The sequence below is a fragment of the Silurus meridionalis genome, chromosome 9 (genome assembly GCF_014805685.1).
Source record: "Silurus meridionalis isolate SWU-2019-XX chromosome 9, ASM1480568v1, whole genome shotgun sequence".
Taxonomy (NCBI): Eukaryota; Metazoa; Chordata; class Actinopteri; order Siluriformes; family Siluridae; genus Silurus; species Silurus meridionalis.
Genome location: NC_060892.1, coordinates 7141048 through 7276489, shown reverse-complemented (window position 1 = coordinate 7276489; position 135442 = coordinate 7141048). Strand labels below are relative to the sequence as shown.

Genomic DNA, 135442 nt, shown 5'->3' with positions numbered 1-135442 from the left:
AAACAGAGAGAGAACAAACACATCCCGATTTAAGTAAACACCACAAAGATTACTAAAACACACATGCCGTAGTGAGACAGGACACACAAAATAGCACACATCTTGCTGTGAGACAAGACACATAAAACACACACTCCACAGTGAGAAAAAACTAACAAACACACACAGTAAGACAAAGTTACACAAGTCACGCATAATACATTGAGACGAAACCACACACATTACACATGGCGACAAAACTACACACAACACAAGACACGCATAACACAGTGAGACACAATTACAAAAGGCATACACAACACAGAGACATAAAATTACACACAAGACGCATAACTGTGAAACAAAACTACACACAAGATTCACAAAACACATTGAGACAAGATTACAATAGTGAATTAAAACTACACAGAAGATACACATAACACATTAAAACAAAACTGCACACAAGACGTAACATAGCAACGTATAACACATTGAGACAGAACTACACAAAACATGCAACACTGTGAGACAACACTGCACACATACACACATCCTGCAGCGAGTCAACACACACACATTACACAGTGAGAATACACTACACCCTAATTGCCAGAATGTATAAGGATAATGTTGCTAAGGCTAATAGGAACATATAGCCTCCAGTTTAGCATTTTGTGCCAAATGTGTTCACCTGAAGCCTGATGATTGTTTTAGATATGCTAGACTATTAACAAAAAACTGGTTTAATGGAAGAACGATATGTTGAAATGGTGGCTGGTCGAGTGCTTAAGGTCAAAAAAAGCTATTTTCTCTCATTAGTACGTTTCTGGGCATTCACAAAAGCGAGCAACCTGAGCTGAGATGGAAAAGCGTGTGTTTTAAATATCACGCTGGAGGCATTGTTAAAAAATGATCAGTAGACTGTACTTCCTTGTGGGGTTAAAGATTTGCATTCCTGGCTGCATTAATTTTGTGGTTGTACTTGGTGATGTTCACAGAGCTTTGGGTTTCAGAGCTCAGGCTTGAGTTACATGGTGTGCAGGAATACAGCTTTACTTGCTGTTTTCTCCTGCCAAAGTAACCAAACTATTGTCAACACGCATTGACATTTAAAAAAAAAACATTAGCACTGCTTGTAGAAGCATAAATAGGACACTGGAGCAACGTAGGTTTTTTTTAATTTTTTTAATTATTTTTTTTTTTATTACCAAAAAAAAAGAGACATTTATATTTGCCCTTTTAGTGCAGAGCTAATCATATGTAAGACTTACATAAACCTCATCCCTGACCAATTTAAAGGCTGATATGTCATCCCTGACTTATTCTTTTTCACATCTTTTTATGGAAACTGACACTCAATCACGCATTTTACATCCGAGTGGCCTAAAGAGGGAAATTATAGCCTGCTGCTGCAATTAGTAGGGTTTTTTTTAGCTCCGGGTTTCACAAGTTATCCGAGATTCAAGAATTGGGTCATACGCACGCACTTCTTTTGTACAAACGAACAAACTGTTCCCATGGTACACGCTCTCCGCCATACATCCGGTCCTTGAAAACAAGGACACTGTTTGAAATGGTGTTTGAAATGGTGTTTATAATTATATAAAATTTTGTATTCCATACTGTTCCAATGCTGTATAATATGGAATACTATAATTATTAATAACGGAATTACAGACGAAGATATGTTACGACGACGACATCGTAAGTCAAAAATATCGAAGTCGAAGATGGTGCTATGACTGTGACAGCCCGTCCTGCTTCATGCTGATTTGTAATTTTTTATTTTCCTGCTCTGAACGTATACCTTTCCTCTACTGTTTTCACTACAAGAGGGGACATACTTGGGCGCTTGGAAGACATTGCTTTTATCACTAAAATTGCTGTTTGAACCCGTTTGAAACAGAAAGAAATACACACTGAGACAACTTTACTCCGTCGACCACTAGCAAGAGTGCGGCATCTCATCCCAGCTGCACATCCAACATGTCGTACACCATGCGCTGCTGCCTGTGCCTGTTGCACAAAATTTTTAATGTTTTTACAAAGTCGAACCATCGTAACTCGGGGCCCATCTGTATGTAGAATTTGTGGTTAAAAGAAGAATAGAATAGCCTTTATTTGTCACATATACATTACAGCACAATGAAAATTTTTCTTCGCATATCCAAGCTTGCTTAGAAGCTGGGGTCAGAGCGCAGGGTCGGCCACAATATGCCACCCCTGGAGCACAGAAGGTTCAGGGCCTTGCTCTAGGGCCCAAGAGTGGCAGCTTGGCGATACGGGGCTATGAAACCCCGAACTTCCGATCAGAAACCCAACACCTTAACCACTGAGCTACCACTCCCCTGTAAACATATACAGTAAATGTAGTCTTCATTTAATTAAAAAAATTACAAAAATCAAAAGTTTGGAGACACCTAGTTCCTTTTTTCCTCCCTTAGCATTAATAACAGCTTCTCCAAACAATCAGCTGAAAAATTTGCCAGGCCTCTTGCTAAAGGTTGTCTTCACTAGTTGGAGATTTCTTTTTGACCTTGCGATCCATTTCATCCCAGAGCAGTTCAATAGGATTTTCCAGTCATCAGATCTGAATCCAGTACAATATCTTTGGATTGTGGTTGAATCGCATGATGTTTTCACCTCAACATGGAGCAGAATCCCAAAGGAATGAGTTTCATATCTGGTGGATCTTCTCCATCATGCCATGGAGAATGGAAGCTGGCTCTACCCAGTATTATTATTATTGTGGGTAGGAAGTGGTAGCAAAGTGGTCAGTCGTTGGATTTCTCATTGAAAGGGTGTGAGTTCAAATCCAAACACCACCAAGCTGCTTCTAAACCCTCAAAAAACCCTTAAAAACCCTCCACTGCTTGTATATACAGTACAGTATAACTGTAACTTGCTGTGGATATGGGCATCTTCCTAATGCTGTAAATGTGGTTTTCATAATAGTGATTTGTGAGTAAAGTAGTGTAAAAGTCCTTTATATATATATATATATATATATATATATATATATATATATATATATATATATATATATATATATATTCAACTTTAAAGCTTGTTGTATGGATTAGAGACAGTGGTATTGAGTAAAAGACAGGAGGTGGAGCTGGAGGTAGCAGAGCTGAAGATGTTAAGGTTTTTGTTGGGAGTGACGAGGATGGACAGGATTAGAAATTATTTATTAGAGGGACAGCGCATGTAGGACGTTTTGGAGACAAGGTGAGGGAGGCCAGATTGAGATGGTTTGGACATGTGCAGAGGAGGGACATGGGGTAGGAGAATGCTGAGGATGGAGCCCCCAGGAAGAAGGAAAAGAGGAAGGCCAAGGAGGAGGTTTATGGATGTGGTGAGGGAAGACATGCAGGTAGTCGGGGTGACAGAGGCAGATGTGGAGGACAGGGGGGTATGGAGACGGATGATCCGCTGTGGCGACCCCTAATAGGAGAAGAAGAAGAAGACGACTGTGGATGAGTCAAAGTTGATAATATCAATGTCTCATCTACATATGAATGTTTTAAAAGACCAACAGATGTATTGTTTAATCCTACAATGCATGATATGATTTATTTATAATAGTAAAAGCTTGTAGTGATCAAACAGTAGATCATGGGCCACTGAACAGCCCCCTTGTACATCTCCTCCAGCTCCTGATGGACTTTCCAAGATAAAAACGATCTTGATGAGATCAGTTAAAAAGCACAGCTCTGCTTTCCGGCTCCATCACTTAATGTCTTACCGGAAAGAGTGTGTGTGTCTGTGTGTGTCTGTGTGTGTCTGTGTGTGTCTGTGTGTGTCTGTGTGTGTCTGTGTGTGTCTGTGCGTATGCACCATTGAAAAGTTATGAACAAGGCCACTGTTTGCAAAAGATGCAAATCTGATATGCATCAGTACTGTCATTTCCTGCATTAAACTACACAAGCACATCACAGTTCTATTTACACAGACACTTTATTAATCTCATCCATCCAGCATGTGTGGTTTATAGTTATCTAGTAATATATGTGTGGTTTATATTTATCAGTGATCATCTGCTCATAATTAAAACTAGAAGATAATTGTTTCTCTCCATGTGTAGTCAGTATTGTTTGAAGCTGTAACTGGTCATTAGGCTCTGTGAACATACCTTTTTATTTATTTACTTACTTACTGTAGCAGCTTCACATCAAAGCGCCTTTTAAACTTGAAACTCTGCCCTGACACGTGAATTATATTCATAATGAAATGTTTGTGGTGGTATTTGTTCTGGCTATTTTGCTATCTGGTCAAACTGAGGTGAGATACTATAGGTCAGATAGCAGACACATAGGTCCTGCAGAGGTCAGATAGGGGTCTGATAATCTACAGGCCACATAGAATTCATTACGATGCCACAAAGAGGTGAGGCAAAGGTACTCTCAATCAAGTCAGAATGTTAATCTACAGGTTTCCTAAGGGTCAAATGGTTCATCTAGAGGTCACGTGGGGTCACATAGGGGGCCTTATAAGTCATCTAGATGTCTCATAGGGGTCAGATATGTCATGTTAAGGTCAAACGGGGGTCTGGTAAGCTACAGGACACACGGGTCGGTGGTTTATCAAGACGCCACAAAGGGGTTAGACAGAGGTCACAAAATGAGTCAAAAAGTTTTAATGTCACACAAGTGTCTGATAGGTCATCTAGAGGTCACATGGGGTCACATAGAGGTCACATGGGGTTGGATAGGTCATATAGGGGTCACATAGGGACCAGGTAGTTTATCAAGATGCCTTATAGGGGGGGTCAGACAGAGGTCACAAAAGCGGTCAAAAAGTTCATCTACAGGTCACATAGGGGTCAGGTAGGTCATCTAGACCAGCGGTCCCCAACCTTTTTTGCGCCACGGACCGGTTTAATGTCAGACAATATTTTCACCGACCGGCCTTTAAGGTGTGGCGGATAAATACAACAAAATAAAAAGATACGACCGGCATAAATATATTTTCTAAATATAATAATAAACGTGAATCCACTGTGTTATTTATTTTTTGTTCATTTTGCTAGCTTGGGGGTTTTAATTTAGCGGTAATGTATTATGTGTTATCGGCCGGAGCAGCCCCTTTAAGAAGGTAGCGGATGGAGGTAAGACATGTGACCGATGCATCTTGAAATGCATCAAGAGTGAGTCATAGACAGATGTGGCGGAGGGAATCCGGTAATTTTTCAAAATAAAACATCATTCAGAATCAGATAATAAATAAAACAGAAATAATGTAAGTTATGTATTCTTTCGTCTGGGGGTTGGGGACCCCTGATCTAGAGGTCACATAGGGTTCAGATAGGTCATCGGCAGGCCACATGGAGGTCAGATTTGATCTTTTTAGTTTATATGGGGGTCAAATAGGTCATCCAGAGGTCAGTTAGAACTCATGTAAAAACTAGTAAAAAATAAATTAAAAAAAACGTGGAGCTCATAGATCAATGTCTGTGTCAGGTTTTAGCTGAATGTGTGATTTTAAATTGGTTTATTGATCTCCTGCCGCTGCTTTTATACTGTAGCTTGCAAGATGAAAACATAGAAATGACACAAAAAGTGTGTTCCGCTCAATCACATGGAAAACCGATCTCTATTTACTACTTGTCTATGCTACTTTAAGTTCATTCACACATTAAATTATACTTACACAATTCATTTAAATCAATTTGAATCAGACCTAAAGTGTTATTTATACATGGAAATTCAACACGTGTGAGATATCAGCCGGTTGTAAGTCCCTCTGTCCTCTCTGTCCTCATCTTCAGGTGCGCAGTCGAACAGAAAGTGAAGAGAAACTCTGCTGATGGACAGGCGGCTTCCTGTAACATCATTCCTAAATCTGATCAGGCCAAGATGGAGAAGTACGCGAGGAAACAAAGCTCCTGATTGTGGTCAGCGTGCGTTTTCAGGCAGCCCGAGCCACTGTGTAACCTTACACCACAATAACACCTTTATCATCAGCACCACAGATCCTACCCCCTCACCTTCACTCTGCTGAGCTTTCCACATCACTTTAAACAAAAGAAATCTTTGGAACTTGACATAGAACTTTATAAACCAATTCCATTGGGATCCAGGGCTGTTCTGCTTTTGTCTGACTTCTCTTGTTTTTTTTTGCATATGCTGTACAATTTTAGGCAGGTTACGTTAAAAAGAGAAACGTTACACACTGTAGTTAATCACATTATGCTGTTGAACACACAAATATTTGCTGGTGTTTGCGTTTTAGTCAAACTGGTAAGAATAAAATGCGCAGGTGTCCACAAACATTTGTCCATATAGTATACATAGGCTTTTGCACACCTGCGCATAGGATTGGTACTGTATATGCTTTTTCAACATCTCATTCCACATTTAATCCCTATTTGCTGTTCTAATAATTTCCAATCTTCTGGGAAGATGTCTAACTAGATTTTGGAGTGTACTTGTGGAAATTCTTTCAGACACAAGGGTGTCAGTAAAGTTCATCTACAGGTCACATAGGGGTCAGGTAGGTCATCTAGAGGTCACATGGGGTCACATAGGGGCCTTATAAGTCATCTAGATGTCTCATAGGGGTCAGATATGTCATGTTAAGGTCAAACGGGGTCTGGTAAGCTACAGGACACACGGGTCGGTGGTTTATCAAGACGCCACAAAGGGGTTAGACAGAGGTCACAAATGAGTCAAAAGTTTTAATGTCACACAAGTGTCTGATAGGTCATCTAGAGGTCACATGGGGTCACATAGAGGTCACATGGGGTCACATAGGGGTCAGGTAGGTCATCTAGAGGTCACATGGGGTCACATAGGGGTCAGGTAGGTCATCTAGAGGTCACATGGGGTCACATAGAGGTCACATGGGGTCACATAGAGGTCACATGGGGTCACATAGAGGTCACATGGGGTCACATAGGGGTCAGGTAGGTCATCTAGAGGTCACATGGGGTCACATAGAGGTCACATGGGGTCACATAGAGGTCACATGGGGTCACATAGGGGTCAGGTAGGTCATCTAGAGGTCACATGGGGTCACATAGAGGTCACATGGGGTCACATAGGGGTCAGGTAGGTCATCTAGAGGTCACATGGGGTCACATAGAGGTCACATGGGGTCACATAGGGGTCAGGTAGGTCATCTAGAGGTCACATGGGGTCACATAGGGGTCAGGTAGGTCATCTAGAGGTCACATAGGGTTCAGATAGGTCATCGGCAGGCCACATGGAGGTCAGATTTGATATTTTTAGTTTATATGGGGGTCAAATAGGTCATCCAGAGGTCAGTTAGAACTCATGTAAAAACTAGTAAAAAATAAATAAAAAAAAAACGTGGAGCTCATAGATCAATGTCTGTGTCAGGTTTTAGCTGAATGTGTGATTTTAAATTGGTTTATTGATCTCCTGCCGCTGCTTTTATACTGTAGCTTGCAAGATGAAAACATAGAAATGACACAAAAAGTGTGTTCCGCTCAATCACATGGAAAACCGATCTCTATTTACTACTTGTCTATGCTACTTTAAGTTCATTCACACATTAAATTATACTTACACAATTCATTTAAATCAATTTGAATCAGACCTAAAGTGTTATTTATACATGGAAATTCAACACGTGTGAGATATCAGCCGGTTGTAAGTCCCTCTGTCCTCTCTGTCCTCATCTTCAGGTGCGCAGTCGAACAGAAAGTGAAGAGAAACTCTGCTGATGGACAGGCGGCTTCCTGTAACATCATTCCTAAATCTGATCAGGCCAAGATGGAGAAGTACGCGAGGAAACAAAGCTCCTGATTGTGGTCAGCGTGCGTTTCAGGCAGCCCGAGCCACTGTGTAACCTTACACCACAATAACACCTTTATCATCAGCACCACAGATCCTACCCCCTCACCTTCACTCTGCTGAGCTTTCCACATCACTTTAAACAAAAGAAATCTTTGGAACTTGACATAGAACTTTATAAACCAATTCCATTGGGATCCAGGGCTGTTCTGCTTTTGTCTGACTTCTCTTGTTTTTTTTTGCATATGCTGTACAATTTTAGGCAGGTTACGTTAAAAAGAGAAACGTTACACACTGTAGTTAATCACATTATGCTGTTGAACACACAAATATTTGCTGGTGTTTGCGTTTTAGTCAAACTGGTAAGAATAAAATGCGCAGGTGTCCACAAACATTTGTCCATATAGTATACATAGGCTTTTGCACACCTGCGCATAGGATTGGTACTGTATATTATTTTTCAACATCTCATTCCACATTTAATACATATTTGCTGTTCTAATAATTTCCACTCTTCTGGGAAGATGTCTAACTAGATTTTGGAGTGTACTTGTGGAAATTCTTTCAGACACAAGGGTGTCAGTAAAGTCAATTAGGTCGAGGTCAGAGCTCTATAGCAGACCACTAAAGATCTTACACTCCAACCCCCTTATTTACATGAAGCTGGTTTTGTGCACAGGGGCATTGTCATGCAACAGTTTTGGATTGCTTAGTTCAAGTTCAGGCATTTGGGGAAGAACCACATATGGCTGAAAATGTCAGGTGTCCAAATTCTTTTGTGACATTTTTTTTTACCATGTAATTCAGAAGATTAGTGACTTTAGTTCAGTGAACGAGTTTTTTTTTAACATAATCGCACATTTTAATTGCAAAGCAATTCATCGCTAATTATACATTAAACCCACATTTATAAACAATTATTATTTAAAATTCACGTTTTTTAAGACACAGTCTTGTGTGTTGAAACAGTTCCGGGCAAAAATGTGTTTTAGAGCTTTGTGCATTGTGTACAGATATCTTTAATGTACCAAACCTGTTTCTCCTGATTCTCTCTTTTAGTTTCAGCTCACACACTCGTCTAAAAAGATCCTGACAAGAGGTTACTCAATGTTCCCTATTATTTTAGTGAAAGACTTTATCATTTTTTCTGAGCAGGCTCAGCGTGATTTCCTTAAGTCAAGAAATATTTAAATGTTTTCTTGCCCATTTCCCAATCAGTCAAACATGTTTTAGTCATACACACACTGAAAGTCCAAAAGAGCTGGAAAGGACAAAAACGATGTCTAAATGGTGAGCACCTTCCTTATTTGACAGGGTGCCATGACTTTTAAGTGAACAGCTTTCGTATAGATTTGTTCTTTTTAAGACGAGGTTGAGTTTCACAAAATGATCGTTGCATTTGAGCGCAATTTAAATCAATGAGGCAGCTGTCAAAAAAGTGATTCCAAACAAATGAACACAAATCCTAGCTGTTACCATTTATAAAACGGCTGTAACTCATCGACATGTACATGATTAGAAGCCAAAAATGTTTACAGTAGCGATGTCATTTACACAAAGAAGAGAAACAAGGTTTGTTTGGATTGTTATTTTTTTTTACTTTTGTAATTATATTATTGCACATTTTTGTACACTCAGAGATGTTGGAAATTCTATTAACAGGAAATGTGAGTCATGCTACAGGATAACAAAAAAAACGCAAGGGAAAAGAAAAGAGGAAAGTAGTTTTAGCTTCCAAACGGAGGATGAGGTACAGTCAATTTCTTGTACGCATCACTGACAGAGAAATCGAAAAAGCCTTTCAAATATTTTTTTTTATTTGCTCATCGGAGTTGCAAAATGGGTGTGTGTTGAAGGACTGATTGAGTAAATACAGATGGTGTAGGAGAAGGCAAAATGTACATAAATACATGATTTCTTTTTAAAAAGGATAATGAAAAAAGTCGTCATAATTTCCTGTCAGTGTTTTCAAATCTCTGTAAAAGACTGGTACTTCTGATTCAACCCTGACTCCGGGTCTCCAGACTGTAGGGAGAGAACATTGTACAGTTTTTCCTCAGTTGCTTTGAAAAGTTTCTCTGGTCAGAAATGAAATTCTCAAAACTGCTTGTTCAGCCTTTAGTCATGTAGTCACTCAGGCACATCATAAAAGCAATTTCTCTTCGCTTTGTACAAATTACGAAGGCTTTGCATTTGAATTACTTTTATCGATTGAATTGTGTACACTTGTCTGCTGTTTCCTATCAATTGTTGATGTCATGATCAAAATATATTATACTGGTTCTCACCTGAATAATCTCAACCCTCATAACATCCAGGCATCAGTTCACTGCATAAGGCATTGAATGCCAAATATTTAAACCAGTAGTCATCATCTGTAAAGATTCTCTTCTTCACATTGGCCTATATATATATATATATATATATATATATATATATATATAGGCCAAAGGTCAATCTCAGGAACCTTCAAATGTCGAGTGCATACAGTCAGCAAAACACAAAATTACAATTTCTGAAAATGGATGAACAACCAGGAAACAAACGAACAGCAGTACATTACAGTAAAAGTGTGAATCCTGTCCAGCAACTATTCAAACATCAGGAAGTTCAGAAAGCATGGACTGGTATTTCGACAGCATCACTGATCATGTGGATGATCTTGTTTCGCATTAAAATGACGAGTTCTTTTGTCTTTGTTCTCAAATACTTTTTAGGGATAAACCAATGATGTATAAAACAAAGAAAAGGTACATGTTTTTGCACGTAATCCTTTTGTGGTATATTTTAAGAATGATTCAGGAAATGCTCTAAAGCAACTGAGAAAAAGGTATGGACACGAGACAGAAAAAGAAAATTTACACCAGTTAGATTATTGTTTTTCTTTATCAAAATAAAATGCGTATACAGATTTTGTCTTCTATCTTAAAGGAAGTTGACTGAATGCTCATGTTTGTCATTAAGGGGTGCACAAACTTTTACACTGGACTGTAATACACTTTGCGCAACATACACCAGATGCTACGTCTAAAAGCCCTCGGGTGCCCGAGGTCGCTTCACTCACACTATTAGTGAAAACACACACACACACACAGCAGGAGAGATGGTGTCATTATATAACAGCTCGTTTGGATGTACATTTGATGTGACCTTGTAGTGCACACTAGGGAGGAATGTCACCTCAAAATGAAACAAATCCATAACTTTTATATTTATATTTCAAACTGTTCTACTGCAGAGTCACACAATCACATTTACTTGATTTGTTTGTGGGATTTTTTACCACAATACCCATCTAATCCCCCCCCCCCATACTACCACCACCACCAATGATGTGTGTGTTTTGTCAAAATGTACAGCTGCAGCTGAACATCACAATCAGCTCAACCATGTTCTGCACTGTTCATGCTGGAAAGACATTTTACAAATATGGTGGGGAAAAATTTTATATAATAATGATATAACACATACTATGCCCAAGGGAGAGACAGAAAGATAAAGAGAGAGAGAGAGAGAGAGACTGAGGGAGAACGTTTCAGATTTGTTCAGATCTTGCCAACTCCTGAAGAACAACCAAGACACAACCAACCAATAAGAACCTCAAAATCCATTACATGTAGATACTGTTTTAACTGTAAGTTCAGGATTTTGCAGATGACTTCTGTTTTTTTTTGTTTTTTTTTCTTGAATATATTTCATATTTTCTTTTATAAGTTCTAATATTTTTGCTGTACATAAGCTAGTTGTTTTAGATGTTTTTAAGATGTTCCAAATCATTTTTTGTGTGTTTTTCTTAATGCTTTGACAATACAAAATGTTTTTTTCTGTCATGCCAATAAAGAAATCTGAACTGAATTGAGACAAAGAGAGTTTAAGGAAGAGAGAGAAAGATTGTGAGACAGAGTGAAAGAGAAAGACAGCTGATTCACAGTCACCTGCAAGTTGCCTCATTCCTGTTTCCTTACATTGTCCTCTATCGGACACACACACATACACACCACAGATGTGGAGGAAGGCACTGTTATCAGAACCAAAACAAACGGCGAGAAAAGAAAAAATGAAATGGAGAATGGGCTTCATCACAACCACACTACCACAAAGATTAAGAGCAAATTCTCTACCTCTTCATCTCTCTTTTTCCTCCCTTCATTTTTACCATCTTTCTTTTTCCTCATCCTGATCTAAATTCATCTTTTCATCTTTCACTATTTTCTGCTTGTGGTCCTTTTAATAGAGCAATTTCGAGCTCTTTTACAGAATTCCTGAAGAGCGCACAACGGCGAAGTTCCCCGAGTTTTACGAACACAAAAATATAAGCTTTCACCTTCCAGTTCACCCCTAATCCTCCAAACACACACACAGTCCAAGAAGAACATTCATTGTGATCAGTTGAGCAGTGTGATGGTGTGTTTAGTGTGATGAACCAGACTCCTCTAAATTAAGTTCAATTGAGTCTTAATGGGGTCCAGATGAAGTCCAATGTAAGTGAAAGTGGGACAGAATGAATATCAATATCAGGTTTTTTTGGAGGTAAAGTCTTTACTGTAGCTTCATTAATCTGATATACAAAAACATGACTTAGGACCAGACTGGAGTCCTAAACACTCACTCTTAAATAATGTCATGCACACATTTCTACTTTATAATTTTAAACCCCCCCTCAAAAGAGATCAGACGTGTCTTCGTTATTCACTGTAGTATAAATATGAGACACTGATGGCAAAAAAGTGATAAAGGAAATAAAAACCAACTGCAGCTACATTTAAAAGTGACCAGACACAGTGTTACTAGATGAATGAGGCATATTAAAACGCAGCGCTGCATTGATGCCATATGGGAGACGAGGTGAGCGTATCTGGAATCAGCTCAGGTTCCTCACTACAGGATGTTGACATAGTGATGTTGGCATATGGAGATTAGGACTAGTAATAAAAGGCAGGTATGCAAAGAATTACGACACCTGCTTTTGTTTTAATCCAATACTATGTACAGCATCTTACAAAAGTGAGTACACCTCACATTTCAGCAACCATTTTATTAGATCTTCTCAAAGGGACAATACTATAGAAATGATATATTTTAGAGAAGTCAATGTGCAGCTTGTATAGCAGTGTAGATTTACTGTCCTCTAAAAATAACTAAAAATAGCTGGCAACAAAAGTGAGTACACCCTAAGTGATAACAGCTGTACGTCGTGTAACCGTGCAAAGCAACATGTCGGGTTCCGCTCATAAGAGGCCTCGCAAGGGTCAATCAAAGAAGTTGAGTCCTCGTGCTGTGCATCAGGTGCAGAATCTGGCTTAAAAAAAAAAAAACGGATGCATGAGTGCTGCAGCATTGCTTTAGAGGTTGCAGAAGCAGAAGGCCCACTTGTCAGTGCTCAAACAGTTTGTTATAATGCAAAAACAAGATTAACTTGTTTGGCTCAGATGTTGTCCAGCACATGTGGCAATGCCCTGGTCAGGAATACCAAGAAAATTGTGTTTTGCCTACAGTCAAGCATGGTGGCGGTAGCATGATGTTCTAGGGCTGCATTAGTGCTGCTTGTACTGGGGAGCTGCGGTTCATTGAGAAAAACATGGATTCCAACATGTACTGTGACCTTCTGAAGCAGAACATAATGCCCTCCCTTCAGAAACTGGGCTGAACGTCAGTTTTCCAACATAATAACAACCCCAAACACAGTGCCAAGATGAAAACTGCCTAGCTAAAGGTGAAGGTTGCTGATGTCTCCAGACCTGAACCCTATTGTGCACCTATAGGCATCCTGGTTGGCGAAGAAGCGCCATGCGTCTAACACCCAGCAGCTCCATGATGTCATTACAGAGCAGTGGGAGAGGATTCCAGCAACAACCTGTGCAGCTCTGGTGAATTTCACGCCCAGGGGATAAAAGCAGTGCTGGATAACGATGGTGCTCAAGCAAAATATTGACACTTTGAACATAGTTTTGACATGTGAGGCCTACTCACTTTTGTTGCCAGCTATTTTGACAAAAATGGCTGTATGTTGTTATTTTCAGAGAACAGAAAATCTGTACTGCTATACAAGCTGCACATTTACTACTTTAAAATATATCCAAGTTTCATTTTTTACAGTATTGTCCCTTGACATATACTAAAATGATTGCTCAAATGTGAGGGTTGTGGATTTTCTTATCTTTTGTGAGATACAATATGTTTTTTTTTTTTTTTTAAATGAACATAGTTGTGTCCGTTTTCTGCTCTGCGCGTCATTCACCAAAGCAGGAAGTAGATAAGAGCGGTTTTTTTTTGTTGGTTTATTTTGGCTTTGGAGCAATTGAAAAGTGTGCAGAGTTGGAATTCATCCTGTGGTGTTTCCTGAGATGTCTCTGACTGACGCAAACACACACACACACACACACACACACACACACACACACACACACACACACACACACACTTGTGCTCAAACACACACTTTTTCCTTGTTAATGGCTCATTTTGACATCAAAGATATAAAGACAGGGCTTTGTAGCAAGTTTAGCAAGTTTAAATACTTCTTACCTCAAAAGGAAGTGCAGCTAATGTATTCCCTTTAGATATTTTCGCATCTGTATTCAACAAAAGTCACAGTATAAATATTAAAGGTGGTTGGACTGAATTTGTGATTTGATATTTTTATGTAAAAGTTGTCCAGGAGTAAGAAGTAGATGCCGTACTCGCAAACATCCCAAACCATCTAGAGACGTACCAGTGCCAATTGGATCCCACTGCATGTGTGGAGTTTTGACATTGGACCTCCTGGAGTGTTTAAAGGCTCTGGCATGGAGAAGCTGGTGATGGATCTGTGATGATCACAAATGTTGAGCTCAGTAGCTCCTAGTGTTATAACCATAATGACTGTTTAAGGCTGTAAAAAGAACATTACTTATAATCTTATACTCCAGTACTCATGTTAGTTCTCTCTCTCCAGTGTTCTGTATTGTTGAAAGATTTATGATCACACTCTTGATGTCACCCAAATGAGGATGGGTTCCCCTTTTGAGTCTGGTTCCTCTCAAGGTTTCTTCCTCATAACATCTAAGGGAGTCTTTCCTTGCCACAGGATAAGCAGGGATAAATGCACACCGTTCAGAGAGACAATATCTGTTGTGAAAAGCGCTATAGAAATAAACTTGACTTGACTTGACTTTTGTACAGTTCAGCCACAGTGAGAGAAATATATCTCAAACTCACACAGAAACATCTGCTGTTCTGGTGTACTTATGAGCGATGTAATGGTTTTTACTCCTCAACAGAAGTTTGTGGACACCAGATCATAAGATTCATTTTGCTTTTATTGTTCAGATGCTTTTTGAAAATTCTATTTCACATTCAGTCCAGTTAGAATAACCTTCACTCTTCTGGGTAGATGTTCCACTAGATTTTGAAGTGTGCATGTGGAGATTGGTGAAAGGTGTTAGTAAAGTCAGGAACTGATGTAGGTGAGGTGAGGAGGCCTGGGGAGCAGTCAGGGTTGAGTTAAGGGCTCTATAGCAGTGTGGCAGTGTGCACAGGAGCATTGTTATGCTGGAACAGGTTTGGGTCTCCTATTTCAAGTGAAGGAAAATTTCATGCTAATTCTATTTATAGACATCCTATACAATTGTGTGTCTCAAAAAGGGGGAAGCACACCAGGTGTCCCAATTCTTATATCCATATAGTATAGATAAAGTCCTGCCACCAAGAATATCATAACCATCGATTAATTCAGACATGACAAGTGTTTATATAAATATGTGAAAGCCTAAAATAATGTTTTCATACGTATCAGCGGTACCTAACAAGGAGAAATGTGAGTTAGCAAACATCATACATCTTTAGCAGAAACAAAAGCGGGGATAAACAGACATCATTCCCTTCAATTCTTAAATTCTGTCAAGCTGCTTTGAGACAATGTCCATTGTGAAAAGCGCGATAGGATTAAACTTGAAACTTGAAGAAACTGTGGATCCCTGAGAAGGATCAGATCTCATATTTCCATCTAAAAAGAGAAAATTGTGCTATCTTTTGCACATATTTCCCTATGTGCTAAAATAAAATCTAATCAAAATACATTTGATCAGACGATAGATCAGACAGTAGATTGATCAGAGAGTAGATTTTTTTTGATACATTTATAATTACATTTAATGTTGTTGAAAGCCAGAAAAACAAGTTAGTTCCTGTTTTCACTATAATTCTCTCCCTCCACCTCTTTCTGTTTTTCTCAATGATACACAGACAAAAAAACAACTCACTCGCCATCTTTTGCTAGTGTGGAACCAACAATGTTAAAAATCATAAAGGACTTTACCTCTGACTGTTACAAAGCGCAGACACTGGAAACTCCTTCAAAAGTTACACCTTCTCAAAGAAAACCCCATTTCTGCCATTTTTGACGATTCATTGAGGCTCTTTAGCCCTGCTGTGTATTTGGAGGTGACCTGCAGTAACCCCTCATGTCCCTGAATTCAGTGCAGGAGGTTAAGTGAGGATTCGCAGCATGTCCTGTTGCTGTTTGAAAACCATCAAACCGTTAAAGATGTTTTTTATAACAGCTGTTTGTCCATCACCTCACACTCAGCTGGACTGGACCTAGAGGAAAAATGCGCACATACACGCAGAGCAAGCTGATTAATATCCATTCCATATCTGAATTTATTTTTAGATGCCGAGTGCTCCCACAAACAATTACATTTATTAAGTGATCAATTCAACATAGTTTGTTACAGACATGACTGATTTAACTGGAAACATATATCCTGAAGGAACCATGAGTCAGGAATGCATTTCGACACGCTTCAAGGCCACCACCTTTGTTCTCCTGCCAAAGAAGTTTTCAGATTCAAGCCTCACTGACACCCGCCCCATCCCTCTCCTAATGAAGTGTTACAAGAAGCTCATCCTGAAGTATATAAAGACCCTGCAATTTCCCCTTAACCATTGCAGTTCGCATATCGCCCTAACCGCCCCACTGATGATCCTATTTCCACCACACTCCATTTGACACGTCAGCTACCTGGATCAGAACACCTACGTTTGAATGCTGTTCAAATACTTCACTTCAGCATTCAGTGCCATCATTCCTCAGCAGGTCCCTGCTGGGTTTTTAATGGATCACTCTGCAGCTGGAGCCTGGACTTTTGGACTGAGAGTCCCCAGTTTGTCCGTTTTCCAGTTTCACTGCCACAAAATCCTGAAATGAAGAAAATGATCCTGTAATTATAATGTTAATATATTGCTAGTATTATCATAATAATGATTATTTTTAGAAGTAGAGGTATTTGCTACGATGGCATTTTAGTGCCATGTTAAAATTATTAACATTTTACGGATTACGGAAAAAAAAAAGTTGCAATATCTGAATACATCTGTAATATTTTAAGAAAATAGTCAAACTTATAAGAATAAAGTCGAAATATTTTAAGAATAAATTCAAAATTACAAGAATAAAGTCCATATGCGACGTCAGGTTAAGCGTGACAGTCTTCTTCAGGGTTCATTTCTATGATCATCATCATCCTCATAGTCTCTCGAGAAACAATATATCTTCAAATATAAGGCAGATGTAAACATCGATATCCTTGGAGTCGCCACTAGTCGCCATTTCAGGCTGCACAAAAGAGCCAATTTCCTCAATGTCTGTCTCATGTTTTTCTTTGGAATAAATTATGTTTCCTACATTACCATTGCAGTGTATGTTTACTAAATATAACTCTGTGCTGATGCGATAAAAGACAAATAATTTCTTTATTGCTAATCTTAATTTACAGTAGGATTTAACCAAATCCTCCTAATCCAAATTATGCAAAACAGCGAAACGGTTTCTCGTAATTCTGTGATTTTTATCAAAATATAACCACTTTAATCTGCTATGACTTTATTCTCAAAATATTTGTACTTCATTTTCATAATTTTGACTTTATTCTCGTAATTCTATGACTTAAATCCTGTAATTTTGACTGTATTTGCAAAATATTTTAGCTTTATTCTCATAATTTTGACTTTTGAAATTTGCTCGCATTGCTGCGACTTTATTTTTGCAATCTTTGATTTTTTTAAAGACATTTTTTAATGTGGCACTAAAACGCATCATAATTCGCTTTATATTTTTTCTATTTTTTATATATATATTTTTTTTTCAAAAGCACTCAAAAATATTTTCGGAATTTATTACAATTGTATTTGTATAGCACTTCTATTAACAGCAATGAGCACAAAGCAGCTTCAGACATACAAATTCCACATTAAAATCCATTAGGAAACCTTTTCTTTTGTTAGCAAAATAAGAAAAGTAACATTTTTTCAATTTACATTTATGTACAGAGAATTGTAAAATGTCACTGAGGATGTAAACAATGTGATTGAGCTTTTGGAACTCTAAAACGATCAGTAAATGAATACTTCGATTCATTGACCATTAACCAGGAAATGTTATTGTGGAAAAAATATTTAAACTTCTTTATCCAGGAACAAACTCTGTGATGTAATAAGAGAAATGAGCAGTGTGTGTTCACTGAACGAGCTCGGAAATCTTTTGGCCATCGACTAATAAACACTTAGATCAAAGTCCAACACTTAGAACTCATCCAACAGTTCTTTCTCGTATGCGTTTAACTATGGGATCTTGAGCAATACCTGTGGAATGTACTTCCTCTTGATACCTGCAACAGAAACTCAAATTTCAAATCTTGTTTAAAAACACATATTTTCAGGCAGGCATATCATTGATGTTATATTTGTACATCTTTCTGGTTGTATAGTGTTTTGTTATTTGAAACTGTTGTTGTGTGTTTGTGATGTAAGGTGTCCTTGAGTGGCATTTAAGGGGCCTATAAATAAAATGTATTATTATTAATGAGAAAACCGCAACACTGTGTAGATGAGAACAATTCAAATACATTTTCAGGTGCAACTCTGTCTTTCAAGTGAGTCTTGATTCTTTATGCTGATGTCTGAATTTTAAAAAATATATGAGATTAGGTATGAAGGTCAAGATTGAAGATATGCCATGCCACACCCTCCCCAACTAATTCATATACAGCTATATATAAAGGACAGTGTTCAGCAGAGGAGATGAATGTAAAACACAGTGTATAAAGATTAAAAATGTCAAACAAAGTTATTACCATTCCAGTTCAATGTCACATGCTTACTGAACCTACACAAACACTGCCATCTATCCATTATATAATTTAAGCTTGCAAAAGGACAAGGTCTTTGAGAAGATGCACAACTAAAACTAGACAAAACAGCTTCCTAAAGGTAAACCCTGCTTATTGGACATGCAACTGTAGAGCAAGACCCTGAAGCAGAAGCATTCTCTTTAGCAGTGGTGGACAAAGTACACAAATCATGTACTTGAGATAAGTCGGTAAACACGAGGTAAGATTTTATGCCAGTAAAAGTGCTCCCTTTAAACTTTAACTTGAGTAAAATACAAAAAAAGTCGCCTTCAAATGTAGTTAAGTATTCATAGCCCATCCAGGTCCTATTACACACAATGATCTTTTCACAAGAGTCTTTGTTTAATCAACTCAGTTTATGTGAAAAGTCTCTCTTAACACACTGATTTATTGATAAGATGATATTAATGTAAACACTGATTGGTATCTAATAAAAGTATCATGACCCAAAACCTTATTTTCAAATTGGCGTTTTTGACCAGTTAAGGTTTTATCCACTCATAAATAAAAAGGAACGACTGATTTCATAAAATGTAGTTGAGTAAAATGTAAGAAATTAGAATTTGGAATGTAGTGAAGTCAGAGTAAAAGTCTCCCCATATGGAAATACTTCAGTAAAGTACAGATACATGAAAAAGCTCTTAAATACAGTAACGAATTACATTTACTTTGTTGCTGCCCAGCGCTGCTAGATAGCATCTAATCAAACAATCACAAGAAAAGTCATCAAAACGTTGTAAGATCATTCCAGCAGTAATGGAACTTAAGATGAGAAATGATCCTACACAATCTAATGTTGTAATGTTAAAGCTGTATTTTGGTTTTCTAGATATAGAGGTATGTATCAGTGTCTAAGGAACAGGAATAAATTGCTCGGAAACATCAGTATTAATTTCAGAATCGTATGATTGGATGTTAGGATGAAAATAGTTGCAACAACGTGAAAAGACGCAACAAAACAAGTTATAAATGCTGTAGCTTTGGGGAAGGGCTTTGCTGGTGCATGTGTGTGTTTGTGTGTGTGTGTGTGTGTGTGGGGGTGTCTGTTTGGTCTGGCTGAAAAAAGTGCACACACACTGGCGTTAGATGGAAAAAGGGGAAAATGCGAACGACAGGATGCACATGCAGCTACAGGAAATGGACGGATGAAGGAAAGGAAGACGGGATTTCGGAACACAGCTGAAGTCTGAAGATTGAATAATTCCTGTTTTTCCTCTCGCTCTTCCAAACTGGAGACTTCCAACTTCGAAAACGAGGCCTTTCTATATGTTTACACCGTTAGTTCTGTGTGTTAAGCCTTTTTAATACCTATAAAACAACCTGGATAAAAATCTCGCTCAGGAGTGTGTTGCATATTTATTGGCTGTTATGAGCCAAAATAGATTGAAACTCAAACAAATGGATTTAATAGCCGTTATAATACACAAGTAATAAAATGAATATAGTGGTTATGTGAGTTGTGATTCATTTGATTCTTCTGAAACGTGTAATTTAATAAACCAAAGAATGGAATTCAGTGCACACTTCTCTAAGAATGTAAAGGGTTGAGAAAGCAGACAGGTTATAAAATAAATATTTACAAATGTTGTGCTAAAGATACATTCAGTTTTAACAATAATGGCAACAACAAATCATGGAGGCAAATCTCAATTGAACAATTTGACATTTGAATTTACCTTCTTAAATAAAGTTTGTTTTCCTGAACTATATGATAAATTCTTGCATCATCTAACATTCAGTATGTTATTCAGCAAATGACCAGCTACTTCCTTCTCAACAGTAACAGAAATCTTTATCTGATTACTGGCTATAAAATAGATTAAAATATTTTATTGCCATTGCATATCTACCTGAAGTGCAAACAGCAACACACACACACACACACACACACACACACACACACACACACACACACACACACACACACACATACAGTTTAAACCCACCTTCAATGTTCCTGGCCTTACTCCCTTTCCACTTGGTCTCCTGAACACACAACATATCTACCTTTCTCCTCTCCATCATATCAGCTATCTCTCTCCCTTTACCAGTCATAGTACCAACATTTAAAGTGCCAACCCGAACCTCCATTCTCCTACACTTCTCCTTTCCCTGCTGTCTCTGTAGACGCCTTCCTCCTCTCCTTCTCCTCCTTCGGCCACCAGTACCCTGTTGGCTAACAATACCTGTGTTCTATCATGGTGTGGATGGGAAGAGAAATGGTGTATGGGGTGATTCTGAAGGAAGAGTACAGTAAGTCTGTAGTGGAGGTGAAGAGAGTTTCTGATAGGGTGATGAACATGAAGCTGTAAGTTCATGATAAATGTCATCAGTGCTCATGCTCAACAAGTGGGTTGTGAGATAGAGGAGAAGGAAAGATTCTGGAGTGAGTTAGATGAAGTAGTAGAAGGTTTACCTAGGAAAGAAAGATTGGTGATTAGGGTGGATTTCAATGGGCATGTAGGTGAAGGGAACAGAGGTGATGAGAAGGTAATGGGTAGGTATGGCTTTAAGGAGAGGAATGTGGGCAGATGGTGGTAGATTTTGCTAAAAGGATGGAAATGGCAGTGGTTAACACTTATTTTAAGAAGAAGGTGGAGCATAGGGTGACGTATAAGAGTGGAGGAAGGTGCACACAGGTGGACTATGTTCTATGCAGGAGATGCAACCTGAAGGAGATTGGAGACTGTAAGGTGTTGGCAGGGGACAGTGTAGCTAGACAGCATCGGATGGTGGTCTGTAAGATGGTTTTGGAGATGAAGAAGAAGAGGGGGGGAGCGAAGACTGAAAGAAGAATAAGATGGTGGAAACTGAGGGAGGACTGTAGTGTGAGGTTCAGGGAAGAGGTCAGACAGGGGCTCTGTGGTGGTGAAGAGGTGCTGGATGATTGGGTAACTACTGCAGGAGTGATAAGGGAGGCAGCTAGAAAGGTACTTGGTGTGATATCGGGAAATAGAAAGAAAGACAAAGAGACATGGTGGTGGAATGAGGAAATGCAGGAGAGCATAAGGAGAAAGAAGATGGCAAAACAGAATTTGGATCATCAGAGTGATGAGAAAGGTAGACAGGAGTACAAGGAGATCCGGTAGCAGGTAAAGAGGGATGTGGTGAAAGCCATGAGGAGCTGTATGAGAGGTTGGACACTAAGGAAGGAGAAAAGGATTTGTACAGATTGGCCAGGCAGAGGGACCGAGCTGGGAAGGATGTGCTGCAAGTTAAAGCAATAAAGGATGGAGATGGAAATGTGTTGACTACATACACATCTGTATCACCTAAATGGGGTCTTATAAATGTACAATATTTAATTAAAATTTTCCATTTATTTAATTTGTGGCAATTCATCAATATAATAAAAAGTATATTGCATTAATTAAATTTTACTTTTATAAAAATTATGAATTAGTTTTTTATATATTATTTAAACAAGCAGGCATAAACTGTTTAAATGTTGATGATCACTTATAATATTAATAATAATAATTACAAATAAAAATATTAATAAATTGCATAAAAAAACAAGCAAGTTTATGTTTTGCATTCGAGGTACATTCCGAATTTTGTGTGCTATTACAACCCTTATAAACAATAATTATGTTACTTAATGTATTTTAAAGCTTACAGTAAACAATAACAAAAAATGTAGTAGTAATAATAATAATAATAATAATCAAATAATAAAACATAGTATTATATGCATTAGAATAAAAGTTAAATTTAAAGATTCCTGAAGCATACCAGCAATTACACCCTTTTGTGATACTGATTTGTGTAAAAACTGTCACAGAATGTGGTAATCTCATTGCTAAATACACAAACACACCTACATGGGACTGTTTGGAGCAGAACTTGTTGTTCTTCTACACACCAGAATAAAAGCAAGTCAAGTAAACCTACCTCTGATCACTTATTGTCTAGAGGCAAGGAAATTAAAAAGAAAGAAAATATTATTTGGTCAGTAGGGCATAATTATATAGGTATAGAGTTATATTTGGTAATAAAGCTTGGGCACATAGTAACTTGGTATGTGCATATTGTGCATGTTGTGTGACATGGCGTCAGCACTGACACAGGGTGTGTTTTTTCACGTTCACAAGGCAACACTGTTTGTTGATGCTTATACAGATGACATTGCTTAGGATTCCAAACATTACATTTATAGAAATAAAATGATATACACAATAGTAGTAGTTTATTCACAGAAACATAAAAGAAAAAAATATTTTATATATACAATTTTATAAAAACACATCTATTGTTCATATGCTGTAAAAAGTTATCATCATTCTTTACGTTTTCTGACATCCTCAGAACACTATCAAATGTCACCTTTTTTTTATCTTATTTAAAAATGTATTGTTAAAAGAGTACAGTACAAACACAGAGTTTAAAAATACCTAGATTGAAAACACCCAGTCTTATATAATTTTTGAGATACACATGCATGTTTAGTGTGTGAAGATTGACATTGACCACAAATATATAAATATACAGATGTTAAATGTTATTTTCCTTTAAACATTCTTTCTTAGCATGAATAACAGCTTTACACACTCTTGTCTTCTGGACAGTTTGTTTCTCCAACATTCAGCTACAAAAACCTTGCCATGCCTCTTGTAAAACTGTCCAAATGTGTCCTTCAGTAGTTGGAGATTTCTTTCTGACCTTTCAGTTCCTCCCAGAGCAAGTCAATAGGATTTAGGTGCAGTGACTTGGCAGGCCATTCCATGATAGATATTACTCCAGCCAACTCTTTGCTCTCTAAATGATGCTTACTGCAAACGTCTGGGGACTGAGGAGACAAGTTGCTCAAGTTAAGGAAGAGGAATGTTGTCCCATTCTTATCTAATACAGGCTTCTAGTTGTTTAACTGTCTTAGGTCTTCTTTGTCGCATCTTCCTCTTAATGATCCGCCAAATGTTTTCTATGGGTGAAAGATCTGGACTGCATGCTGGCCATTTCAGTACCCGGATCCTTCTTCTATGCAGCCATGATGTTGTAATTGATGCAGTATTTGGTCTGGCATTGTCATGTTGGAAAATGCAAGGTCTTCTCTGAAAGAGACGATGTCTGGATAGGAGCATATGTTGTCCTAGAACTTGGATATACCTTTCAGCATTAATAGTGCCTTTCCAGATGTGTAAGCTGCCCATGCCCACTCATGCAACCCCATACCATCAGAGATGCAGGCTTCTGAACTGAGCGCTGATAACTTCTTGGGTTGTCCTTGTCCTCTTTAGTCCGGATGACATGGCGTCCCAATTTTCCAAAAAGAGCTTTAAATTTTGAATCGTCTGACCACAGAACAGTTTTCCACTTTGCCACAGTCCATTTTAAATGAGACTTGGCCCAGAGAAAATGCCTGCGCTTCTGGATCATGTTTAGATATGGCTTCTTTTTTGACCTATAAAGTTTTACCCGGCAACAGTGAATGTTTTCTGGAAGTATTCCTGAGCCCATGTTGTGATTTCCATTACAGTAGCATTCCTGTATGTGATGCAGTGCTGTCTATGGGCCTGAAGATCACGGGCATCCAGTATGGTTTTCCGGCCTTAACCCTTACGCACAGAGATTGTTCCAGATTTTTTTTATATCCAATCATTTTGCCAATTGACCTAATAAGTTGCAAATTGGTCCTCCAGCTGTTCCTTACATGTACATTTAACTTTTCCGGCCTCTTATTGCTACCTGTCCTAACCTTTTTGGAATGTGTAGCTCTCATGAAATCCAAAAATGAGCCAATATTTGGCATGACATTTCAAAATGTCTCACTTTCAACATTTGATATGTTATCTATATTTTATTGTAAATAAAATATAAGTTTATGAGATTTGTAAATTATTGCATTCCTTTTGTATTCACAATTTGTACAGTTTCCCACTTTTTGGGATCGGGTTTGTATCTTTCCCAGTTTTTTTATCTTGAATTGTTATACATTTTAAAATTGTATATATATATATATATATATATATATATATATATATATATATATATATATATATATATATATACATACAGTACAAACCAAAAGTTTGGACACACCTTCTCATTCAAAGAGTTTTCTTTATTTTCATGACTATGAAAATTGTAGAGTCATCAAGACTATGAATTAACACATGTGGAATTATATACATAACAAAATAGTGTGAAACAACTGAAAATATGTCATATTGTAGGTTCTTCAAAGTAGCCACCTTTTGCTTAGATTACTGCTTTGCACACTCTTGGCATTCTCTTGATGCCTACTTGGAAGAACCTACAATATTTTAATACAATAATTTTTTACATCAAAATTATTTTTAAAATTCAAAATATTTTTGAAAGAAAACATTAAATAAAATAAATAATTATGTACAGTATTGTTAGTACAATATGTTATTAGTAAATATACAGTATACAAATATTATATAAATATAGGGACAAACTTACACTTATAAAGAACAATCTCATTCATTCTTTCTTATCACATTATCTGTATAAAACAATGCCCCATGTTAAAAGCGCTATATGAATAAAAATGATTCGAGTAGAACTATGACTATTTAAATATTAATTAAAAAAACTGAAAAAACATTTAACTTGAATGAAATGAAACGGAATGATGTCTGAGCTTTTAGGGAAATCTAAATGTGTAAGAAAGGGGATCTTATTATAACGTTTTAAAATAATAAAAACAATAAATAATAAACAATAAATTACACGAATGGTTTATGGGGCCCTTACAGCATCCTTTGGGGCGGAGCCAGTGGTAGTGGTCGTGTGTTTCTGGGGGCGTGGCTCTGTAGTTGATTGACAGTTACTAAATTCCAGGAGCCTTTAAAAGACGAAGGAAGCGCGCGCGCTGCAGTGGTAACGGCACCTCAGAGCTTGGCTGTGCAGCGGCGTTTCTATGGGAGAGGAACAGATACATAGCCGTCTGGAGTCATTTCTAACCGGGATGTTGAACAAGTTTCAACTTCTGAACTCCCTCAACATGTGAGTAAACCTTTATTATTCATCTCTGGATGCACTTCTTCCACTTTCAATCCACTTTCTTTAGGAACTCTTTGATAAAATGGCGTGTCAGATGGCTCTCAGTCAGATCCAGAAATTTACCTCAGATGCACACACTTATTTAATATAGATAGAAATAATACATTCCCATTCAGGTTTGTAAGAATAAACCAATGAATAATGGTTTCTTAAAATCGATTTCTTTACTTATAAACCACACTTACCATTTTATTCTGTTAGAAGGAGCAACAATGTGTCTACCTGTATCATTATCTTCACATAATGCAGGTTATTGCTCGGGTTTTCGCATATTTAAAGTTATATAATCATTTTCTCATTCCTGTAAAAAAGAAAAAGAAATCACACAGCATTTCTAATGAGACCAGTGATCTCCTATTAACTGTACCTGGCTCCTGTTGTGTTGTGTTTCTAACACACATCATTATAATCAGAACTGTGAGGCAGAAAATGTAGGAAAAATGTGTGTAATTCTGGAGACCTGGAGTTATTTGTATGGAAGTGGACACACACATTTATTATATATAATATATCTGTGTGTGTGTGTGTGTGTGTGTGTGTGTGTGTGTACTCTGCATGCACTCAGGGAAAAAAAAAGTACTGCTTGTGGACTACAATCCTTTTTTTTTTTTCAAGAATTTCCATAAAATCAATCTATTATAACTCATTATAAAATGTCTCCCATCTGCCAAATCATTAAAATGACCTTAATTATCTGTAAGTATTAATAGTAATCTATGAACTACTGAAGCATGTACACAAGTACAGTATATATAACGTTTAAAGGTTCTGTAAAAGTGAACGCACACTTCGCTTGTATGCTTTTTTAAATCCGAACACACTTAAAACATATAAACAATAGTAGACAATCCGAGACTCTACAATTGTAGACTTTTTTTTTATAATTGTAGTCTACAGTTGTAGTCTTAAACAATGAGGGAGTTGTAGGAGTCATACTTAAAGCAGCTGAATGAAACATAAAAAAAAGAGATCAGTGTAATATTATAGATCAATAGCTGCAATAAATTATTATTAATAACAATAATAATATTATTTAACCAAGGATAAACCCTAGCATGTAAATACTAGCTAAAACTGCTTTTATTTCTTCTTTTTCTGCATTGTAGGATTTTTAAGCTGCTTCCTGTAATGCTTAGCATTCGCTCATTATAAAAATACTTTACCGGGAGTTGTGAGACTGGAGATCTCAGAATGCGTAAGGTGAAATGATTTAGTGCCACTGAGACCACAGATAAAAATGTTCTCATTGTGAGAGATTTCTTTGCACTGCTTCGACACTCATCCAAAATCTACCAACAGAAGGACACCAAGCTCACAGGACAGATACACATCCAGTATTAGTGATTGTAAATGTAATGGGGGACTCGTTAACATTTTAACGTTGAGTCCAAAAATTCTTGCGTATATGCCAACCCATATTACACACAAGCTGAATTATTAGCCGATTTATGAAGTGAGTGAACACCATTTTACTTGAATCACAGGTGTTTCATTTGAGGATCTTCGTTGTGTAATCAAACCTGGAAAACACACATTTACACACAGTCTGTTAGAGAATTCAGGCAGATTTCATTAACATTATTATTTAAAGGTCACACCTTTATGGTTATGTTTGTGCATTATTATCATCATGCATCTAAAGCTATAACAACAATAAACCGCACACAATCTTGATCTCAAATGTTATGTTTTCCCATCTGTCATGAGACAGCATTATTGTCTATTATTGTTAATCTTTACCCTTCATATATCAATTAAAACTTGCTGGAGCTGTTTACAATCGACGACGTGTTCTTTGGAATGTGTTTAGAGGTGCTGCAGGTGACTCCTATAATACAAAATGCGTTCAAATCCTTTGCCCTCCTAAAGGATAAAAAGAGTAAACTGAACAAAGAGCCCTGCTTCTACACGATCATGATCGTTGTCCATAAACTCCTCAATCAGGAGCTTCTGGACATGTTTTATGAAATGAGAACTAGATGTAGCCCGGCCCTATTGTCTTTACCTTGCCTTGGTTTTTTAAATGAAGTGCAACAGGGACTTTGATGGAAGGACGCTTTTTCTGGACCAACTTGCACACAATTGTTCAGCTTTAAAAAAAAAAAAAAAAAAACACCACCCCTATGGTCCTTTCTAGTTCGAAGTCCGGTACGGATCATAGATCACTTGCAGCTAATTGCAATAAACATTTGTTTTGACCCATGCTGTACACTTGCACTCATTCACCCAACGAGTTAGCGAACGATTAGTAACTATGCTGCTAGTTTTGTTTTGTGCTACAGTTATATCTGTACAGGTCATCCTCGACCTACGATGGAGAGGCGTTCAGATGACAAAGTAGAGAAGTCGAGACATGGCCCAGCCTACCCAGGAGTCGTAAAGCATCAGTATGATTAGTGATCAGTTTGGGGTACATTTCTTTTTACGAAGGCCTTTTATTATGCCAGCTTTCAGTCCTGGGTGTTTCAGTATGAATACATTTTTGAAAAACTGATTAATGTTAACAAAGAATGAGTTTTTTTTTTTTTTTTTAAGCACTGGAAACTTGATCTCCATTAGGCCTATCACAGAAAATAAAAATAAAGAGCGTTATCCGTGTGTAACACAAATATACCGAATTAAAGGAGAAACCCAAATGTGTAAGACAATTTAGTTAGTTATGTAGAAGGGTTTTTTTTTGTCCTTATTTTTACTGTTTCTGTTACTTTCTGCTTCTACCTCAAAACTGGAATCTTAATTTTGTTCTGCACTGTTTTTTGTTTTGTTTTTTTAAACACAAGGGCATCTCCCAGACATCGGTGGAGAATGTACAAGACAGTAGTACTGATGTTCCTCTTGACCGTGCTGATGATCAGTGTGTTTCAAAGAGATATCCTGGGCACCAGAGGGGACTTAGAGATCGAAAGGAATGCACGGATGCAGAAGGAAATCGGAAGCTATTGGACAGAAAAGCAGGACAAATCGTCTGAAACCAGAGAAGAACCGGTGTACGAACAAGGTTTAACCAGATCATGGGACATCACTAGCACAAATTGCAGTATCAACACAAATATTTCTTCTATAAATGGTTTCGCTGAACTGGAGGAGAACTTTAAACAGTTTCTCCTCTACAGGCACTGCAGATATTTCCCAATGATCATCAACCACCCAGAGAAATGTTCTGGAGACGTGCATCTCCTCATGGTGGTAAAATCCATCATTTCGCAGCACGATAGACGCGAAGTGATCCGGCAAACTTGGGGAAAGGAACAAGTCATAGATGGCAAGAGGACCAAGTTACTCTTCCTGTTGGGAACTTCCTCTAATGAAGCAGAGAAGACGAACCACCAGAAGCTTCTGGAATACGAGGATTACATCTACGGTGACATCCTGCAGTGGGATTTCATGGATACATTCTTCAACCTCACCTTAAAAGAGACCCACTTCCTGAAATGGTTCTCCACCTACTGTGGGAACGTGCACTACATCTTCAAAGGCGATGATGATGTCTTTGTTAGCGTGACCAACATTCTCGAATATCTGGAAAGCAGCAATAATACGAAGGACCTGTTCGCTGGCGACATACTTTCCAAAGCGAAACCCATCCGAAAAAAGCAAAACAAGTACTACATTCCACCTTTACTGTATAACAAGACGCATTACCCAGCCTACGCAGGAGGAGGGGGGTTTCTGATGAATGGCCCGCTGGCACAACGGCTCTCTTTGGCAAGTGATATGCTGGAGCTGTTTCCAATCGACGACGTGTTCCTCGGAATGTGCTTAGAGGTGCTGCAGGTGACTCCTATAAAACACAATGCGTTCAAAACCTTTGGCCTCCTAAAGGATAAAAAGAGTAAACTGAACAAAGAGCCGTGCTTCTACAAGAGCATGATCGTAGTCCATAAACTCCTCCCTCAGGAGCTTCTGGACATGTGGAAGCTGGTCCACTCTGACCTTTCGTGCACGCGTAACACCGAACTGATGTGGGTAGGATTAGATAAGAAGAACGTCTAAACATTTAATGAAATGAGAACTAGATGTAGCCCGGCCCTATTGTCTTTACGTTGACTTGGTTTTTCAAATGAAGTGCAACCAAGGACTTTGATGGAAGGACACTTTTTCTGGACCAACTTGCACAATTGTTCAGCTAAACAAAACAAAACAAAACAAAACAAACAACAAAAAACACAGCGCCCCTATTGTCCTTTCCAGCTTGGAGTCCAGTACGGCTCATAGATCACTTGCATTTAATTGCGATAAACATTTGTTTTGACCCATTCTGTACACTTGCACCCATTCGAATTAGTAACTATGCTGCTAGTTTTGTTTTGTGCTACAGTCATATCTGTACAGGTCGTCCTCGACCTACGATGGAGAGGCGTTCAGATGACAATAATAGAGAAGTCGAGACATGGCCCAGCCTACCCAGGAGTTGTAAAGCTTCAGTATGATTAGTGATCAGTACGGGGTAGTATACTGTCATTTGTAAATCATTTAGAGACTATAGGGTGTATTCGTACATATGGCAGCAGGTACACCGCTACGTTTGCTTGCTGTGCAAAACTTGAATGTTTTTACAATTTTGTCATAAGACTATCTTCAGCTCGGAAAATCCTAAGTCGAACCATCGTAACTCGGGGACCATCTGTATGTTATTATTACTTTGCGACACGTCCTTGTTTACAATAAGGTCAGCGAGTGTATGATTTGATGACAAAAAAGTCCTTTCGGCATGTCTGAAGCGGCATTGCATGGCTTTCCTCGAGAAGGCACTTTTCATACGAAGCCTTTGAGTTTTATGAAGGTTAAAAATAGAAGTTAAGATTTATTTTTGTAGTGATGTATTGTTATATTCTAAGTTATACTGTAGTAATGGGCATTTGATGATTATTGTAGCTTCCTTAATGGATATACTGATACTGATTTGTGAATTTATGTAGCCTTTAGATGTTCTAATGAAATACAAGGTTCCTCTGTACCTCACTCAGGGAGTTCTGAAGGCTTTTCTTCATCTAGAGCAGTGTTTCAGGTCTGTTCTCGCCATTTTCTCCTCGAACAGCTCACGTGACTTTGATTAGATGAGCTTTAAAGGAATTTTGACATCTCTAAATCAATGGAGAACCAGCGAGGCAGTCAAGAGGACAGAAGTAACACTTAACCCGATGCTACCATCACCACGCTTCACTTAGTCGTAACACTACAAAATGGGAGAATGTTGAAAGGTACTGTATATCCGAGCAATACAAAATTGTAATGCTCATAGGTTTCATTTGTCCAATTTGACTCATGACTGCTTTCCACTGTTAGCACATCATGCAGGCATTTCAAAGAAACCATACACTCATGCTTTAAGAGCACACGCCCATTTCTCATAATGTGTGTAATGTGTACTAAGGTACTCTTAACAATAGTACTGAAATACAGGCTAGCGTTTCTCTTGTAGCATTTAGAAAGTTTTAAACCGTCTCTTCAAGTCTGTGTCAATGTCTCCTGTCCCAGTTGCATGAATCACACAACTGAAACTTGTCATTTCTGTACGTTTTGTTCAGTCAGTGTCTTCCAGATCTTTTATTTTTTTTCTGTATTTTATTTATTTAGGATTAATGACTAAAACTCGTGTTGTGTGATTTAAGACACAGCAGAAATATGAGGATGGATATTTTCCAGTCCTGCAAGGTCACATTTTATTTGACTTTACCCCGACAGTCCAATGTTAGATTTTGTATATTAAACTGTGAAATTAAGAAATTACTCTGGTACTTAAAAGAGGAGAGTTTTATGGTTTGGGGTCTATGAGATTTAATTATGCACCTTTTTCGATTCAGACTTTTCTGAATTCAAATTACTGAATTTCTCTTTTTTTTTTTTTATTGTTCAAATCAACAAAAATGTGGAGACCTTTATTGTAAATAAAAGTTTACAAAAAGTGTTTATTTTGTTCATCCCTCTTTCTCTCTTCACACTTCAGTGTTCCAGTTTGAAGTAAGCTGTAAAAACTGTCACCTGTTAATGAACTATTCCACCCTGAGATCTAAATAGTTAAATATGAGCACAGCAGTGCAGCTGTAGATTTTTCTTATACATGATTGTTTCTGTAGCAGCAGCTCATTCATAGGGACACAGTTACACAAAAATAACACATTCATCACACCACCACACCATGTGGATACTTTTATATATTAAAACTGATTATTAAGATTCAATCTGTCTAATAAATTATAGATTCCCCCTTGTGCCCCCAAAACAGCTCTGAACATGTCGAAGCATGAATTCCACAAGACTTCTGAATGTGTGCTGTGGTATCTGGTACCAAGACGTCAGCAGCAGATCCTTTAAGCCTTGTAAGCTGGGACCTTCACAAACCCCGTTTGTCCAGCAAATCCCAGAAATGCTCGATCAGATTGTGATATGGAGCAACTAGTGGTTAATGCAACACCTTGAACACGGTCATGTTCCACTGAAAAACCCACTAAGCTGCACAAAATATGTAATAGATCAGAATAGGTCACCTTCTATTGCTCCATGGTCCAGTTCTGATTCCACCATGTGCATTGTAGGAGCTTCAGGCAGTGACCAGGAGTCAGCGTTGGCACTCGGAGCTCTGCAGATACACAGGAAGCTGTGATTCACTGCATTTAATGACTTTTTCAGCATTGTGTGCTATGAGAACTCTTCTGTGTGATGGGCCCAGGCATCAGCCAACATGATCAGAGGTGGGAAATCACCAACTACAAATACTTTATTACCGTACTTAAATACATTTTTCTGGTATCAGTACTTCAGTATTCATTTTTTACTTTCACTCATTACATTTTTTACACGAATCTCTGTACTGTTTACTCCTTACCTTTTTTCTATTTTTCTTCTTACTGCTCAAATGATTTCCTGTCAGTGCGCATTTTTTTTTCCTGCCTCTCACACACCACAGGCACAGGCTAGTACACTCTTTGGGGCCCCTGCACAAGGCCCTTTAGTGCCTCTGACCCCAGTTTCCTAACATTGCTGGAATATGCGAAGAGTAAATTTCACTGTGCTTTAAACACCTTTTTTCTTTATATTTTCTTTCAATAATTTTCCTAAATAAAAATTATCTATCTATCTATCTATCTATCTATCTATCTATCTATCTATCTATCTATCTATCTATCTATCTATCTATCTATCTATCTATCTATCTATCTATCAGAATGAACACCACAGAAATTTGTATTTCTGAAACTTCTTTGTTGTCAGTGAAATTTGCTTCATATTTGACTTCAAACACATTCACAATTTAGTGAGAACAAACAAGAGACCACCTTCATCCGCTGTGTGTATTTAAGTAAAGTTACTGCAAACATTCTACTGTTTAACAATTAGAGCGAGTGTGTGTGTGTGTGTGTGTGTGTGTGTGTGTGTGAGAGAGAGAGAGAGAAATTCTGTCAACACCACGGACTGTTGGCTAGAGACACCCTGTTCATATGCATGCGAGTCGAGACACAAATACAATATATGACATCTATATAAAAAAAATAATAATCCGACGCAGCCTGTCCTACCTGATTTACTTCAATTAAGATCGCTGATAAAGGAGTGATCATTACAGTTTTTCTCAAATGCTAAAACACATTTCTCAAATGTTTCCTCCATGTTCCCCAATGTCTAAACACAACACCCTTTTCTAAAGATACATAAACACAACCACACCTTCTCACTTCAAAACTCAAACTTTCACACCAAAAGAGGAGCTTGAAGCTTTCAAAAATGTAAACACTATACACATCATTACACACTACAGCAAAACAATTGAAAACACAATGCTCAATTTGTGAAGGTTCTTTGTTTCATAACTGCCAATGCATATTTTTGAAACTTTACAGTAATGGATGTTCTTAGATCTCTGCAGAGGATTAGGCATTTAGATTTGAGAGTTTCATATGAAGAGTATAAATCTATATTAAATTCTGCATGTACACTACTGTAACACAACTCAATGCAAAAACAGAATCTATTGCACACAACAGTACTCTTGAAAACATGATCAGGAAGTTTTTTATTTACTTTATTCACACCACACACACACCACAATCACTGTGCGGCATCATGTTGCTGAGCTGCATCGGGCCACATCACCTCATCCACATCGCAGGCTATATTGTCTCTTGCCAGGCACCGCGGGAAAAACGCCCTGGAACGGCGAATCCATCCTTGGAAGGCCTCCACTGGGATGTCAACACAGGCCAGCTCCATTGCCCTTAGGAGGTCCTCTCTAGTGTATGGTTGTCTGTCATAAACCTTCCATCTCCATGATGAGAAGAACTCCTCTATAGGGTTCAGGAAAGGGGAGTAGGGTGGCAGACAGACGTTTAAAAAGTGGTTAATGTTGGTGGTGAACCACTCTCTGATTTGGTTTGTTTTGTGGAAGCGTACATTGTCCCAAATTATCACATAAATTTGATGTGCGGGCCCAGGATGGTGGTGTTGGCGGTCCAGGAGGATGTCTTTTAGCTCCTCTAGGAAGGTGAGGAGACATTGGGTGTTGTAAGACCCAAGGACAGCATGCTGGTGGACAAGCCTCTCCAAACCCATTGCTGCACAAAGAGTAATATTACCCCCCCGTTGGCCAGGAACCTCAGTGATGGCTCTTTGGCCAATGATGTTACGGCCTCTTTGCCTTCGTTTCTGCAGGTTAAAGCCAGCCTCATCCAGGAAGAGGTACTCATGAGGTCTGGCCATTGTGTCCAACTGTAATATCCTCTGTGAAAATGTGAAAGTGCACAGGTGTTCAGAACAACAGTCAATCAGGTAGCACAGTATTGTCCAGAAGTAATGTAGGCCACTGAGCAACACAGTATGTCCACTAACTGTACTGTGAACATGGATGTATACTTACTTGCACATACTCGTAACGTAGATCTTTGTGTCTCGCAGAGTTGCGCTCAAAGGGAACCCTATAGACCTGTTTCATCCGCATCTTTTGGCGCCGGAGAACTCGGTCTATTGTGGCCAAGCTGACATCATCAATGCTCTCAATGTTGACATTATCGGCAATGACTTTGTCTCTGATCTCCCGGAGTCTGATGAGGTTGTTCTCACGAACCATATCCACAATGAGGGTTTCTTGTGCCGCTGTAAATATGGCAACCCTCCCACCTCTATGTGGCATTCTTTCAACTCTAAAGAAAGAAACATGTGTTGTCAGTTTTACAATACTGTAACAACTGATTTGAAACCAATAGACTACTTTCACAGGCTTGTAAAATTGTATTGTGACAAAGAAAGCAATAGAGTACAATACCTGTTGTGTTGTCTGAATGCCCTGATAATGGTGGCCACGGTGAACCTACTCAGGTTTGGACGGACTCGTAGTCCTGCTTCAGCCATTGTCATGCCATGGACAATGATATGGTCAATAACTGTTAGTCGCATCTCGTCCGTAATGATGGTGCGAGGTTGTCTTGCTCTCAGTCTTGGACCTTCTCCTCTCCCTTGTTGGCCTGCTCCTCTTCCTCCTCTGATTTGAACTCCTCTTCCTCGTTGGCCTGCTCCTCTTCCTCCTCTGATTTGAACTCCTCTTCCTCGTTGGCCTGCTCCTCTTCCTCCTCTGATTTGAACTCCTCTTCCTCGTTGGCCTGCTCCTCTTCTTCCATGGCCAGCTCTTCTCCCTCCTCTGACTCGAATTCCTCTTCCCCTGACTCTCCCTTCATCCATTGTGTTTGTTTGGAATCTTTAGCAAACTGTGCACTCTGAACTTGCTTTTGTACATGTGGTCACAGCATTAGCAACAAGTGTCTTCAATTTTGAGTCGTTGTGTGTAATGAATGACGCCAGGTGTGTTCAAATATTGCTGACTGTGGCAAGCATTTTGCATCACATAAGCTTTCATTTGAGAATATGAGCAGAGTTCTTTTGCAACTTGTGTTTTAGCAAAGAAAAATGTGTTAAGATTTATGAGAACGGAGGATTGTGTTTTGTGAATTGTGTCTTCATGTGAAATGTGTTTATGATATTGGAAAATGATGGCTAGATTTAGTAAATGTGTTTAGACAACTGGTCATTTGGTTTAGAGGATTGGCTTTTGTGTTTTAGCATTTGAGAAAAACAGTAATACAATTTCTTCACATGCCGATTTCTGGTTCTTCCAATATTTTTAAGGATCTGAACTCGACCTTGTCTACCAACTGGTGTGATTATTGTGTAAGCAGAAGCAGATCAGATTAAATACAAGAAACAGTCAGACTGAAATCTGAAATCCACAAACAGCCATCAGCATTTAAACACGTCATCACATATGCAGTATTTTGCTCATCCTGCATCAGTACTAATGTCTTTTTTTGGCTAAATCAGCACAAATCAGCACAAGCACACTAAAAGCTAGTGGAACATCTTCCCAAAAAAGTGTATAAAGACATAAAAGCAAATAGAGACTTGGATGTTCTAAAAGCACATACCAAGCTCATGGTCAGGTGTCCACAAACATATGTCTATACAGTGTGTAGGGTTACTGATTAATTTGTTTTTGCTGACCGTCCTATCGTGAAATGTGATGTATTTCAGAGCTGCTGTGAAAGTTGCTGGTTTATTTTTGGTGCACTCTCTGCCCTCTAGTGGCCATTAAAGCAGATTCACATTCACTTCAATCTTCTCTCAAGATTAAAGCTGGGCAAAGGTTAAGTACTCTGTGGAAAAAAATGCATCTACAAATTGTGAAACAATTTCAAAATATTGTCCATGAAAATGTTTAGAATATACATTATATAATATAATGAAAACTTTTTGGAGAATTTGGAGAAATTTCAGAGACAAGGCCGAAAATCAATATTGAATGCCTGTGATCTGGCCCTCAGGTGCCAAAAAAAAAAAAGGTATCATTTGTAAAAAAAAAAATCACTGCACAGGTTTACAAACAACAGAAATCATTGTTTGTAAACACAGTTCACGTCATCCAAAAATGCAGGATAAAACGCTATCATACAAAGAAGACGACAAATGTGATCTCTATTTAGAAACGCTACCATTTTCTCTCAGCCAAAGCACATTTAAAATAGATTGAGGCAAAGTTGAAATCTGTTTTGTAGCCAGATGAATAAAAATCGGAAACTCTTTTTGGAAATCATGGCTGCAATCCTCCAGACTAAAGAGGAAAGGGACCATCTGGCTTATCTTCAGCCTGCATCTCTGACGGTGTAGCGGTGCTTATGAGATGTGCAGCTTTAACATCTGGAAAGGGTCCATCAATGCTAAAAGGTATATACAAGTAGAGCAACAAATGTTTCCATCCAATGTCTTTTTCAGAGGAGGCATTGCATATTTGAGCAAGACCATGCTAACTGCATACTGCATCATTATAATAGCATGCTTTTGTAGTGGGTGGAAGGATGGATGGATGGGTTGTGGATGAGAAAGGAAACAGAAAGCATGATATTGGGGATAAGATAAAGAAGAGCAAGTGACAATAAGAAAATTTTTTACCAGTAATATTGTATACACTCTCCTATTATATTAGGAATACCTGTGGATATAAAACCACCTCCTGGTCATTTTCCAATCTTCAGTGAGTCAAATGCAGCCTCACATTCCTGTTCTTGGCTAAAAAAGGGGAACTGATGTCTGCTCACTGGATGATACACTGAACTAAAAACTCAAGACACTGATGATTTCAGAAGACCTGCAATTTCTGAAATATTCAAATCAACATCCATGCCATGGTCAACACCACAGAGACCTTCCTATTCTAATCTATTCTAATGCTCTTCTACTATAATTATTACAACACCATCAATTAAAACAACAATAACGACAATAATAATAATAACAATAACAACAATAATAATAAAGCAGTGCACCATTATTTCCAGGAGAATAAAATGCTTTATATAAAATTCATACAGCAATTATACAGCTTCAACACCTGAACCCCAGCATATGAAAGTACCACCATTCCATATTCGAGCACAAACAGCGTGTATATATTTACAAATTTACATAAAAAAAAAAAAAAGCAGCCTGCAGATTCACATGAGAGAGAGAGAGAGAGAGAGAGAGAGAGAGAGAGAGAGAGAGAGAGAGAGAGAGAGAGAGAGAGAGAGAGAGAGAGAGAGAGAGAGAGAGGAGAGAGGGAGAGAGGGAGAGAGAGAAAGAGAGAGAGAGAGAGAGAGAGAGGGAGAGAGGAAGATGGAATGAAAAAGGGAATATATGTAAAGAAATTAACGTTAGTTTAAAAAAAATAAACTGTAAGCAGCAAGCATATTTTGCGCCTTAGATAATATTGCAATGTAAACCCACAGGATATCTAACTATATTGAGCGCTGCTAATAAATCGCTTTAGCATAAATGTTTCGCACGCAGACTCCTGCAGTTTGCTGTGAAATAATATCTGATCAAACAAGTTTATTTACAATTTCTTCAGAATAGATTTGACTTCGAAGAAGGCACCAGATAATAACAAATATATATATAAAAAAAGGATAAAAATCATATCAGAAATATTTATATCCTACTTATGTATATGGGAGGCATAAAAGTGTTTATTTTGCTCCATACTGATCACTTTAGTGTTTAATTATAAAATTGTTAAAAAAATGATCAAACAATCAAAACCTAGAATATATCGGTATGGTGGGGAAAAAACAAACAATAAATACATTTCTTAAAATAAAAACAGGCCATCAGACCATGGTGATGAACTGAATTTGCACCAAAAAGTCAAAAAAAAAAGGACAATCAAAAACATCAAATAAACATTCCCATTAATAAAATGATACATTACATTCTATAAGTCAGAACTAATTAAAGCCCACACATGCTGAGTGATTCTCCCAAAAATGACACCGAACTTCCAAGAACGTGAAAAGAAAAAACGAAATATGCAAAATTTAAAATTAGAGTAAATAAACTTAGCTCATGCAGTTATAATGTAGAGAAATAAATAGATATTATTAAATGTCATCCGTTATTCTGCTTACTTTGTTCTTAAAAAAAAAAAATTTTTAAAAATTTTAAAAATTATAATTTCTTTGGTGTAAAGCCATTTCTACATTTTGTTTCAGATGAAAAAACTAAAACAAAAAAACCCCACCCACCATGTCCTACGCTAAACGCAGGAACAATCTCAATATCAGAAGCGATGGAGTTTCTCTGGATTATTTGATGCCATCTGAGAGAAATCCTGGAAAATGTCTTGGTACGTTTCATCACCTGGGAAATGCAAAAACAAAGACATGAATAAATACACACAAAAATGAAGTATAAGCATCCGATTTAAAAAAAAAAAAAAAAAAAAAAAGGAGTGTTACAGATGCACTCTGCAAAAGCAAAAGTTGGAAATACGAGATGAAAGATGGAAAATGGAGAAGTCATACCTGAGCTCTCAGAGCTTATCAGACAATCAGCGGGGGGGTGGGAGGAAGTCAGAGGAAAGAAAAACAGGAAGTAGAGGACGAATGTAGAGAAACAGAAATCTTTATTGTATTTTTTAATCGTAGAAATATTAAAGGATTTGTTTTTGTTATTTATTAATCAGAAAATAAAGTTAAGCAGTGAGGAAAAATTAGTACAGGAATTTCAGAAACACAGAATGTTAGCGGCAGTGTCACAAAATAAATGTGCATATTTGAAAAAAATTATAAATAAATAAATGCAATGAATATACAAATCATATCTATATACACAAGTACCATTTACATCTATTTACATCTAAACCTCTCTCTTTCTCTCACACACACACACACACACACACACACACACACACTCCTCTACTGTCTATAACCTGCATTATAATTCATTTGTTCCATAAAACTAACACCGTCTTTTGGCAAATATTACATACACACAATGTACATTCCACTTTCATATAGAGACTCTGATATAAATAAATATATTATGCATATATACATTAATATTTCACAAAAAACGTATGCAAAAATGACTGGCTTAAAAAATAAATAGTTCAATAAATATATAAATTAAATCTAAAAATGATTTCAGGTATTAAGACACTGGGTGTGCTGTGTTTTATGCTGCTCTGGATAAACAACAGAATTTACAAACTACAGCACATTTAATGCCAAATAGTGATCATGTCTTTCATCAAAAAACATTGACTGTATATAATAGACATCTAAATAGACTTGCAAAGTTGCAGCTCTAAATGAAACAACTCAGGAATGTTTTGTCAGAACTAATAACTGCATTAATGCACTTGATGTTAACATGTTGTGCCACTTCATAACCTCTATATGCATTCGTATGTCTGTGGTGCTTTAATGGAGCATCGGAACACAAACTGTGTGTAATTAACCATCAGTGTGGGGAAATGAAGCGGAGTAACGTGTACTACTGTGAGTCCCTAAGTGTGTGACAGCGATGTGACACCGATTGAGAAGGACATGTACTTTAGTTGTTTATAGTTTATTTTGATATTATATTATTATATATATTATATTGTATGCTGGAACACCACTGTACACAACAGGGGCAGTAGAGCAACCTGTAACCGCAAGTGACAAAAAGTTGTGTCTCAAATCACATGCTTATCCACTGCTCTAGACACTAAGGACTTATTGGGGAAGGGCAATAAAAAAAAGAACACCAGATCAGCTGTTTTTTCCCCCCAGAAATTGTCACTGCTTTGGTAAAAATAAAAATTATAGGGGGAAAAAGAAAAAAAAGAAAAAGCTCCTGCTGTAGGTCAGAAAATTGTGAATCGATATCATATCAACATATCGCCTCGTTAGTGTGCAGTACTGAAGCTGTCCAATTATCATATCATCCTCTCATGATTAGAGTTGGACTGATTCATCAGTTTAATCAATTAATAGGCACCGTCATTGACTGCTGGAACTATGGTCAAAAATCCATACTAATAGTTTTTCCAGGTTGCGTTATACAGTACGCACCTCTAGAGTGTGACTTCTAGAGGCGAATCTGATGCCTGTTTATTTTTTTATTCATTTTGGATTCCACTGATATTAACTCAGCCAATAGGGTTGCACAAGTCAATGCACTCTTAGTGCCGGTCTCAAGCCTGGATAAATTGGGGGGTAGGGGGGCCTTGTTAGGAATGGCAATTCAAATATGCGGATAACAAATCAGACTTTAATGGGAGATTGCTCGAGGCCCGGGTTACCAACGACCGCCACAGGTATTGTTTGCCAACAGGAAAATTGGGCTACTGTTGGCCGAAGGAGAAGAATGAGAGGAGGAAGGCGTCTACAGAGACAGCAGAAAATTGAGAAGTGGAGGAGAGTGGAGGTTCGGGTTGGTACTTTAAATGTTGGTACTATGACTGGTAAAGGGAGAGAGGTAGCTGATATGATGGAGAGGAGAAAGGTAGATATGTTGTGTGTTCAGGAGCCCAAGTGGAGAGGGAGTAAGGCCAGGAACGACCAAGGAGGAGTGTGCTGGTACCAATTTTTAAGAATAAGGAAGATGTGCAGGAAAAAGTAGTTATAAAGTTATGGGAAAGAGTAGTGGAAGCCAGGCTGAGAGAAGAGATGACCATCTGTGAGCAACAGTATGGTTTCATGCAGAGAAAGAGCACTACAGATGCATTATTTGCTTTGAGAATGTTGATGAAGAAGTATAGAGATGGTCAGAAGGAGTTGCATTGTGTGTTTGTGAATTTAGAGAAAGTGTACGACAGAGTGCTGAGAGAGGAGTTGTGGTACGAGGAAGTCAGGTGTGTCAGAGAAGTATGCAATAGGGACAGACTGGTTCAAGGTGGAGGTTGGACTGCATCAAGGATCGGCTCTGAGCCCTTTCCTGTTTGCAGTGGTGATGGACAGGTCGACGGATGAGGTCAGACAGGAGTCTCCATGGACTATGATGTTTGCGGATGATATTGTGATTTGTGGTGAGAGTAGGGAGCAGATGGAGAAGAACTTGGAGAGGTGAAGGTATATGCTGGAGAGAAGGGGAATGAAAGTCAGTAGGAGTAAGACGGTTGCAGGGAAAAGAGGTGGTGAAGGTGGAGGAGTTTAAGTACCTGGGATCAACAGAGAAAACTAATGGAGTGTGTTAGAGAAGTGAAAAAAAAGAGTGCAGGCAGGGTGGAGTGGGTGGAGAAGAGTGATAGCAGGAGTGATTTGTGATAGAAGAGTATCTGTGAGAGTGAAATGGAAAGTGATGTTGTTTGGTTTAGAGACAGTGGCATTGAGTAAAAGACAGGAAGTGGAGCTGGAGGTAGCAAAGCTGAAGATGTTGAGGATGAACAGGATTAGAAATGAGTTTATTAGAGGGACAGCGCATGTAGGACGTTTTGGAGACAAGGTAAGGGAGGCTCGATTGAGAAGGTTTGGACATGTGCAGAAGAGGGACATGGGGTATATCAGTAGGAGAATGCTGAGAATGGAGCCTCCAGGAAGGAGGAAAAAAGGAAGGCCAAGGAGGAGGTTTATGGATGTGGTGGAGGGAGACATGAAGGTAGTTGGTTTGAAAGAGGCAGATGTAGAGGACAGGGGGGTATGGAGACGGATGATCCGCTGTGGCGACCCCTAACGGGAGCAGCCAAAAGAAGAAGAAGAAGAAAAAGGATGTCACTATTATTAACTAAAGTCCTAAGAGGCCATGCATTACAATAATATTTTTTTTTTCTTGTTTTCTCATGATCTCAACATAAGAAAAGTTGTTTTTGCTTTTCCAGACTTAATTTTCTCATGATCTTGACATAATCATTGTTTCCTCGCGATCAGTACAATTTTTCTGTGTATTCAGCGTAAAAGAATGTTATAGATGCAGCAATAAGGATAAGAACCATAACCCTTTGTGGCAGCAGGTGCTTGGCAGTGCGTGTCTACGTGCCCACTTCTACAAATAGTTATGGCTCTTATCCTTGATGCTGCATCTAGAACATTCTTTCATACGTAAAAGGTATATAAGTATACATACGTTCTGCTTACAAGGAAACAATGTTTGCTGTTTTAGTTTGAATGCATGCCTTTCAGTTTCCTAAATATGTATTAATATAATTCATATTTCTTCTGTACTTATTCAGTACTTAAAAAAATAAATAAATAAATAAATCCGTGGTAAAGTTCAGCACTATTTTAGACGTGATTTCTTTCTTTTTTGTTTTTTTTTAATCCAGTATCCATTTTAAAAACTATCGATTGCTAAATCGGTTTTCGGCAGGTAAGATCCAACCTAGTTATAGGTTTTAGTAAAATCCACTGTCGGTTAACCTCTACTTATAATCTTAAAAATCTATCAGGTTGCAATTAAAAAAAAATTAAAAAGAAGGGCTGTTTCTGACCCATACTTCTGGATCCTCGAGTAGATCTTTCTGAACGTGAACGCCAATCAATAAGTTTTTTTTGCGATGCGGCTCAAGACGACAATCACGACAACTGCAGAATATTTCAAGAAAAAACAGCTCACTAGTTTGTTTGACATTATTGTGCATAAAATCCCAAAATATTGGACAGTTCTACTTGGAAACCAGGTGACGTGTTGTCTAGTGAATATTCCCGGTGTACTCGAGCACAAATGTCCTTAAAACAAATGTCTAGGACACCAGGACACACCCTTTACGAATATGAAATAATGCGTTCATACAAAAGACCCCTATGAATAAGCTGTTACTATAGAGACAATAAAGGACTAGAATGAATGCATGAATAGAAACTGGTGACTTGCAGCTACATTACTGTCAGAAAAGGACCCCGATCTTATGATGAATCTCCAGACTATTACGAGTCTCTGAGCTGTAAAAAAATAAACTCTTCTATACACTTCCTGTACTGGACCTCAGTGAGACTGTTAGAGGAATATTGACCTGGATGACCCGTGTACGGTCCCTCCGACTCTCGCATCTCTTCGTTCATCTTGGCCAATCGCAGCCTAAGGAGAAAAAACGAGACAGAGTCATGTTTATTGTAATTTAAATTGAAGGATGATCAGGAAATCAACTGACACGACTTAAAGGAGACTGGAATCTAAATGAAATGATTAAATAAATAAGTTGTAAGTGTCCCTCACAGTGTTACGATGTCTGCATTAGCGGCGTCTACTGCAATAGACAGCGGCGTTTTGTCTTCGATGTCTGTTGCGTTCTGATTGGCTCCACGCTTCAGGAATAAACACACTTGTCTGTGGAAGAAGATAAGAAACTTTAAAACACATTCATCACACAGTGTTTTCACACAAGAGATATTTAGAATACAGTGGAACCCGGTTATGTCGATGTCCTAGGGGGTCGCCAAAAAGCATCGAGGTAACCGATGATCGAGATAAACCTAAATCAAAATGGCGGCAGTATATTAACGTGCTTGAAATTTCTTTATGTACATGATGTGCGTTAATAAATGAGAATGTGCATGCACGTGTTTTTAAAGGTTTTTTTTACACAACAGCGTTGCCGCTAATTGTTTAATGAAGGCATGCTATAAAAATACATACAGTACATGTTTATCTGTCAGGAATCCACCTGCCACGCCCCCTTCGGCCCCCTTTAGCGTGGCAGGTGCTTTCTCGGCCGCTTTCTCTGAAGCTCTCGGTTTCAATCGCGCACATATGGTGCAAGTTTATCATCATCACCAGCTCCTATTTAAACTTCCACACTCTCACTGTCCGTTATTGTTGGAATATGTTGGTTCACGGCGGTCGTTGTTATCGCGCATGCGTATCCCGGTACGTGTCTTCCCACCGGCACTCTCTCAACGGCTGCTCTTTTCTTCCCAAAGCCACACCGCGCCCCTACTAACACTACGAACACTAGCACTAACTAACAGCAGAAATTAACCAGTATACAATACAACACCTGTAGCAGCTGTAAGACTTGATTTTTCGGCCACTTCCGCGAGTTCTTCTGCGGCTGCACCGAGATAACCGACGTTAAATGGCAAATTTTTCCCTCCTTGTGCTCGAGATATTAGGGTTTGGCGACATAAAAAACATAACATCGACATAACCGATAAAAAATGCTTAGAAAAAGCGAGAATTTGGCGGTTCCACTTCAAAAACGTCGACTTAATAGGGTTGTCGAGGTAACCGAGGGCGAGATAACCGGGTTCCACTGCATACAGTACTTTTCAGGCTATAAGCCGCTACTTTTTTCCCAAGCTTTGAACCTCGTGGCTTAAACAATGAAGCGAATGCATATTTTTTTCAGTGATTTACTGCGGCTTTACTGCATTCAAAGCGCTTGTTTTTAACGTTTGTATTTAATTTATGCATCTCTCATTTAATTATTGTATAAAATTAAACTGATTATATATTCCAGAAGCTTATATTTTCACAACTAAACAAAATGTCTGTCTATTTTTAAACAAAAATTGTCAAAACAAAGTTATTATATTTTATATAGATTTTTTTAAAGCATGGTTGTCATCTTGCCATCTGCAATTATCATTAAAAACAATACAAATGTTGATTTACAAAAATACTGAAATACTTTTCTTTTTCTTACAGAAAGAAACAATCCAGCATGAGTGAATTTGTTCAAATAAGAAATCCCCCATGCGCTCCTCAATAAGCAGCACTATAAGCTTTATAATGTCGAAATTAAAGATAGTTCAACTCAATATGTGGCTTTTGCATTTTTGCAAAGTACACTTTTATCCATAAATAATCTGAATTTGGGTTTTATATAGTTATGATTCCGACTTTCCATTCATTACAGTGAATCATCATTAAGGTGTGCAGTAATCGGCACTTCAATGGTAATGAATAGAAATTAATTACAGTCCAAATCCATCCTCGAAGTTCTCAGTAATTTCATGGACCTTTAGGCTGTTGATGTGAAATCTGTATATATTGTAAATGATATCTTATTCAAATCCACTTCCATTTTGTTATTTCCTTCCTCTTAGTAAAAATAAGTGTGTGTACTGACCCGGTGTGTCCCAGGATGGTGGCATGGTGTAATGGTCCTCTACCCTGACTGTCACACTGATTCACACTGGCTGAATTCTGCAGCAGAAACTCACACGCAACCAGAGAGCCCTGAAAAAGTCACACACACACACACACACACACACACACACACACACACGACAGACACACTCAGCATTAATCTGCAGCAAGCCATGATGTGACATCACTGTTTTCAAGTTTAAATATCCTTAAAATACTTTGGGTCGCTGCCAGAATGTACGCATTTCCCTCCTTGTGAGATGCCTTATTCTCACTATTGGTTGAGTTTGGTTGTCTCGGTGTTAGAGTGTGCAGTTTTTCTTTCTGTTTTTTTTTTTTTTTTTTTTGGTGTTACAAAATCCAATTTTAGCTCGAGCCTCTCTCCTTTTTTTATTGTGGTTGCCAGATACTGAAATAGAGAGCATTTTGAGAACCTACGCTCGTGCACGCGCCTCCTACCACATACATATATACACTGTAAAGTTTATACATTATATAAAGTTTATCACATAATATATGTTAAATTCTTAAAAATGTACCGTTTACTACCCCAATCTGATCATTCTTGAAGACTGCTGTCTCGACTTACAATATTTTCAAGTTACGACGGGGTCATTGCATCGCATCTCCATCGTAACTCAGGGACTACCGATAATTTACATATTGTCTCTAACAGTAGTCACAACCTGCCTACTTTTACAGATGGTGCTATGTGATCTAAATACACTTTAATCGGTGCTATACAGTGGACTAATGCTGGTACATCATGAGTCTTTTTGGATTATTCTGTAGAGTGTCTAACTAAATAACTCACTCCGTGTACAGCCATGATCAGCGGCGATCTTTTCTCCTCCTCCGTATTTATAAAGTTGACCTTTGCCCCGTGTGCCAAAGCCTCGGCCATGTCCGGTAGGCTGCGTGTGAATGAGGCCCAGTACAGCTGCAAGCTGGGAGAGAACTGCTTTGGTTCGGAGAAGACCAGCTTCACCTTATTGCTACACGTGGAGGAATACGACTCATCTACAGCTGCACACAAAAGGGAAATTACACAAAAATAGCATAGATCATTTAAAGAAGCTGACATGCACTAAAATCTTCTGATTCCAATAATCTGCATTTTAGCAAATAATATACTGCGCTATTACTATAGAAACAAAAGCATATAACGCAAACATAGAAAAAGTGCATTAATAATAACCAGCAACTTGTATCTGCTCCATTTTCAGAGATTGTAACATTTTGACCAATCAGAGTCAAAGTTATTATAAATACACATAAAAGCATCTCACCTGTATGATTCTGGCTGGTGTTTAAACCCCCGGGGCTTTCTTCGGTTTTGTTCGTGACGCCACCATCGGCACTTTTAACTGAGGAACGCACAAACACACAGTCATTTAACTCACGCCAGACAGAAACCCACAGCCAGGTTTTTCACCAGGATTATGAGACATGAACCCCAAAGAAGGAACACCACAGCCACAAGGATTTAAAAAATGCAAAAGACAGGTCAGAATATGAGGGAAAGGACAGAGCGGTGCTGGGTGATGAAGCTCAGCTCCTAGCGCGAGTTGATCTGTACTTACTACTGCGCTGGCCAGACGCGTCAAAGTAGGAGAACAGAGAATCTAACTCATCAGGACAGAAGAGAGATTCGCTGGAAACTTCAAGGCCACTCACAGCTATGCAAAGACCACGTCACAGGGCAAGGGTAAAAAGGTCAGAAGATGGGGAGGTTAGTCAAGAAGCAGAAAAGATAGTGAAGAAGCTGTTAAGATATAGCTGCAGGAAGAGAAGTCAAAAAGAATGTGGAGACATTAACGAGATCATCACAATAAGAGGTCGACCGATTCATTGGCTCGACCTCTACCTATCGATTTTCTTTTTTGCACCTGAGAAAGTCTGTTGACATACAATACGAGAGCGGCCTCTAGAGGTCAATCACTGACGCCACGTTCTTTGTTGAGTCGACTTGCTGAACACCAGTACCACAACGGCTCTCCTTTCCACATTATAATTTAAGGCTTCTAAACTTCAGATCATCAAACTAATTTAAATATTAGTGAAAGATAAACACTTTTACACAGGGCCATGTAGTTTTGGATTTAGTATTCCCCCAATCATAAAAACCGTCATTTAATAACTGCATGTTGTGTTCACTTGTGTTATCTTTTACTAATATTTAAATTCATCAGTGTTGCCGATTAAACAGCACTGATAGGTGAACGCGGGAAGTAGCAGGTATCAACAAAAAATCCATACCGATAGTTTTTCCGGGTTTTATTATAATTTATTAAATCAATATAATTAAATTAATTAACATTCTTTATATTTTTTTTTTAACTATTTTTATCTATTTGGAGTGTTACTTTTTGTTTATTTTTTTCATTCTTAACTTCCTCAATATTTGTTACTATATAATTAATATATTCTTATTCTATATTAATATATTTTTGTAAGAAAATTCTGTACTACTTTACATGGAGTGTCATGATTTTTTTTTATCCAGTATCCATTTTAAATACATTTAATCGGTTGATTAATGGGTTATTGGCAAGTACGTTCCAACCTATCTAACAGGATCGGTAAAAATCGGTCGACCTCTACTTAAAAGCATTTCTCATCAGTCATCAATATATGCAAATTTGAAATAAAAGCAGTCTACTGATAACCAGCTTTCACTCCAGCATTTTTTATATATATACACATACATACATATACACACACACATGCATACATACACACACACATGCATACATACACACACATATATATATATATATATATATATATATATATATATATATATATATATATATATATATATATATATATATATAGATAGATAGATAGATAGATAGATAGATAGATAGATAGATAGATAGATAGATAGATAGATAGAGAGCGAGCGAGCGCATACAGCACTTGCAGAATTAAGGCCACACTGCCATGTAGTTCATTTTAAACATATACATCACATGAAAAATTTTCTGACCGTCTTTCAGGAGTTTTTTTTATTTAATTTGATTATTTTTATTAAATATTAACAAATGAGCACTGTCCCATTAAAGCCTTACAGAAATAGATGACAAATATACATTTCAAATTCATAAATGAATTGCTATAAGCTTTTTTATAACATTTTATGCCACTTATTTGTTTGCCAAATAACACAAAAAAATACTATTTGCATTGCTATCTAGTACGGCAATAAATTGAATATAAATACAATTCTCAGAGAGCGCAGTATCACACTGACCTGGAACCCCTAATGCAGGTCCTGTTCTCTGTGTGTGTTTATGTTGTGCTGCTTGTCGTGTTTGTAGTTCAGAGGAGTCGCTGGGTTGTTTCTGCTCTACACTCAAAGCCATGATCTTCAGCTTCAGTTCTTCATCCGATGGCATTTTGATGAACCTCCGATTGACGTACTTCGCTCTGATGTATGACTCCACGTCCTGCCTGAATACAGAAAGATGCTGATGAGAAGAATTCTTCATGCGTGTGTGTGTATATTACATATACATATCTATATCTATTATCTATATATATACACCTGTCTATAAGCCGCACCTGTCTATAAACCTGTCTACACTAATGTACTTTACACAGGCTTTAACGAAAGACACGTTACACACGGTGTAACGGGTGAAATATGTGGCGCTTCCTTTAGGAGCATAGCGGTATTTTGGGAATAGCCTGGCACAGCCTTTTTCCAGTATTACTGCATGTGTTCAAGACGAGGATTATGACCTTATTATTTTCTGATGCTCATTTCTAAGTTTCTTTGACTAACCCTTAACACTGTTGCCAAAAAAAAACATAAAAAAGCAAGAGTTTTGGAAACCTGTCTGTGCTTATATGATTTCTGTTGCAACTGGAGTTAGCAATCCCTTGACCCAGACTCAACGCCTTACAACGGCTTGTATTTAAACAGTAGCCGACTAAGTAAGTCATTATTCACTGTCTTCCTCCTTCCTTTCACAACAATTTCTTTCGGGAGTTTATCTTTTGGCATCGTCCTGCGTTTGGAAAAAAAAAAATTTTTCTCCCGATGCCATGCAGCTCAGAACACAGGTGAGGTGTGTTTTTTTCGTTTCCGTTCAGAAATTTCATTGGTCTAATGTTATGTCGCTCAGTTTTTTGGCTTGAAATTTGTGAAACCGGGAAAAACCCAGGAAAAATCCATAAATTAGCTGCTTCGTTGTTTAAGCAGCGGGGTTCAAAGCGTAGGAAAAAAGTAGCGGCTTATAGTCCGGAAAATACAGTATATATTCCCCCTCCCCCCCGTTTATACCTGGAGTCTCCTGGCTGAGGTTTCCGTGCCCTGAGCTCCTCGGTGCGTGCTTCATAAATCCGGTTTATGACGCCGTTTCCAAGCTCACACATTAACTGAAGAACATACACAAGGTTACATATATTTTGCAAAAAAAAATAAATAAATAAAAATTATTTTTATTTTTTACTTTCTACAGTGTGTCTAGCAAAAAAAAAAAAAGGATAGTGATAGTAAGTTCAAAGTAAACAAAAATAGCAGCTAATGACATTTAAATGACAGTAATAATAGTCTGACAGGCTTAATCATTATTAAATATAATGCAGTATAATAGTAAACTATAAATAGCGACCCAATGCACCCAGGAACTGTGACTCAATTCGCCCAGGAATTTACTGCGAAGCAAAAGCTAATGTTATAACTCTGCTTTGATATGTAGATTAGATCAGACAAGATTTTATCGTCATTGCACAAGCTACGTACACGGCAATGAAACCACACATAACGTTTAACTAGAAATGCGTTTGTAGTGATTAAAAATATTTACAGATGTACAGGCTGGTAAGGCTATGATATATGCAATACTGACACATGATTGGATAATATGCTATAAATAATATGAATATAAATAAACAGTACATGGAAAGAGGATTATGACTATAATGGTCAAGGAAAGTATATATACATATGTGCAAAAGAATATAAAGGAAAAATGAAGTCTATTACAGTATGGGCAACAGTTATAATAGTGCAATTTTGAGTATCACAGTATAGATAAAGTACATTATATACATTTACTGTAACTTTCCCTTTCAAATGGTTGTTGTTAAGTGTGTATGTGGGAGAGAAAGGAGCAGTGACGTGGACACAGTGTGAGTCTGAGTAATATGGGCTGATCTAATGTGACTGTTTCCTGCACCCATCTGTCAGCACTGCTTGTGATCCCTTCATCTCTTACTTCTCACCTTCAGCAGTTCAGGCTCCCATGTGTCCAGAGTCAGAGATCTCACTTTGGAGAAATGAACTCCTAAACTCCTATAAAGAAAAAAACACAAATGCAGGTTACACAGTTTAATATCCCTCCTCTGCACATGTCCAAACCATCTCAATCGCACCTCCCTCAACTTGTCTCCAAAACGTCTTACATAAGTTTCTAATCCTGTCCATCCTCGTCACTCTTAATAAAAATCTCAACATCTTCAGCTCTGCTACCTCCAGCTCCACCTCCTGTCTTTTAGTCAATGCCACTGTCTCTAAACCATACAAGATCGCAGGTCTCACCACAGTCCCATAAACTTTCCCTTTTACTTTTGCAGATATTCACAAATTACTCCTATCAAAAATCACTCCTGTCACTCTTCTCCACGCACTCCACCCTGCCTGCACTCTTTTCTTCACTTCTCTAACACACTGTCCATTACTTTGCACTGTTGATCCCAGGTAAAGTATCCACCTCCTCCACCTTCTCCACCTCTTCTACCTGCAACCACAAGACTACACTAACCTCCCTCTCATTCACACACATGTACTCTGTCTTACTCCTACCGACTTTCATTCCTCTTCTCTCCACCGCGTACCTCCATCTCTCCAGGCTCTTCTCAACCTGCTTTCTACTCTCACCACAAATCACAATATCATCCGGAAACATCATAGTCCATGGAGACTCCTGTCTGGCCTCGTCCGTCAACCTGTCCATCATCACTGCAAACAGGAAAGGGCTCAGAGCCGATCCTTGATGCAGTCCAACCTCCACTTTGAACCAGTCTGTCGTTCCTACTGCACACTTCACTGCTGTCACACTGTCCTCATACACCATCCTCACATACTTCTCTGACACACCCGACTTCCTCATACAGTACCACTACTCCTCTCTCAGCACTTTGTCGAATGCTTTCTCTAAATCCACAAACACAATGTAACTCCTTCTGACCCTCTCTATACATCTCCATCAACAGTTTCAAAGCAAATAATGCATCTGTAGTGCTTTTCCTCGGCATGAAACATCCTTTATTGCTCTAACTTGCAGCACATTCTTCCCAGCTCGTTCCCTCTGCCTGGCCAATCTGTACAAATCTAATTCTGTTTCGCCAACCTCTTTCTCCTTATCCACAATTATGCAGAGTATTTAATTGGCAAATGCACAGAGGTGTGTATGCTGATGGGATGTGTGTTTTACAGATTGTGTACCTGTGAATGCCAGAACACTGGATACACAGCGTGATCCCCAGGTTAATGCTGGCCCATTTGGGGTCTGGCTGTCCACAATCGCAGCATGTATTGTTTCCTGCGATGGCCATGACCTTCTGCAAGGCACCTTCTCCTTTTAGACTCCTCTCTCTTGTATCAGACTCCAAACTTCCGGTGGAAGGCGAGGACTTCCTGTCTAACTTCTGTCAAACACATTGTACTGTAATCACACAAATCCTATACTGCAATGGTACATGTTTTGTACAGCTATTTATTTTTTGGATTTTTTTTGGCACTGACATTAAAAATATTCAAATATTAATATGATATACTATATTTTGTTATTTCAGCATGTCATCTTCTTAAGATGTCTTATCCTCTGCCTAACCTTTGCACAGTTAAACTCTATATTACTACATACACCATATCTTATTAAGTACTGCACCTTTTGTACATTAATCACTCTCACTCATGTACATATGGACCCATACGCTTATTTAACAAAGCGCTTTTTATTGTAAATCGGCCACTTCTGCGCTTCTGCTTAGATGCTACAGTAACTAAATTGTCTCTGTACATGTTCTTTGCACAATGACAAAAAATTTGATTCTAATCTTGATTCTAATCTCAATCACTAATATACAAGTTTGCAAACCAGCTGCCAGCAAAACATCAGTGCTGGAGAAAATGTGTATAACATTAAATATTATGTCTACATTTAAATTTAAAAAATTACCTTTTAAAATTTAAAAGATTCTGTAAAATATTTATCATAAAATTTGCCTGAAGCTAAATATGACAACCAAATGCTCTTCCTTTTATCATTTTTTATTTGGAAATTATGAGCGATTGTTGCACATTTTTCCACACATAACTGCTGTTTTCACCATTAGCTTCCTGTTGTGATTCACATTAAATTTGAATGGTAAGATGTCCACCTGCAAAACAGTTACACAGTATATTTTTGGTTGTTTTTTAACATTTCTCCAATCATTTTTAATTTTGCAAACCTGTAAGTGCATATATCAAAACAATAAGTACAAACAGCACCACACAAAAGCTTGTACTTTTCTTAGAATATTTCAGTTCATCTCTGAAAAGTAAGTATTTGTGTCAATGAACATCTCATTGCCTTTAGAATAACAAGTCCTTTTGTCATTGGTCACAAAATAGATCGTCAAAATGTTTAGTCATTGTCAGTATGACGATGCATGCTTTTAGAATTTCCATATGCAAACTATAGTTTGAATTATAATTACAATCAAAAAGCACAAAGTAAAACTAAATTTCAAATACACAAATTGACCGTGTGTGGGATATCGATTAGCGGCCGATTTTTTGTCAAATTTTTTTTTGCCGGCATCAGCAGATTGTGATGCAAATTGGGCAGATTATTAGACACCAAATTAGGCAGGCGCAACTGAGACACCAAACTTAATGAAACATACATGTCTCATATCAGCAGTTGGCAGTAGTCTGCATTCGGCATCTAAACAAGGAAACCGGAAGACCTGCTTCGATCATTACTAACATATTTGTGTGGCTTTTTCAATTATGTCTGATAAATTGCAAAAACAAGAGCAAGTATACATTCCGGTCCGGCTTTTTTTCCCATGTGCTCATTCGCTAAGCTAATCATCCAATCGGATTGTCTTTCTCACCAACGAGCTTAGCCGACAGCTAATGCCGTCCGACCAGAGCCAGTGCTGCAGAAATCGTAAGCTGAGCCTTCAACCTACAACCTTCAAGTTTCTACCTTGACCTTTTTGTTTAATAGGAACTTAAAAAGCCTAATGATCCAAATTGAATGAATCTGTAATAGTCACCTCTGAGTCTGATCTGTCTCTGAAGGCTGTAGCGATGCTGTTCTGCATGGCTCTGATCCACGCCTGCTTCAGCTTTTCCGAATCAGCCTGCATCATACAGCTCCTGTACAGACACACAAACACACACGTACACAGAGATGCTTACAGTGAAAATAACATGCTTGAAAAACCTTTACATTAGAGCTCAAACACTTCAAAGCATTTATAAAATGCATACATCAAGTGTTTATTTAGAAACCATCAGCAAACGTTATTATTGCATTTAAAAATGAGCAGATACGTTTGGGTTAAATTCTTCAAAACATTTACTGTTACAAACCAATTGTATGTTTAACACAAAAAAACAAACAAAAAAATTGACAAAACTGTCCATAATACTATAGTACAGCATATTCTAGCAAGCGGATAATTAAATGGTTATACAGTGGAACCCCAGTGTACGAGTGCCTTGTAGTACGAGAATATCGGTGTACGAGCGGTTTTACTTGTAAAAACCTTTGTAGGAGTACGAGCATATTTCGGGAAGAGGAGCATTTCTTTCAACGCGTTTGGTTCTAGTCATGCATTGTTCTGAGTTGCTCCCTGTCTTCATAGACGGGGACTCCACTTCCAAAAATGTATCTCCACCTCTTCCACATCATCATCTCACCCCACCATCATCCACTAAACCACCATGTAGGTTCAGTACAATACTAAATTTAATTTATTATTACATTTTATTATTTATTTATAAAGTTACTTATTTCTTCATGTTTATAATTTATTACTTTTTATGCTTATACTTTGTTACAAGTATATTTGCATGTTAAATGAATCATAATTTTTTTTTATAAGGGCTGAAATAAGCGATCGCCTGAGGTCTGGGAACGGATTAATAGCTTTTACATTAATTCTTATAGGAAAATTACCATGCGAGTACGAACATTTGGGAACACGAAAGGTTTTCAGGAAGGGATTAATCTCGAATGCTGGGGTTCCACTGTACAGCCTCGTCGTAACGTTTGGTTTAATGTGTGATTGTTTTGCTGGACTCACTTTGTGGGTGAAACCACCTCAAAGCAGAAGCGCCGCTCGATGTCCTCGCATTGTTTAACTGTACACAACCTCAGATCTTCCACCACCACAGTAGGGTTATCCTAGATCAGAAACATACAACTTGCACTTTTACACTGATAAGTAGGTTTTAATATTTAATAAGAAAAAAAAGCAGTTCTAACTGGCAAATGCATTGTTCATTATAATCACTTAATCATTGAAGCTAAATCTGCACACTCTTGAAAAAGAATGAGAGAACAGGATGTCATGTGACTCACCCTAAACTTCTTCTGGTACACTAACTGATTGTTCTGAATAGAAAACCAACGCCTGTGAAAAGAAAGGAAGAGAAAATAACATTATAAAGGATAAAAATATTCAAATATTGAGATACTCTTAATAACTTTCTGTATAATAGAATTAGTTTAATGGTCTAGGAAAAAAAGAAATTGTTTAGATTTGTGATAATTCTTTTTAATGCATTGGCACTTAAAGATCATCATAGCAAACAATTAATCTACAAATGTTGCCATTTCTATCCCCACGAAAACAAACTAAAAAAAGTTATCAACTCTATCTAGATAATATTCTACTGCACCGAGACCCAGAGGTGATTTCCGATTCCTGTTTTCTCAATTTACCGGCTGAACTATCTACTGTTTTTAAACCCAACTTGGCGCTGACAATATTAGTTACCTGACAATTCTAATCAGGTCAGGATACACATTTCTGTAATTTTATATGCAGAGGTCACCTCACTTTTGGGGGGGATTGGGGGACCCAAACAAACAAACAAACAAAAAAAAAAAATGGCTGCTGCTACTGAATAAAACTCAAACACATCAGTGAGCCTTCAAAAGATATTAAACACTTTCTGAATTGTAAAATAAAAAATGCTCACAAAAATGAGCAAAAATCTTTGTTTGGTTTGTAGCTTGAAACCAACCTGTTCCAGGTCTTAAAGGCATTACTAGCCCTCTTGAACAGATAACCCTCCATAATAATCCCGTTCTCTGTGTCCACATTGTACTCCAGCCTGGTGTCGTCATTCGAATAATCCTAAAAAATAAAATAAAAAATAAAAAACACAGAAGAAAAAAATTTATAAACTCAAAATAACCGAACAAAGTATGCAAACATTACATCTTTTATCAAACTGAAATGATGTTTGTAAAAAATAAAATAACGACACAAACGAAAACCAAATCAGAAAAGACCTAATTCAGTAAAATAATGGTGTACTTGTGTCAAGTAAACAACAACAACATATCCACGATCTTAACGTGTTTGTGGTGTGGTGTTGCGTAGGCTGCACAGTGGATGAGGATGAGTAACTGAACTCAGCGTACTGTAAATGAACTCCTGTGGAGGAGAAAGAAAAAAAAAGGAAGTGGATCTCATGTTGCTGATTATGTTACAGGGGAATGCAGTGAGCAGAAGACCAGAGTTCTACCAGAATAACCTTCAGAAAACATTACATCTATTACAGTTCAGTCCAAACTGAACCACCATTAGGACATGCTATTAAACTGCAAAGGAAGTAATCGCTTGCTTTCTGGTATCTGAGTTTTTCTTAGAGTGATGACCAGGTGAACAAATTGAGATTCATGAAGATATGGTGTACATGGGCTGGAGTGGAAGATCTTGGGTGGCCTGCTATAGAGCTCTGACCTCAACCCTACTGAACACCTTTAAAGATGATGTCACGCTGACTGCACCTCAGGCCTCCTCACCCTGACCGTACTAAAACCCTTGTGGCTGAATGAACACAAATCTCCACAAGCACACTCTAAATTCTAGTGGATCATCTTCCCAGAAGAGTAGAGGTTTTTATAACAGCAAATGTGGAATGGGATGTTCAAAAAGCACATGAATCTTATAGTCAGGTGCCCACAACCTTTTGTTCATAAATATCATCTCATATAGTATCATATAGTGTATATATATTATATGTGATATACACACACACTATATGAACAAACGTTTGTGGGCACCCCACCATAAGATTCGTGTGTTTTTTGATCATCCCATTCCACATTTAATCTCCATTTGCTGTTACAATAATCATAATAATGATATGAAAGGGTGTGCTGTTCTAGGTTCAGTGATCTACAGTATTGCCATGAATTACTTTATAGAACTGTAATTGAGCTCATTGACCGGCTGTGCGTAAGAATATAAACATGAATCATACAACTTTCAAATCTTGCTTCATTAATATGCCTGTGGCTGGAGAAAACAACTTTTCATTATTAATATTATTATGTATATATAACATTATTCATATTATTATTATTACATATGCATTATTTTGCATGAGTTTAATGGAACGGCATGTACACTGAACAAATATAAGTGAACACTACTGTGCTGCTGGCAGTTTGTTTAAAGACAAACATACACACTGTGATACCCATTATATGCTTCGTAGGAATGTGTCGTAATATTTTCATACGATGTTTAGTTTAGTAGTAGAAATTTGTTCTCCTTCTACTGTATACAAAGCTGATCCTTACATCTCAACCTGTTCATTTTTAAATTAGACATCAGACTCATCAGTGGAACAATCCCCAGACGCAATCCGCAGTCCCCTGACGCACGCTACACAATACATGCTACAAACGCAATGGAATGATTTTAAAACTGACATGCTGTGATTCACGAGTCAGACAGTGTCGAGGACTGAGCCAGTCATGATGCAGAGAGAGGAAGAGGAACTACACGGACTTTAGAGTGAAGACTGTGAACTAAATTAACAACAACTACGTCGTGTTAAAGCTCCTGATGTCACAGTTTAGGGCTGTTCCTTCTTCACGTTTACAACAAAGTCACGCATTTCATAACACTTATATTAGCCTTGATTCTAATTACTGGCTTTCTACTCCACCGTTTCATTATAAATCCTGTTTTTTATGTAAAACAAGAGTAATCACATGGTATTTTAACTAGCCTCTCACACTTGCACAACATTATGTCTAAATATAAACAATAAAAAAATGTATAGCCTCTTTATGAACATTCCTGGGCTAAAATGATGCTCATTAATTGATGTTTAATAAAGTTGTTGCTTTAAAAAATACTTCCCACGGCAATTTTATACTCACCAGATACCACACATAGTAAAAGCGGCTGAAGATCTTCATGCCTGATAGATAAGCGTGTGTATGTGTCAGCACTGACTATGGACACAACCTTTAAGCATTGCAGTGCGCATCCTTCTGTCTGCAAGTGTGTGGTAGCATCTGCACTAGCTTCAAAAAGCAGGCTAGAATAACCAGGAAGAGCTCCCCTGCATTAAACATTTATGCTCCGTGTGTGTGTGTGTGTGTGTGTGTGTGTGTGTGTGTGTGTGTGTTAGTTAATAACAAGGGTGTTGACCTTGTAATTGCAGTCACCGAGAGTCAGTAGACTTTAAAATGGGGTGAAGAAGAAAACAGAATGAAAAAAGGGACAGACAGACAGACTCACCTGCTGAGTCGCCTTGATAAATTGCAGAGAGAAAGAGAAGAGAAGCATTAGAAATGCTGATACACAGATCGCCCTTCACCCCTCCCTCACTTTCCCCCATTTCTCCTTCTCTCTGGCTCTCCCCATCAGTTTATTCCCTCAGTTTATCTCTGCTTATATGCGGCAGGTCAGCCCCGTCCAGTCACTGTACAGCAGGTCAGCCCCGTCCTGTCACTGTACAGCAGGTCAGCCCCGCCCAATCACAATAGAGCAGCTTAGCCACTCCCAGACAGTGCACAGCAGGTCAGCCCTGTCCAGTCACTGTACAGCAGGTCAGCCCCGCCCAGTCGCTGTCACAATAGAGCAGCTTAGCCACTCCCAGACAGTGCACAGCAGGTCAGCCCCACCCAATCACAATTGAGCAGCTTAGCCACTTCCAGACAGTGCACAGCAGGTCAGCCCCGTACAGTCACTGTACAGTAGGTCAGCACCGCCCAATCACAATAGAGCAGCTTACACAATAGAGCAGCTTAGCCACTCCCAGACAGTGCACAGCAGGTCAGCCCCGCCCAATCACAATAGAGCAGCTTAGCCACTCCCAGACAGTGCACAGCAGGTCAGCCCCGCCCAGTCACTGTACAGGAGGTCAGCCACGCCCAATCACAATACAGTAGCAAAGCCACTCCCAGACAGTGCACAGCAGGTCGACCCCTTTCATTCAATTTACAACAGTTTACATTACTAACCTCTCTGTAGATCACACACACCAAACAATCTCAGCATTCACAATCCCCACCACAGTCTACAGCATCTGTAATTGTAGTGCAGCCGATACAAAATGTGTAATGGTTGGTAGGTCAGGTAATATAATGTGTGAGAAACTGGATATTGGGGCAGCGTAATACTGCACAAGCCTTCACTATGCTCAAAGTGTACATACAGTGCAAGAAAATGAATAGCTCTTTTGAGGAAAAAAAAAATTCAACTCAACTTCAGATTTTGATCAAATCCATGTGTATGCAGCATGCACATTTTATCCGTTAACACATTGTTTGTGTGTGTCAGTACCAGCCATGGTTTCATTTTGCTTTCATAAACATTTCAAAGCTATACAATGTTTGTCTGTGTGTAGTAATCATTAGCAGAGTGTTATATTGGAAAAAAATGTGTAAAATATAAACTAATGATTTATTACTAATAGTAATGATTTCAACTAGCACAGTAATAGTGGAAGGGACACACTTCTGATTTAGGTGACATCTGGTCCTCACAACAGGATTTTTTCCATTAGCGTGATCGTTTCAACGAAACAGGCGAAAGGAAAAGCTCATTCCGGAGCAGCATGGAATTTTATCAGCTGTGCCAAGAGGCCAATGGAGACATCAACACTCCCTACAACGGTGTATGGAGGAACTGCACTGTTACTGCTGCAACTGAATAAAACATGGCCATGCCTGCAGAACACACTCATCACAGATCACCTTACACCTCAATCTATCCTCCTATCTAACGCTCTCCAAAGAGGGAACAACTCTTTATAGCTGCTATAACAAACGATTAAAAAAAAAAAATACATCTATAACCATCTGGTTTGGTTCAGCCACCAAATCAGACATCAAGAGGCTACAGCGGAGGGTCAGGACTGCTGAGAGGATTAAAAGTGATCCACTGCCCAACCTCCCAAGATCTTCACTTATCCAGAGTGGAGAAAGGGCTAAGAAAATCCCCCCACACACCCAGCCCACTCTCTCCTCAAACTGTTGCCTTCTGGTCGGAGCTACAGAGCTCTGTCCACCAGAACAGCCAGGCACAAAAACAGATTTTTCTCCAGGCCATAATCAACATGAACAATTAAAATATTCATAACTACACATTTATAACTGTGGGGATTACTGTGTGTGTGTGTTTGTGTGTGTGTGTGTGTGTGTGTGTGTGTGTGTGTGTGTGTGTATATATATATATATATATATATATATATATATATATATATATATATATATATATATATCTCACTCTCACACACAAACACACACAGTAATATATATATTATAAAAGAAAAATTCGGTATGAAATTAAATATATATAAATACATATAAATACACAGATTATATATATATATATATATATATATATATATATATATATATATATATATATATATATATATATATATACACACACACACAGTACAGACCAAAAGTTTGGACACACCTTCTCATTCAAAGAGTTTTCTTTATTTTCATGACTATGAAAATTGTAGAGTCACACTGAAGGCATCAAGGGCTATTTGACCAGGAAGGAGAGTGATGGGGTGCTGCGCCAGATGACCTGGCCTCCACAGTCACCGGACCTGAACCCAATCGAGATGGTTTAGGGGTGAGCTGGACCGCAGAGTAAAGGCAAAAGGGCCAACAAGTGCCAAGCATCTCTCGGGGAACTCCTTCAAGACTGTTGGAAGACCATTTCAGGTGACTACCTCTTAAAGCTCATCAAGAGAATGCCAAGAATGTGCAAAGCAGTATATAAAGCAAAAGGTGGCTACTTTAAAGAACCTAGAATATGACATTTTTCTGTTGTTTCACACTTTTTTGTTATGTATATAATTCCATATATAATTCCACATGTGTTAATTCATAGTTTTGATGCCTTCAGTGTGAATCTACAATTTTCATAGTCATGAAAATAAAGAAAACTCTTTGAATGAGAAGGTGTACATATATACATACATAGGTGTATATATACATACATACATATAGATATAAGATTTCATACCGGAATTTTTCTGTACACGCAGTGGTCATGTAGAGCAGGTTATGGGAAATATTTAATGAATTAATGAAATTATTCGTGATTATATCGTGATGTGATTTTCCTTGTCCCTGGAAAAACTGCCTGAAATTTTCCACACACAAAATCCGTGTATTTATTGGCAGCTTTAAAAACGTGCTTTACTACCTCCCCTCTACACTTTTCGAACACACTGTATATAAATATATAATGTAATAATGTCAGTGGGAAACATGGTGCTCCGTGTTTAGTTAAATAGACTAAACGGAGCATTGAGGCAAATTAATTGGCCTTAATGAAATTTTGTATTTGAATTACTGGAGTTACTGAAGAAATCATTACAGCCCAAGTACCAAACGCAATCCGCAATCATTTTCATTATTTTTACACTTGAAAACCTACACAACAATGCCAGGGGTATATAAAAAAAAAAAAAAAAAAAAACTAGAGTTAGCACAGTGTCACTGTGGCTACTCGCCGGTACCAGATATAAGATTTGTTTTGTGCATCCTTTAAAACGCTAAAGAATTATTGGTGCTAGCTTTAGCCTCTAACCACTTCCTGGTTAGCGGCTAAAGCTAGCATTATTGATTTTTTAGGGTTTTTTATTTATTTTTTTATTATTCTTTAGTGCTATTGATTCAAGATTCAATATTTTTTTATTTGTCACAAACATAGTTGCATGCAGGATACAACTTGAAGTGAAAAGAAAAGTTGAAGCCACTTCCTGGTTAGCGGCTAATGCTAGCGCTCTTGATCCTTTAGCGTTTTATGTCCAGCTTCAAGAATTTCTCTTAAAAGGTGAAAATCCTGACAATATAAAACATGCACTTACATACACATCTGCATTTCCCAAATAGGGTCTAACAAATGAAAACTATTCAATAATTAATTTTCCCCCTCCATTTAATTGTATTTATTCAATTGAATTTGTGCTGATATATATATATATATATATATATTTATATATATATATATATATATATATATATATATATATATATATATATATATATATATATATATATATATATATATATATATAGAGAGAGAGAGAGAGAGAGAGAGAGAGAGAGAGAGAGAGAGAGAGAGAGAGAGAGAGAGAGAGAGAGAATTTGGCAGGTGCTCCTATCCAGAGTGACTTAACGTGATCTTTTTCATACAACTAAGCAGTTGAGGGTTAAGAGCCTTGCTCAAGAGCCTAGCAGTGGCAGCTTAGTGGTGGTGTAATTTGAACTCATGACCTTTTGATTAGAAGTCCACTAATCTTACCCACTGAGCTACAACTTCCCCAGTTATGTTGCGGTTTTAAACTTCTACAGAATGTTGAAGGATTTTGCTTGGTTTCACATTGAAGAAAATACCTGGACTTCTGACATTTGCCGTCAAAAAGAAAAAGAAAAAAAGACCTTACTTCCAGAGAACAGGGAAGGAATAAAACTGTATGCATGATCTCTACTTTAACTGATCAACCCACCAATACCAGAAAAGAACAGATAAAAAAAATATTAGTATATAATATATACTATAATATATACAGTATATAGAATATAGTGCACCTCCATCTACACCCACCCATAATGTTTTTATTATTGTTTTCCTGGTTTTTGTGATGGTTGCTGCACTGGACAGATGGGAAGAAAGTTTTCGAGTGAGAGAAAGAGGCAGTGAGAAATAAGAGGACGGGTGAACGTTTACCTTTTGCTGAATAGTGGAGTGTTTTGTTTCCATGTCCCTCTTATTCTTCGCTGCATCATTCATCAACTGCTCCAACTAAAACACACAATATATTAAAGTGTGTGAGTAAATCAGAGAGAGAGAGAGAGAGAGAGAGAGAGAGAGAGAGAGAGAGAGAGAGAGAGAGAGAGAGAAAGAAAGAAAGAAAGAAAGAAAGAGAGAGAGAGATAGAGAAAATAAACAACAAACATTTCCTTGGAAACTTCTTTAGTGTCTGGGTAAAATTGTGTTGAGACCATTTTTCTGATTTATATAAATTAGATTAATATTAGAAATGTATCTCCCATGCCACTTATAGAAACGGTTAAAATCTTTTATCCTGCTTTGGCGAGGTCTTAATTTAGGTGAGAGCATAAATGATCAAGATTCTTCCCTTTAGAAAAAAAGAAACCCCTGCTTGGGTAAGGCAAAGTCTCAGCATGGGCATAAAGATGGCCCAATCTCAGACACACAGCTTAGACCCTCTTTCAATACAAGGACAGTCTTGGACACAGGGGACAGTCCTCAGCATGAGCATAAAGAAGAGCCTGCTTGGGTAAGACTATGTCCCAGTGTATAAAGAAGCCACCACTTGAGCCCAATTTCATTTTCTATAATAGAAAATACTATTCTATAAAAAACTATTATTTTCCTGCAAGGTGAGAGCTCAACTTAGGCAGGAGAATCAATGAGCGAGATGTCTCCTTTAGAACATAAAGGACTCTTGCTGGGTAAACAAAAAAAAGGAGCTCATCATGGGCCAAAAAAACACAGTATAATAATAATAAAGTAAAAAACTTAGTACATCAATCAGAGAAAGGAAACCACAAAATACGATTAGCTAAAAAATGGTGTGTAATGTGTATACACACACACACACACACACACACACACACACACACACACACACACACACACATACACATACCTGTGGACAGCTTCTCCATGGCAGTCTACACAACCCCTGTACATTCTTCAGCTTCATAATGGTACTCACTTACTCACTCACAGCTCAACTCTGATCAAACACACTTCTGATGGCCTCAAACCCCAGCTGTGATGTTAACTCCTCCACACTCAGGACTCTACTACAGCATACACTAACATTAAACTCTTTCTCGCTCTCCCTCACACACAAACACAGTCTGGGAATACCCAGACTGGGAAGAACCAGTCATTCCTTTAGCCTCCACTTCCTCTTTCCAGTGGCAGGTTATTATGCACGATCATAGAGTTAAAGCAAAAATAATATTAAAGCCACAAATCCATTCTTTATACTCACAAAGCTGTTAAATGACTTCAAACCACGGCTTATACACAACAAATCACACAGACATAATAAAAACGTATCTAGTCTTATAGACAGATTTATTCTAGGGCTTTTACTTAACACAAGTTCATAGTCTCTTTAATCAGTTTAGTAGAATCTGGAAATGTACCCAATTGCACTGATATTAATGCCCCTTGTTATAGTTAGGAGTTAATGGAGATTGTACTTGTGGTGGTAAAACAAGACCAGTAGGCTTGTGAGGTCATGTGCAACATGACATCATCCGGTGGTTAATCTGTTTTCTGAAGTTCCTCATTTTCAGGTGTGAAAATGAAAAACTTTTTAAAAAACTTTCCGCATCTAAACAAGAATCCATTTCTTTTCACGTGCTACTGCGTGTGATGCAATGACGTGAGAGTGTCTATACCACAAACACCAGGGGAATCCTGGATGTGATGCCGGTACACACACTTACACCTACGGCCAAATTAGCGGCACCAAACCTGATAGTAATTGGACATTTTTATGTGCCAAACATAGTGAAAGAGGTAGTTGTTAGCACTAAAGAGGGCACCAATCCAGTACCCAGTACAAACCAATATACCATTATAAACAAAAACAACAAGAATTAGAGTTGTAATATTTTTCAAACAGAAATTCAAAAATATTACTCATATAAAATATTTTTTGGATTGTTTTGGGAAACAGCCAATTAGAGTACATCTGTCCAAAATCACACTATGGTCATATGTGAAACATATTGAAATGTTCAGGAAGTTCAGATCCTACTGGAGGAATCCAACAACCTGCCTAAACCAATCAAAATACGTCCCCATTTACACAGTATTTTTCAGCTCTGTATCTTAAATATGTTTAAATGAAGCGGATTTGAATAGGAATTTGAAGACAGAGAGAAGAAGCTCCACCGTACCTGCCCCCCGAGGTGCTTCATTAGAGGGTGAAGTTCACTGAACAGGTCGTAACCTTGGTGAAAGAAGGTCAGGTGGGCGTACATGAAGGACAACATCTAAATAATAAAAAATATAAACGTTATAAAAAACACAAACATATGCATGCGTTTGCATAAAGGTACTTTCTTAATCTTATATTCGTTATTAAAGAGTAAATATACTTGCCGATTTAAGGATTTCTGATTGTCTCTTGGACTGCAGAAGATTAATCTATAAAGAGAAAAAATATGTGACTGTTACATCCTCAATATGATGTACAAATATGCGCAAAAAAACCTAAATAAAACAACAACAACAACAACAAAAATCCTGTCATTTTACAGAGAAAACAGATAGAAACTGAAAGTGCTTACAGGGACTCCTGTAAACTATAAAGGTTTTAGCTTAAAATTTATTCAACAGTCCAAACAAGATTGATTTCTAAGCCTCCTCATGGTAATGGTGTCTTTTTTTCTTTCTTTTGTGCGCGTGTGTGTTTTAAAGATAAATAGATAGAGAGAGGCGGATGAGGGATGAAGGGTGAAAGTGAGAATTGTATCTAATTTGCCTCTCAATTGTTCCATGACTTTAATTCTAAATATAAAGGGTCCATATTTTAAATGGATCACGGCGAAGTACTGCACTATAAGCTTTAACAGCACAATCCAGACCTGGAAGTAAAATGAAAAGCCTCATCATGAAACTATAATCAATTCTAATGACTAGCACAAGCACTTCATTGCTACATTGCCACTGGTGCTTTTTTACATTCACTGTCTACAGAAACTCCTAAAAATAAGCATCTGTGATATGCATCAATAGTTTATCTTTACTTTTTTCATTTTTCAAAACCTTTCCAAAAGCATCAACAGAATCAAACGAGTTTCTCAAAGGGGTATAAGTATCCAATGACGTCAAAAAAGGGGCTGAGTAACAGATACATATCAGATACATACATATACACATGCATTCTTTACTTTCTGTACGGTTTTATCATTTTACTTCATTTCATAATTAAAAATTATATATTAATTAATAAAGTTCATTATTTCAACATGAAACTCCATCAAAACAATTCCCTATAAAGTTTTTTGGTTTATCGTGTTATCTGAGAGAGGCCGGGAAAATCAGCCAAACAAATTAGTTATCTTGCAAATGCAATTCCGTGATAAGTCGGGGGCGCGAGATTCCAACCGCTGTACCTTATGCTTTTCCGCCAAACATCAAAATTTAGTTCATGCAATTCTTTGTTTAGGCACTGATCCCATTCTGACTGCCATTTATTTTTGGTGAGTGCATTTAATGTTGATCTCAGATCTGTGAAAGGTATAAAGCATTCCACTGGGTCTGTAAACAATTATTTTTTTGGGGCTTTGTCTGCTACCAGAGGTTCCTGTGTGTCCAGGTACCGAGCAGGAAAACAAATATTCAAATTCTTTGATTCTAGAGATGATAATTTAATTAAAATATTCACAATTGTTGGGTGGTCAGTTTTTATACATTCCAGTGCTTCAAGACACGATTTTAAATAATTCATGAGAGCGGGATTTAAAAAAGAAATTTATATAAAATATTAAATCCTGCTTGCAAAGAATAAATAATAAACTTCAATGCGAACAATAAAGCGTTTGCTTCTGCAAAAACACCTGCAAAGCTCCAGCTTACTAGAAGGAGCTTTGCAGGTGTTTTTGCAGAAGCAAACGCTCTATTGTCACTGCAGCCCTTCACCAGTCGGGGCTTTATGGCAGAGTGGCCCGACGGAAGCCTCTCTTCAGTGCAAGACACTAAAAAACACCTGAAGGACTCCAAGATGGTGAGAAATAAGATTTGCTGGTCTAATGAGACCAAGATATAACTTTTTGGCCTTAATTCTAAGCGGTATGTGTAGAGAAAACCAGGCACTGCTCATCACCTGTCCAATACAGTCCCAACAGTGAAGCATGGTGGTGGCAGCATCATGCTGTGGGCGTGTTTTTCAGCTGCAGGGACAGGACGACTGGTTGCAATCGAGGGAAAGATGAATGCAGCCAAGTACAGGGTTATCCTGGACGTAAACCTTCTCCAGAGTGCTCTGGATCTCAGACTGGGCCGAAGGTTTACCTTCTAACAAGACAATGACCCTAAAATAATGAAGGAGTGGCTTCACAACAACTCCGTGACTGTTCTTGAATGGTCCAGCTAGAGCCCTGACTTAAACCCAATTGAGCATCTCTGGAGAGACCTAAAAATGGCTGTCCACCAACGTTTACCATCCAACCTGACAGAACTGGAGAGGATCTGCAAAAAGGAATGGCAGAGGATCCCCAAATCCAGGTGTAAAAAACTTGTTGCATCTTTCCCAAAAAGATTCATGGCTGTATTAGATCAATAAGGGTCTATTTCAGTTTTTCTTTTTTTAATAAATCTGCAACAATTCTGTGTTTTTCTGTCAATATGGGGTGCTGTGTGTACATTAATGAGGAAGAAAAATGAACTTAAATGATTTTAGCAAATGGCTGCAATATAACAAAGATTGAAAAATCTAAGGGGGTCTGAATACTTGAATACTTTCCATACCCACTGTATATATATATATATATATGTATGTATTATATATATATATATAGATAGATAGATAGATAGATAGATAGAGAGAGAGAGAGAGAGAGAGAGAGAGAGAGAGAGAGAGAGAGAGAAAGAGAAAGAGAAAGAGAGAGACTAACAACCCTAATAAACTGCTCATCTGAATCCTGGCATGCGGCAGGGTGGCGTTTTACCTGGAGGACGTAATCCAAGACAATATGGCGGAAGCACTTGCGTGTAGCACTAAGGATGCCATTGGCTTCATCCACCTCGTGGGGTTTATTTCTGGGAGCCTGCGAGTTCTTGATCAGTGCCGCCTCGTTCTCCTCGCTCACTTTATCAAACTGCTTCTTCGACTCCTTAAACCTGCGCAGGTCCCTTAAAAAACATACAAACGAATGGAAATACATTAGTGATCAATAATATTTATTTAATTGAATCATCAATGGTGAGTGCAGAGTTTCAATTCTTACTCTTTAACAAACATCTGAAGCTGTGATTTGATTGAGCGCTGGGCCTGGTCAAATAAAATCTGTAAACAGGAGAGAGATGGGTCTGTCAAGATGGGTCAAGATGTTCATTTTCTGTTTAAAATAAACAACCAAACAGGCTTAACCCTGGAACCTGTATCCCTTACTGCACAACAAAGAGTCCACAGATTGGAGTCAGACTTGATTGAAGTCAAATTTACATTTATGGCATTTAGCAGACGCCCTTATCCAGAGCGACTTACAACTGAGCAGGGGTAGATTAAGGGCCTTGCTCAAGAGCCCAGCAGTAGCAGCTTGGTGGTGCTGGGATTTAAACCTATGACCTTCCAATGTCCAGGAAGTGGTGACAATGGTCTTTTTCAGGCTGGTTAAGTAAATTGTTTGGTGTACAGTGATATGTGGATTAGGAGTTAACCCTGGACATTTGGTTCTGCAGTGAGGACTGGGACACTGTCCTTACAATACTTTTTTTTTCTGTGTAAAAAAAAGAAATGTCCTTCAAATTCAATGTGTGTGTCAAAGCTCTGTGCATACAATTTTGTTAAATTAATAAACAAAACAAAATAATGATCACAGGACAAAACATTCATAAGCACAATTTAATTTTATAGATGGTCTCAATTTAAACATACACAAGAAAACTCAGCTAATCAATTGTGACAGAATTCAGGAACATACTGAGAGTCATGGCAAACGAAAGAGTGATATTTTAAATAAATAAATAAATAAATAAATAAATACACTGACAGGTTGTCTGCGCAAACAGCAGCAGCCATGTTAATCAGTTCTGCTTTGAAAACTGCAACCTTCTGACGTTGCAGTGTAGTCCTAAAATATTTACGAACTTTAATCAGACTTCCTTACTGCTGAACAGACGGAATGTTTCACACAATGTACAACAGACACATATTTCAGTCGCTTTGACTGTTCGCTTGTATACGTTCAGTTCGCTACACATCTGCCGAGATCAACACTTTCCAGAGAAGCCCCCACTGTGCTGATTCTCAATAGATCTTCTTTGGTCGAGATGTGCAGACTGCTTCTGGTGGGGTTTCTGATGCGGCTGTGCACCCGGAATCCCGCACAGTGCAGAAGATGAAGGCGCGATCGCCATCATCATGACAAGATGCAGCATGTTCTGGAAAAACAGCAAAAACTTTAGTTTTTCTTTTTAATTAAAAATGGTCAACATGCACATTACCTTTTGTACTAGATTACACTAATGGATGATGTTTGCCAAAAGCTGCTGTAAAACATCTTGAAATGTCATTCAAGTGTTCTCAGACTTGAACTTTGTCTATCGGAAATCGAACCCAATGAAAGAACGCAGTTATTAACACCTAATAACATCTCTCTCGAATATAATAGTAACAATTTTGCACTGCCATCGTCTAGTAGGAGTCTATTTTCTGACCATGTGCCATTGTAAAATATTTTGTAACAAATCATCTGAAGGCTAATATGGCCACCGGCCACCTGCGTTTCTTAGACTAGATTAGAAATACAATGCATCATATTTGTTTCATATAAAAATAACACTTTGTAAAAAAAGAAAAATCCGCACACATTGCAGTTACGGTTCTTTATCTTATTACCAGTCTTGTATCTCACTACTGTAATCTTAACAAACCTGAAATGTGACCTCATTCATTTCCTGCCCTTAATGATAAGCAAAAACAAAACTGGGAAAGCATACCACCATGCTTAGGTCTTTCATGCATTTCCTCAAAAGCTGTAACTGTCTTCTACTCCCTGGGGATGAATGAGGTCATATTACAGAAGGACGCGACTAAATGTATGCAGCTCTTGAAGGATGACCAGGAAATAACATGCACAGAGTATTCGTTTTTTTTTTTTTTTTACATTATCTAACAACATTATTATTTTTTTTTTGTAAAGAAGAATATACTTTATTATGAAACATACCTTATTTGGACCTTCTTCAGCCAGGTCTCAATTGATTTATTTTTTTTGCAGATACAAGAACTGTACCGAATGCTCTGTGGATGTGTGAACTCCATCTTGTGCCCTCCACACTAGAAGGAGTGCAAACACAGCAAGCTGTTCTGCAAGCAGATCCAAATCTTGGCTTGACTTGGCTGAAATGTGTCTTCTCAAACTAGATGAAGGAGATCTTCACGCTTTGGATACCATTGGCTTTAATTGTTTTTTTCCCATTTATTTTTTTACTGCAGGAAACACCAACACTAACCTAGGCAACGAAAACACACATTTTTCATTATGATCCTGCAAATCAAGCTTAAAAGTACAGAAAAACAACATTTTTACCAGATATTTATAGAATTCTTTTCTTTTTTTATATTGCAAACAGAAGTAAAGTTACATGTTTTTAACACAAAAAATAAATAATACAAAATATAAAAAATTTATAAACAAAACACTAATTGTTGTGGACAAAAGTGAATTAAACATGCTCTTTCAAAAAAGCTTATATTTACAGATACATCATCTGCACCAAATGTAAGGTATGTTTCTATCCAGTCAGGGGTGCCATGGAATACCCACGCAAAAAGTGTTACACTCTTACTATAACATTTACATTTACATTTGCGGCATTTAGCAGACGCCCTTATCCAGAGCGACGTACAAACGTGCTTTAAATCTCTAGTAATGAATAAATCTACACTGGTACGCAAGATTACAAACTCAATATAACTATAACTCGAATTCTACAAACTTGGAAAGTGCTAATTTAGGTATTGCTAATGTAGGTATTTTTGTAGCTATAACACATTGAACAGTTCTGTGACCTTTGTTAAAAGGCACAACAAAAATCAGGGGCGATTATAACGATTATCATCTTGGTGACATTGATAGTTTAAACAAACCGGCTATAATAAATATACTATTTTCCTGAACACCACCAATTACTTGTGATTTACTTTGGAGCACAAACTTGTAACTAATTGATCTTCTACCCCCTAATTTAAAATAAAAATTATGCATTTGCAAGCGACCTGTATAATACATGCTTTTAGAGCTACAAACTAGACATTTAAATAAATAACAACATAGTTGTACTTACCCTTATTGTAGGCTTGTAGTATCTGTTGGTCGACTAGATGAGATCATTGCCGTCTTCTACTAAATGAACTATTTTACACGCCGTTTTGGAGAGGCCTGTGTCCCCGGCAATGTGAACCCTGTGCTCTCAGCAAGCTTACCCCTGATGTCTTCAGCAAAGTACCATTTTTGCATATCTGTTGTCATATGTAGGGTTGATGTTCACAGTTTTACCAGTCCAAATTGGTTGATGATTTAATTTAATGTGCAATGTTCAAGTAGATTTTTAAATGTTTGTAAGTTTGCAGGGATTATTTGTTTGCCTGTTAGTGGCTGCCTAAATTGTTTTAGGATTATTAGGATGCGCGCGCACACACACACACACACACACACACACACACACACACACACACACACACACACCCCAAAAAGTAACTAAAACCGTCGCATTTTAGAGCCCTGTGTGAATGTAACCGCAATGCATTGTGCTCTTGACATCAGGTTCTTGGTTTCATGCACTGAGATCTCTAACTGGACTCAGCTGTTTTTACTGCATGTCTAAAGCCTGACTCATTTCACTGCATGCACGCTAATCTTACTAACCACACACTTCACCAGCAGCACACGGTTTCTCCTCTCTGATTCTTAGGCTTATCATCACTTCTGTAACTCAGAGGTTAAAATAAATAAATCTAATAAATCAATCAATCAATAAAATCACACCAGGGCAGAGGTAGAAATGTAAAGTCTGTCCCTCTCTCTCTCTTCCTCCCCCTCCCTCCCCATCCCTCCCCCTCCCTCCTACACACACACACACACACACACACACACACACACACACACACACACACACACACACACACACACACACACACACTCTAGCTCTGGTTCTCTTACTGTGTGGTAGTTGGTCATCTCCTGTAGGCTCTCAGCAAACTTTGTCAGACTCGACTGTGGAGGAAAAAAGATTAGAGCTGAGCTCTGTTCTTTATAACACACAACAGCATTGTACTGAATTCTGGATTGTGTAAGAATGTGTTTAGCAACTCAGCTTGTTTTTATGCATTGTCTGTAGTGTAGGCCAGATGCTCCATATAAACAGATCAAAAATCCTAGCATTAGTGCTTTGTAACAGTTAAAAGTAAGGCTGTACATTTAAGGTTTCCCAACATCTTCGGGAGTTTACACTTTCTGATTCCAAGTAACACGCATACTTTCTGTTTTATTATCTTCCACAGAGATCCTAGTAAGTGAAAGACTGTTTATAGCCGCTACACTGTAAGTGAGAACAAAAACTTGTTTTGATGAGAATTAAAAGTAAACATGGAAAGATAAAATGTGTCGTTTTTTAATAAACAAAACTGTTGTCTGTTTTTGGAGTAAAAATCAATGGTTTTGAACTTTTTTGAATGAATGCTCCTCACCTCTATGACCTCGTCTTCAGCTGACTGCTGTGCTAATTCCCGGATGCCACTGACAAACTGCTTGTTGGCTGTGACGTACGCTTTCCCAGCGTCGATCATCCCAATGCACAGCTTTACCACCTAAAAACAAACAAACTGTGATTAAATTCTACAATAAAACGGCAATATTCATTCGATCAGAAGTTTTCAGGACTATAAATGATGTACTGAAAAAGCACCGAGTTCAACTAGATGTAATAAATGATGTACCAGATTTAAGTGGTGTAGAGATCATGGAACACTATTCTAAAGAGAGACTACTCTGAAAAACTGAGCAAACCATTTTAGGTGATTAAAACATGAGTAAAAATCCTAGAATATAGCTGACTTGTTTAAATCAAGCTGCTGTTGTACTGTAGGAGATGTGATTTAAAAAGAGGAAACTCTTTTGCCAGAGACTGCTTCAGAGTGCAAGAAAAGAAAAAAAAAAATTTTTATAATAATACACACACACACACACACACACACACACACACACACACACACACACACACACATATATATATATATACATTAGGGATGCACCGAAATGAAAATTCTTGGCCGAAACCGAAAAAGAGGAAAGCAAGGCCAAAAACCGAAACACCAAAAGAAATTATGCCAATTATTATTAACATTGCATTTATGGCTATGACTGTGTAGTAACCTTACTAAAATCAAGGCATTTCAATTGCATACATTAATATTAAAGTTTCAAAGAATAAATCAATTACAAATTATAAAAATATTTATTTATAGCAAAATTTAAACTTAAATGTTTAACTTAAATGCACTCGTGTACATTAAATAATAATGTACAGGCTCTCTGGCCTGCTGAAAGGTTGTAAAATTAAATATGTTCTTTCATAAAAAACAAAGTGCATTCAGAACAAGTGCAACTGCTTAAAGATACAACACTATCACTGGGAAACTTCCTGCCTTTTCAAAAACGTCCGCCACAGACGGAGTGCACATGCTCGGAGGGGTTTTGCTTTTCTGTGCCGCGTTTCTCTCATATTCAGCATAGCGATCGGGATGTTTGGATTTCAGGTGATAAATTAAACCCGACGTGGAAAAAGTTTTTGCAGACGAAATTTCGGCATTACATGTTTTGCAAATCGCTATCTGTGGGTCTTTCTCAGATATACTGAAAACGTCCACACCGCAGACATGTTGCTTCAGACATGCACGTGCAGGCCGTGGTTTCTGTTTGCATCATCACAACAAACCGTTTCGGCCGTGTTGTTTCGGTGATCAAAGTCGAAAGCCGAAAATGCACTTTTGGTGGCCGAATATTCGGTATACAGTGGAACCTCGGAGCTCGCGCCTCAGAGCTCGCGACCTCACATGCTCGCGACTTTCATTCCAACCGGCGACTCTCATTCAGATCGGCTCGTGAGCAACCGCGAGCTGCTCAAAATGCTAGTTTTAACATTTCTAATCAAGGTTTATCTCATTAAAACACACTTCAGCATACTATATAAAGTGAGTACCCATTACTGTATTTTCTGTACTGTATTGTACTGTATTTTCTGTACTTCTCTACTGCATACTTTACTGTACCTGTACTTTATTTTTTTTAATTAAGCATTGTAATTGCTGTTAATTTACATAAATAATTATTGTTGAAATAATCTAATAATTAAGTGTTATGGAGTGAAATAGTGAAATAAATGCGATATTCTTTAGATATAAATATATTAAAAAATGCAAAAGGTACTGGGAACTAAGAACATATTGCACATGGTATTATATTAATGCACATTGTAATAATTGTGAGATTTGATAATGCATATAGTGCCACAATGATACTGTCAGTGTTTATTGTGTCAGCTTTGCTCCCTCTACTGAAGGCTCATAGTAAAGATCTCCTGTGGCATTCTTGACTTCGGTGGTGTCTTGACTCCAGAATCGTATGCAGGGGGTGTGCCGTACTGTCATGGATACTGGGAAGTTTCCTCAGCATTCTCCTCTCAGACACCTCAACCAGAGGCTCCAGCTCTCACAGAGCCTGCTTTCCTGATAAGCTTGCTGAGTCTGTTGGCATCAGCGGTCTTTACCCTGCTACCCCAGCACACTGCAGCGTAGATGACGACACTGGCTCCCACCGAGTGGTAGAACATCTGCAGCATGGTTCTACAGGTGTTAAAGGACCTGAGTCTCTGGAGGAAGTACAGGCGACTTAGCCCTTCTACAGAAGTTGCTAAATGACGAATGAATATGACACGCTTTAGTGCCACTGTCCAGAAAGACGATAAAGCTGAAGACAAAGTGGTCACTGAGAAGTTTAATAGGAATACAGCAACCACAAGAGAGAGCTCCAAAGACTGCGAAAGTGACGATGGATTTTTGATAACATTTTCTGCATGAGCTGATTGATGAATGATCGATCACAGTGATCTATTCTATAGATCATCATCATATAATCGGACATTGGCCCAGATATCTGGCCAAATGTAAGATTCCTGAGTAAGCATATATCAATGACGTCAAACATGTTTCACTTCACCATTTAGTACTTAAGTCTGTTTAAAGATTTCCTGAAAGAGGAAATTTAATCAGTACACAGCTTTTAAAGCGTCTGGTCTTTTTTTTTCGTCTGCAGCTTCATCCTGGCACTGTCTGGTTACACAGACTCAATAATAACACACTCACTGTTAGATCCTTCCTCTTTTTACTTAAAGGGGAGTGGTAGCTCAGCGGTTAAGGTGTTGGGTTACTGATCGGAAGGTCGGGGGTTTAAGCCCTGGTATTGCCACGCTGCCACTCTTGGGCCCTTCAGCAAGGCCCTTAACCCTTTTTATGGCTGACCCTGACCCCTGATGCAGCTTCTGAGCAAGCTTGAATATATACGAAGAAAGATTTTCACTGTGCTGTAACGTATATGTGACATAGGCTATTCTATAGTGGTTAAACCATTGGATCTTGAACTTCTAATCAGAAGGTTGTGGGTTGTGAGATTCCCAGGACCATCAAACTGCCACTGTTGTGCCCTTAAAAATGTTTCATAATCCTGAACTGCTCAGTTGGATGCCATCATTTTAAGTTGCTCTAGATAAAGGCAGCTGAATGCCATTCATTTTAACAGAATATAATGCAACTTGTTTCGTTATGTCTCATTTTCTGCTTTTCAATTCTCCTTGAATGGGAGACTTCCTCTTGAGACCATTGTGAGTATGACTGCTCTCTTTTTTGCAACTCTGAAATCACTTCTGTTCAAGCTGTATCGTTGGTTTGATTGCTGTAAGAAAGTATTTTGGCTGTCCATTGCCTCCCTGCGTAATGTGATTCAAACATGCAGGATATTCCAAATGAGTTTTTCTTTGTGACCAAATCTGAACTGGACCAACAAAAATGCTGGATGGGAAACAAAACGTTTATACCAAATTATTTATATAATTATCAATAATTTATTTAGCACTGGCTTCAGCTATTGTGCTGTTGAATTATTCTAGGCATTATATTAATTAAAAAAAAATTTTTTTTTTTTTTTTGGTGGCAGTTTCCACAGGTTCTTTTCCCAGTTGTCACTGTTCCCGGGTGTATGGAGGAGGGTTTATGGAAAGGCTAATTTCAGAAACGTGTCCCTCCTCCTCATCTTCCTGTTCTTTGAGTTCTAAAAGAATATCCTTCCTTGGCATGAAGGGGGAAGTGAGAATGTGAGTCATTCGAACCTTTTAAACAATAAGCCGCTCTGAACAGCTCAGCGCTCACTCCATGACTTTCGCTTCTGCTTTGCTTGATCTCTTGCTGAAATGCTCTCTCCACTTCCTCTCAAAACCTTTTAGTCATCGATAATTCGTTATTTCATTACAAAATACAAAGACAAGGGAGGGGTCAACATGGCTGGAGCTATGGAGAAGAGCATTTTTACTCCGACAGCTTTTATTCGAATATAACTGGAGCAAACTGAAATGGCAGATTAAAAAAATAAGTGCAAGCAGACTCGAGAAATAAGTCATATTTTAAAAAAATGTGACTGGTGGACCCCAAGCGCCAAGCCTGCAGCTGTATGTGAGCCAGTAGAGGAACATGGGTGTGGTCATACATGCACCAGCTGAACCACATTACACAATGTACAGTGGAGTTCTAATGGTAGGTAAAGGAAGTGGCCAGATCCCAGTGCTCCACATCAGTAACACCTGTTTGTGCACAACCCACAGCACTTCATGCTAGTTTTCAGCGACGATGCCTGTTGCTACTGAGAACCAGTGATGGATGAAGTGCACAAACCATTAACTTGAGTAAAAATAGATACACAATCTAAAATTTGACTCCAGTAAAAATGCTATTTGCCTTCTAATGTACTAAGTATCCAAAGTGCCATGATTTATTGTAGCTATAATGTTATTATACAGTCACAAGACTCTTTGTTTAATCAACTCAGTTTATGGGAAAGGACTTTAATGTTACTCTTAACACACCAATTTATTAATATAATGATATTAATGAGTCAAATTGATATCTATTTAAATTATCATGAGCCCAAAACCTATTTTTCAGCTATTAAAAAGAAATTGTGTAAATAAGGCCAAGGGTATTGTGGCGAGTTCGAGTCAGGAGTTTCTTCCATCATTTATTCCTCTCTGAATGTTCTGCTTGCTGGGTGACTGACAAGTTAAGTTTTTATCCACTCATAAATACAAAGGAACAACTGATTTCACCACTGCTGAGAACTGATGAAGACCTGCACACTTGTTTTTATTCATGTGTATGTTCATACAAGCTACAACCCTAATTCTTATAAAGTTGGAACACTGGGCAAAAAGTAAATAAAAACAGAATGCAATGATCTGCTGTTTAAAAGGTTATTTTGAATTTGATGGCTGCAACAAGTCTCAAAAAAGTTGGGACAGGGCCATGTTTACCATTGTGTAGAATCACGTCTTCTGTCCGTATATATCTGGGAACTGAGGAGACCCAAGTTTTGCAAGAGGAATATTGTTCCATGTGTGTCTGATACAAGATTTTACTTGCTCAACAGTTCTGGGTGACCTTTGTTGTATTTTTCGTTTCATGGCGTGCCAAATGTTTTCAAATGGTGAAAGGTCTAAACTGCAGGCAGGCCACTTCAGCACTCAGACTCTTCTACTACAAAGTCATGCTATTGTAATAGAAGCAGTATGCAATCGCTATTGCTCAAATTTAATTGTTGCTCTGAAACCTGTATATACGTTTGTTGCCCCGTCCGAAATTTTTCAACACGTGTTGCAACCATCAAACTTTATATTTCCTTAAAATGGTACATTTCATCAGTTTAAACAAACAATATGTTTTCTATGTTCTATTGTCAATAAAAATGGACAAAGCACAACAGCACACAGAGCTCCGCCCACCCGAGCCTATTCAACAGTGATGCCTTTTGTATAATAAATGTGCTGCTGTTGTAGGATATCCTGAACTCACCTTATCTAATTTAGACTCCAGCTCACACACATCTCCTTCCACTTCCTCAATTGTGGCCCTGAGGGAGAAAAAAAAAAAAAAAACAGTTTTAAACGAAAAATGTTCCTTCTTGTGAAAAAGTAACAGATGAGTGATAATGTCCTCCTATGTAAATAATAATGAAGCAGAAATCAGACCATGAATCACCAAACACAGGACAAACATTTCAATATGCAATGTCTTGTGCAGGGTGGAGTTTAAGTTTGCTGATGGATTAGTGTCAAAATAAACGAACGAATAGGCAAATAAAAAAATTGCTATAGTGCCTTTGATGTCTGTGACCTCATCTAAACAAACCATCACATACTTTTATGAGTTTGAAAACTCATTTTTCTCTACGTTCTGGCCTTCCGTCCACACTAAGATTCGGTTTTTATTCGAAGAAAACAGAACTTTTTGAAAATCGCTCACCAAAGCGGATACATTCGAAAACGGACGGCACATTTTAGTCACGTTACGCGCGAAAATGACGCGGGTCGAATCGTTTTTAAGTTTTGCGCAGTATAGGGATGTGAGCATTTTTTTCCAGACATTTCAGTGTGGATGAGCAACTTTTGGAAAAAGATTGAAAACTAAAGCGTGGGTGCAGAGCATTTTTAGACGAAAACGCCATTTTCAAAATGATCGGATTAGCGTAGGCGTAGCCCAAATATAAACTGAGCTCTACTAATAATAACCACAACAACAAGCAGTACGAAGTGTGAAGAAAAATTTACTGATATGAAGTGCTGTGTTTAACATTTATAGAGGGAGTCTCCGAACATCCCCTTACAGAAAACACCAATGATTACACAGTGTGTCAGGTGTTCCTATTAAAACACAACACATTAGAATAACCACATGCATTTGAATGAGTCACAGCTGGTTGTTACAGAAGATTAATCAACTGGTTTACAAGCACACACGCACACACACACTTACATACAATTTCTCTTCTTCACATACATATGGACACTCGCATACGGTCAACCTGTTTTTGAGAATGTGTGATTCAGAAACTCTAATGTGTGGATAGCAGAGTACTTGTGCAATAACATTTCCCATTAATAGCAGGTAACTAGATTTCGGCCCATAAACAAAATCAATAATTTAACACCCTATAGTTCAGCTTACAAGAATCAGGCATAACATTATGACCGCCTGCCTAATATTGTTTTGGTCCCCCTTTTACTGCTAAAACAGACCCGACCCGTTGAGCATCAACAGCATTAATTTCTTCAGTAATTTGACCTACAGAAGCTCATCTGTTGGATCGGACCACACGGACCAGCCTTCGCTCCCTACATGCATCAATGAGCCATGGCCGCCCATGACCCTGTCACCGGTTCACCACTGTTTTAACAGATACTGACCACTGCAGACTGGGAACATCCCATAAGAGCTGCAGTTTTGGAGATGCTCTGACCCAGTCGTCTAGCACACAATTTGTTCCCTGTCATACTCACTCAAATCCTTACGCTTGCCCATTTTTCCTGCTTCTAACACATCAGCTTTTAAGACAAAATGTAAACTTGCTGCCTAATAAATCCCACCCACTAACAGGTGCCATGATGAAGAGATAATCAGAGTTAATGTTATAATGCTTGTTATAATGTTAAGCCTGATCAGTGTACAATGCATTTAATATGGACCCCATTTCATTCTTCGATTCATGTTCAAACACAGTGTTGTCATCAGTATGATGATAGAAACTGCACCATAGGTAAAAATGGTTTTTTAAGTGACTGATTCATCAGTTGATTGCACATGAGCAAATCCCTCAAACAGGGCAGTCCAGATTTTAAAGAATCACAATGAACATGTTGAAGCCCAAGAAAGTGAGGTGGTAGCTTCCTAGTTAAGACATTGGACTTTAGATCCAGGAACAAGTTTGGAGCACGGCCTTTAACCTCATAGCTGCTCAGTATAAATGTAAGTTCGCTCTGGATACGGGCGTCTGCCAAATGCCTTCAATGTAGCTGAGCATGCTCTCTAAAAGGGAGAGGCACATTCTCCTTCCTCCTACAAACATTAGCTAATCATATGCATATGTGAGCTATGTATGTGGATGAGAGTGAAAGTGAAAGACTTCTTTCTAAAAAAAATAAACAAAATATTTGAAATGTTGCATCTTCTAAAGTTGCTTTCACATAATTAATAACACAAATGCATGTATATGCAGTAAATCATCATCCCCCACTCGTAGCTGCTCAGTTGCCGCTTCATCAAATGATCAGCAATATATTAAACATAATTTTATTTATGCACCAATTTAGCTACTGCGTGTAACGGAACACATGCAGATGACAGCTGTACAGTGGTAACACACACACACACACACACACACACACACACACACACGTGCACTACTTAAATAGAACATACACTAAATCATGTCTGTTAGTTCTGTTAAGTCCGGATCCTGAAGCGAACAGACATGACCTTGAGAATTTTTTATAAAACAGTGAACAGTTAATAACTCGCACCTGAACGTTTTTAACCTGGACGAGATCCTAGATGATGAGATGCGGTGTGTTTCTGGTTTTATGCTGTATGTTATTAAGGTGGGGTTCTGTGGTTAAGATGTTGACTTCTGATCAGAAGGTTTAGAGTTCTAATCCCAGCACCACCAAGCTGCCACTTCTGTTTACAAATTACTACTAAACAAATAATAATAAAAACAACAACATGATTTTAATGTTGAAAATCCCCCCCACCACACACACACACACACACACACACACACACACACACACACACACACACACACACACACACACACACACACACACACCCCCATGAACAGAAAGTGCTAAAACACTGATTCGGTTGTAAAGAAAAGAAACGGAATTCAAAATGAAAACAAGTCCATTAACCATCAGAGAGAAACTACTACAATGTTTTCCTAAAGACCAGTCTGACAGGGGTGTGTGTGTGTGTGTGTGTGTGTGTGTGTGTGTTTGGTCAGTCTCTTTTGTACATTTAAAATGCTTAAAATGAGTGAACGAATCCTAATGGAATGGAATCATGTATCTTATAAAATTTATATTGTCATTAGAAATTATATTGGGGTTTTCTTTTTTAAATATACACGATTTTCTGTATAAAAAACGCGTTATATTTAAAATAACAGTTTGGTTATCTCACTTTTTCTGTTGTTATAGAAATTTCTAAGTGGTTCTTTGCGTGTTTGTTGGTGCAGGAACAAGTAAAAGTAAACATAAAAGTGATAGTAAGAGGTAATGTTAAAACGACTATCAAAAAGCACAGACACAGGGGAATAATTCTGTGATATTTATCATCACACACACACACACACACACACACACACACACACACACATACACACACACACACACTATCTAGATGAGGCTGGATCGATTGCTCAAATACAAAAATGCATCGATTTAAATTATTTCTGGAAAAAAACAAGTTTGGAATTCCGATTTTGGAACTAAGCCTCCGATCCCTGGAGAAGAACTCAGAGGAGCCTCGTTCATACAACAACAGCTTCAAACTACAGGCAGACAACATGGTTACCAGTGGATGCACCAAAAATGCTGAATGTTTACGAGAAATAAAGTCGGAATTGCGAGAAATAAAGTCGGAATTGCGAGAAATTACAAAGTCGAAATTTGGCAAACTTCTTTTAATGTGGTGGAAACCAGTGCTCGAATTGAGTCAAGTATTATTGGGGGGTCCCCAGGTGTTGTGTAATTCATATATTTTTTATTAAAATAATCTTGGGGACCACTTAGTCTATTTTTTACTTGTCATTGGGGTCCCCTCAAATCGAGCACTGGTAGAAACCATACAACACAGAAGATGCTGCAGAATAAAAAAAAAAAATGGAGGAATGGGGAGAAAACAACAAGGGGCAAGAAGAAGATTTAGGCCAAAAAAATCGACAAAGTTTCCAGAACGTTGGAATCATTTCAAACTAAAACAAAGAAAACCTTGTACATGTTTACCGTAATTTCCGCCCTTATATAAGCCGCACCTACTGAATGACAAATTTTTTTTTTAACATAAGCAAGCCGCACCCTTCTATAATCCGCAGGTGTCTACACTGAAACTAATGAACTTTCCACAAGCTTTAACTAAAGACACTAAATGCAATATGTTGCGCTTCTATTAGGAGCATAGCGGTATTTTGGGAATAGCATGCCACTGCATTCTGCCGGTATTACATTTTAGTGAGCTTTCCCTTCACCCAGACTCAACGCGTTACAACGGCTTGTATCTAAACAGGAGCCGACCAAGTAGGTCATTGTTCACTGTCTTCCTCCTTCCTTTTACAACTACAGTGGTACCTTGCCCTACAAGTGCATTAATCTACGAGTTTTCTGAGGTATGAGCGGTCACTCTGTCGATTTTTTGCTTTTTTATGTGAGCAAAAAATTGAGGTACGAGCTCGAGACGCCGCTGCTAGATGGCGAAGCGAAGCCAGAAAGCGAAGATTGTGATGAAAATTAAGATAAGCAAAGAAAAAAAAGTAAAAATTTTAAAGTTTAGGGATACGTAGTGTACAAGAGTGATAGTAAAAATGAGTTTTGCCTCCGCTTATCGCCTCTACCCCACTTCCACACACACACACACACACACACGTTTTCTTTAGCTCTCGTCTCCAAGAAAAAATACACTGAATAAAACCTTATTATATCTTTACATACTCTTTCTATTATGTTTTTATACAAGATTTGTTATTTAGAAATGTATTTTCCAATTTAATAACACGAAACATAAAAACGGGGTGTCATTTTGAGGGTTGGAACGGATTAATGACATTTTAAGTATTTTCAATATGGAAAACTGATTTGATGTGCGAGCAAATTGAGATACGAGCTCGTCCACAGAACGAATTAAACTCGTGGGTCAAGGTACCACTGTATTTCTCTGGGGAGTTTATCTTTTGTCATTGTCGTGAGCCACCGGTGGAAGTTTTTCCTCCCAATGCCGTGCAGCTCAGAACACAGGTGAGATGCATTTTTCGTTTCCGTTCGGAAATTTCATCTGTCTAATGTTATGTCGCTCAGTTTTTTGGCTTGAAGTTTGTGAAACCGGGAAAAACCCAGGAAAATTCCATAAATTAGCCGCTTCGTTGTTTAAGCCGCGAGGTTCAAAATGTGGGAAAAAAGTAGCGGCTTATAGTCCGAAAAATACGGTACCTTTTTTCCATTTGAAACAAATTTTTTGATTTCTATTTATTTAGAAATTTGTATTTGCATTTTGATGTAATATAGCAATTAAATGCATTAAATGGGTTTAAGTATGCAATTTCAGCAATAAAAATGTACATTTATCTAAAAAGGACACAAACTATTTCACTTTAAGATACCAGTCTTATTTTTTCTTGTATATTAAAATTGCTCTCTAATAAAGGAAAAAGTACTTATTGAATACTCGATTACCGTAATTTCCGGACTATTAAACGCACCCAGATATAAGCCGCACCCACTGAATATTACAAAGATTTTTATTTTGAACATAAATAAGCCACACCTGTCTATAAGCTGTCTACATTGAAACTAATAAACTTTACACAGAACTTTACACAGGCTTTAACAAAAAGCAGTGCCTGTTACACGGCTTGTATCTAAACAGTAGCCTACCAAGAAAGTCATTGTTCACCGACTTCCTCCTTCCTTTCACAACTATTTTTCTAGAGAGTTTCTCTTTTGGCATCAGCATACGTTTTAAAATCACCATCGGTGAAGCTTTTCTCCCGATGCCGTGCAGCTCAGAACACAGGTGAAGTGTGTTTTTTCATGCCCGGTTGTTTTCAGTGTGACGAATGATTCGGATTTTCTTGTAGACAGTCGAGTGAGCGGCAGGTCAAACGTCAGAGGACCCTCATCCATATTTATGATGTGGTGCGGCCCGATTCAGTGGGCGCGTCTGATTTATTATAAAGAGTTTCATTGGTTCACCTGAACCCGTTCATAAATTTCATTGGTCTAATGTTATGGGGCTCAGTTTTTTTTATAGTCCGGAAAATGCGGTAATCGATTGGATAATTGGTAGAATACTCCATTACTCAAATAATTGGTAGCTGCAGCACTACTCTATATACATGTGTATATATAATTTATTTTTAAGTCCTTATGAATGAGCTGTTGCGTTAGAATAGACAAGATACACTGTATGGACAAAAGTGTCAAGACACCTGAATTCTCCGGCCATATGTGGTTCTTCCCCAAACTACAGCAAAGTTGAAGACACACATTTGTATAGGATGTTTCATGCGATAGGATAAAATTTGTCTCCTCACTTGAACTAGATGCAATTGACAATGCTCATGCGCACAAAGCCAGCTCCATGAAGATATTGTTTATATGGGTTGCAGTGGAAGATCTTGAGAGGCCTGCTCTAGGCAGATGGATGGATGGATGTTCCCAGAAGAGTGGAGGTTATTAGAACACCAAATAGAGACTAAATGTGGAAAATAACGTTCAAAAAGCACATACAAATCTTATGGTCAGGTGACCACAAACTTGTTCAAATAGTATTTTAGAGTGAACCGTTTATAATACAAGTGCAACTTTTGACCAATCAGAATCCAGGATTCCTCAGCACTGTATTGTAATGCTGTTTCAGATCTTGTTGCATTTCAATGAAAGATGGTTTGAATTATGTTTTTTCCACCCTAATGTAACTGTGATGACGCAAACACGTGTAATACGTTAAATGTGGTTCAAATGCTTCCACAATTATTCACTCCTGTAACATAAACAAAGTTAATGTTAAGAATAGGGGGAAAACAAAAACACATTAAAGTTGTGTTGTTTATTGATAAAACTCAAGGGGAACAAATCCCCAAGTCCAGTGTTTCCTGTGGGCAACTTTCTAAACATCTGCTCCTTGTTGTGCTGCTGTGCTCTGAGATAGTAGAAAGGGAACATGGAGAGGGGAATGAGTGAAAGGGGAATGAGGGAGAGGGGAAACGAGGGAGGAGGTCATTCTTTACTTCACAAAGCCTGGAAAGCCTGAGCTGAGGGCGGACCAACACTTCCCCTGCGTGAAATACAGGAAAGACACAGTGGCTACATCCCAAACTCCACACCACCACCAATCATCAAGTTTAAAAAAGAAAAAGAAAATGGAAAAAGAAAACAGTAGCGGCCACGTCTCAACCCACAGACCATGGTGTTGATTGTTAAAGGAATACAAAAAACATAACAATGATCATTTCTAAACCGTATGCTGGTTCACTAATTGAAAAAAAATAAAGTCAGAAAAAAAGGCAGCATCGCAGCGGCTACGTCCTAAACCACAGGACAGACTGGAATAATACGCCTGAATAACAGACCAATTTACATGTTACATTTTCATTTTCAGATTAGAGCAGCAAACTAACTGTGAAAGCTTCATACACTAACTAGTGAAATCTAAAAGATAGACAGATCAGCTCTGATACTTTTTTGCAAAGTTTCATTTCTCTTCTGAATGTCTGTATATCCAGTGTCATATAGCACAAGATGAAACCATGGTTAGTTTATATATTCTTTCCCCCTTTTTTTGTGTCAACCAGTCGATAGGAACTAATTATACATAGGAACTAAAATTGTGAGCTGAATGACGGGAACTGAATAAACATGAGCACACACAATTGGTCTGGAGGTATCGTTAGTGGTGAATGTTTGGGTTTGTCACTGCTTTACCCAGAAATACACACATATTGCTCGGCTTTTGCACGGTGACTCGCTACTGTGAAGAAGTTACAGCTGTACCTCAAACTGTTACGAAGCACCGACACTGGAGACTCTCACTGTAACAGTTCAACACAATCTGACCAATCAGACATGAACATTGTAATAGTGTGGTGCAAATACAGTGGAACCCGATTATGTCGATGTCCTAGGGGGTCGCCAAAAAGCATCGAGGTAACCGATGATCGAGATAAACGTAAATCAAAATGGCGGCAGTATATTAACGTGCTTGAAATTTCTTTATGTACATGATGTGCGTTAATAAATGAGAATGTGCATGCACGTGTTTTTGAAGGGTTTTTTTACACAACAGTGTTGCCACGATTTGTTTGATGAAGGCATGCTATAAAAATACATACAGTACATGTTTATCTGTCAGGAATCCACCTGCCACGCCCCCTTCGGCCCCCTTCAGCGTGGCAGGTGCTTTCTCGGCCGCTTTCTCTGAAGCTCTCGGCTTCAATCGCGCACATATGGTGCTCGTTTATCATCATCACCAGCTCCTATTTAAACTTCCACACTCTTACTGTCCGTTATTGTTGGTATATGTTGGTTCACGGCGGTCGTTGTTATCGCGCATGCGTATCCCGGTACGTGCCTTCCCACCGGCACTCTCTCAACGGCTGCTCTTTTCTTCCCAAAGCCACACCGCGCCCCTACTAACACTACGAACACTAGCATTAACTAACAGCAGACATTCACCAGTATACAATACAACACCTGTAGCAGCTGTAAGACTTGATTTTTCCGCCACAAAGATATAGAAATTAAGATAGATAGATAGATAGATAGATAGATAGATAGATAGATAGAAATTAAGATAGATAGATAGATAGATAGATAGATAGATAGATAGATAGATAGATAGATAATTCAAAGATATAGAAATTAAGATAGATAGATAGATAGATAGATAGATAGATAGATAGATAGATAGATAGAGAGAAATTAAGATAGATAGATAGATAGATAGTTGGAAAGAAATTAAGATAGATAGATAGATATTGACAGACAGACAGACAGACAGATAATCTGACCACCTTTATGAAATATCGGTTATTATTACACAATAACCTACTTAAAGTTTTTGGTGATTTGAAGAGAAATATCGCAACATCGGTATCGCGGTTAATCGGAACGCGTGACGGTTTTTCGGCGGAGTTGAGGTCTGGTTTCCTCAGTCGGGACTTTACATTCCTGGACAAAAATAGCCAAAAAAAAAAAGAAAGAAAAAACCCTACAGACCATTCTTACCTGAATCTCGGGGAGTCTCTAAGACATTCCTCAAAGTCCACCGTGATCCTCATGTTCGTCTCGTGAAGCGCGAATCGGAAAAGGAACTTGTGGTATATACTCTTGCTGGATTATAAGGGAAGGCGAAGAGGAGCCCAGTTAGCAGTCCAGCTTTCCCGGAGAGTCCTAGCCAGCTCAGCGATAAACACAAGCCCAGCTAGCCGTCCTGCTGCTGGCTGACAAATAAAACCGAAAATAAATCCCAGGGACATATATAACTATCCAAAACGCTTTAAAACTGTGTGCAATCTAAAACAGATGTATATTTTACTACTCGGTTCACCGCAAGAACTCAGATAGGTTCAGGTCAGTATTGCCAAGTAGATGGGTTGTGTATTCTGCTCTCCCACCCATATTCCGGCAAATCCCGCCTCTGATTGAGTAATTCAGCCGCGTGAACTGGTTGCTGATTGGACAGTCAGGATGAACCAATCGTAGTGCAGGAGGCGGGTGTTGAGTGGGCAGGGTAGGAGAGGGGGAGGAGTTTAGGGGGGAGGAGTTTGTGGTGGGGGGGTGACGTGGGCCACGCGAGGTTTCATCCGGGTCATTTTGTAGTCACGTTTCACCTCAGTTATAAATGATTCATTTTCGAATTATTTGCTGTAGTTCAAGATTTATTAAAAATCAAAGTAAAAGCTTAAATAGTATATAATTTATTTTTAAAAGTATATTGTATATTTTATTATAAAGAAATTAAATAAAAACCTAAAAAATCTAATGGTTTGGATTTGGTCTAAGAGTTTCCAAACGGAGTTAATTTTTTTAATGATACATCTATTAGTTCCTAAATAAGTGGGCTTTTTTTTGTCACATGTACATTAAAACAAAGAGAAATTCTTTATCAAGTCAATTTGGCTTTATTGTATATTTCAACCATATACAGTGCAGTACACAGTGAAACGAAAAAGGTTTCCCCAGGACCAAGGTGCATTGAACAACATAAATTAACAAAAGCAACACAGAACTACACAAAACTCTAAACTAACAGCAAAAAGTGCACATGTGCAACATTTAGTGGTGAAAATAAAACAAAAGACAACATGAGAGAAGGAGACAGTAGATGCCTGAGGAATGGAGAAGGAGTTTGCTGCTACCGTTTTTAAGAATAAGGGAGATGTGCAGACCTGCAGTAACTACAGATGAATAAAGTGGATCAGTCACACCATGAAGTTATGGGAAAGAGTAGTGGAAGCCAGGCTGAGAGAAGAGGTGACCATCTGTGAGCAACAGTAAGGTTTCATGGTGAGAAAGAGCACCACAGACACATTATTTGACCTGGGAAGTATAGAGAGGGTCAGAAGGAGTTGCATTGTGTGTTTGTTGATTTAAAGAAAGTGTACAACAGGATGCCGTTAGAGATGTGGTATTGTATGAGTAAGTCAGGTGTGGCAGAGAAGTATGTGAGGGTGGTGCAGGACATGTATGAGGACAGTGTGACAGCAGTGAGGTGTGCAGTAGGAATGACAGACTGGGTCAAGGTGGAGGTTGGACTGCATCAAGGATCGGCTCTGAGCCCTTTCCTGTTTGCAGTTGTGATGGACAGGTTGACAGACAAGGTCAGACAGGAGTCTCCGTGGACTATGATGTTTGTGGATGATATTGTGATTTGTGGTGAGAGTAGGAAGCAGGTTGAGAGGAGCCTGTAGAGCTGGAGGTACATGCTGGAGAGAAAAAGTATGAAAATCAGTAGGAGTAAGACAGAGTACATGTGTGTAAATGAGAAGGAGTGCAGTGGAGTGGTGTGGTTGCAGGAGAAGAGGTGGAGAAGGTGGAGGTGTTTAGGTACCTGGGGTCAACAGTGCAAACTAATGGAGTTAGAGAAGTAAAGTAAAGAGTGCAGGCAGGGTGGAGTGGTTGGAGAAGAGTAAAAGGGAAAGTTTTCAGGACTGTGGTGAGACCTGTGATGTTTTATGGTTTGGAGACAGTAGCACTGACTAAAAGACAGGAGGTAGCAGAGCTAAAGATGCTGAGATTTTAATTGGGAGTGATGAGGATGGACAGGATTAGAAATGAGTTCATTAGAGGAACAGTGCATGTGGGACATTTTGGAAACAAGTCGAGAGGAGCCGCGAGAGGAGGGACATGGGGTATATCGGTAGAAGAATACTGAGGATGGAGCTGCCAGGAAGGAGAGAAAGAGGAACACAGATTTATGGATGTGGTGAGGGAAGACAGGCAGGTTGTTGGTTTGAAAGAGGCAAATGTAAATGACAACGTAGTATGGAGACAGATGATCCGCTGTGGCAACCTCTAACTGGAGCAGCCAAAAAAAGAAGAAGATGACAAGGAGACAGCAGACATAGTAAATGTCAGAAACAATAAACACAGCGACACTGTAGCACCGACCAGTACGGCACAGATGGTTGTGCACATAGATTGTCTGTGAGGTGTATATATCAGAGCGCAGCCATGATACATCACCCCTGGATCTCCTTCCCCTTGTGATCAGCAAATCTTAACCACTAATCTACCACTTCCTCATAGATAGATAGATAGATAGATAGATAGATAGATAGATAGATAGATAGATAGATAGATAGATAGATAGATAGATAGATAGATAGATAGATAGATAGATAGATAGATAGATATACTTTTTTACATGTCAGGAGCAAAGACTGGCCCGTGTGGTCCTGTGTGGTCTGATCCAACAGACAATCTCCTGTAGCTCAATTGCTGGAGAAGTTGATGTTATTAATGCTGGACGGGTCAAAAGCCCCAGGATAGCCATAGGATGCTCCAGAGTGGGTGAAAGAAAACCCATGTTGGGTGAAAGGAGCCTTATAGAACGCCTGTGAGGAATCCCCAGGAAGGTTGAAAAAAGCCTCAAGATGAATAGAAACACTGGGTAATACCAAACAAGCCCCAGGCTGAGCAAAAAAGAAAACCCAGACTTGGTACAAAAGGCCCCAGCATTGGTCAAAGATGCCATAAAATAGGCCGTATGTTGAGCAGAATAAGCCCCAGATACCCCAGTATGAGCTAAAATAGCCCCAAATTAGCTAGGGTAGAAAGAGAAACCTTAAGACTGGCAAGGAAAAAAAAACAGGTTTTGACAGAGGAAGACTGAAAGAAAGAAACGCCAGGATCTGTGAAAGTATCTCCAGGCTGATCAGGAAAGCCTGATGACAAACCACTTCATTACTTTATTACATTTTCTCTTGTACTTTCTTATACAGTACATATAAAAAAGTCACATATTATGAAAAACTTGTAATCACTTTCACCACCAGGTGACAGCATTACAGCATAGATGTACTGTTTGCGTGTCGATGACGTTTTACACACTTAGCATGAAGCCGAATAGTTATCCTTGTCATATAATATGTTTTGTGATATAAAATATGTGTATGAGCTCACACACTGTCTGTTAATAGTATTGATGTGCAATATGTTCATTTAAAAAACAAATACAAATGTACAATTCATTTTGAGGAAATGTATTGTATATATTTTTGTGCTGCTCCTGGATAGATAGAAAAATCCACAGATTGGGCAAAAGAAAGCCAAGGTTTTGTAAAAGAAGCCTCAGGATGGGTGAAACAAACCCTAGGCTGGGGGAAAGTAGTCCCAGGGTGAGCAGAGGAAGCCCCAGAGTGGGAAAAAGAAACCCCAGTTTTATCATTATCTCATTTGTTAATGAGCTCCTTGTTCTGAGTTTTATGTTTAAAATGTTTTATCAGGTTACTTTTACCATTGTAGGAGGATGCCTTTGCTCCTTATATTGATATTGCATAGTTGACAATCTGCTTTGTTTTGATCATTAATCATCACATAATATTTCTTTGTATGATAAAGACATCTTTTCTGAGTATAAGTAAAAAAATTAGTAGCAGACTGGGACCTGTTACCTGTATTACTATATAGTTTAATATTTTAATAAAGGGAATCGGTAGCTCAGTAATTAAGGCTCTGGGTTAATGATCGGAAAGTCGAGCGCCGGTACCACCAAGCTGCCATTCTTGGTCCCCCGAGCAAGACCCTTAACACTCCATGGGAGCTGTATCGTGACCCTAAACAAGCTGGGATAAGCTTGTTTATTTTATTTTTTTTAATATGCTGTAACATACAGTATATGTGACATATAAAGGCTATTCTAATTTATTTTATTCTATTCTAGAAAGGAAATGTTTTTGTAGCTTTACCTAATTCGAAATGGTGCAAAATAGTGCACTTTTAACACTTTACATTTACAATATAATGCCTTCTAGAAGTGTCTTTTTGCCTTTAAGCTATTAGAATCAACTTAGAAATATTTTACACACGAAAAGCCACTTAAACCTCAGACACAATTTTTCACATAAAATGTTTCAGTGATTTGTATTATTATTATTATTTTAAATGAACAGTTTTATATATTATTTATAGACCGACATGTAAAAAACCTAAATTAATATGCAACATATATACAATTTTTTTCATAAGCAATGACATCAAATATACTGTTAACGTTTATTCATGAAAAACATTTAAAAAAAATACTCCCATTAAATGACTATTTGGAGAAAATGATCATACATTCTTTGTTCCAATACCATTTGCTTGTTAAACATTATTGATTGTAAAAGCTACAAAATAAAGACAGATCAACTTTTACATGGACAGATATAGATTTTTCTGTACGAGAGTTAAAGCATTATACTCGAACATCGGTAATTAGCTAATAAATTATCCTAAACTTTAAACATTTTTCATCATATCGGCAGGATAAACACTGATTATAAGATTCACTGTTCAGCACAGAACTAATGGAATTATGTCACTTTTAAGCAGCAAGATTGGAAAAAAACATGGCCGCCACTTTAAAAGGAGGTGTTTTCCTAGCAACAAGCAAGTCAGCTTACGTTGGTGATTCGGAGGATGTATTTTCTTTTACAAAACTGTAGGAACACTGTTTATCGTACAGTTTTGATTGATCAAAAGTAAATAATAATTAAAATATGAACTTTTAAGGTAGTAGTAACAGATATTTTATTTACTGATAATGGTTTGAGGAGCCTTGTTGACATTAGACCTTTACAGTTTTCTGAGTAGGAATTTCAAGGTGAGCAGGATTTTATTTCCACAGATTGACGATACAAGAGTAACCAAATACTTTTTCTGCAAGTGAAATAAAACCATGACGTGAGCAGCCTTAATGTGAGGATATTTACTCTCTACTTTATTAGAGTTCGAGATGTTTTGAATGGAAATTTCCAGCACAAAATATACACCATAAAAGATGTTCATAAGAAATGAATTATAGATACAGTCAGTACTAGGATGCTACCATTTTTCACACATCCAAACATGAATCATCTTCCCCTTTATTAGTTCACCTTATTTACTTCGTGGCAAAAATCAGACTGATCCATAGGGCATTTTCTTAACTATTATGCTGGCAGTGAAAGTGTTTTGTTCTGAGATCTCCACATGTTTGAGGTTATACAGGTGTTGGTTTGCTGTGGAAAATCCAGTAACCCAAATTGTGCTCATCTCTTAGTACTGATTTTGCACATCATTCAAATAGCTGTCAACAATTATTGAAGGTAGTACCTGTTCTCACTTACATTATAGCAGCTATAAACTCACCTACCTCACTTTTTTATCTCTTTTAAAATTAATAGTTTTCAATGTTAAAAAGCATAAACCTCATTCATTTTCGTCCTGAAGATTTTGGAAAACCTAAACCAGTAAACAAACACTAACACTGGAGACTCTGTCCATTAATAGATCAGCGCTCTCTGTCACATGTCACCAGATACACTAACACGTTTATGTGAAGCATCAGATGTGCAGTTCCGTGTTAGTTAGCTGAAGCTATAGATATAACAATGTAAAAATGCTATTTTTTTTTCATTATTTTGGTATTTGTTAAAGAATATTAATCGACACCTTCTGTCTAATCAGAATCCAGAATTCAACAGTGCTGTGGTTTAACAAGTGTGAAGGCACTCTAGAACTTTGCACCAGATCTCTAATGTATTTTCTAGAACACCAGTAATCTGCTCTTCCTGCTCCTGAGGTTTTGCAGTGGTTAGCCTCTTGTGGTGAAGCCTCTGAGGTCATGCTGATGTTTTCTAGTCTTTATGGTCGCTTTTGGCCCAGCCAGAGAGACTCTACATCCTGGAGAGTGCTTTTAAATCATTCTGCAGATGGAATAATGGGGCTACCAGGTATAGCAAGGCTAGGCAAAGCTGAATTTAGCCGAGTGTGTCAGAAACTTTCTGTCTGTAAATGGCACCAGATCTTGCTTTCAGAGACTTTAGGTTCTAGAAGGTTTAGTCCTGCTAGTATAAGTCGATGCATTCAGACAACAAAAAGCTTAGAAAAATCACTTCTGTCCTAGCACTTAGCTAACCAGAATGAGCTATGTTGCCCAGCTAATTGCTATAATTAGTTGAAAGTAATTTAGTATTGAAGCCCGGAACATGAGATCACAAGTAACATTGTCTATTTCAGTTCTACTTTCATACCTCTGTATAATTAACCTAACCAAAAGTTTTTATTTTTTATATTCAACTTCAGAAGACAAAACTAAGAGAGGTTGGTGAGGGAACTTTATAGCTTTATACATCTGCTATAATGAAAGTTCCAGAAAAGAATTTTATAAATAAATTGAACATCATTCTTCAGTTATTATGTAATAATAAATAAATGATATATTAACAATAAGAAATATATTAATGTCAAATTTCTGCGGTATAAGATGAAACCAAATTTCTCCTTGAACAACATGTTCTGAAATCATTAACCTCCGAGTGAAAGCATGAATTTTGGCATTATTTCATAGGTAATAGTGTTTGAATGTATTGGAGAATGTATTTTTATTTAAGCTTTACTTGATATGGTTAAGCATTTAGTGTCAGAGTCACAATTTTCTGCATTTTGTTGCTAAAATCTTGTCAGTTTTTGAATTTTTTAGTTTTACTTGTCACTGTCCTTTAAAACCCTTTTATTAATAAATGCTTTTTTAGCAAATCAGTCATTAAATAGAGACTTTTACTGTACTGTAAAAGCCTAAAAAAATCCAGTGTGGTGTATAATATAATATAATATAATATAATATAATATAATATAATATAATATAATATAATAATGTAATATAGCATACTATAATATATACAAAAAGATATATATAAATGTCATAAATCCTTCAGACGAATGAGTTATGCATGATTTTTTAATCATTTTTAAATCATGTACAACTATTCAAGACAAAACAAAAGTTACAAACAGAATTGGCCTGCAGTTTGCATTCATGTGAAAATGTTACATAAATAAAATTCATTTATAAATATCTCTTTTTTATAAACATATAAATAGTTTTTTTTTTAACATAAATACATTTTATGCAGGAATGAAGTACATGAATGTACAGCAGCAGCGACAATATACAGCTTCGCACATTTTTTTTTTTACTCCGTCCTCCGCCATCTTGTGATGTCACTGTGATGATGGGGTTTTTTGTTTTTTTTTTACATTTATGACGATTACATTATTTTCCACAAAGCGCTCGATCTTTGCAGCTTTCGTACCGACAATCCGGCTCTTTTTTCCGTTCATTTTTTCAAAGGCTTTTCCTCAAAAAGGATAAAGTCACCAATGTCCGAAAACTCGTCATCTTGGCAAATACTCTGAAAGAGGGAAAAAAAAAAGACAAGCATGATTATTGTTAAGGCATGTAAATATTGCGTAATACATGCTGTCAGTCACGGTTTTTTTTTTACACATGATGCATCTTGTGTGAGTCTTTATTCGAATCTGTGTTTAAACACGCAGTGAACGTTGGGGGAAAAATAGCAAGCCTGTGCAATGATGTCATAATTGTTCACTTTCTACTCTTTCATGTTCAGCGTTTCTGTGAGTGAAGTGTGGATTTCCTGCATGTGAGTTACAGACCAGTGGAAACATCTCAGCAGAGCTTTTTTACTTTTATGATGATGTCTTGCATTGACTTATTTATTTTTTTGCCTGTTTCGATTACATACTGTAGATCTGTCAACTTTAAATGTTGGATATCAAACTTGTGAAACACAAAATAACAGCATGATGACTGCTTGGTCTTATCGGTAAATTTGGCATCACTATTTTTTTGTACTTTAGATTTCTAAGCGTAATTATATAAAAACTAAAATGATAAATGTGATATAAATATAAAACCAATGTGCACGATGTATACATTGTGTATAAAATATTAATGAACAAAATCATAATAATAATGAAAAATAAGTAATAAATATTGTTAGATTTTGTTGGAGAAGAAAAAAGAATACATTTCTTTTTGTTTTTCATGAACAAGTTCTAAAAACGATTGAAAAGGATGTAACTCAGTATGTCCCCTAATATTGACCTACACCCAATTTTGTATTCACTGACTGAACCCAGACGTACCAGGAGAGGTTATTTGTGGACGGGTAATATGCTGGTTGGCAGCCCATCCCACTGATGGTGCCTATTCTGTCCATCTTGTGTCCGAAGCAGCCGCTTCTGGTGGTGCTTCCTCCTTTCTTATTTCCAGATTTTTGCCTCCTTGCGCCGTTCTGGTCATTAACGAAGCGTGCCCACATGCCCTTGGCGCGAGTGTCCGTGCGGAGTTCCCTTAGCAGTCGCATCCTGCGTTCACCTGAAGCCAGAAAATCCGCCAGCTCTTCTCCAAACAGAGCTTCCAGAGCCTGAAACACACAAACACACACACATGCACCAAAGGGATTTAGTAAGGGTCCTATTATTGCAGAAGTAAGCAATGATACTGAATTCATGCAATGAAGTCCTGCAATGTTCTCAAGCAGATTGATCTACTGTATGTGAAAGTGCCGTTTAATAAGAAATGAGTGCAAAATGATAGAGTTCCCTGCACTTTCCAGACTGAATATTAGAATCAATTCTTTACTAAGGATTTATAAAAAGTGCTGAAAGTGGGGAAATGTTCTGCACAGATCCAGAGCATCTCTCAGCATGTCATTGCATGAAATATTACATGAAGCAATTTTTATAGAATTACATTACAAAATTACTGCAGTATTGCAAATAAAAAGTGTACTGCATTTGCATCATCTAAACCAATCGGAGGACTAAAAACAACTCTTCGGATGAACGAAAATTTCTAGGATGAATGAAACACCCTCGAGATTTCTAAACTGAACTTTTCTCGAAAACAAAACAGACCCCAAAAGTCTCACCTTGTGCTGGCTCGGTGTTGTGGGTCTCGCCTCTGTTCTGACCAACACAAGACTCAGCATTAGTCCACAAGCCACCAGCTGCAAGACATTCATCCTGACTTCTAATAAAGATTCTCTTTTTTATTTTTTACAAAAAAAAACACCAAACCAAAACAAACAAGAAAAGATCTCACTGTGTGTTCCTCAAAGAGCTCCAGCTCTACTCTAAACCCCCTTGCTGCTCTCCTCACAGTTTTATAGTCTAATGAGGGTGATGTCATTGCAACCTGCGTAATGCTCTCCCTCTTCTCCCTCCCTGCTTCCTTCCCTCCATCTTTCCCTCCCTCCCCTATTCCTTCCTTAAGACCATCGTATCAATCACTCCCTCTGACCAATTTCCTTTTCTCTGACTGATCAAAGGCTGAGTCTTGAGACGTAACGTGAGTGGAGTGTTTCAATAAAGTCCATTAATAAAAAGAAAATGCAAGAAAACCCCAAGAATGGATTTCTGAACATCCTAAAGATTAATTTAAATAAATTTAATTCACTTTTTAGGAGAATTCAGTGGCTTCTATTGCTGCAGAATATTTTAAATAAAATCCTCAACATTGTTTAGTACAATGTTAAGTCTATGCACCAGTTCTGAGATTTATTGCTGGAAAAGATGCTCACGCTGTGATTTTTTTTTTACATACATTACTTAAAATACAGTTTTTTTTAAAAGATTTTTTATATACAAAATTATTTTATATAGAAACAACAGGATAAGTGATTGGATTTGTAAAGTTGTATAAGTTGTACTTTTTGGTTTTCCAAGTTTTATATATATATATATATATATATATATATATATATATATATATATATATATATATATATATATATATAAATGGTATTGAAATGAAAAATGTAATTATGAAATAAAATTAATAATAATAATAATAATAATAATAATAATAACAATAAAAATAAAAAGCCATCATTAACGGACGTTTTGTCAGTAACATTTTCTCAGTAATATTGTCATTTGTCCACAAAAAGAATAATTTATTAATTTTTATTTATTTCTAGACACAAAAAAAACCCCTACAATAAAAAGAATAGTTAAACAAGTGTGTGTGTGTGTGTGTGTGTGTGTGTGTGTGTGGTGGCTTTATATGGCAGACATTCTAACCACTAGGGGGCAGTTTGCATTCACTTTATATCTAATGTTTTAGGTGGTCATCTCAGGTGTTAACACAGGCCACAGGTTAGAGTATCGAGGAGAACAAGGTTAAAGTTCTTTCGTGAAAAATAGGCGGAAAGGTTACTGCCACATAGTTACTTAGTTAGTTGAACTGGCTCTTTCCAGAGAACTGGATCAGAAAACAACTCCAGTATTTGTCCAGGATTTGTTCCACTTTGCTTGACAATGACTGAAATTGTTTTAGGAAATATTAAGTTTCCTTGGAAGCATGTTTATTGTGCAAGTGCTACAACATTTGTGGGTTTCCTCTGGGTTTTCTGGTTTCTTCACATCTCCAACAAACACAATAGTAGCAGGAGTGCCAAAATGCAATCACCCAAATATAAAGTGTTCGTGTATGTGATGAACTGACTTGCCACCCATAGTGTATTCCCACCTGATGCCCAATGTTCCCGGGATAGACTCCAGTTCCAGCACCACCCTATCCAGAATAAAGCCCTTACTGAAATTCAGTGTTAGAGAGTGAGTAATGGGGTTGCTCCCATCTACAAAACAAAAGGATGAAAACAGCTCATGGTTGTGAGTCAGCCCTCAGTTTTGACCTAAATGAGTCTGTATACAGATCCGACCCGATCCTGAACGTCACATCACTATATCACTTTAATTACTCAACCCTCTTCAACTAATTACGTGACTTCCAGGCTCCATGATGTCGCAAAAGAAAATCGTTATCACACCCCTGTGATGGCAAAAACATAAATTGCCATATTTTCTGTGTGGTCCTTTCTTTCTACATTCTTTTTCTAGTGCCAATTACAGGAATGTTCATCAATCCTAGGCCTTACGCTGTAGTGCCCTCTGATGCAGCATGAGCAGCAATCTGAACAGCATTTCTGGCTTCATGAGTCTCAGGGGAAGCACTTCAAAATATCTCAGGGTGATGGCTGTCCTATGATGGGTGGGTGAAAATCAAATTAGAGACAAAAAAACGATGTGACTTCTGATGCTTTCGAAGCTTCAGAACTGATAGAGAAAATATACTATGAATATTTATACATTTTTACTTTTTACATGTTAATCATTCTACACATTTTTTTTTCCCACCATGTTTTTGTATCATGGGTTATTTTGTGCAGATTTATGACATAAAGCCACCAGTTAATCCTACATTTCAGTTTCAGGTTCTTATATTACACAAGATACTATATTATGAGTTAGAAAAGAGAATCAAGCGGGTGTTTTTTCAGTTTGGATATTTTCATCATATTTAAAGCACTGGTCTTTGCTTGAAGTTAATTAGTTAGTAGGTTAGTTAGAATTTTCAGTTTATCTTTATCTTTTTCTGAATTATTGCCAAAGTTGAACCAAAGAAAAATATCTGAGAAAAGACTACTAAAGGTGTTTCATTACTCATGGAAAAAAATTTAGATAAAAACGAAATTGTAGCTCTAAAGCCAACCACGCTGAAAGAGTTCAACGAAATGTTCATGAAATTCTTTCAGGAGGGAAAATCCCCATCACTGTTAATAATGCCCAAGCACAGTGCCTAAAGAAACACGTTTTATGGCTAAAATGCATTCACTTTTACGCAAAATAAGACAAAAAAATAAGAAAGTGGGAAATTTTTATTAGAGCAAATGATGATGATGATGATGATGATGATGATGATCTGGCATCATAGACACAGACATCCTGATGAAAGTGTGGCCTACACCTCAACCTCAGTTTTCCGCTGTCTCATAGTCCACACATACTTCTGCTCAAATCAAAAGCCAAAGATAAAAGGACAACAATCGTGCTCCTAAAGTGCACAGCTACGTGTTCTGTGTAGAATAAAAAAATATATAAAAGAAAGAACTATTGCAAACTATCTGGAAAGTTTGCTGCTACTGCTCCAAAGTTATCTGCCTGGGCTAAAGGGAGCAAGTCAAGAATTAAAGGTAAAAACATTAATCAGGTAGAAAGCTTTGAAAGGCATGAATTTTAAACTTCTCCGCAAACATCTCTTGGGTTTCTTCCTGCTACTCCAGTTTCTTACCAACTACATGATAGTAGCACTGGTAACGTCCTACGTGTGAATGTGTCTTTGATAAACTGGTCAATCCTGGGTGTATTCCGGATTCTCATACTTCTGTTTCTGGGAATGACTTTGGATCCACCACAACACTCTCCAACCAGCCTTATTTTTTTCGGTTTGAGAAACAGTCCTAGAACAAGGGGTTCTCCAAGGATTCCTAATGACAAGGGATCTCAAAGAGGGGTCTGTAAAGCACAGCTGGGATTGTTGTTATTTGGTTGAAATTGGAAAATGGATTTGGAAACTACACCCTACTATTTTAATCGTGAACAAGAAATTAATGGAATAAATAAGTTTAAAAAAACAAATGAAAACATCTGGTTACTAAATAATGTGCCTACATAAATAAATTCAATGGTGGGGTCTGTGAAGGTTTATGTTTTAGAAGACCATTATTAATTAAGGCTTCTTGGCTTCTAATAAGGGTTCTAATTTTATAGGAATCCCTGAACCCCTCCCTCAGAGGGAACACTTAAAGGGAAAAGAGAAGCAGTATAAAGGTTCACAGTTTTCTAAGAGTGCACTATTATGCAGTGTTGTGTATAATAAAGAACATAAACTTAAAAGATGGTGGTAGTGGTAAAAGCATGAGAATCTTTGATTACTTCTACAATTTCTTGAGTTCTAAATTAGTTTCTACCAAAAGTGATATAACTCATAAAATTAACTCAACCTGTGAACAATTCAAGTGTTATAATTACAACTGTTTCTGAAGCACCAAGAGTTTGTTAAAAACATATATAAACATCTTGATTTTTCTTCTTCTTTCTCTTCCACCTCCAGCTCCACCTCCTGTATTTTAGTCAATGCCACTGTCTCTAAATCATACAACATCGCAGGTCTCACCACAGTCCTAAAAACTTTCCCTTTCACTCTTGCAGATACCCTTCTATCACAAATCACTCCTGCCACTCCTCTCCTCCCACTCCATCCTGCCTGCACTCTCATTACTTTGTACTGTTGACCCCAGGTACTGTACCTGAACTCCTCCACCTTCTGCACCACTCCACTGCCCTCCCTCTCATTCACACACATGAAATCTGTCTTACTCCTACTGACTTTCATTCCCCTTCTCTCCAGCATGTACCTCCACCTCTCCAGGCTCTTGCTCCCTACTCTCACCACAAACCGCAATATCATCAACAAATCCGTCAACCTGTCTATCACCACTGCAAACAGGAAAAGTCCTTGATGCAGTCCAACCTCCACCTTGAACCTGTTTGTCGATCCTACTGCACACTTCACTGCTGTCACACTGTCCTCATGCACCACCTTCACATACTTCTCTAACACACCTGACTTCCTCATCCAATACCACAACTCCTTTCGCTCCAAAACTCCTTTACTCCAAACCTCCACTCTCCTCCACATCTCCTTTCGCTGCTGTCTCTGTAAATGTCTTCCTTCTTTACTTCTCCTTTGGCGAACAGTAGTCCAATTTCCACCAGTACAATGTTGGCTAACAATACCTATGGCGGTCCTTGGTAACCCGGGCATCGGATCCGGTATGAATTTCTGATTCGTGATCCAAATATTTGATTTGGAACATTTTTTACGATGGATCCCTTCCTAACGCAACCCTCCGCATTTATCCGGGCTTGGGACCGGCACTAAGAGTACACTTGCTTGTGCAACCCTAATGGTTGGGTTAATATAAACATCTTGATGATGAAGTAAAAAATATAATTTAGGGTTGGCTTATAAAAAAATATATCGCATCAGATATAGCAACTCTAAATCCATTATTTAAAAAAGGTAAATCAGTTAAGTGCAAGTTAAGTCAAATTAGTCCGAAAAACAATCAATACACTAACGAAAATACTCACAGTATGCTATCACCACTGTGCACACACTGTTGTTTTCAGGGTAAAATCATACATGTTTGGGCAAAGATTTAGAAATTTTTTGTGTGAATTTAAAACATCAAATAACAATTCAGTCTATTTGACTTCCCAGTTGAGTTCCGAACTGAAAATTTCAAGTTGGTGAATAATCATGAGCCAGCAATTCTTTTCCTCTAGTTTTAGAATACAATGCATCTCAAGTCTTCTACATTTTCGGTCCACATTTTTATTTTAGGTGCATTATCTATTTCATATTTTATTCCGCTCTCTTCTGTTAGTTACACAAGCTGAGCTGGAAAGCAACTTGTATTCTGGATTATAGGAAACTGCATTAAAAACGAGCACTGAGCAGCAGATCAGGATGATGGAAACAAATGATGCTGAACGTAGCTTTGGTTTTCTTCCGAACAGAACTGCAGTGATGGAGGGACTCTGACACGCATCGTTCTTTCAGTACGGGGAAAAAGAAATAGCTGTGGATTAGAGCCTGAGGTCTTGAGTTCTACATATAAATGAAGGAACGTGGGGGTAAATTAGCTCCAGCTTCACGTGCTGTTGGGTTCAAACAAGAAGATGAAAATGGCACGAATTACGGAAACAAAAAAAAAAAAAGATTAGCAAACAGGATTTGGCACGTGAGGGGTGATTTGTCAATAGGGTTTGTGAAAAGTTCTTGTTAATGCACCCGAAGATGTTTGAGGTTAATATAGTGCACATTCTCCCGCACTGAATGAGACCTGACAGGTTGAAATGTGGTATTGATCAGTGTGGGCATAAATGTGGGTTAAAAAACGTAATAATCACCAGGCAGAAGGAGCTTTGGCTCATACTGAATACATCGCCTGTGCTGAGCTGTCAGCCGGCATCTTCAGCCATTCTCTAGCATTTTGCATTTGAAATGAGCATGAGCGCCCCAGCACACACATAAAGTGACTATTTTTCATATCATGGTGAACGAGAGGTCAAACTTATTTTTTATACAAGCAGATGTGAGGTAGATGTGAAGAGTATAGCGTTTTTTTGTTTTTTTTTCTGTAATCTATGACAAAGTCTCTTCATAAAATGATTAATCCTTTGGAAAAACCCATTACTTTCACATAGTATAAGATTCTCCACAATGCCTTTGACAGATTTATTTTTAATGAGAATAATCCTACGGGTCATGTAGTGTGTTCTATTATACGAGAGGAACACACTACTGATTGTACATACGTAAGAATTGTCGTGTATCCAGCGAAGGGTTTAGCAATTTCGATTTCATAATAGGAAAACAGGAACATTGTGTTATTTAAGCTCCATTACAATGGGGAAATTGTAGCTCAGGTATTGGATTTCTTTACAAAATCCTCCAACAAACCTTGAATTGTTCGGTTAGACAGTTTGTGAAATTAAAATGAATATGTGCTTTGGTGATATTGTCTAAAACAATGCTAGTCTTTTATGCAATCTGTCCACTAAATTCACAATGTGAAGATGGTTTTCTTAGGGTGGCAAGTCCTGTTGAGCCAGAAATGCTCAAATTTGGTTAAAAATTCTCATTAGTTTAACATCTTGAAATATTTTTTTGAAGTATTATGACAAAAATCCCAAAGAAGTCCTACAAAACATGTGCAAAACCTATGCACACACCAAATTTTGCCCTTTTTCCATGAAACATAATACAAGGATTTGATATTTCCTTGCAAGTCAATATCTTTATTAATTTGTTTTTAGTTTAGTTTAGGTATTTAGTATTAGTTTTATTCTGTATTAATTATTTCACTTGTATTCCTCTCCAGTCCATTCTGAGCACAAGTTCGGTTTTGTTACGTTGAGTCATTGAGTCTGGTATTGTTTCCATGGTTTATATTGTCTTGCTCTTTATAAAGTTAGCGAGATGTTTTTAATTAAAAATTAAGTGTACCCACTAGCTTAATATTAGGTAGTTACGTACAAGAGCGGGTTTTGTTTTATTTCAGTAAAGCATTTCTGTACAGCTGTACATTACAACTACCATTTTGCTTCCATTTTAGCAGAATCTTTTACCGTTGATGAATTGTAGCGTCTGATCGCCAGAAACAACACACTGGAACAGAAAAGCTGTTATTTTCATCCACTAGCGTTGTAGACATTTTTTTCGGTCCAGATTGCTGTCATTTCGTGTTGTTAGCAAGACTAGCATAAACTTATATCATCTGGTACTGGATATTGTATTGGCTATGTTTATGAGTAAATGAGCTCAGCATCAGACCCATACTTGATAGCATAATCATTATTGATGCTTCCCTACATGGTTAAACGGATACCACACATTAAATTCTGTTTAGCAAATGGTGTACAAGCCATGATGACAGAGACAAGTGTTTAGGGTTCTTCATGAAGCAAACTTAGACAGTCAGACTGTTGGCACAAACAAACATGAAAAACATGGTGTTTTGAAAAGATGAGACTGATTAAAGTTGGATGTTTATGTTAACATTTTAATTCGGAAGCAACTGACGCATCCAAATTTGCCTCGACAAAAGGGACACCTGGCTTTTCCACCCATATGTGATTACAACTGTTACCACAAAGTTGGAGACAGACAATTACACAGGATGTTAATTTTCCCTTTATTTGAACTAGAAGATCCAAACCTGTTCCAGTATGACAATGCCCCAGTGCACAATGCCAGCACTCTGAAGATACAGTTTACATGGGTTGCAGAGGAAGATCTTGAGTGGCTGCTACAGAGCTCTAAACTCAACCCTGTTAGAACCTTTGAGAAGAATTGGAATGCTGACTGTACCACAGGCCTTCTCACCTCACCTACATCAGCACCTGACTTTACCAACAGCCTTGTGGTGGAATAAAACAAATCTCCACCAGCACACTCCAAAATCGAGTGGAACAAAATGTCGAATGGAAATATCAAATCTTATCTTATTATTTAAACAATAAATAAACTGTGTAATAGAAAATTATATTTACAAATCTATAAAGTGACATTGTGAGACTCACATTTTCCCCTTGTCATTTTTTTTATTTCAATATTTAACAAGCAAGTGAAACATTTGTCTGTCATCTCGAGTGTTACGGATTTGAGGATGCTGTCAATTTTTTCCAATGACATCAGAAAGCATATTTGTGAGAATTTTCTCCTTGTCTTTTTTAAGCCCTCGACCGCAAACTCTAATTTTTTGTGTCAAATTTTTAATAAGCCTCCTGTCTTTTATGTGGTGGAGAGGACTGTAGAATGGCATGTTGGGGATGGTGAGCGGTGCCGTGAGACACCCGGATAGGTGTTGTGTGTTCTGGAGAGTTCCTCTCTGTGTTAAGTGCTTCACCACGGATTGAGTGTCTCTGTTCTTTTTTTTTTTTGGGGTTAGTTCAAGACAAACTACAAACCCGTTACAGTCCTATAAATAACCGGTTTATTAGGCCTGGGATTTTAATGCCTTTCACACGCCTCTGCTCTAAAAAGCTTTCCCATGTGGAGCTGTATGGTGCACCGATGCCATCCTTCTCTCTCTCTTTGTGTATGTGTGTGCATATAACATAAAACACATGGGGGCAACAAGGACACCGATATTTCCTCTACCCTCCATTCTCTCCTCCAAAACAGAACACATTGTCCCTGTCTTGTATAGACTAAACCACTTCCAGTTATATGCCTATCTGTTTATGGTCTGCTCATATCCATGCAGATATACACTCCACGCTCGACTTAAACCTCATATACATCATTTTTTAAGTAAATCCATGTTTCTCACCCTGTCTTTCTCACACTCAGGTCCCCCCTGAATTTTGCATTATGGCTGACCCTACGCTCAAGCTTCCTAACAAGCTGTGATATGTGAAAGGACATCACTGTAATGTATGAGGTCGTATAATTGTGGTTAAGGCGTTGGACTTTGGATAGGCATTTGTAAAATCTCAGTTCAAATCACAGCCACACCTATTTAACATTCCTGGGCCCCTGAGGAAGGCTCTTAAACCTATAGCTGCTAATTTGTATGAATTATATAATTGTAAGTCACTATGGATAAGAGCGTCCACCAAATCCACACAAACGTACACTCCATGCATTTCTTAGATATGCTAATATGGCTTTGTTTATAAAAATCGTGTTAAAAAATAATGACCTCCCTCAATTTTTTTTTTCCATAACTTCTACAACTGAATGGTTGTGATCAGCTATTGGTTGCTGTGAGCAATGTTATGTAACACTACATTATCACTGTGAGCTAAAGGTGTTTATTACTTACTTAGTAAACGGGTGCTGCACAGTGAACCAGGACATTCATCTTTAAATCCTGACCTGAAACTGCTTCATGTTCAGTGATGAATTTGTCCCTGGTGTTATGAACCTTAATGTTCAGTGTGTGTTTTAATGAGGTGTCACTTCAGTCTGAAAGCCATGTCAAGAACAGGATTAAAACCCACTCTTAGGTCATCCTCTATTCCAGGATGAACATGGATGCAGATTCAGAGGATATGGAGTGCAGTCTGGATGCAATTTGGTGGCAGTCTGCGTTCAGGAGTTCATAATAACAGTAATGACACATGTTCCTCATGAACCTCTCACAGGGCTGAAAACTTACAGCGAAACTTGTGTCCCGGTTTACTGCTCTCACTGTATTATACACAAAGGAGCACAATAAAATTCCTTCTGCGAGTATATCAGGAGCACAACGTCTACATCATCACACTGTACGTAGTTCATGGAGGTCGACGAATAAGTGATAAATTAGCATGACTAGTTTAGCGGAGATTGTGTTATAGACGGCCGTCGTCGGTGCTGCCGCTCTGCTTGACTTTTGCTGTTGATGTCTGGGTGGCACATGTCCCCGTAAAAAACAACACAAACGGAACATATTTTAGGCGTTGAGTCATCTCGTGAAGAGAAGTACAATAACGTGTTTGCGGGTTTAGCAAAAAAGGTTGCGGAGTCTCTCGAAGCGCAAAGCCTGGTTTCTGTCATATGGTGTCAGCCAATCAGACAAACAGATATTGAATAGACTAATAAGATATTACAGCAATTTTGAAAAAAAAGCATCAACAGTGTCCTGTTCATTGTCGATAAGACAGGACATGCTTGCTGTTACAAATAACTGTATGATTGACCCTTTATAGACAAGGACGCCAAAGATCTAAAAGTAGTCAAAGCTCTATTACATTCAACCTCTGCATTGGAGTAGGGGGTGTGGTCTAAAATCTGAATGTGGAGCTTGTATATAAGGTCTGAACTGGATGCTAAAATACATTTACATTTACCCCATAAAGCAGATGCCCTGAACCAGACCAATACACAAAAGTGCTTTGAAGTCTCTATTTAATACACCAACACTGGTTCTTTAGGTTTCAACCTTAGTATGCCATTAGCTTAAACTTTGTTGTATGGAATATAGCACACTGTTAGTTTTTTTTAAATACATAAATACTGAACAGGAAAAGTATGTTCTAGTTTAAGTGTTTCTGGAAGGTAGACTTACCTGTCATATTAGCCACTGAAAATTGTTCGAATTGTATACTAGTTAAATTCAGATATGCTATTTTCAATTCAATTAATTTTAATTGGATAGTGCTTTTAACAATGAAAATTGTCTCCATGCAGCTTTACACAGATTAAGAAGTAATAAAAAAATGTTAATAAAAAAGTTTCTTCCTTATAATTGTAAGTTTGCCCGTAATGAGTGAGCCAGTGGCGATTGTGGCAAGAAAAAACTCCCTGAGTTGGCATGGGGAAGAAACCTTGATAGGAACCAGACTCAAAAGGGAACCCATCCTCACGTGGGTGGCACCAGATGTCCATTCATTACAGTTCATCATTGCTAAGGTGTGCTGTGATGTAACCTGTGGTCCTGAGCTACTGTATTCAGTCAAAATCCATTCTTAAAGTGTTACCCAGTAATTTCATAGATCTTTAACATAAAAAGTATTTAAGAAAGCATACTTTTCTATGTGTGAACTGTCTCACTTCTATGCAAATGTACATTTTGCTGTAAGTGCCACATCCAAACAAGTGACTTGAATGATCCCTCTGGCCAATCCTTTTACATGCGTCGTCTGATGTTTCTACAAATCCCCATTTACAGCTTCAGGTCCAGGTATTACCTCTTATGTAATCAAATTATAGCCATGGTTCCATCCTATCCTGTCATATACAACCTCCAATTAAATGTGCAAAGAGACATTACAAAGAAAAATCAGGCTGAAGAGGAAGTAGCAGTGCCTTTAATAAGTGTGTGTAGCTAATACAGTTGACTTGCTTTGCTAATCTAATCCGAGAGTGAGCACATATTATGTAAAAAAAGAAGCATAGAGAAAGAAAGATCTGGATATAGACAGAAAGGCAGGATGGGTGAATGGCCGCAAGTGCTTACAAGAGCACTCATTTACCAAAGCAGCTAGATGATCTTCTGTCACCAGGAAATGGTTAGTGCTGGATCACATCAATGGAGAACAAATAGAAACAAAACTAAATATGACTGCTACAAAGAAAACTCTGTGTGTGTGTGTGTGTGTGTGTGTGTGTGTGTGTGTGTGTGTGTGTGTGTTGAATCAGTACTTTCCAAATCAATGATCCATTGATAAAATCTAAAATAGATAAATGGCTTAAAATTAGCATTATTCTTGAGTAAAAAAACAAAACAACACATAAAAATACACCAAAAGGCCTCCAGGACACACACTCTGTTTCGACACACTCACTCGAAACAGAAGATCAGCTAAACTGGTGGAATCAGGTGCGAGTTGTGAACTGGATTGTGGATCTATAAAAAAATATATATTTTTTTGGTGTTTAGATTGAAATACAATTTCGGTTAAGCAATACAGAAAAAGCAGAGAGTCATTCGATAGCATTTTATCGTAATAATGTAATGGCTAACAAAATTTCTCTTTTTGGATGAATTATTTCTATTTGATTATAGTTAATATACAACGTCTGTCAAAGGTTTGGAGTCTTTTACGGTTTTTGAGACACGTGCAAGTTCCATTTGTTTCTATGCAACAAACTAAGTAAAGGCAAAAACACACAAGAATTGGACAGTGAATGACTGGAAAAGTTCTGTAAACAGATGAGTACAAATTGGACAATTTTGTCTCGAACAGAAGGACTTATGTAAGACAGAGAACAGGAGAGATGTTACCAGACTGCCTCACATCCACACTCAAACATGGAGGTGGAAAATTGATAGTTTGGAGTTGTTTTAGAGTCGGGAAGATTGGAGATTTATGATTTATAGTTATATTAAACTAAACCAACATGGCTAACATTCCATAATTCAATGCAGTTCCTCCTGGACTATGGCTAATTGGAACTGACTTCACCAGACAACAAGACAATGAGCCAAAGCATACATCCGAATTCTGTAGGCATTATTTAGAGAGTAAATATTAAGCTGAAGTGTTATCTATGATGGAAAGGCTTACTCAGTCACCACACCTAAATCCTATTAAACTGCTCTGGGATGAAGTGAATCACAAGAAAGAAAGAAAACTAGAGAACAACACCTTAGGCAAGTTTTAAAAGATGAACGACAAAGATTTTCAGCTGAATGTTTGAAGAAACAAAGTGTCTGAATGCCAAAAGTGTGTAAAGCTGTTATTCATACTAAGGAATAAGGATTCATTTTTTTTTTATATGAAAAACCACAATTTAGACAAAGTCAGTGCATGAAACTGTAATAACGAAAGTTTAATAAAAACATGCACATTATGAGACACATTATCTATATACTACCTTTTATATACACACAATCCCCACTGTTGCTGTTTCAGTATTAACACAGATGTTTTTTAATCAGTGTAAGTCAAGTTTCTGTGACTTGTTAGCTTGTGTCATCAGTGCAAATGCAAATTACAAAGTAGACATCCAGGCATCTGGAAATAAAATAGGATTGTTATTGGGACTGAAACAGAACCCTGTGAAATGCCATACTGCAATATTTTTGCATGTACAGCCAAGTGTTTTGCAATGAAAAACACTTGGCTATACATTTCCATTGTTAGTAGCATTAGCTCCAGTGCCACTAAACATGTCTCAGCTGACCGACTGCATTTCTAATAAACGGAATTGTGTTCCTAATGCCGGTGTGTGTGTGTGTGTGTGTGTGTGTGTGTGTGTGTGTGTGTGTGTGTGTGTGTGTGTGTGTGTGTGTGTAATATATATATTATTATTAGTATTTTTTATTTTTTTTTTACTTTGATAATAGCCAGTGTTCTGTGTTTTGTAATTATTATTCCAAATAGAAGATGCTTTAAATGATATAAAATTTCTGCATTTACATATCATATTTTGCACAAAATCTTTATTAAATGAATGAATTACACATATTTTTTTTATTTGTATAGTACTTGTTAAAAAAGATTTGCAGTATATTCAACAGGTTTAACAGTTTCAGTATATTCAGGTTCAGCAGGGTCATGGTGTATACATTTTTTTTTAAATATTTCTTGTTTATACAAATGTATATTTGACTTTTGACTCAGACATTACATTACATTACATTTGCGGCATTTAGCAGACGCCCTTATCCAGAGTGACGTACAAAAGTGCTTTAAATCTCTAGTAATGAATAAATCTACACTGGTACGCAAGATTACAAACTCAATATAAATATAACTCGAATTCTAAAAACTTGGAAAGTGCTAATTTAGGTATTTCAGGAAGAGGTAGGTCTTCAGTCGTCACTTGAAGATAATCAGGGACTCTGCTGTACGGACATCTAGGGGAAGTTCATTCCACCACCTCGGTGCCAGAACAGAGAAGAGAGAAGAGAGAAGGTGGTACCAGTCGAGCAGTGCTGGAGGATGTCAGACAGCGTGGTGCAGTGGTGCAGCACCACATCTGATATATATTCAAATGATATCATTTTTTTAAGTCCACTCAAACAGTTCATATTATTTAATGGAACAACAACCACAAATATAAAGGATTTTAAAGCTTTTAAAATTCAGCAGAAATTATAAACCATATGCCTGAGCTCAATCTGAAAAATACTTCTAATTATCTTTTTTATTTATTAATTGTTTTTTGTCTTCAGTACACTGACAAAAACCCTGTGAAAAATATTCTGTATAATGTATGTTCATATACTTGTAATTATTATTGATTACAATTTTACATTAATAATAAACAGTAGTGTTTTTTAATATAATTTCTCTTTTATTATTATATATTTAATGTATTTTATATAATACACAATGGTAAATAAACATGACAAATATAATCTTCTGTTTTACAGTACATCACAGATATTAATACAGGGTAGGCGTAACGATTATGACAAAATAGTCCTCTATGGTCTCTCCTATCTGACGCATGATATTTACATCAGTGTCCAAATTCGATCATTTTTACTCTCTTCTTTCCATATGGTGAACTCAACTACTATGCACAATAGAGGAATTAGTGAATTAGTTTCTTGGTCCATTTAAAAAGGTATATAGAGATGTTATGACTCGCATCATTCCCTCTCTCTAATAAATATCCTATTGTATAATATAACAAGCTGATTAAACTCGTTATTACAGCCTAATCATTTTATTGCAGATAGCATGTATCTATGATTACGGATGACACCTCAGTCATGGTGCATTTAAAATTTCTCAGAAATAATATATATATATATTTTTTTTTTTATTAATATATTTTATATTTATATATAATATTATATTTTATATATATTATTATATATATTTTCTATAATTTAAATCAAATCAAATTTTATTTGTCACATACACATACATACAGGGTACGACATGCAGTGAAATCTTCTTTATATATATATATATATATATATATATATATATATATATATATATATATATATATATATATATACAGTACAGACCAAAAGTTTGGACACACCTTCTCATTCAAAGAGTTTTCTTTATTTTCATGACTATGAAAATTGTAGATTCACACTGAAGGCATCAAGGGCTATTTGACCAAGAAGGAGAGTGATGGGGTGCTGCGCCAGATGACCTGGCCTCCACAGTCACCGGACCTGAACCCAATCGAGATGGTTTAGGGGTGAGCTGGACCGCAGAGTGAAGGCAAAAGGGCCAACAAGTGCCAAGCATCTCTCGGGGAACTCCTTCAAGACTGTTGGAAGACCATTTCAGGTGACTACCTCTTGAAGCTCATCAAGTGAATGCCAAGAGTGTGCAAAGCAGTAATCAAAGTAAAAGGTGGCTACTTTGAAGAACCTAGAATATGACATTTTTCAGTTGTTTCACACTTTTTTGTTATGTATATAATTCCATATATAATTCCACATGTGTTAATTCATAGTTTTGATGCCTTCAGTGTGAATCTACAATTTTCATAGTCATGAAAATAAAGAAAACTCTTTGAATGAGAAGGTGTTTCCAAACTTTTGGTCTGTACTGTATATTGTATCAGAAAACATGGGTTTGAAAATAGTTTTTGGTGAATCTTCTTTTGTCTATTTATTATTATTATTATTTGAAGACAAAGAGAAAAAAAAGAAAGACTAATGAGCGAACCACAGTTTAAAGCACCTAAAACAACATAAGTGACAACAGGAGCTTGTTTTACTAATGTTCTGCAACTTTAAATGTAACTAGAAGTGGCTCAATGTATTTATTAATTTCAAATAGATTTTTAGTCAAATAAAAAAAGGGGAAATGTAAAATTTATGTGGTATAAAAGCAATTAAACAGGTTATTAATTTATTGCATAAAAACAAGCAAACAAATAAATAATACAGTCCCATCAGATTGGTGTCAGTCATAAGCAAGGAACCATGTTAATGATCCAAAAATCTATTTTATTTTCTTCTGTATTCTACCACTTGTTTTATTATTCCATCAATATTTGATCTCAGGGCATATATTAAAGAGCTTTATATGTTTTAGCTGATATAGCTTGTTTGTTTGGTAATTAACAGTATTGAAAGTAACATAAAGTAATAGCAATACAGTCAAAATAACTAAAAAGCAACTCGACTCTTTCGAACTTACTTTGAGAGTCACTAACAGCTGGAACCAAATTCCTTGTGTGTGTCAACACACTTGGCCAATAAACCTGATTCTGATTCTGATTCTGATTAACCACGTTAGAACTGATTATAAAGGCAACGCAATTACAGTAAAATATATCATAATTTGTCAAACTTATCTATGGTTCAGGAAAAAAATTTAAAAGTCTAATTAGAAGAATGTTTTTTAAAATGGCAATTTGTCACTGCTTAAAAAAAATGGATCTGATTTAAGCTTAGATTAGAAAAAGTTCCAAAAACCAATGACTGGAAAGGAAATAAGCTAATAATAGCCTGTAAGCTAATCAGCTAATAATTATTATAGTATGAAATCAGTGCTCATATATCGCAATGAGGTATGGGTAATACACAATACGCACAAACCTGCTAGCATTGCTCCAGTGCCTTGTCTTAACTAGTTGTGTACTGTGGTGTTTGAGAACGAGTGTGGTTTGTGAGGACCGGTGTAACATCCTCAGTGACGTGGCGATGCTCTGGGGCTTGAAGAGTCGCAGGTTTTCATTTAGTTTGATTTAAGTGGCGATAAACAGGGTGCAGCAGACCGTAGACCCTCTGCAAGTTTGTATACGTTTGAGAAAACCACACTGCAAACACGTCGTACCTGGGCGTCCATGTTGGCCCAAAGTCCTCGCCGTTTATAAAACATTTACAAACCCGAATCGGCTGTGTGTTTTTTTTCCTCCGTAACGGTTTTGATGTTCTGCCTGGGTTCGTGCGCACGCTGTGGCTCTGTACACGCAAAACTCTGTCTGTAACGACAATAAGAAACAGATACCGACTGGGTGTTTTTTTTAATTGCCTTTTTTTTAGGTCAATTTTAAACACATTTTAAAATGATGTTTCATGAATTTATGGAAATGCATTTTATTTAAATTGTGTATCATATTAGGTTAAACAACCCAACAATTTTTATCTTTTCTAAAAAGATCTATAATTTATATAAAACGTTCGGGTTAATGTAGATCAGCTTGCATGAAATACCTGAAAAATTAGCGATTTTTTTGTTATTATTAACAAACACAACAGGGATACAGCGAGATTAATCCAATTAATCTGTCAGGAAATATCAGAAACAAATCATTAAGCTATCATGACAGACCATTAAACTCCATCAGGGCCCATTAGAAACATTAATAATGCAAATAAATATCTCAGTGGTTCTGAAGATGGAATTTTCGAAAAATGCAATATGAATGAGTGTGTATATGAACTTGTGTATATGTGTGTGTATGAGATCTGCTAAGTAAGTCCTTAGTTTCTTGCTTTAACCCCAGGTTTTACATTAGGCAAAGGTTAACCACAGACCCGGGTTAAACAGGCCGAGTACACCCGAGGTCTCTACAAACAAATTTCCATCAAGAAGATTTGAATTTGTTATAAGTTATGGGAACTTTGTTATTTTTTTTGTTGATGCGAAATGCTGTGATTAATGCGCCCACCCTGTGGATTGATTATTTTCCTAGTGTTTTATATCATTTTCCCAAAGCCATAAGTGTTATTTATTTATTTATTTATTTATTTATTTATTTATTTATTTATTTATTCCCACTATGCATCTCTTGTAAGCAAAAAAAAAAATTCATGTGCAAACTGGGAAAAAAATGTAAGTAGCCAGACGGCTATAATCCGTTTGAAGATAAAATGTTATTGATATGGATTATCATTAACAGTCAAGAAATGACATTCAGCTAAACTCTTTAAATTGTTAAAGACTTACAAAATGTAACTGTGCCCAGCATGAATTACATTTAAATTCATGTTCGAAAAGTAATGCTCATACACCTGTCATGAATGAAGCAATTATGATTAACTACCTGAAAGCGATCTATTCTTGTATGATTTTTTGACATCTTGATTTTGTCCAACTGCTGAAGCCATGGTCCACAAAAAAAAAAAAAAAAAAAACTTGCCAAGCTTGTACAAGAGGTCATTGTTGAAAAGGGAAGATCAGGAAAGGAGTATAACATACTTTCCAAAACATTACATGTAACCTGGAACATTGTGAAAGTCGTCATCAATATGTGCAGAAAATGGTACACCGCAGTAAGATTACCAAGAACAGGATGTCCTTCCAAAATTGATGAAAGGACAAGGAGAAAACTTATCAGGGAGGCTACCGAGTGAGACACGGCAACATCAAAAGAGCTGCAGGAAAATCTGGCAAGTGCTGGCCACTTCCTGCATGTGACAGCAATTTCTCAGATTTTTCAAATGTCTGAGCTATGGGTTAGGAAAGCTACAGAGGTCATTTAGTAGAAAATAATAATAAAAAAAACATTCAAGTCCATTAAAAATTAATTTGTTTGTTGGTAATTAGTTTGATGAGACCCAAGTAGAACCTAGTTCTAAATTCTGATGGGGCAGAATACAGAAAAAGACTTTCTATTTTAAATATATGTACATTATGAAAAGTGTTAAAAACATAATATTGCAGATTGTGTACTTAAGTACTGTAACACTGCACGTTGTTGATTATACATAAGTAATATTACACATTGTTGACTATACAAAAGTCATATTGCAGGTTGTTAGTCAACAGAAGTGAGATGGTAATGACCTCAGATTAACACACTTATGGTTGGTGATAATGTTGTTGTACATGACAACATTCCCAAAGCAAAAACAATACATGGAAACATGGAAACATCATACAGTACAAGGTACAGTTTCGAGACTAGTTTTGTAACATGCCAACAGATGGCAGCACAAGGCTGCATGCACAGTCACAGGGAGCACTGACCTTCATAAGTCTTCGTGCCAAACGTCATCGTCCTGTGTACATCGGGAAATGTGCAACTGCTGCTTTTCTGACCATGTGCGCACACTGGCACCGAGCTCTCCTCACACGAGAAACAACAAGATCTCACTTCCGCACCCACCCTACTTGCCAGATTTGGCTCCTTCGGACTCGCCCCCATCCCAAAGATAAACATTCAGCTCAAAGGTCGCTGTTTCGACACAGTTGCGATGATCCAGCGTGAATAGTAGAAGGTGTTGACATGCTTCGAAAAAAAGACTTCCAGGACACATTCCAGAAATGGCAAGAACGCTGAGAGCGCTGCATTGCTGTGAAAGGGGACTATTTTGAAGGCAATTGTGTATAAACATTCTTGTAAACAGAGCTAGTCTCCAAACTCTTTGATACCACTTGGTTTATGGGGGTTAGGGAAAGAGTGGTCAGTGAAATTGCTAGTTATTCATGGTGTAAATTGGTTGTGGAATAAGAGATATTCGGTATTTATCATTTTATGAAGAAACCATTTGCACTATTACAAATCTTCTGTACCGGTTGGTGCTGCAGGTCATTTTGTTTTCCGTCACACCATCTTATTTTGTTTTTGCATTAAATGTTGGACATGTGCACTTTATGAAGTGTCCTAGTTAGTTTTGTGTAGTTCTAGGTTTTATGTTATTTTTGTTCATTTATGTTGTTTTGTGTAGCACCTTGGCCTTGCAGGAACGCTGTTTCGTTTTATTGTTTACTGTACTGCATATGGTTGAAAGGGCAATAAAAGACTACTTGACTTGAAACAAGCTAATTCTTTTGCATACTTACTTTATTGCATCCTTAAACAGCTATTCCCTCACCAGCCTTTTTGTTTTTCATTTATAAAGTTAATCAAGGTCAGCTCAATAAGATATTCAATCAATAATCTAAACAAATTCTCAATGATTTTTTTTCCAAAATCTGTTTTTGTGAAACATCCGTGTAAATGAGTCATTGCAGTAGAAAAGTAAGTATTAAAATAAGTGCTTTAATATGAACTTATGATTTGCTGCAGAAAATAAAGCAACACTATCTGACCAATCAGAATCCAGACCTCTAAATTACTGTGGTGTAAATACTTCTAATTTCATTTGAACAGTATATATCAGGCTGTGAAATATGCGTCTGTATTTAATCTCTTCAACCTCAGTTTTTACAGAATGAAGGACCGAAGCATCTGGAGGTTAACCATAATTTCAGTTTGGCCAGTTTAATGTGCCGCGGTTCACCTCCACCATCTTTCCTCCACAAGAGTGTTGAGGCATTTTTCACGGAAAAGCACTTTGCAGCGATGATATACATATTTCCATTGGGTTTCCTCAAGATCTTGGTTTGGTTCTTAACGAAACCTGATGAAAATCAGGCCCAATCAGTTGTGATTAACAACGGGCCTTGACTCGTTAACCTTTTTGGAATTAATAGCAAAACTCTTGCACGTGTATGTTTCACGTCAGGTCAGCTATTAAAGTTTAATAAAGCTGCGTGCGATTCCTGGATGCTGCAGTGGTAAAATGGCTCTGTTGCTATTTCTGCGAATTGCCATGAGATCTTCTTTTCCATTAGGAGATCTTTACAATTTGTCCTCTTACAAAAGATTGTTCCCAATCGGACATAGGAGTCAAATTAATGTCCCCCAATGCCTATAAAAATGTGTTCTTAGGGCATTCTGCTCTGAACATGTGCAAGTTTTCCATCATTTTTCCACCCTGTGTTCTTTTAACAGAGCTTTAAGACATTAATAGTGTAATATTTAAGGAATAAAACATGACTGGGTTTTGTGATGCAAGTCCATGTAAAGTGCAGTCAATTATTTAATTAAATTATATAAGTTAATTATTATTTGTTTTTTGTTTTTTTTATAAAAAATTCAATTCTCTCTTATGCGACAAATACTAGAAATTGATTACATGGAAATACATTGATTACAATGAAGTAGATTATTTAGTTTTTTTTTTTAATTAAAAACAATTATCCTCTCTTATGTTACTTAGATTTATTTATAGTTACACTTAATGTCATTGAAACAAATCACAAAGTAAAAATGAAAACCCAAAGTTACAGTTTTACCAAAGCACTGACACTCGAGACTCCATTCATACCTTTTAAATGAACATTTACTTACAGTAAACATATCAATGATGTAAAAAACGATTTTTTGTTGATTGTGTACTGTACAAGTCTCTGTGAATGAGTTGTTACTCTATTAAAAAATTATATTCACTATCATAATCCTTTGATTTGCAGCTGCACTAATGTTATAGAAAATGCATCAACATCTGTGGCCATTCACATTCAGATTCAACAGCACTTTGGTATCTTTGGTTGTATGCACTATCCAAACTTGGTGAAAGTGTACATCTAGTGTCTTTTAGATGTATGAAGATCAGCGTTCTTCTTAATAAAATAAAATGAGGAAAACATTTCTCTGTGTGGTCATTCAAGCATTATGATTATGTTCAGTAAACAGAATTATTCAGTTAATCATTTGAAACTAAAACCATACATTTTGTGTTATTTGATATTCCCATTCAGGTTCGTTTCAGATTCACTTCATTTCCAAAAAATTAAAAATAAAAACATGTCTTCCTCATTAATGGTCTGTATCTTGGATGACTTCATGTGTCTGGTCCTTTCTGTCATTTTTGGGGGTTCATATGTTCCATGAGTCACATAGTACTCCTGACAATAGCTTTAACATCTCAAGGTCCTATTGCCACATTTTTAGAAAGCGAGCGATGAGGAAAAAATGGGTTGCCTTCTCATATGTTTTGCCAACACTGTAAATACTGCAGGAACGGAAGAGGAACCTTTGGGTGACCGGGTGAGCGGGTGGCTATAAACCCTCGAGCCGTGTATTATACAGGACGTAGAGACGGACTTCTACAAACTTTTCCAAATTATTGCCATCATTTGTCATCACATTAGTGGCTGGCTCCACTCCGGGGAAGCTGCAGTTGATTTTTTAGACCACTGAAACCAGAATCAGGGTCGAACCCTGGACCAGTTGGCACTGACAAACCCAAAGCAGTTCAACCGCAGCGGGACTAAAAATAGCGTGTCTTAGCTCACAGGAAAAATTAGCCTTGCACTGCGCGTCTTTTGAGCGACCTCGTCTTTGGCTCTCTTGAGAACGCATTGGCTTTTGAACGCATCAGTCAAGATCGCTTAGCGCTGAACCACGGTTACTAGGGCTGGGGTTCAGATTGTTTTTTCAAACCTAGGCCTCATTTGCTAGTCATAGCTCTGCAATATCATTTTAGCACTGCTTTTTCTCAAAGGCGATGATCGTTATGGTGCAAAACGCTGTTTTTTATTTGTCGCTTAGGAGACAATGCCATCAAAAAGTGCTTTCTAATGATCATACACTAACTCAAAATTCATCGCGAGCGAAGAGGCAGAAAAGTCAGGTTTATCATATGTATTGTATTTATACCTGACACATGTTAGGAGTAAGAAGGCATTTGAGGAGACGTTGCACATCTCTTCGGCCCTCGGGCACTGTACATGCTCATTAAAGTGTAGTTAAAGAGCGAACACAAACAAGAATGTTGGGTAAAAGGTGGGCCATTGACTAAGTACACACACCACACACACACACTCACACTGGCACACACACTTGGAAGTCTGTTTTTGGCAGCTGTATTTTAATACTAATGTCAATCATTTTTGTAATTTATTTAAGCACTTCTGTTTATGGAACAAAGTTTTTTTTTTTTTTTAACTAATCTCTCAGGTCAAATCAGTTGAATGTTTATGAGCAAGTTGTTAAAAGTGATTACAGTTTCAATTTAAAATTATGAGCTTGTAATTAGACCAAAAATCAATCATCACACAGATTATTCATCTGCTCATATAATCATTCTAACCTTGATCAGAGTCAATCTGTCAGTGTTTATATACAAAACACGGTGGGTTTAAAATAGTCATTCAAGGATCAGAGGGTGTCAAAGCTTCTACTATGCTGGAAAAACTAATAGTAACAATTAGTGTAATTACATATTATTAACACATCTTTTAATGTTCAAAGGTTCCATACAAGAAATAGCGCGACAAATGTCTGTTTACGTTGGAGTTTCTATCGAATCAGATTTCAGCAATCACATCATGTATCCGCAAGGTCAAATGTATCTGCGTTGAGTCTTTACAGTCAGCACTGCTGCCGTTTGCAGCATACAGTACAAGTTGCTTAAAGCCGTTGCTTTAACCAATTAGATTAAGAATACACTGGGGCTATCTAGCAGGTGTACAATAACGTTGCCATTTTTTAATTTTTTGATTAAATGGTCAGGAAGTGCACTAGTCAGAGCTTGCAAACCGCATCCGTAGCAAACTGCACAAACTCAGATATATTGAATAAAACATGAATATTTTCATGTGGTTTTAATAGCTGTTTTTTTCATTCCACAACAGCTGACAGAAGAGAAAACATCTATTTGGTCACATATGCTTACATTAACAAGATGGCCTTTTAGGAAAGGTAAACATTTGTCAGAAAAAGACAGTTCAAAATCTTGTTGTAAAGCTTTTTTACTGAAAATGTTTTACTTTCTTGTTTTCGTTCCTGTAGAACTTTCACAACAACTCACAATTTGCCTGTAATTGTAAAAAATGCACAGAAAACCCGGGGTGGTTATGAGGTTTATATAGATGCTTCTGCTAGAGATGTTGTATGTGGGTTGCACAGCTGTGGCTGCAGTGAAAGGAGAATGGTTGAATTGTATTAAATTATTTTTTCTTGTTTTAAAAATATTTTTGCTGTATGATATACTTGTCTATGATGCAGTGCTCTGTTATGCTGCATTTCTGTATAATATTGATGGTTTCTATAACCATGGTGTCATGATGGTATTAAGAGGTGGACTGTTTCAGGTAGGACAGCACTGAAGGCCTAGGTGTGAATTGCAGGACCCGCTACTGCTTATATATACTGTGTGTCTGTCTTCTTTAAATTTTTTTTAAACATACAATTTCTGAAGGACATACAGTAAAAAGCAGCTTGAATATATTCTATACATTCTTCATTTCCTATGCCAGCAAGCAAGGATAATAAGTGAATCTTTCTGGCAGAAAAAAAATCAATGTTGAAAGAAAAACATTACTAACATGTGAGCTTATGGAGATGTCAAAACATCTATACGATTGTCAGTTAATCCAGATTCAAGTGTTGATTACATCATCTGCTGTTTCCCTTGGTGAGAAAATGCTTTTTGTTTTATTTCTTGGATAAAAACTCTGATACCTCTGATTTTAAAATGCAGAATCTGCACACTTAAACCATGAAAAACAGCAAGTCTGCTTTTACACCAGGTTACCTTGCAGGTTAACCTTGCAGGTTATGAGCCGATATGTCAGGATTTCAAACATAGCCTGACTGGGTTTTGTGGGCGACCTGGTTATCTTACTAGAAGCATGATGCAGAAATCAAAATACAAAATACAGATTATTTCTGAATGTGCCAGATATTGTAGAGTGATGCTCAAAAGCGTACTGGTTCCCAACGTCCAGACTCTCATACCTCTAACATGAACATGAATACCTTTATGTATAAATCATACGAAATCTCTTACACACATTCTGTCTCTATTCACTGATGCTAATACTGAGATGAGCTAATCTTAACTGTTGAGCCACTTTAAGTCAGTATGAGTTTGAATGACATATCTATAACAGTGTAACGGATTAAATCTGAGTACCGACAGCATTTTAGTGTCTGTTTAAAGGCTTTGCTTTCAGCTGAAGATTCTCTCCAGATCTTCCTGCTATTACGTAGCTCATTTTCATGCAGCTTCACTAAGCTTCTTTGCTACTCTTCAGGGACAAAGCTTCAGTGTTTCACGGATTCCTGGCATCCATTCCTGACTTTTTTTTTTTCATTTCTGAGCTTCTGTTTTGTTCTTTTGAGTGAGGGCGCCTCCAGGCTTCTCCTTCCTCGAATGTTCTCACTGCTTTAATTGCTAAATCATTCGTGTCATTCTGTGGTTTTTGTTTAGAAGCCGAGTAGGCTACAGGACAGGTTTGGTCAGAGAAGCTTTGCAAATCCTGTGTCATGTTTTTTCGTTCTTTTTTTTGTTAAATGATCTGCAGGTTTCAAAGGAATTGGCGAAACACCAGTGCTCATCTTGTGGGATCTGTTTAGAAAGTCATCTGAGGATTTAATCATCTGTACAGGGAAGCGATGGTTTAGACTGAACCACCTCATTGTGTCGTGTTATAAAGCTTTTTGTTTTTAAATTGCTTGACAGCAAAACAGTCGGTAACTACCGACACAAAACATATTAATCACCGAAGGAAATGACGATATTATTTCAGTATGCCACTTTCAAAAAGCTGCTTTCTCCTTTATTCGGGACCCGACAGCAAAACATTGCTTATCGACAGATTTCCAAAAACGATGCGCATGTGGTGTACGGAAATATTATTTTAGTGTAAAAGAAACGTAACAAATAAAAAAAAAAAAGATAAACAACACAATTTTTCATGATTCATGTTGAAGTGTAAACATCTCCATCTTGAAGAGGTTTGAAAATGAAAAAATCACAGCTGTTACAAAGTGTTACAAAGTGCTGACACTGGAGACTCCTTCCATAAATACTAAATCCTGTAAACATATCCCCACAGAAAACTTGCTGATAAAACTTGCTATTGAGTGAGTTAATAAAAGCCAGAGATTTGCAGCCGCACTACTTTTAGAGCTGCTGATATACAAAATTCAGTACGAGATTTTGATGAGAATCCAGACAGCAGCAGCACTGTGGTGTATAGCTTTTTTATCAGCATCTGTTCAATGTTACATTTGCTGCTTTTATTTACGTTCAAATACATTTTCTCATTTAAATTGCTTTTTATAATAAACACAATGCATAATAATTTTATTTGTTATTATTCTAGATGATTAAAATAATATAAAAGTAAAATAAAATGTAAATATAATAATAATAATAATAATAATAATAATAATAGTAATAATAATAATAATAATAACAACTATATATACATATAGTATGTAAGTAGGTATAATAAATGTTATGGCCATTCTGTACGTGTGAACAGATAAAATTTACTTTATTAACGTCATAATTGTTATACTCTATAAAGCAAAGTTCTCCTTTAGTTTTGAATCGTTCTGTATTTCCTACCAACTTTTAATTGTCTCATTGATTTCACATGGGTAAGTACGAATAAGTACACACTGTTATTTTTTTATTTGACGATCGCGAGTGGAAATTCGAAGTAACGTGTGGTTACCAGTGAGTCAGGAACGTCAATTAAAGCATCAGAACAAACTTTTGTTTTTCCAGACGTTCGTGGTTTTCAGTTCGAAACATCCTGCATGAAGATTTTCTACAATCATGAACAAATGCCTTGGATTGTAATGAGGTATTTTATGAGGTAATCCTGATATTATTTCCAAATGCAAGCAAAATATTCGACCAAATCAAACATTTAGGGCTTTTCTCTTTAGGGCTGTTCACTTATCAGTTCAGAACAAGGTTAAATATAGTAATATATTTCACACCCTGAAACCTCACAGCATCATATTCCCAAGCTGCTGTTAAATTCTAAACTCGATTTGGTTGGAAGGTGTTGGTTAAATTTCTAGAACAGCAGCAGCAGCTTTTATGATAATGTGGCTGCAAATGTATATTAATGCACTCGTTATAATACGTTATCATTTCACTTGTATAACAAACACTGCATAAAAACTTTCAAAAAGGTTGAAATGGTAAAGGTTTCTGTATGGAGATATCTAGAGAAGGATTCTCCAATGACAGTGATTTGAAACAGTCAGAGGTAAAACTGTGATTTATTCCAATTTTTTTTAACATAGGAGTATACATTTTACAGTCTTGTTAAATTGGCAAGTTAAGATTTGGGTTGTCTCACATACTGTACATTCCACATACAAATCACATACACATCAAATACATTTCTTGCCAGCTACTGACACTCTTTGTATGTCCCTCTGTGGCATTTCTCTCCCAAACCTCCTTTAAAGAGAATTTTCATAAAAAAAAAAAAAAAAGAGGACATATTTAAATGCAAAGCAACAGCATGTCTATATAACAGTGTGGATCCAACAAAACACTTCTGCAAGGCAATCAATTCTAAATGCACAATTGCCATTATGTAAGAGAGAATAGGAACTTTCTTGCCACAAACATTTCACAGCATTAAATACCATTATAAACAGATAAAAAAGTATACTGTATGCTGGCAAATTGTGTGGTGAGGGACAAAGTACTTCAGAACATGCTGTTATAGAAACAATTGTCAAGTTTGGTGTGCAAATAGTAACTAATTCTTCCCACCACTCCATTGCTTTATGTGCAACACACATTTATTTCTTACAATTGATTGACCTCATTGACTTCTAAAGAATTTAGATGGAAAATAATATTTTTATGTGATGTCAGTAATACATGAACTTTACATTCTTATGTCAGTAATTAAGCAATTCTTCTTTCAGGATGCAATGCATCACTGCCATTTCACAATGGGCTATAAAGTTGTTATCATTATTATGTTATTTTGTATTATTTGTACAGATTCCTTTTTCTCAGAAATTCATACCATCCATTTTTTCTTTTTTTTTTTTGCTTTTTAACCTGGAGTTTCCAGACCCTATACTTTGCTCATTTAATGTAAATGTTTGCATTTTTTTTTTTTATTAAACACCAAAAAATTTTACATAAAAATACTAAAGGTTTTTCCTTGTCAAGACAGTTACTATGGTGACAGGATTTTCCTCCATCACCTCTGTTTAGAATAAGAGCTTTGCGTTTTCTCTCCTCCTGATTTATTTGCTGTTGTTATACAGATGTTGCGAATGCTGGCTTTTTACTCGCATAACCCCCAACCCTAACCCTAACCCTAACCCTAACCCTAACCCTCCTCTGTAGATTTTTGTGAATCTAAAACGCTGTCCATATGCAATAGGAAGTTTTGCCTCTGAAGTTTTACAAAGAATCAGGCTGAATTTCTAGGCACCAGCAGGAAGTGACATCAGCTCAGCTACAGTAAACTGTCAAGCTCAGCTTCCAGTTAATACTTAGTTGACATGAGATAAGAATAGACGTTATATGGGTGTCACCTGGGTTTAACTCAAGCACAAAGAGCTGGGTGTTCACTGGGCTATCTAAAACAGTGACTGACATCCTGTAACACACACACGCTCACACACACTTACACACACACACACACACACACACACACACACACACACACACACACACACACACACACACTTATTCATGAACTTTTAGTTTAATTCTTTTATCTAAATGGTTGAATCACGATATATAAATAATTGTTCTTCATTTTACTGAATGTTTGTTTTAAACACACAAACCTGCAATTAATATTTAAACACCACTAAATTCACACAAAAACAAACAAACACACACACACACACACACACACACACACACACACACACACACACACACACACATAATACCATGTTCTCCTCTGGTGGTCTCTATAAAGTAATAAAATGGGGAGAGGGGTGCCAACACTTTATGAAGAGCAACAATAATTGTTTCTCCTGCGTCCAATTTTCCAAATTACCAACAGTTTCTGACATGAGAAAAATGTTTTCTATGTTCATGATTGTTGCTGACCGAAGTCCAAAAGTTGAATCAATAATTGTGATAAATAAAATTCCCTGTATTCTAAATTGGGATCTGCAGCTGCTAAAGTGGATTTTTTAAGCCTTTTTTTTTAAAACCCTTATCCTTATAATGATATAAATGCAAAGCTAGTGAGCAATAAAAAATAAATATATTACGAATGTAGTATAATACCAACATCCTTCTACATAAATAGCCCTGGTAATTATCACAATACTCAACAAAATGACTTCCACTACTATTATTCTGCAGCTCACAAAATAGCAACCAATCCAGCACGCTGTATTATTTTACATTTTATTTATTTAACCATGCTGATTACATTCATTGTGACAGTTTCTTGTGCACACAGCGTAATGAAGCCACAAGATTATAAATCATGGTCCTGAAATCATAACATCGTCGTCATTTCAATCTGTTGGCACTTTTAATTCACTCTTTTGACATGTAGAATATCACACGTAACTGCCTCTGTTTTAGAATAACTTCACCCCACATTAGTGTTTCTCATGTAATTTCCACTTAGTTTTATTTCAGGATTAAATCCTTTCTGTGTGATTTGGCTCTACTCTGAATATGGGCCTGTAAGCTGTGAGAAAAAATCTAATATATATAAAATTTCTAGGTAAACATTTCTGATGTGTAAGGGACTGTGGGTTATGTAATATTGTGTCGTCTGTCTTTAGTCCTGTAAAAGAGCCGGATCCCATTTCCACCCTAAGAGGAAGTCTCAGCACTACTGAACTTTTAAGTGTGACACACCTACTGTAATCTACTCCGTCACTCACCTGCTGGGCGTTCTTTCTTCTTTTTTATTATTATTGAACTGAAATGAAAAGCAGTTCTGGAACACAAACAGAGCGATCAGACTGAAGGAGAAGGAATATTAATCAGGATCGTGATGAGGACGCAAACGTGAAATAAAAGATAGCGAATGACATTTTATTCCTATCAGTGCTGTGATGCGATTTAAAAGAATAAAAGAATGAAATATTTATTTATTTTATATTCAGAGTTGAGCTAAGGACTTTTTTCTTTCTTTTTCTTGCTCGGTTTCACAATATCAAATCCAACACCACTATCTGATATTTAGACATTACCACTGAATAAATACTGCTGAAATGCAGGTTTTGTGTCTAAATACACTTACAAGGACTTTGGAGGAGCTGTATCTTGATGAGAGGCATTGCTCATCTTGAAGAATGAATTTTTTGGTTTAAGAAATTAGGATTGAATTTAGAATAAGGTGTAGGATGTAGAAAAAAATTATTCATCCATCCATGCATCCATCCATCCACTTCCCAGAACGTACCACAGCATACAAATATGGCCTCTAGCGGCTACATATCCTGCAAACACTGTCACGTTCACATTCATCGGATTACTAATAATCCACACCTGTTTACTTATAATACACCCCAGTAAAACACCCAACAGTAGATAGATAGATAGATAGATAGATAGATAGATAGATAGATAGATAGATAGATAGATAGATAGATAGATAGATAGATAGATAGATAGATAGATGGATGGATGGATGGATGGATGGATGGATGGATGGATGGATGGATGGATGGATGGATAAATAGATAGATAGATAGATAGATAGATAGATAGATAGATAGATGATAGATAGATAGATGGATGGATGGATGGATGGATGGATGGATGGATGGATGGATGGATGGATGGATGGATGGATGGATGGATGGATGGATAGATAGATAGATAGATAGATAGATAGATAGATAGATAGATAGATAGATAGATAGATAGATAGATAGATAGATAGATTATTCGGATTCTATCTGATTCAATCAGATTCCTTGAATTTGCCTTCTATGTTGCTTGAACTTGAGTATTTGGATTACAATTTCAATAGATTTAATTTGAATTTGTTCTAATTAAAATCCTCCAAATGTTTACATCTGTCTGTACTCAACTGCTGTGTCTGCATGAAATGAATGGCAAAACTAGAATTATTTTATTAATCTAACAAATAAAAAAATGATACTTTCACATTTTACAATTTCATGAACTCAAATTGAGTAACTCAGTAATAGCAACTTTATGCAATGATGAATAACAACTCATATTGTTAACTGTTAAACAAATGTGTAATGATTATTGTGGGATTTACAACTAGACCTGTTTGTGCAGCAATATACTGTATTTCCAATCAGTACACATGAGCTGTATTTAGAAACAATTTTACCTTCATTAATATTAATTTATTTGCCTGCTTTCTGTTTTTTCCCCCACACGTGTGCCTGTGCATAATTCTGAATCAGAAGTCATTTTACCGTTTCTGACCTCGCTGTGGTTGGGTGATGAGTCACACAGCGTTGTGAGTTTAGCACATAGACATACGACAGGGGCTTCCCTCATCATCCTCCCACTACCGCACTCCTCCATCCACTGTAATCTCTCCGGAACAGCTTGCGCTGTCAATCCCAGCATGCTTTTTCAGAACACAAGCGTTTACCAGCGAGATAACACACAGCCTTCAGAATATATACCAAGTCATTAAAATAAAGAAAAGGCTTCACTCCCGCTTCGCTCGTGCCTTATGCAAGCAGTGATTACGGGAACAACACTTTGTAATCCGGAATTGTGACGCTTGACATACAAATTGTAAAAGTACACACTTACATTACAACAAACTGAAGGTGTACACACTCCACCCACTTTCACAACACACTCACAAGTTTTTTTTTTTTTTTATTAAATAGTTAAAATTATAAATCAATGAACACTTTATTTGTTGTTCTCTATCTTTATATGGGAAAGTTTTATGTAAAGTAGAAATTTGTGCATTGAACACTAATGGAAGGAGTCTCCAGTGTCAGCTTTTAGTTATAGTCAGTGGTTTTATATTCATTGTGATAGAGGAGTTTGAACTTTGTGGGTTTTTTTTTTTTGAGAGTGTTATAAGCTGTGTTTTTGTTGAATTATTTACAAGAAAAAAAAAACGTGACAAATAAGCAAGTAGATGTTTCTGGCTGCTATAACATAAGCGAGACCAAAAACAAACGTGTTCCACAAAACATTATTTACAATTCTAAAGAGGATGAAATATGTATGATGTGTGTCTTAATAAAATGTAAAAAAAATTGAATAATCAATTACTTTTGTCTTACACTGTAACTGTCACTGTTACTGTTTTTGGGTTGTTATAGTTATACTTAATTCCATACAATTTTCCTTTTGCAAATCTTTATATATTTGCACTATTTTTAACTTCTACTTTATCATTATATAATATATTTTCTCATATGTTCTTTTTTCCCCTCAAATTTTCTCATATATATATATATATATATATATATATATATATATATATATATATATATATATATATATATATATCACAATGTATAATTTTTTAACTATTTATTTGTATGATACAGCTGCAAATAAGTATTTGAACACCTGAGAAAGTCAATGGTAATATTTGGTACAGTAGCATTTGTTTGCAATTACAGAGGTCAAACGTTTCCTGTAGTTTTTCACCAGGTTTGCACACACTGCAGGAGGGATTTTGTCACTGAGAAACACGGAGTTTGAGCTCTCTTCAAAGATTCTCTATTGGGTTTAGGTCTGGAGACTGGCTAGGCCACACCAGAACCTTGATATGCTTCTTACAGAGCCACTCCTTGGTTATCCTGGCTGTGTGCTTCGGGTCATTGTCATGTTGAAAGACCCAGCCTCGACCCATCTTCAATGCTCTAAATGAGGGAAGGAGGTTGTTCCCCAAAATCTCGCAATACATGGCCCCGGTCATCATCTCCTTAATACAGTGCAGTCGCCCTGTCCCATGTGCAGAAAAACACCCCCAAAGCATGATGCTACCACACCCATGCTTCACAGTAGGGATGGTGTTCTTGGGATGGTACTCATCATTCTTCTTTCTCCAAGCACGTTTAGTGGTTTTATGACCCAAAAGTTCTAATTTGGTCTCATCTGACCACATGACTTTCTCCCATGACTCCTCTGGATCATCCAAATGGTCATTGGCAAACTTAAGATGTGCCTGGACATGTGCTGGTTTAAGCAGGGGGACCTTCCGTGCCATGCATGATTTCAAACCATGACGTCTTAGTGTATTACCAACAGTAACCTTGGAAACATTGGTCCCAGCTCTTTTCAGGTCATTGACCAGCTCCTTCCGTGTAGTTCTGGGCTGATTTCTCACATTCCTTAGAATCATTGAGACCCCACGAGGTGAGATCTTGCATGGAGCCCCAGTCTGAGGGAGATTGACAGTTATGTTAAGCTTCTTCCATTTTCTAATGATTGCTCCAACAGTGGACCTTTTTTCACCAAACTGCTTGGCAATTTCCCCGTAGCCCTTCCCAGCTTTGTGGAGGTGTACAATTTTGTCTCTAGTGTCTCTGGACAGCTCTTTGGTCTTGGCCATGTTAGTAGTTGGATTCTTACTGATTGTATGGGGTGGACAGGTGTCTTTATGCAGCTAACAACCTCAAACAGGTGCATCTAATTTAGGATAATAAATGTAGTGGAGGTGGACATTTTAAGTTTAAGTTTTAAGACTAACAGGTCTTTGAGGGTCAGAATTCTAGCTGATAGACAGGTGTTCAAATACCTATTTGCAGCTGTATCATACAAATAAATAGTTTAAAATTTATTTTGTATATATATATATATATATATATATATATATATATATATATATATATATAAAATATAAGCAGCTGATCGTAGCAGTAAGACAGAGTGTGAATGAGATGGAGGTTAGTGTAGTGGTGTAGTTGCAGTGAGAAGAGGTGGAGAAGGTGGAGGAGTTCAGGTACCTGGTGTCAACTGTGCAAAGTAATGGAGAGTGTGTTAGAGAAGTGCAGAAAAGAGTGCAGGCATGGTGGAGTGGGTGTAGAAGAGTGGCCGGAGTGATCTGTGATAGAAGACTATCTGCAAGAGTGAAAGTGAAAGTTTACAGGACTGTGGTGAGACCTGTGATGTTGTATGGTTTAGAGACAGTGGCATTGAGTAAAAGACTGGAGGTGGAGCTGGAGGTAGCAGAGCTGAAGATGTTAAGGTTTTTGTTGGAAGTGATGAGGATGGAAGTTTTTTACGAGTTTATTAGAGGGACAGCGCATGTAGGACATATGGAGACAAAGTGAGAGAAGCCTGATTAAGATGGTTTGGACATGTGCAGAGGAGGGACATGTGGTACATCGGTAGGAGAATTCTGAGGATGGAGCCACCAGAAGGAAGGAAAAGAGGAAGACCAAGGAGGAGGTTTATGGATGTGGTGAGGGAAGACATGCAGGTGGTTGGTTTGAAAGAGGCCGATGTAGAGGGCAGAGTAGAAGACGGAGCATCCGAAAGAAAATGAAGATCTGAGCAGCTGATCATGTTAATCCTTTACTGCAAGTTGTATTCTGTTATAAACTATTTTTGTGGCAAATAAAAAATCTTGAATCTTGAATCTGTGCTATAGGAGGAGACCATTGAGGATGTTCGTAGTAATTTTGCACGATTTTTAATGCGGTAACAGTAAATGTGCTTTGGATTATTTTCTTTTAATCCTTGTGTTTCTAAGTCTTGAAGTATAAACACACAAGTGCACTTAAAGTACTGCATGATAACATGTCCATGGTGTTAAAAAAAATTGTAATACAAAAAATTCAATAAAATAATACTTGATGTTTAAACCTGTGCTCTGTGTGGTCTTTCCCTCACCATTTCAACATCTTAATCCAATCTGGTCTTAAATAATAAGCATTATTTCAGGTCTAAACAACCAGATTTTTAGAGCTGAGATTAAAGTCTGTTTTACCAAGTATTTATTCTGTGATTTATTCTGTGACTCAGCAGGAGATTCGGACCGACTAATTAGTAATTGATGATGGAAAATCTGGGCTGAATGTTTTGTGGTTTGGTTGTTAGAACCATTTTAGCTGTCAAAAAAGCACTAAAAATAAGGATTTATTTATATAGGACACTCCAGTATGACCTTAATACTGATTCACACGACTGACGAAACTCTTCTGCAACTTCTCCATAGACATTTTCTGACAATATTGATTAGTTTCCTAGAACAGCAGATTATACAATATTGCATACACAAATCCCATGTACAGTAAATACAGGTAGACCCCAATCTACGACGTAAATAGGGACCAAAAAAACAGTCGTAAGTCCATCAGGTCGTAACTCGAGAAGAGTGTCTATTCTATGATGCGTTCCGATGCAGACATAAAGAGGTACAAATAAAGTAAATAAAAATTTTTATATAAATAAGATGTAAATAAGATTACAGAATTATTTACTCACCATAATATGCAGTATTTTTGGGCATACAGAGGTTGGTAATTGTCATCGTAGGACTACATTAAGTACTAGTAGGAGGAGTGTAAAGAGGATTCGGATGACCTTGCTGGAGGATCACATACGACTCCCTCATCCTCTATACCCTCATGACTGGTAGGTGGCTAAGCTGAATCAACGTCCTTGCTAGTGGATGGTTGTGGTTCCATATTTTTCAATCTTGAAGAAATAAAAATCAAGCTGAAACTGTTTTGTTTGTTTTTTTTTTTCTTGCAAGATTTCACGATATGGAGGAAGAGAATCATTACCTTGCCTTTCAATTTTAAGGTATCGTTTAAAGTTGCAGTCATTTTTTCTAGCAACTGCATTGCAATAGCGATCATTCGTCAGGTCAGGGTCTGACTGTATATTAATGTTATTGTTCGGATTTATTAATATTCCTGAGGACATTTAGTAACATTTCTAAAGTTCTAAGATCCTGAAGAAATTATTTAAAACCATATTCTTTAATTTTTTTAAGTTTCAATAAATGTTCATGACTCCAGTTAAAATGCTCTTACGGAAAGTAAAAAAGCTCCTAGATTCTTGATTTTCTAACAATGTTATGAGTTGTTAAAGGTTTCTGAAATAAGTGGAAGAGTAACTGAATAAGTTCATGACCCACTGAAAAAAAATGACAAAGTTCCTGAACAAGTTCCTGAGTTTCTTCAAAGTTTCCTGTAATTCAAAAAAAAAAAAAAATTCCCAAAAAAGTGCCTGAGCTGATGAATGTAGTGGAACTTACGATCCTGTTTTGACAGGAAGAACTGGAAATGAGAATAAAAGAGTTCATTTAAATTAATTTGCACTGTTTTGTTTGAAGAAGCAGTGAGATAGAAGAAAAATTATATACGTATCCCTGAATGTGCACAGGTTCGTGAAAGTGTTTCCTTTTGTTATTTTTTAGTTTTTTTTTTGTTGAAAGTTACTTGAGTAGTTTTTACGAAAGGTCAATGGGATACAAAACTTGATTTTTTGTTATCATTTAATGGAAATGTAGATCTAAAAGGATGCACACTACGGTTGCCTGTTGTACTTCAGACGCTTAATGGTCTGATATCCATAACTGGCTTTAACCTTTGGGTAAAGCCAGTTATGGATATCAGACCATAAAGCGTCTGAAGTACAACAGGAGAAAGTTGAAACATATGTGTAAAAGTGTTCAAATTAATCTTTATTAAAAAGAAAAATGCAATGAATCTTTTGTCCTTTATAGAAAAATATGATTTACAGAATAAACCATAGCCCTGTTTATTTTTTATCTTTTTTCATTTAATTTTATTAATATTATTATTATTATTAGACATTTTATTTATTTACATTTTATTTATTTATGTTTTTCCCTCTTTCCCCGAAATATATGTGTATATATTAGTATTTTCATGCACCTGTTCTGTGTATTGTAATGTAAATTGTACTTGTTATTGCCACATTGATTGTATATAGCTAATTGCTTGATAATAAATTAAATAAATAAATAAATAAAGACTTGTACTTTCTGTATATCTTGAATGATGGGTGTCTTGTCCAATGATCGATAAGTGTTCCATTCGCAAACAATACCTACCTTTTCCGGTTTGTCTGAATTGTCGTTGTGTTTTCGGGCAACAATTCAGACAAACCGAAAAAGGTATAGTTTGCAAATGGAACACTTACCGATCATTGGACAAGACACCTGTCATTTAAGATACCTTAATACCTATACTTACCTTTTCTGCTTTGTCTGAATTGTCGTTGTGTTTTCGGATTTGTTCTTTTGTTTTTGGATGTGTTAGTGTTTTCTAATTTCATATTTGTTTATTTATTTGTTAATGTGTTTTGCACATTAACAGCCACCGTAGCACACACACACACACACACACACACACACACACACACACACACACACACACACACCTGCATTTGTGCAGTGATTAAACACCTAGAAATTATCCACTCCCATTTCAGATTTTGGTTTATCCTTAGAGCTGAAGGAAACTCCACAGCTATAATTTCCCACCAAGAGCACGTTCTCCCGAGTGCATTAATAAGTGCGCAGGTTTTATTCTTCACCCTTCGCCTTGTTCAGGTCACATTATGGCCACATTTGCAGTCTGACAGCCTCAAATTAGAGCCTATAAGCAGAGGAAGGAGGGGAAACCGGGAAAATCTGTGCAGTGCTGGAAAGATGTTTTGCTTGTTTTGGCCAATGGCCGCTTTCTCGGGCTATATGTGCACGCCGTTCCCAGGTGTGTGTGACCTCCCTTTCTTTTACGCTAAGCCATCTGTGGCTCACCGCACCGGCCGGCCAGACTACCCTCTGCTGGATTTAATACGCTTCAGGTTTGCTACTCACTCATTCTCACCTCTTTAAGGGTTTTTTCTTACTGTGAAGAAGAAAAGCAAATGTGCTGCTGCGTAACCCAATCCCACAGAGGCTTTTTTGTTTCGTTTGGAAAACATTATTTTCCTGAGAGTGGAAACTCCACTTGGTGCAATTTAACTTTTTGCATCACTTTTTCATGTTTCAGACAAAAAAGAAAAAAAAATAACCCTCAAGATTTAGATTCAAATGCTCAAAATTTATTTTAACGTCAGTCAATTAAGCACATCTATAAATGTTGTATTCCTTTTTTTATTGTCACAGATTTGCTCCTCTAATAACGATAGTTTTGAAGACAAAATTTCTCTAACCCAAACCCTAAATCTCCAGCTCCTCCCATCATTTGCTTGTTACCCAAGTGTGTTCACCTGTTATGTGTTACTTTTTGGCTAGTGTGTCAATTTATATAAAAAACTTTCTTTCAGCTTCTTCCATTAGGGGTCGCCACAGCGGATCATCCGCATGTTTGATTTGGCACATGTTTTTACGCTGGATGCCCTTCCTAACGCAACCCTCCACATTTATCCGGGCTTGGGACCGGCACTAAGAGTGGCTGGGGTTGGTTCCCTGACCGGGGATCGAACCCAGGCTGCAGCGGTGAGAGCGCCACATCTAACCTCTAGACCACCAGGGACCAATTTATATATCCTTAGCAAATTCTCTGAAGCACTGCAAAGTGTTATGTCTTCATCTTTTCTAATGCTCATTTCTATACACTTCCTGATTTTTTTCCCTTGTTTTAGCTCTGAATACGAATCATCTTTTTATGTGTCACGTATCTTTTCTCAGACACTTCTGAGTAGCTGTACAGTATGTGTGTATATTAAAACACCTCAGCTGATTCATTTTGCTTTACAACAGCTTCCAGGAGAGCCTGCATGAGATTTAAGCTGTATTTGTAATTATGTCATCACCGACTTCATGATTCACTCGCACTGTTTTTGCTCCGTCATAGTTTTGAGGTTTCCCATCGTGTGTTTGTTCCTGCTCACTGTGCCGGTATGGCAGGAAGTTCCATTTCCTCTTTAAGATAATGAATGGCTAACACAGTTTACCCATACGTTCAACCTTTTGCGTTCATTTAATGACGATAACGTCAGAGGAAGTAAAGCTACTAATAACATGGCTGGAACCCATAACGTCAGTAAAACCATGTTCTGTGCCTGGATCCGTCATACATTTTTACAAACACATTAAAGAACTAATTAAATCATGCTTATTTTCATAAAATGCAATTTGTAGTTTAGATGGGTGATATGACAAACATAGACAAACAGATCAGTTTCTTCAATTTAGTTCAGATTGTAATATAAGTAATATTTTTTTTTATTTTAAATTTAGAATAGAATCATTTATAAATATAATTTGATTATAATGTTTTTTTTTATTTTTATTTTAGTCTTTCATTTTTTTTAAGTATGCTATTAAAATTATTTTTGTGTCTTAATTTACAACTAAAATATTGATTTATATCAGCATATCAACTATTCCTAATTGTGATATTGATCAGTCACATTTTTCCATTTCAAATATAATTGTGGATTCTTGAAGAGAAACACAGAAAACAATAATATCTTCAAAATGTAAAAAGTTATTTAAAAAGAAAATAGTGATATATTGTATAAAAGCACTGCAGAAACGTTTTCCTGAATTTATTTAAAAGTTCCCTGTTCCTGAAAAAAAAAAAAAAAAAATATATATATATATATATATATATATATATATATATATATATATATATATATATATATATATATATTTGGTACACAGCACAACTTTATACAACAATTTCAACAATGCCAATTGTCACAAATCAGCTTTACAGAAATTCCAATATCACTTTTACAATTATCCTTTATGAGCACACCAGAAGTCTCCAGGTATTAAAGTAAGTTTTGAGGTCTGATCAGGCAGCTCTGTGGAACAGAAGGA

General features: G+C 37.3%; 5 protein-coding genes across 8 annotated transcripts in view; 2 read left to right on the top strand and 3 right to left on the bottom strand.

The window, feature by feature from the left end:
* The window catches only part of LOC124391406 (lisH domain-containing protein ARMC9), a 39487-nt gene extending 33424 nt beyond the window's left edge, over nucleotides 1–6063 (top strand). Inside the window, exon 25 of the mRNA XM_046857963.1 lies at nucleotides 5753–6063. Within this exon, the coding sequence (XP_046713919.1) occupies nucleotides 5753–5775 (23 nt within the window). The 3' untranslated portion in view covers nucleotides 5776–6063. The remainder of the gene's footprint in view (nucleotides 1–5752) is intronic.
* Nucleotides 6064–25741: 19678 nt separating this feature from the next.
* Nucleotides 25742–31846, top strand: b3gnt7 (UDP-GlcNAc:betaGal beta-1,3-N-acetylglucosaminyltransferase 7). The gene is made up of 2 exons (XM_046858352.1): nucleotides 25742–25882; nucleotides 28720–31846. The coding sequence occupies exons 1-2, from the start codon at nucleotides 25797–25799 to the stop codon at nucleotides 29930–29932; spliced, it is 1299 nt and encodes a 432-aa protein (XP_046714308.1). The 5' UTR covers nucleotides 25742–25796; the 3' UTR covers nucleotides 29933–31846.
* A 2116-nt stretch (nucleotides 31847–33962) lies between these two features.
* LOC124391480 lies at nucleotides 33963–35293 on the bottom strand. 2 transcript variants are annotated; one of them, XM_046858072.1, is made up of 3 exons: nucleotides 35196–35293; nucleotides 34791–35073; nucleotides 33963–34654 (listed from the first exon to the last, which is right to left on the bottom strand). In XM_046858072.1, the coding sequence occupies exons 1-3, from the start codon at nucleotides 35285–35287 to the stop codon at nucleotides 33986–33988; spliced, it is 1044 nt and encodes a 347-aa protein (XP_046714028.1). In that variant the 5' UTR covers nucleotides 35288–35293; the 3' UTR covers nucleotides 33963–33985. The 2 variants fall into 2 exon arrangements, with proteins under 2 accessions (XP_046714028.1, XP_046714029.1); XM_046858073.1 differs by having other exon boundaries at nucleotides 34791–35064; nucleotides 35196–35200.
* Nucleotides 35294–38406: 3113 nt separating this feature from the next.
* On the bottom strand, nucleotides 38407–87538 carry LOC124391076 (arf-GAP with coiled-coil, ANK repeat and PH domain-containing protein 2-like). 3 transcript variants are annotated; one of them, XM_046857408.1, is made up of 24 exons: nucleotides 87143–87538; nucleotides 78162–78219; nucleotides 72738–72857; nucleotides 72211–72264; nucleotides 68272–68330; nucleotides 67993–68176; nucleotides 65423–65467; nucleotides 65218–65313; nucleotides 62999–63073; nucleotides 56013–56125; nucleotides 55345–55396; nucleotides 55067–55167; nucleotides 54032–54134; nucleotides 52206–52408; nucleotides 50984–51053; nucleotides 50040–50134; nucleotides 49005–49204; nucleotides 47332–47427; nucleotides 47038–47115; nucleotides 46563–46774; nucleotides 45729–45838; nucleotides 43874–43984; nucleotides 43671–43735; nucleotides 38407–39094 (listed from the first exon to the last, which is right to left on the bottom strand). In XM_046857408.1, the coding sequence occupies exons 1-24, from the start codon at nucleotides 87193–87195 to the stop codon at nucleotides 39015–39017; spliced, it is 2433 nt and encodes an 810-aa protein (XP_046713364.1). In that variant the 5' UTR covers nucleotides 87196–87538; the 3' UTR covers nucleotides 38407–39014. The 3 variants fall into 3 exon arrangements, with proteins under 3 accessions (XP_046713364.1, XP_046713363.1, XP_046713365.1); XM_046857407.1 differs by lacking the exon at nucleotides 38407–39094 and having other exon boundaries at nucleotides 42461–43735; XM_046857409.1 differs by lacking the exons at nucleotides 38407–39094; nucleotides 47332–47427 and having other exon boundaries at nucleotides 42464–43735.
* Nucleotides 87539–94719: 7181 nt separating this feature from the next.
* Nucleotides 94720–96553, bottom strand: nppc (natriuretic peptide C). Its single transcript, XM_046857892.1, has 3 exons — nucleotides 96343–96553; nucleotides 95555–95835; nucleotides 94720–94797 (listed from the first exon to the last, which is right to left on the bottom strand). Coding segments are annotated over exons 1-3 (375 nt in total). The 5' UTR covers nucleotides 96436–96553; the 3' UTR covers nucleotides 94720–94796.
* Nucleotides 96554–135442: the final 38889 nt, after the last annotated feature.

Bases quoted from the DNA above. Each gene is read 5' to 3' on its own strand.
- LOC124391076 (XM_046857407.1), bottom strand. From the start codon at position 87,195: ATGAGGATCACGGTGGACTTTGAGGAATGTCTTAGAGACTCCCCGAGA. The intron at 68,331-72,210 runs GTAAGAGAACCA...TCCTGTTTACAG, and splicing joins AGATGACCAACTACCACACA to ATTTTATTTGACCAGGCCCA. The intron at 68,177-68,271 runs GTAAGAATTGAA...ATGTTTTTTAAG, and splicing joins CTTCAGATGTTTGTTAAAGA to GGACCTGCGCAGGTTTAAGG.
- nppc (XM_046857892.1), bottom strand. From the start codon at position 96,435: ATGAATGTCTTGCAGCTGGTGGCTTGTGGACTAATGCTGAGTCTTGTG. The intron at 95,836-96,342 runs GTGAGACTTTTG...TGTGTGTTTCAG, and splicing joins CAACACCGAGCCAGCACAAG to GCTCTGGAAGCTCTGTTTGG.
- LOC124391480 (XM_046858072.1), bottom strand. From the start codon at position 35,287: ATGACAATGGCTGAAGCAGGACTACGAGTCCGTCCAAACCTGAGTAGG. The intron at 35,074-35,195 runs GTATTGTACTCT...TTCTTTCTTTAG, and splicing joins GCATTCAGACAACACAACAG to AGTTGAAAGAATGCCACATA. The intron at 34,655-34,790 runs GTAAGTATACAT...ACATTTTCACAG, and splicing joins TACGTTACGAGTATGTGCAA to AGGATATTACAGTTGGACAC.
- b3gnt7 (XM_046858352.1), top strand. From the start codon at position 25,797: ATGGGAGAGGAACAGATACATAGCCGTCTGGAGTCATTTCTAACCGGG. The intron at 25,883-28,719 runs GTGAGTAAACCT...TTTAAACACAAG, and splicing joins CTTCTGAACTCCCTCAACAT to GGCATCTCCCAGACATCGGT.